Source organism: Microcaecilia unicolor, chromosome 8 (assembly GCF_901765095.1).
Source record: "Microcaecilia unicolor chromosome 8, aMicUni1.1, whole genome shotgun sequence".
In the NCBI taxonomy this organism is placed as follows: Eukaryota; Metazoa; Chordata; class Amphibia; order Gymnophiona; family Siphonopidae; genus Microcaecilia; species Microcaecilia unicolor.
In genome coordinates this window covers 55,142,672-55,286,850 of record NC_044038.1, presented here as the reverse complement: position 1 = coordinate 55,286,850, position 144,179 = coordinate 55,142,672, and the positions used below count along the sequence as shown (strand labels likewise).

The 144,179-nt window shown below is 45.0% G+C and overlaps 1 protein-coding gene across 2 annotated transcripts; it reads left to right on the top strand.

Moving 5' to 3' along the window:
- Positions 1 to 27,594: 27,594 nt before the first annotated feature.
- On the top strand, positions 27,595 to 106,014 carry TBC1D24 (TBC1 domain family member 24). 2 transcript variants are annotated; one of them, XM_030211836.1, is made up of 8 exons: positions 27,595 to 27,672; positions 46,633 to 47,672; positions 53,300 to 53,317; positions 56,881 to 57,039; positions 67,172 to 67,235; positions 68,380 to 68,475; positions 85,219 to 85,447; positions 100,665 to 106,014. In XM_030211836.1, exons 2-8 carry the CDS (start codon positions 46,708 to 46,710, stop codon positions 100,817 to 100,819), a joined length of 1,686 nt encoding a protein of 561 aa, XP_030067696.1. In that variant the 5' UTR covers positions 27,595 to 27,672; positions 46,633 to 46,707; the 3' UTR covers positions 100,820 to 106,014. The 2 variants fall into 2 exon arrangements, with proteins under 2 accessions (XP_030067696.1, XP_030067697.1); XM_030211837.1 differs by lacking the exon at positions 53,300 to 53,317.
- The last annotated feature ends 38,165 nt before the right edge of the window (positions 106,015 to 144,179 follow it).

The window sequence follows — 144,179 nt, the reverse complement described above, 5'->3', positions numbered from 1 at the left end:
TAAAACACACTTTTTTGTCAAAGGGTGGGGTTGACCTTTTTTGTGTGAACTGATTATGAACAGTTTGGCTGATTGTTATTATGTATATTATTATGTACTCCGCTTAGTTGTAGGCAGATTTAGAAAATTTTAAATAAATAAATAAAGTTGTTAGTCAATATTTCCAGTGCCATGCAATAACCTCAAGACCTCAAGTCAGAGAAGAGGTAATGGATGTACCAAGTCACCTTTCAGTTATTGCCACATTGCTATTTCTGTCCTGCTTGTGGAACAAAAAGAGGAGATTGGGTACATCAGCATTTAAGGATACAATGGTGAGCAACAGCAAACTATCCAGCACTGAGCCATGAGCCATGCGGACGATATCACTGTTCTTCTCCCAATTCAATCAGAAGTTTTTAAAGAATTATCTACCATACAATTGATATTTAGTACAGTGGAATGTTGGATGTCTGTCCATAAATTAAAGTTAAATATGGAAAAGACAAAGTTGCTGTTGATTACAGGCTCCAGGGAGCCTGAGAAATCTCATCATTAATAATTGAAAGTATGTTTTTTTTCCACCTCTGTAAGGATTTTAGGGGTGTATTTGGATTCAACAGGTACCCTGGAGCTTCAGGTTAATAAGGTAGTCCAGAAAGCTTTTTTTCTGATGAGTAAATTGCGATGTATTCGTAAATATTTTGAAGTTCATCATTTTCAGTTGTTGGTCCAGGCTTTTTTGTGAAGTTCTTTGAACTACTGTAGTATTATCTATTTAGGATATCCTCAAGTACTAATTTCGAAAATTGCAGACAATTCAAAACACCGCACTGAGACTGATTTATTCTTTAAAACGTTCTGACCATTTTACATTCTACTATTCTAAAGTTCATTGGTTACCAGTGGCAGCTCAGGTTATTTTTGAATTGTCTTGTGTGATGTATAAAGTATTGTATGGATTACGGAGTGGAGGAGTGGCCTAGTGGTTAGGGTGGTGGTCTTTGGTCCTGAGGAACTGAGTTCAATTCCCGGCACAAGCAGCTCCTTGTGACTCTGGGCAAGTCACTTAACCCTCCATTGCCTGCCGCATTGAGCCTGCCATGAGTGGGAAAGCACAGGGTACAAATGTAACAAAAATAAAATAAATACTATTGGAGATTCTACATGGAATGTTGCTATTCCACTTCCAACATTCTATGTAGAAGGCTGCGCAGGCTTCTGTTTCTGTGAGTCTGACGACCTGCACGTACGTGCAGGACGTCAGACTCGCAGAAGCCTGCGCGGCCACATTGGTGATCTGCAAGGGCTGACTTCTACATGGAATGTTGCTAGTGGAATAGCAACATTCCATGTAGAATCTCAAATAGTAGCAACAGTGGAGGAGTGGCCTAGTGGTTAGGGTGGTGGACTTTGGTCCTGGGGAACTGAGGAACTGAGTTTGATTCCCACTTCCGGCACAGGCAGCTCCTTGTGACTCTGGGCAAGTCACTTAACCCTCCATTGCCTGCCGCATTGAGCCTGCCATGAGTGGGAAAGTGTGGGGTACAAATGTAAGAAAAATTAGCTCCTTCTTATTTGTTAAATTGTTTTGATCTGTCCAATTTAGAGCATAATACTCACTTTCAAATTTTGTTTGCTTTCTCATCTTTATAGGGTAAATTTGGGAAGAAAATGATAAATTCTTTATTATTTATTTATTACATTTGTACCCCGCGCTTTCCCACACATGGCAGGTTCAATGCAGCTTACAAAGCAACAATATAAACAATTACAAAGTCGTAGAAACAATATACAGTTTGTGGTAAACGCAAAACAATGGGGTTAACAGAAGGTAAGTTAAAACATATGAGGAACATATTCTTTATTAGTCTACCAAGCTGCTATATTAGGAAAAGATATCTCTGTTTTAATAATACAAGCTTTACATTATATTCATTTTAGACTTTTGTTTAAGACATATTTGTTTCAGAATTTTAGTAAGAAGTGATTGTTACTGGTATACTTATGCTATTTGTACATTATTGTAATTCCTGAATTGTTCAGCTTCTTTTTGCTTTTGTAACCCGCATAGAACCGCAAGGTATTGCGGGCTGTAAGAATAAATGTTATGTTATGTTCCGGACTTGAAGGCTCTTGGTGATTTCTTTCTTGTATTATGTGTTGTGTGCTTTGAATCCCTCTCTGTACTGCTGAGCTTTCTTAAACAATGGCCACTGCAGGTACCTGGATATTCAGGTCCTGGTGCTCAAAAGTAAATGCAGGCATTAGAGGCCATTAGTACCGTACTAGTGCCCACATTTACCTGTGCAGAATGTTCAGAGGGGTCTAGTATGGGGGAAAAAAAGAGTGTGCCAAGCATTAGCACAGACAGCATGCAAATGTAGTCAAGCTCAGGTAAATGAGGTCATTTTGTATTCCTCCCCAATGCTCAGAAAGGAGCGCCCGAAACAAAGGTGCCTTATCGCGTGCAAGAAACAATACCAGGTCGGAGCAGGCGTTAGGGTGTTGGATGAGATGATTTCTCATGATCTCATGCTTCTCTCATAATTGTTTCTGCAAAGTCTGCCAGTTTTGATTGCTTTTGGAAGCAGAAGAAAGTCAGTGCAAGCCTTTATGTGCATAAGTACATAAGTACATAAGTAGTGCCATACTGGGAAAGACCAAAGGTCCATCTAGCCCAGCATCCTGTCACCGACAGTGGCCAATCCAGGTCAAGGGCACCTGGCACGCTCCCCAAACGTAAAAACATTCCAGACAAGTTATACCTAAAAATGCGGAATTTTTCCAAGTCCATTTAATAGCGGTCTATGGACTTGTCCTTTAGGAATCTATCTAACCCCTTTTTAAACTCCGTCAAGCTAACCGCCCGTACCACGTTTTCCGGCAACGAATTCCAGAGTCTAATTACACGTTGGGTGAAGAAAAATTTTCTCCGATTCGTTTTAAATTTACCACACTGTAGCTTCAACTCATGCCCTCTAGTCCTAGTATTTTTGGATAGCGTGAACAGTCGCTTCACATCCACCCGATCCATTCCACTCATTATTTTATACACTTCTATCATATCTCCCCTCAGCCGTCTCTTCTCCAAGCTGAAAAGCCCTAGCCTTCTCAGCCTCTCTTCATAGGAAAGTCGTCCCATCCCCACTATCATTTTCGTCGCCCTTCGCTGTACCTTTTCCAATTCTACTATATCTTTTTTGAGATACGGAGACCAGTACTGAACACAATACTCCAGGTGCGGTCGCACCATGGAGCGATACAACGGCATTATAACATCCGCACACCTGGACTCCATACCCTTCCTAATAACACCCAACATTCTATTCGCTTTCCTAGCCGCAGCAGCACACTGAGCAGAAGGTTTCAGCGTATCATCGACGACGACACCCAGATCCCTTTCTTGATCCGTAACTCCTAACGCGGAACCTTGCAAGACGTAGCTATAATTCGGGTTCCTCTTACCCACATGCATCACTTTGCACTTGTCAACATTGAACTTCATCTGCCACTTGCACGCCCATTCTCCCAGTCTCGCAAGGTCCTCCTGTAATCGTTCACATTCCTCCTGCGACTTGACGACCCTGAATAATTTTGTGTCATCGGCGAATTTAATTACCTCACTAGTTATTCCCATCTCTAGGTCATTTATAAATACATTAAAAAGCAACGGACCCAGCACAGACCCCTGCGGGACCCCACTAACTACCCTCCTCCACTGAGAATACTGGCCACGCAATCCTACTCTCTGCTTCCTATCTTTCAACCAGTTCTTAATCCATAATAATACCCTACCTCCGATTCCATGACTCTGCAATTTCTTCAGGAGTCTTTCGTGCGGCACTTTGTCAAACGCCTTCTGAAAATCCAGATATACAATATCAACCGGCTCCCCATTGTCCACATGTTTGCTTACCCCCTCAAAAAAATGCATTAGATTGGTGAGGCAAGACTTCCCTTCACTAAATCCGTGCTGACTTTGTCTCATCAGTCCATGTTTTTGTATATGCTCTGCAATTTTATTCTTAATAATAGCCTCCACCATCTTGCCCGGCACCGACGTCAGACTCACCGGTCTATAATTTCCCGGATCTCCTCTGGAACCCTTCTTAAAATCGGAGTAACATTGGCTACCCTCCAGTCTTCCGGTACTACACTCGATTTTAGGGACAGATTGCATATTTCTAACAGTAGCTCCGCAAGTTCATTTTTTAGTTCTATTAATACTCTGGGATGAATACCATCAGGTCCCGGTGATTTACTACTCTTCAGCTTGCTGAACTGACCCATTACATCCTCCAAGGTTACAGAGAATTGTTTAGTTTCTCCGACTCCCCCGCTTCAAATATTCTTTCCGGCACCGGTGTCCCCCCCAAATCCTCCTCGGTGAAGACCGAAGCAAAGAATTCATTTAATTTCTCCGCTACGGCTTTGTCCTCCTTGATCGCCCCTTTAACACCATTTTCGTCCAGCGGCCCAACCGACTCTTTGGCCGGTTTCCTGCTTTTAATGTATCTAAAAAAATTTTTACTATGTATTTTTGCTTCCAACGCTAATTTCTTCTCAAAGTCCTTTTTTGCCCTCCTTATCTCCGCTTTGCATTTGGCTTGGCATTCCTTATGATCTATCCTGTTACTTTCAGTTGGTTCTCTTCTCCACTTTCTGAAGGATTGTTTTTTGGCTCTAATGATTTCCTTTATCTTACTGTTTAGCCACGCCGGCTGACGTTTAGTCTTTTTTCCCTTTTTTCTAATACGTGGAATATATTTGTCCTGAACCTCCAGGATGGTGTTTTTAAACAGCATCCACGCCTGATGCAAGTTTTTTACTCTGCGAGCTGCTCCTTTCAGTCTTTTTTTCACCATTTTTCTCATTTTGTCGTAATCACCTTTTCTATAGTTAAACGCTAGCGTACTTGATTTCCTAGTTTCACTTCCTTCAATGCCAATATCAAAACTGATCATATTATGATCACTGTTTTCAAGTGGCCCTCGTATCGTTACCCCCTGCACTAGATCATGAGCACCACTAAGGACTAAGTCTAGTATTTTTCCTTCTCTTGTCGGCTCCTGAACTAGCTGTTCCATGAAGCTGTCCTTGATTTCATCAAGAAATCTTATGTCCCTTGCGTGTACAGATGTTACATTAACCCAGTCTATATGCGGGTAATTGAAATCCCCCATTATTATTGTGTTGCCCAGTTTGTTTGCGTCCCTGATTTCCTTTAACATTTCCGCATCCGTCTGTTCGTCCTGGCCAGGCGGACGGTAGTACACTCCTATCACTATCCTTTTCCCCTTTGCACATGGAATTTCAATCCACAGTGATTCCAAGGAGTGTTTTGTTTCCTGCAGAATTTTCAATCTATTTGATTCAAGGCTCTCGTTAATATACAATGCTACCCCTCCACCAATCCGATTCACCCTATCACTACGATATAATTTGTACCCCGGTATGACAGTGTCCCACTGGTTATCCTCCTTCCACCAGGTCTCAGAGATGCCTATTATATCTAATTTTTCATTTAGTGCAATATATTCCAACTCCCCCATCTTATTTCTTAGGCTCCTGGCATTCGCATATAGACATTTCAAACTATGTGCTGGTCGCGAGAAACAGTGGAGGAGCGGCCTATTGGTTAGAGCACCGGTCTTAAGTGACGATCCTAGGTCAGCTGCCACCCGGGGCGGATCGCCGATGCGCACCCCCCCCCCTGGTGCAGCATGACCCCCCCCCCCCCCCCAATGCATTTTTAGCTGCTGGGAGCAGCCGCGTGGCTCTCGGCTCCGCTGGCTCCCTGCTCCCTCTGCCCCGGAACAGGAAGTAACCTGTTTCGGGGCAGAGGTTCCTGTTCCGGGGCAGAGGGAGCAGAGAACCAGCGGACCCGACAGGCACGCGGATGCATTCTGCCCCCCCCCCCAACAGCGTGCACCTAGGGCGGACCACCCCCACCACCCCATCCTTGGTACATCGCTGCCGGTCTTGCAATCCATAGGTGGCCGGTTCAAATCCCGCTGCTGCGCCTTGTGATCTTGGACAAGTCACTTAACCCTCCATTGCCTCAGGTACAAACTTAGATTGTGAGCCCTCCTGGGACAGAGAAATATCCAGAGTACCTAAATGTAACTCACCTTGAGCTACTACTGAAAAAGGTGTGAGCAAAATCTAAATAAATAAATAAACAGCAGACCCAAGCAAAAGCACATATTGGCATCTGTTTCCTGGGTCTAAATTTAAAGCGGCCATGCTAAAAAAATTAAAAATGCCCAAAGTGAAAACACACCTTTGAAAGTGGAGGCAGAAGGGCAGGAGCAACACCTACTCCCTCCTGCCTCTGGGCCCACCTGGGATGTACTGGGAGAGGTTAAGTACCATAAGGTAAATCTGTTAAAATGCAGCATTTTAATTATGGGAATGTCTGCCAAGTGAAAATTGGTTAAATGAATTCACTTACACAAGAAAACAATCTAAAGCTACATGGAAAAAAATGTACAAGCCATTTGCTTTGAAATTTAGAGCTCAGATAGCATTGATTACACAGAGCAGTTGTGATCAAACTTGTAACTGATTGATGGGACTGTCTTTTGGTGAAGAAATGTAAGCCGTAACAAGCTAGTGCAAGGTTCAGCCAGTATCATCTCCCCTTCCAAGGTGACTTATGATCTGTAATGATAGGGATTAGTGTAGACTGCTGCTGGTGGGTGCACTTTGGTGGCTGAGTTCAGTGTCAGAAGGTTGAAGAGAAACTGAGGTTTAGCAGCAAAATAAACTCTGATGTAGTTTTTATTAACATTATATCAGATAAGCCACTTGCTGAGCTGTAGGTAGAAACCATTATTCTCCACGCACTGTTACAAAGAGGGGTTGGCTGTCAAGTGAACAAAGTTCACCATCTTCTCCAGTGTGTAACATAACATAGTAGATGACGACAGATAAAGACCTGTATACAGTCCATCTAGTCTGCCCAACAATGATTCCATTGGTTACCAGGGACAAGGTGAAAGTACTGTTAGTGTAACATAGTAACATAGTAGATGACGGCAGAAAAAGACCTGCACGGTCCATCCAGTCTGCCCAACAAGACAACTCATGTGTGCTACTTTTGTGTATACCCTACTTTGATTTGTACCTGTGCTCTTCAGGGCACAGACCGTATAAGTCTGCCCAGCACTAGCCCCGCCTCCAAACCACCGGCTCTGGCATAGACCGTATAAGTCTGCCCAGCACTTTCCCCGCCTCCCACCACCGGCTCTGGCACAGACCGTATAAGTCTGCCCAGCGCTATCCCTGCCTCCCAACCTCCAGTCCTGCCTCCCACCACTGGCTCTGGCACAGACCGTATAAGTCTGCCCCGCACTATCCCCGCCTCCCAACCTCCAGCCCCGCCTCCCACTACCGGCTCTGCTATCCAATCTCGGTTAAGCTCCTGAGGATCCTTTCCTTCTGAACAAGATTCCTTTATGTTTATCCCACGCATGTTTGAATTCAGTTACCGTTTTCCTCTCCACCACCTCCCGCGGGAGGGCATTCCAAGCATCCACCACTCTCTCCGTGAAGAAATACTTCCTGACATTTTTCTTGAGTCTGCCCCCCTTCAATCTCATTTCATGTCCTCTCGTTCTACCGCCTTCGTATCTCCGGAAAGGTTCGTTTGCGGATTAATACCTTTCAAATATTTGAACGTCTGTATCATATCACCCCTGTTTCTCCTTTCCTCCAGGGTATACATGTTCAGGTCAGCAAGTCTCTCCTCATACGTCTTGTTACGCAAATCCCATACCATTCTCGTAGCTTTTCTTTGCACCGCTTCGATTCTTTTTACATCCGTAGCAAGATACGGCCTCCAAAACTGAACACAATACTCTAGATGGGGCCTCACCAACGACTTATACAGAGGCATCAACACCCCCTTTCTTCTGCTGGTCACACCTCTCTCTATACAGCCCAACAACCTTCTAGATACAGCCACCGCCTTGTCACACTGTTTCGTCACCTTCAAATCCTCAGATACTATCACCCCAAGGTCCCTTTCCCCGTCTGAACCTATCAGACTCTTGCCACCTAACACATACGTCTCCCGTGGATTTCTATTCCCTAAGTGCATCACTTTGCATTTCTTCGCATTGAATTTTAATTGCCAGACCTTAGACCATTGTTCTAGCTTCTTCAAATCCTTTTTCATGTTTTCCACTCCCTCCGGGGTGTCCACTCTGTTACAGATCTTAGTATCATCTGCAAATAGGCAAACTTTACCTTCTAACCCTTCGGCAAGGTCACTCACAAATATATTGAACAGAATCGGCCCCAGCACCGATCCTTGAGGCACTCCACTACTCACCTTTCCCTCCTCCGAGCTAACTCCATTCACCACCACCCTCTGGCGTCTGTCCGTCAACCAGCTCCTAATCCAGTTCACCACTTTAGGTCCTATCTTCAGCCCATCCAGTTTATTTAAAAGCCTCCTGTGGGGAACCGTGTCAAAAGCTTTGCTGAAATCTAAGTAGATTACGTCCATAGCTCGTCCCTGATTCAATTCTCCCGTCACCCAATCAAAAAACTCAATGAGATTCGTTTGGCACGATTTCCCTTTGGTAAAACCATGTTGTCTCGGATCTTGCAACTTATTGGCTTCCAGGAAATTCACTATACTTTCCTTCAGCATCGCTTCCATTACTTTTCCAATAACCGAAGTGAGACTTACCGGCCTGTAGTTTCCAGCTACTTCCCTATCACCACTTTTGTGAAGAGGGACCACCTCCGCCATTCTCCAATCCCTCGGAACATCTCCCATCTCCCGTCATCTGGCATAGTTCATAGCATCCAGTGTGACAGTGGTATACATAATTCCATATTTTTTATGTGTGTCTGTAGTGGTATTATATTAGTCTATATGATTATTTAAGTTTTTAAAACCCCTGGGAAATAGTTACGAATGGTCAGATTGGCTGAAGATCTTTAAGGTGACTCCTTTCATGCAGGCCTGTCATTGTATTACAGGACAATTATCCTTCCCATTTCTCCTTTGATGTGCTCCCAAGACATCTATCTCCAACAACCTGGAGATTCGGAACCAGCTCTCCTTTGGGGTGGTACAGGTCACTGGTGCATCATTGCATAGACGGTTAGATTGTGTTGAATCATCAGAATTTCTCACTTGCTGCCAACAGATCAGTGGGTTCTGTGAACTGGATTCTGAAACAACCATTGTAAGTTCAACTAATTTCCACTTGAGTTGGCTGTCTCTACAGCAAGCCAGAGGTGGAACAGGAAACCCATCTGGCACCTACCTTGAAATGCATCCATAATCCCTTTTTACTGTCTGATTCTGCACATGGGACACTCTAGTCCAAATACAGCAGGTTGAAATCTGATTACAAGTTACATTACATTACAAGTGTCCACTAAGCTTTAGTAAAAGGGCCGCTAAGTGCTTTATCAGGCAAAGCTTGTTGCGTTTCCAGGTTAAGGACAGAGGTTTGTAGAATATATGAGCCTCGGGTAGCGAACAGTTAAGCATTTGTACACCTTTTCCCCCTCTTTTCTTTCACTTATAATTTATAGAGGTTTTGTTTTTGCAAGTTGTTGAAGGTCAAATGACTCAGCGGATTAACATACCAAATCTTTCTATTCTGAATATAAAAAATCTAAGTAATTTATCAAATTAACTTTATGATGTCACTTGAGTTGCTACTAAAACTGAGGCAGCAATGATTTAGCAAACCTTCAGCAAAACTTTTATTGTGACATCCAGATTGTGTCAGTAAATTGAAACAAGGAATTGCAATGACAGTTCCAGAATTTAAAGTGCATGAGTTAAACACAAAAATACAGCAGCGGCAAGAAAATGATATCAAAGCAATGAGAGAGAACCTGCGTAAACAGGAGTTAAACCCAGAGCTGAGGTAAAATGATTATACTGTGCTTCAAGGGCCTAACCTGCATGGAGCCACAGCTGGGCAGACTGAATCGATCGCTTTCTTCTTTATTTGCTATCATTTACTATATTGAAGTTGTTACCATATGCTGCAGATTATTTAAATTCTTTCTTGGAAGCACAGGCCATGGTTTAGATAGTGGAATAGGAACAGGGTACAAATCCAAACTGAGGCGTCGATATTGAGCTTTCTGTGCATATTTTCCATTTGATGCTAGCCTTGGTGAATTTTTGTCCTTGTGCAAATTACAAAGTTGCTGTAATTTCAATACATTTATAAAAGAGGGAACCTAATGTATATAAATGAGTTATCTTCTACTGAAATGTATGTTACTATGTAATTTGCATTTCTCAGGTTTCCCAGTGGTTACGCTTCTTGGTAATGGATGTGCTTTGATTTCCCAGACTTAAGACATGTTAGTGCACTTATCTATCAGTTAGGTTACATTTTTCACTGTGTGTCAATTTATCTTTTGGCTGTATGAGAAGCTTGCCTTGTGTATAATCCCCGCTCTTCTTAGTGAATCAATTGATTCTTAATGTAGTCTTGTAATTCCCTGTGCATTTAGTATAATGAAATGGCATCAAATATATAAGCTCTTTATTATTAAACAGGAGAGGATGTGCTTAATAGTGTCTTTTCTTCAGCTTGGAAAAGAGATGGCTGAGGGGGGATATGATATAGGTCTACAAAATCCTGAGTGGTGTAGAACGAGTAACAGTGAATCATTTTTTTTACTTTTTCAAAAAGCTCAAAGGCTAGGGGACACCCAATGAAGTTACATGGAAATACTTTTAAAACAAATAGGAGGAAATTTTTTTTCATTCAATGAATAGTTAAGTTCTGGAGCTCATTGCCAAAGGATATGGTAACAGTGGTTAGCGTATCTGGGTTTAAAAAAAGGTTTGAACAAGTTCCCGGAGGAAAAGAGATAGACATGGGAAAGTCGCTGCTTGCCTTGGGATTGGCAGTATGGAATGCTACTACAATTTGGATTTCTGCTAGGTACTTGTGACCTGGATTAACCACTGTTGGAAACAGGATACTGGGCTGGATGGAACACTGATCTGACCCAGTATGGCTATTCTTATGTTCATTCTTGGCTCAGGCCCACCCTGAATGGTCCACCAACAAAGTTCAGTGGCAGCCACCTTGCTCTATTCTTTCCCGTCCCCAAATCCAGCATTCCCCTCCTGTGGCCCAGCAGCTCCGCCTCCCTCTGTAATCTACCTCGCATCTTCACCAGCACAGCAGCAACACACCTCTGCTGCCAGTGTTGGCCCCACAGGTTTCCCTCTGCAGCGGTCTGCTCTTGCTGGTTCACTCCTTAAACACGACAAAAGGAATCCTGCGAGGCTGGCACAGGCAACAAAGGTACACCGCTGCTATGCCAGCAAAGATGTTAAGGTAGACCAGGGAGGCTGCCGGGTCACGGGCAGGGGGCTAATGCAAGATCCGGGGTTGAAGGATAGGGAGAGAGATGCAGGACAAAAGAGAGAGGGAAGTTTGGGAAGCCTCCCCCCCCCCCCCCCCAGGTCTAGCTATGCCACTGGTTTGTAATGTCTTTCATTTTAAGAACATGTTAAATCGGTGGTTCCCAAACCTGGTCCTGGAGGCACCCCAGCCAGTCAGGTTTTCAGGATATCCACAATGAATATTCATGAGAGAGATGTAGAGGCAGTGCATGCAAATCTCTCTCATGAATATTCATGTGGATATCCTGAAAACCTGACTGGCTGGGGTACCTCCAGGACCAGGTTTGGAAACCGCTATGTTACATAATTCTAGTGCAACATTAAACCTCACTATGGGACCCTTTTACTAATGTGTGCTGAAATCTGGGCTTAGCACATTCTAACACAAGATTACTGTGTGCTAAACCCAGATTTACTGCAGCCTATTTTTCTTTTGCAGGTTATGCACTAATTTTCACATCAGCATGCGGTATATGGGAGCACTTACAGACTCCTATTTAGGAGGTGCTCAGTGATCCCTTGTTAACTCTGCATTATCCAGTTAGCATACACTAATCAGAACATGCTAGTTGGATAATGCTTCCACACCCATTCTCCGCCTATAACATACCTCCTGCAAACAGTCCACCCGAAATTCAGCACTATTTAACTGGCCAGAACAACTGCTGACTGGTTAAACAGTGCTTAACTGGCTATCTGCCGATATTCAGCGGGGGATAACCAGCTATCTCCACGGAATATCCCCGGTTAGTGGCTAGCAGATAGCCAGTTATATCACCTGATATAACTGGCTATCCGCCAGTTTTGAAAGCCGTTTTAGCAGCCATATTTGGCTGCATGAAGATGTAGGATATTTTTGACCAGTTTAAAGATAACTGGCTAAGTCTGAACATTGACTTAGCCGGTTATCTTTAAACCAGTCGAAAATAAACCAGATATTCAATGCCGGTTACCAGTAATGGCCCAGCACTGAACATTCGGGCTCAGCACTGACCACAGGAGTTAGCCGATTTAACTTCCGTGGTCTGAATATCAGCCCCTAATTTTGTTTAAAAATAGCCAACATGCAGTTTAGCATATGGAAAACACTGTAAGCGCAGGTTAGGGCTTAGCAGCCTTTAGTAAAAGGGCCCCTATTTGTAATAGTACCGTGGGTCCTAGTATCACTGTTATAAGATGCAGGAAAATACACGTGGCACAGGGGTAGCTATTGTATTGAGACAGCGTGGGCATAGAAATAATTTGGTATTTTAACTTGCAAGAGATGGAGGAATGCCATATGGTTTTAATTGCTCAGGAGTTTAACTTTTGCTGGGCTACAGGTTAGAAAGGTCAGAGAGAAATGGAACTTTTCACTGTCCCTTTTTGGGGTTAAGGCTAGTTCATAGGTATTATTTTACCACATCTGGAGGCCATTAAATCTTGAGGGGATCAGCAAAGCAAGGCATATTGTAGTTTTAAAAGGATTAGTTTAAAATGCTGCTTAGAAGAAAATAGTTAGATTTAAGAAGTTCTTGATAGATGTAGAATATGTCTTATAAGGAATTTGATTTCTGCTTATTTTAGAATATGTTTTATTCTGTGTAATTAATAATTCTATGTAGAATATCTTTTCAATCCAGTGTTATATCTTGCCTGACTTTTCAAGTAAGACTGCAGTTGAAAAGGTCATCATCTGGTTTGAATTATCCACAGTCCTAGCTAGTTCAATGTGTGAAGCTAATAGGTGAAAGAGGTCAGAAAAAGTCAACTTACTTCCTTGATGGATTATAGCAAAATGTAGGACTGTATGCCATTAAGCAAGACTGGCCCTTAGCCCCTCAATGAACCTAAGTTAGTATGAAGTTGATTGGGAAACTGATTATGTGAATAATAATAAAATGCAAGAGTTCTGGTGCCCCATTGTCTAGTGTGAGAGGCCCCAGGTCATAGGTCAGTTTAGAAAATATCAAACCTATGTAACTGATATTTTGGAAATATATGTATAGAGATGATTGGTTCAGACAGGGTAATTAATCTATTCTTTACCATCTGGAAAGTAAGGGGGGCTAGGAGGGGGTTTAGAACTGTATATAACTGGGAGCAGAAGCAGCTTACGTCAGAAGAAGGAGAGAGCTAAGAAGAAGAGAGCTGAAGAAGACAGACAGAAGCCACAAGACACAGAGAGCTGAGAAAGAGAAGAAGAGAGCTAGAGCTGATGTCCTACTTTGTTTGCTGGCAAATAAAGAAGATTTCTCCCTCATTCTGGTGTGTGCTGTTTGACTTCTGAAGTACCACAGATTCTGCTGACAATAGTGGTAATTCCTGCAACAATTCTTGGTGGCAGCAGTGGGATCCTGAACCCTGCAGCAATTTCTGGCACCCAACTGCCTGAGGAACATTAGCTGGGTATGTATTTTGTATTCTGTATTCTGTATTGTAATCCTAGCTAGGAAACTGTAAACCAGCCCCTCAAAAATTGAGGGAAGGGGAGTCTGATCAACTCTCAGCGAAGGCCTTAGTATCTTCTAGTCGTGGGGACTAGTAGGGAAACCGCCTGAGCTTATCTGTAGCTGAGAAATCTGAAATTGTTGGGTGGGATTTTTTGTGCAGAATGTGTGTGATGCATGAATGATTAAATGAGTGTGGACTTTTTATAGCTGCGGTTCCAGTTAACGCGAGTTCAATTGGCCAGCGACGGAAGGAAGCGATTGTTGTCTGTTTACCTTTTGTCTCGGGAGTGTGGACCCCATTACCACACTTCAAAAAAATTTCCCTCCCTTTTTGTGTGTTGTAACTGTAAGCATTATGGGAGGGACATCATCTAGACAAATTACTACTCCCCTAGATTGTATGCTTAAGAACTTTAAGAAAGGATTTTTAATTAATGATTATGGACAGACTTTAAGCTTAAGTACTCTAAGAACCTTGTGTGAAGTTGAGTGGCCATCTATGGGAGTGGGGTGGCCCCCTAGTGGCAGCTTAGATATTGAAGTAATCCGGAAGGTCTACAGCATAATTGTAGGAGAACCAGAATATTCTGAACAACTCCCCTATATAGATTCCTGGGACAGCCTTGTGACTGACCCTCCCTCTTGGTTGAAAACTTATATGGGATCCCCAGTAAAGTTCATGTTGGGCCGCGTTCAAAGAAAGATTATTAGAAAATCTAAACTGGAGGAGGGAAAGAGCCCCAGGAAGCCTACCACCCAATCGGTGGCTTCCGCCCCTACCCTGTCTGAGAAACCCATACTCTCTGATGACCCCTCAGATCTTGAGCCACCACCTTATGGCCCATTGTTGGGGTTCCGTGCCACCCCCAGAGATCCACGGCGTCCAGCCCAAGCCTCTCCAGCACAGGCTTCTCCGGATAGTTCCTCCCCTTCTGTGCGAACCCCGCCACATCCTAGGTTGGACTTTTCACCCAGCCTCTACCCTTCTGTGCCACATTCTCCCCTGTTAACCTCCAAAGACCCGCTTTGGGCTCTACTCCCTGACTCCTCAACTCCCGATAGCCCAGTCTCTCCCTCTAGTACCCCTACCCACTCATCAGGGGCTCAGCATCCCTTTCAATGGACTGAATCACCTGTGATCACCTCTCAGTCTATGAGTACCCCTCCCCATCCCTCAGGGGTTCAACACACCTCCCCTGAATGGGTTAGACCTGTTGCAATCACTTTTGAGCATGATAGGGGGGTACCTCAGGTTCCATTCCCACCTCCTCGAGAGTTCTGCCCCTCCGCCAGGTAACCACCACTCGACCGGATCCTAATAATGAGGGTCAGGTTATGCAGGCACAGGCCTACCAGTATGTACCCTTCACAACCACCGATCTCCTGAATTGGAAGACGCATTACCCCTCTTATACTGAAAAGCCTCAGGCAGTGGTGGACCTAGTGGCTAGCATTATGGCCACTCATAACCCAACCTGGACTGATTGTCAACAACTTCTCCTGACCCTCTTCACAACTGAGGAGAGGCGGAAGATTTTACAAAATGCTGAGGCCATCACGCGAGGGCGTGCCCCCGAGGGGACACCGGACCTAGAGGAATGGGTTAGAACTCGGTTCCCTCGCGCAGCTCCAGCTTGGGATCCAAATAATGGGCAGCACTATGAACTGTTGTCTGGCTATTGCCGGGACTTGCTGGAAGGTATGAAGAAAGGCATAAAGAGGCCCATTAATCTGGCAAAGGTCTCTGAAATTCTCCAAGGGGCAACTGAATCCCCTGGGGCCTTTTTAGAGCGACTCATTGAAGCCTACAGAACATACACCCCATTCGACCCTGAGGCACTAGAAAACCAGAGAATGGTGAATAGTGCATTGGTGGCCCAGAGTATGCCAGATATCCGGAAGAAGCTGCAGCGTCAGGAGGGATTCGCAGGGATGAATACCACCCAGCTAATTGAGATCGCAACAAAGGTTTTCGTTAATAGGGATCAGGAGATGCGCCGAGAGGCTGACCGGAAGATGCAGAAGAAGGCCGACCTTTTGGCGGCAGCCATTACTAATTCCACCCTTAACCGAGGTCGACCTCTAGCAAATGGGAAGCCAAAGTGGGATCCTGGACCACCAGCCAGGCCTCGAGATTCCTTCAATCAATCCCGGCCACGAGGGGAGAATCCCAGACCACGATTGGAGAGGGATCAGTGCGCCTACTGTAAGGAAAGAGGGCACTGGAAAGATGAATGCCCCCAGAGGCGCCAGGGACTGAGAAGGGGACCAGGAGATCGAGGAAGCCGAGGCCGAGTTCGAGAGGGAAGGTATGAGCCTCCTGAATCTGACATCATTGGGATAGCCGAGATGGCAGAATGGGATGAATAGGACAGACCGGGTTCCTACAAACTGGGCTCCCAGGAACCCATGGTCAAGTTAACCATAGGGAGCCGCTCAATTCCATTCATGATTGATACAGGAGCTGAACATTCTGTTGTGACGGAGCGATTAGCGCCTGTGTCTGGAAAAACTGTCCGAGTGGTGGGAGCCACGGGGGTGCAGAACCGGAGGCCCTTCCTGACGACCCGTAGATGCCAATTAGGCTCACACACAGTCACTCATGAATTCCTGTATATGCCAGACTGTCCAATCCCTTTGTTAGGCCGGGACCTGCTGTCCAAGCTTAGGGCTCAAATTTCCTTTGACTCTGATGGCCAGACTTCAGTCTCCTTTCGGCCCCCGACATCCAGCCCTAAGGGTATATTGAGTTTCTGCTGCCCTCTTGAAGAAGAATGGCGGCTGCATCAGTCGCAGGGCCAAGTTGACCTATCTCTGGCCGACAGCTTCCAGGTCAATGGGGTATGGGCAGAAGATAATCCCCCAGGGTTGGCCCGAAATATTCCTCCTGTTCATGTAGACTTACTTCCAAGTGCCCGGCCAATCCATCTTCGTCAATACCCAATTCCCCGAAAGGCTCTGGAAGGGATTCAAGCACATCTGAATCGTCTGTTATCCCATGGAATTATTCGACCTTGCCAGTCTCCATGGAATACGCCACTGTTGCCAGTCCAGAAGCCAGGGACTGAGGACTACCGGCCAGTCCAAGACTTACGAGTGGTCAACAAATCCACTATTTCATTACACCCTGTAGTGCCTAATCCATATGTCCTGTTGGGATTGATACCTTCTGGAGCTACCCATTTCACAACACTGGACCTAAAAGATGCCTTCTTTTGTATTCGGGTGGCCCCCGCCAGTCAACTGCTTTTCGCCTTTCAATGGGAAAACCCAGTAACAGGACGGAAGCTTCAGTATACATGGACCCGCCTGCCACAGGGGTTCAAGAACTCCCCCACCATTTTTGGGACTGCCCTAGGACAAGACCTTAAGACTTTTAAATCTGAGCCTTCCAAGCGAGTTTTACTCCAGTATGTAGATGACCTCCTGATTGCAGCAGTGACCCAGGAAGAGTGTTTTGAGGCTACCAGAGAATTGCTGGAGCTACTCTTGGATGCAGGCTATAAGGTCTCACGCTCGAAGGCCCAACTCTGTCAGTCAGAAGTGAAGTATCTGGGCTTCTGCATTTCCCAGGGAAGTCGGAGACTGGACGTTAGTAGGAAGCAAGCGGTTGCTGCAATTCCTCAACCCAAGTCCAGAAGGGAAGTTAGGGAATTTCTGGGAGCAGCCGGATTCTGCAGAATTTGGATTCCAAATTTTGCACTGATGGCGAAACCCCTTTACCAGGCCACAAAGGGGGGTGAAAAGGAACCATTTGAATGGGGACCTATAGCTCAACAATCCTTCCTCGCCATAAAGAAAGCCCTACTCCAAGCCCCTGCGTTAGGCCTTCCTGATGTGGAGAAACCTTTCTCACTGTATGTCCACGAGCGACAGGGGGTTGCTCTGGGTGTGCTGACCCAGATGATGGGATCCTGGCAGAGGCCTGTTGCATACCTGTCTAAACAGCTGGATGGAGTGGCTAAAGGATGGCCAGCCTGCATGAGGGCTATTGCAGCAACAGCCTTATTGGTCCAGGAAGCTGATAAGTTGACCTTGGGGCAAGAACTGGTTGTCAAAGTCCCCCACGCAGTTCTCACCCTCATGGAGTACAAGGGCAACCACTGGTTTACAAATAGCCGCATGGTTAAGTACCAAGCCAGCTTATGTGAGAATCCACGGATACACTTGGAAACAGTGGCTACATTCAATCCCGCCACTCTTTTGCCAGCATCTGAGGGACCACCGGATCATGACTGTATCCAGACCATGGATGAAGTGTACTCCAGTCGACCAGATCTCAAAGATGTTCCTTGGAGGGATCCAGATGTAATTTATTTCACAGATGGAAGCAGTTACGTGGAGAACTCCAAGCGATTGGCAGGCTATGCTGTGGTGACAGAGGACAAGGTGATAGAAGCAAGAGCCCTGCCCCAAGGAACTTCAGCCCAGAAAGCAGAACTTGTGGCCCTCATACGAGCTCTGGAGCTAGCAGCAGGACTGGTGACTAACATTTATACTGATTCCAAGTATGCCTTTACAACTCTACACGCTCATGGAGCTTTGTATAAGGAAAAGGGACTCATAAATGCCGCAGGCCAACCTGTTAAGTATGGACCTGAAATACTTCAGTTGCTAGAGGTTGTTTGGGCCCCTAAAAAGGTAGCTGTCATTCACTGCAGGGGACACCAAAGGATAGATACTCCAGTGGCCCGAGGGAATCGCCATGCTGATCGGGTGGCCAAGGAAGCTGCTCGAGGACCCCTAGCAAGTACTCTGACCCCCCTGTTCAAAATTCGACTGCAAGAATGGACGCCTATGTACACCCAAACGGAAGAGAAATGGGCTCAAGAGGAAGGAGCAGTAAGGAGACCTGATGGCTGGTTACATCTCCCTGATACCAGAGTTCTGGTGCCACGCCACCTAGCTTGGCCTGTAGTGTCTCAAGCTCATGACCTGTCACACTTAGGGAAAACAGCACTAGCCCGCCTACTCAGTCGAGTAGTGGTCTTGGAAGGATTGGATAGTCTGGTTGCCACTGCCTCTGCCCGATGTACTCTCTGTGCCCAGAATAATGCTCGTCAGGGACCCCGTATTCCACCAGGAGTTCAGTCCAGAGGACTAACACCCTTTGAGTCCCTAGTCATAGACTTCACAGAAATGCCCAGGAGCGGTAGGCTCCGATACCTCTTGGTCATGGTCTGTACTTTCTCTGGGTGGGTGGAAGCATACCCTACAGTCACTGAGAAAGCCACAGAAGTAGCTCGAGCCCTCCTTAGGGATGTCATCCCCAGGTATGGACTGCCCCTTGCTATAGGCTCAGATAATGGTCCCGCCTTTGTTGAAGCCACACTTCAGGCCCTGTCCCGCGCATTGCGCATTACCTGGAAATTGCATTGTGCCTACCGTCCCCAGAGTTCAGGGCAGGTTGAGCGGGCAAACAGAACCTTGAAAAATAGCCTAGCAAAGATTTGTCAGGAAACCCAACTGAAATGGCCACAGGCACTTCCACTAGCCCTCTTCCGCCTCCGATGCACCCCAACTAAAGGAACAGCCCTCTCTCCCTTTGAAATTGTGTATGGGAAGCCCCCAGCCATTTTGCAGGGAATTAAGGGAGACATTGGGACTTTAGGGTCTGCCCAGGTGCAGGAGCAGGTAGCCCTCTTGGGCAGGATAATTTCTGAGCTTCAGTCTTATGTGAGAGAAATAAACCCTGTCCCCTTCCAGGCTCAGGTACATTCCTTCCTGCCAGGGGATAGAGTTTGGGTGAAAGACTGGAGGCTCCAGCCTTTGGGGCCCCGATGGAAAGGACCTTTTACTGTTTTGCTTTCTACCCCTACAGCTGTGAAGGTCGCAGGGATAACTCCATGGGTCCATTGGTCTCGAATCAAGTCTGCTGACCAGACTGAGCCCAGCACGGATCAGACGGAGCCTAAATAGTGGAGAGCAGAAAGTGATCCTGCGGAGCCATTGAAGTTGCGCTTGACCCGAACCAAAGAATCTATTAGCTGAAAAGAAGGGTCAACTGCATACCGCAGGAGCTGCTGGACTTTGGCTTCATACTGAGACTCTTTCTTGCCTGATTCTGGCTTTCCTGGAATTTGAGAGCTTGATCCTTGTCAGTTGAGGTTCTATCCCAACTGGTATAAGAACTCAAAGACTGAGAACACTATATTAGAGTAATCTGTGACTAGCACAGACTGTTGGAATATTATTGCTTAATTAGTTTGCTGTATTTGTTTTAGATTAGGGAAAAAGAAAATGTTAGTAGTTTGGGTGCTTTTGTTGTTTTCTACTCCTTGCCTCCTTGTTCCTAATACCCCAACTCGCTCCAACCTTTGGCTACATTCTGTCCAGGAACTAATTAGCCAGGCAAAGATTACTTCCCCTTGTATTGTGTGTTCCCGATTTTCTCCTTATACCACAGATGTCCCAGCTGTTCCTGTCCCTGTGCCGCTTACAGCTCTTATACCTCCCTACTTTTCGAGTTCAGGCCCTTGGAGCCAGGATTATACTTGGTGGTCCTTTTATAATGCTACCTCCCCCTCTGAATCTTCTCTAAGGCCAGTCTTTACATCTCCCTATCCAGCTTCTGGAGTGTTTTGTTTAACAAGGAACATCTCAACTGTTCTTCCCATTTCCTGTAACTATACCAATGTTCTCCCAGAGAAGGGGGAATCTGTGTGGGTAGTCTCTCCAGGTACTCCTATGTGCCCTACTACCGTACCTGTAGATTATGACCCAGGTGATTATCTGGCTCCTAACCGTACCACTAAGAGGACTATAGTGTCCAAGCTTATTTTCTACTTTCATAAGTCCCCGGGGTATGAAGAGTTTATAACAAATGAGCAGCCTGTCACAATTGGGGATTGGCACCTATGGTGTGCAAAGTCTCCATTTCGTCTTCGTTCCCCCTGGGATAGGGGCTCGCACTATGGGCATCCTAAGTACCTTGTCCAGCCTGAGCCAACATTTATTGGGAACTTTCCTCACCCTCTCCTTGGCCATTACTGGCTCTGTGATAATGTCCTCCACATGATTCTTCCCCCCACGTATGATTTTTGTGTATTGGTAACCTTGAATACACAAGGCTCTTCTCAGGCCACCATCCCCGCACCGCTCTAAGCGAGAGGCCTTGTCCTTACCTTCCTCCGTTGCCACAGAGGATGAGGCGATTGAATTAGCCCTCCAGTACATCAACTCTACTTATCCTCTGACTAAAAAGAGACTTGTGGCCCTTTCTGCCACGGCCTGGATTCCAATTGGGGGCCCGGTAGCAGGTATCACTGAACTAGGCATGGCTACCCGGCGACTTCAGTCCCTACTCCATGTTTTAGTTCATGAGCTGAACGTGGTAGTCAATGCATTGCAGGATCAAATTAATGAATTAAGTGTAGTTTCTCGGTATAACCGTATGGGCCTTGACTACCTCTTTGCAGCCCAGGGTGGCCTCTGCACAGTGCTAAATTCTTCAGAGTGCTGTACCATTGTCATAAATAGGACGCATGTAGTTAGGCATGCCATGGATAAAGTCCTACAGTTGGCTAGTCTTAATGTGGAGGATTACCGAGGAGGATTAGACCTTACCTCCTGGTGGTGGTCATTGACCTCATGGATACGTCCCTTGTTCATTTCCCTAATAGTTTTAGTTTTAGCAGGGTTGTTGTTTTGTTTCCTGGCCTCATGTGCTTCGGCAGTATGCCGTCGGACCTTAACGAGTAGGGTAATGGTGATTCACAAGCCTATTCCTAGACGTTATGCCCCAGGAGGAGGTATGGAGTTGGGACCACTATAGTTTCCAGAGTTTTGAGTTGTGAGACTGCATAAGCTGATTTTAGTCTCAAAGGGGGGAATGAGACAGCGTGGGCATAGAAATAATTTGGTATTTTAACTTGCAAGAGATGGAGGAATGCCATATGGTTTTAATTGCTCAGGAGTTTAACTTTTGCTGGGCTACAGGTTAGAAAGGTCAGAGAGAAATGGAACTTTTCACTGTCCCTTTTTGGGGTTAAGGCTAGTTCATAGGTATTATTTTACCACATCTGGAGGCCATTAAATCTTGAGGGGATCAGCAAAGCAAGGCATATTGTAGTTTTAAAAGGATTAGTTTAAAATGCTGCTTAGAAGAAAATAGTTAGATTTAAGAAGTTCTTGATAGATGTAGAATATGTCTTATAAGGAATTTGATTTCTGCTTATTTTAGAATATGTTTTATTCTGTGTAATTAATAATTCTATGTAGAATATCTTTTCAATCCAGTGTTATATCTTTGCCTGACTTTTCAAGTAAGACTGCAGTTGAAAAGGTCATCATCTGGTTTGAATTATCCACAGTCCTAGCTAGTTCAATGTGTGAAGCTAATAGGTGAAAGAGGTCAGAAAAAGTCAACTTACTTCCTTGATGGATTATAGCAAAATGTAGGACTGTATGCCATTAAGCAAGACTGGCCCCTTAGCCCCTCAATGAACCTAAGTTAGTATGAAGTTGATTGGGAAACTGATTATGTGAATAATAATAAAATGCAAGAGTTCTGGTGCCCCATTGTCTAGTGTGAGAGGCCCCAGGTCATAGGTCAGTTTAGAAAATATCAAACCTATGTAACTGATATTTTGGAAATATATGTATAGAGATGATTGGTTCAGACAGGGTAATTAATCTATTCTTTACCATCTGGAAAGTAAGGGGGGCTAGGAGGGGGTTTAGAACTGTATATAACTGGGAGCAGAAGCAGCTTACGTCAGAAGAAGGAGAGAGCTAAGAAAAAGAGAGCTGAAGAAGACAGACAGAAGCCACAAGACACAGAGAGCTGAGAAAGAGAAGAAGAGAGCTAGAGCTGATGTCCTACTTTGTTTGCTGGCAAATAAAGAAGATTTCTCCCTCATTCTGGTGTGTGCTGTTTGACTTCTGAAGTACCACAGATTCTGCTGACAATAGTGGTAATTCCTGCAACAGTATAATTAGGAATAAGTAAATCCAGCATGTTCTTAAGCCTGTAAGGTTTACACAGACCACAAAATTCAGATTGACAATTTGGGCCTGATATTCAGCTGGCATAGCAACCGGAATATTGGGTTCAAATTGTTAAAAGTCATCTGTGGCACTTAACTTGTCCATTGCTGCAGGTACAAATAAATACCTGTATATAATATGTAAACTGCTTTGATAGTCACCACATAAAGATGGTAGATCAAATCCCATTTCCTTTCCATGCATGAGGGCTCACAGTCCTGCATGTCCTTGGAGAAAACAAAGTTACTTACCTGTAGCAAGTATTCTCCAAGGACAGTAGGACTTGGATCTCCACAACTCTCCTACCTCCCCGTGGAGTTGTATTCTTCTAATAATAGACCAGGTAGGTCCTGTACGACAGTGGCAGGCAGGAACAGTCATGCACACACTGTGAGATGGCCCAAAGGCATCTAGAAAAGTTTCAAAGGTACTGTTTGCGTGCCAGGCTTCATCGGTGACATCACCCATGGGCAAATGTTTAAGTCCTGTTGTCCTCAGACTATATAATGCTACAGGTAGATGTGAAATGAAAAGCAACACCAGAAAATACACTTTCAGCCAAAGGATGATAGATGCCTAAAAAGCCCTCCAGGTGGAGGTAGTAGGGACAAAAACAGTGACCGATAGAATTCAAAAAGTCATGGAATAAATACAAAGGATCCCTATCTAGCACGAGGATAGGATCAAAGAAAATGATATAGAGGGGTGTAACCTTCACCGAGCAGGAGGTTGAATGTTAAACAAAGTCATACAGGAAGTAACCTGGATGTTTTACACAGAGCAGCGGTTAGGAGTCTAGTCATCTTGTTGCTCAGCTTAGGTGGACCATGCTGGTCTTTATCTGCCATCTGTTCAGGGAAGGATTTGGGCATTGGCAAACTAAGTGTGTGCCTAGGGCCCAAACCTTTGATGGGGCCCCCTCAATTTGTGCTAATTCATTTACTCCCAAGGCAGATTTCTGTTTTGGTAAATCAGCTGTTGACAGAAAGATGAATTTGGAGTGGGAGCAAGGGTCACTGCCACCTGCAGAAGTCCATCTATTCTCCCTACAATCTGCAGGATGAGTCATGGAACAGTTTGTTTTTTTTCCTCTGCAGTCAGAGCCATGCGGGGCCCTCTCTCTGTGGGAGGTCATATATGTTATTTGTATTACCAAGAAGAGCCTAATGCACTTGGGCACACCAAAGAGTTAATCTTGCTCTGTGTCTGTTATCAGGTTAGGCAAGTAACTTTGTTTTATCTATTTTGTGTTTACACAGCACTGGCTTAAGCTGAGCCAGTGCAATTAAATTTACTGCAAGACAATCTAGTGCTGAAGTAGAAATTTTTTTTTTTTTTTCATAAAGATGTTTTATCTCTCTATACAGGGCAAGAATACAGAAGTATTTAATGACATGCACACGCCTGTCAGGGTTATCGTATTAAGACACAATGCAGGAGTTCCAGATAGCATGGTACCTTCCTGCCAAGAAGAGAATTTAGCTAATGTGTCTACTGAAAGACAGTGCAAGGGAAGGCAGAAGCCGGCATCATTGCAGCCCTGTGCCTGGAGCAGTTCAGCAGAAAATCGAACTCCATTTAAGCTCATTACTGAAATCTACTGACTTGAAATCCAGAGGATTGTCCACAGATTGGCTCAGAGAGCCTGGTTTGTGTGTGTATAAACACATCCTCTCGGTCAAACCAGTTTCCTGAATTAAAAGAGCTCATTGTGCACTATTCTACAGAAACTCTCCTTAAAAGAGAGGGTTTGTTTTTTTTTAACCACTGCTTGCATTTAGAAATGCAAACAGGTGCCTGGAATAGGTAGAAAGGATAAGGTTTTACAAAGTACAGGCTGCATATTAGGTGGGAAGGTTCAAGAGTACAGGTGTGCATTCATCCCTGGATTCTACATAGGTTGCCCAAATTTGGGCATGGATCCCAGATACATGTGTAAGTTATTTAGTCAATTAAGCACTAACAATCAATTATTGGAGTTGATCGGTACTTAATTGGCAGTAATTAGGAGTTACGTGCACATCTGCCCTACACCCTCTTCTATAATATGGACTCCTAAATTTCATAGAGTGTAACTCAAAATGAGGCGTGGCCAAGGGAGGGGCATGGGCGGGTCAAGGACATTCCCAGAAATTAGGCACAATGTTATAGAATACTTGGATATTTGCAACCAACTGCAATCGGTTGGGCGTGAAGATTTACACCCAGTGTCAGTAGGCGTATTCCTCACATCCAAAGCTGGACGCAGGAATCCACAATAAACCCCGGATTCAATATCAGTGGCGTAGCTATGTGGGGCCATGGGGGCCTGGGCCCCCCAAATTTCCTCTGGGCCCCTAGTTTTGCTGACAGAGGTCCCAAACCCCCGCCAGCTGTAGCGTCCAGCACTGGTCTCTGGCGCTGCCACGTTGCCTGCCCTGCTCTGTCTTCCCCTCATGTCCGGCACGCTCCTGCTCCTTTTAGTGAAACTGAGCATGCTCAATTTTACTAAAAGGAGTGTGCAGGACGTGAGGGGAAGACAGAACAGGGCAGGCAGCACAGTGGTGCTGGAGACCGGCGCTGGACAACACTTCAGCTGGTGGGGGTTGGGGACCCCCACCAGCCAATGTATTTGCTGCTGCGGGGCAGCAGATCAAAATGTGCCACCCACCTCAGGCTCTGGCCCCCTCCCACGATGAGGTCTGGCTACGCCCCTGTATATAGCACCTACAGATCCGCACCAAAATCCAGGCAGATTCTATAACAATGCATGTAACTTAATTGGCTTAACAAGCTAATTAGCGTTAACAAAAAATGAGCACTAATTGGCAATAATTAGAATTTACGTGCACAACTCGCTAAGCATATTCTGTAATGCACTGCACCTAACTTCTAACATGCACAGGCAAAAAGGGGTGTGGTTATGGGCAGGGAAATGGGTATTTTGTGGGCGTTCTGAAATTTACACGCATAGTTATAGAATATGGCCCTCTGCATCTAAATCTACATGCTGGGATTTATGCCATGATTTTGTTGGTGTAAATGGATGCACGTAGTTTTAGGCACTGGGATATCAACTAAGTGTATTCTATATACCACACCTAAATCTAGGCGCTACTTATAGAATACACTTAGGCGCCATATATAGAATCCTTCCCTATAGTGCTATTCTATAAAGACTGCTTAGCGCTAAGTGACCTTTACAGAACTGGCGCTTAGCGTGGATCTTAACAGTGCCTAACTTTGGGCCCCTTTTACTAAGCGGCGGTAAGCCCACTGTGGGCTTACCGCTCGCTAAACAGGAAGTACCGCTGGGCTACCGCAGCAGCCCAGCAGTACTTCCCACCCCTAGCATGCTGCCTGGTTACCGCTGGGTTAGCGTGGGAGCCCTTACCGATACCTCAATGGGTAGCAGTAAGGGCTCCCAGCCCCCAAAATGGCCATGCGGCAAGTGCTTTACTTGCCGCATGGCCATTTCCTGCAGGAAAGAGAGGCTTCCCTTTTACATGCTGCAGTAAAAGGGGGCCTCAGCGTGCATGAAAAATGAATGCCGACGCCAGCGCAGGCCCCCTTTTGCCGAAGCTTGGTAAAAGGTGCCCTTTAAGCGCTATTTACCAAATCTGGCCCTTAGTGTGCACAAAAACCCAACAGCCGTGAGCATGCGCAGATGTTTAAAGTTTCATGTCAGCTGGTCGTTGATACTTCTTATGGTGATTGTAGATTCCTCGCCTCCAGCGAAGGAGGTAAGATATTAAAACAACTCACAGGTGAGGAGGAGGTGGGAGAGTCGGATATCTAGGACTTCGCGGGTTGCATAAAATTTCATGGCAGGCTGCTTACAGCCCACCCCTGAGCTGCGAGATGGTTGCCCAAATGTCTGACCTTTAGGTCCCCATGACCGTGCTGCATGGTACCCATTAGATTAAAGCAGTAGTTCTCAACCTTTTTTCAGTTGGGACACACCTGATGGACAATGGTCACATACGTGGCACACTTCATACATGACCCTCACAGACCTTTAGTCTGATACCGTATGGCAGTTCTTATGAATTAAATGTAAAAATACCCTGCCTCTACACTCCCCCCCCCCCAAACAGATGCAGATCATAACTAGCACATTTTCTCCATGTAAGTGAGTAATAGCAATATACATGTCTCCCCAACAAAGGCACACTGAGAAATACAAAACCTGAAAAGAATCCTAACTCAAAATACATGTAGCATGCCTACTATACAAGAGTAGCTTTAATTCCTATGATTCAAACAACAACCCTACCTATAAATAGGCAGCAGTACAATATTACACGGAGTCCTAGAACGCCAATAAACCTACTACTACTAAAACAGAACCTAATTAATGTTTAATTAATTAAACCTAATTAATGTTAAAAAAAACCTTTCTACTTATAAATAGCAACTCTGAACGTTGAGCACCTGATTATCATAACATGATGTCTGTTTTAGTGGCCCTTTACTTGGTGAAAACCTCTCTGCAGGAACAGGGAGTCTCTATAACCAGCCCCTCCAAATGGCACATGACTACAATTAAGAACTAGCTACTACTCCAGCCGATGACACCACTACTTCCTCTGTCTACATCTGTATGCTGCACAAGCCGGCATGTTTGAAAATATAAGTGAGATCAAATAAAAATGCTACCAACGATAAAGAACGACAGCGCGGATGCTGCAGATGACAGGTTTAGCGGCTTTGTTTTGGGTGTACCAAGATGGCGGCTGGGCGCTGGAGAAGGCTTTCAGCTTTTTGACGTCATCCCGTCTCCTGCTGTTTTCTCTCTCCGTCTCTAACCTCCTTGAGTGGGAAAGATCCGGGTCAGCCGTGGTAGTCCGTTACTTCTGCCGGCGCTGGCGAAAAAAACAGGTGAGCGAGACTCTCAAGGAAGAGGTGCTAGGCTGACTCGCGGCGGCTGAAGGGGGAGGGGGACCTGAGGTAATGGGCTTATGGGAGAGGTGGTGGATCCGCTGCAGGAGAAAGAGAGAAAGTGCATAGGGGGAAAAAACGCTATGTGTCGGCCCCGCAACACAGTAGTTAAGAACCGACCGCTGGATTAGAGTCCCAGCCCAGCTGACCTCTGACCTTAGTTCCTCCCAGGTGTTCAATGTACAAGAAATAGGAGCGAGCAGCAAGATTAGGTCTGAAACCAGGCTGTCAGACTATTTTATGTGAGATGTCGTTTACTCTCTTGTCTTCCTACGGTAACTAGTGTATTTTGACACACATGTTTCATGGGGTCCTGAGTGAAGACTATTGGCAATTAAGTTTTCCTTTCTAGCTGATTGAGAGTCAGCTCAATGGAAATATTTTCTGATGTTCAGCAGTGAAGTCCGGATCTATGCACTGTCCAAAGGAGAAAAATAACTTTGTTATGCTTATTTAGTGCTTGGTTATGGGCTTTTCATAAACAGAGAGAGCTATTGTTCCTCTCTGGCAGTGATCCAGGTGTTTGGCGAATTGATCAGGGAGCTGCAATGACTCCCTGGTAGTGTGGTGGGAAGGGGCTCTAAGAGATTATTTTAAATTTTATTTGTATAGTACTATTTTTTTGGACGCTTACACCTTCAAAGAGCCTGTTCAAAGGAACCGAAAATAGTGATCTAATTGTAGTAACGTTTTTAAAAAGCTTGTAGAAAGCCATGCTAGACAGGAGAAACTTGGCATGTCAAACCTTCCTTCTCTTCCCACCTTCACTCTGCTTGCAAAGCAGTGTCTAATCGAATTGTAGCCAATATGTAGAGCCAATTTAAACTAGATAAGTGGGATTACTGTACTTCTGTGGCTATATGATCTGTCTGATACTTACACTATGTAAGTATCGGACACCTTAGCTCAGCAAAAGCAGGAGACACTACAGATCTGCTTTTCCATCTTCAAGTTCCCTTGGCTGTGTGCCTGTGCTTCTCCCTTCTGTAAGTGTCTTCCTGCATTTTACTTTTGTGCATTGGGTGGTGTTAAATTTACTGCAGTACTTTCTTAAGCATTGAGATTTGTACTAACCTTCCTCCAAGACCAGAGAGTAATAATCTGAAAGGTAAAGCAGGTGGGCAGAAACCCATTATCCAGCACTTGAGTTTTTGGAGAGCTGTGTAATAGTAGTGTGGCTGCCGTACCCATCTCTACAGCTCATCTCAGTAAGATTTGGTGAATGGCAGGTTATATGGGGCAATGAGCCAGGCAGAAGATTAGCTTGTATACAGGTGAAAGGTTTCTGCAGGACCAGGTGTCCTGTGAGGGCAGCTATCATATAGCTATTGAACCTTTTTAGGATGGTATCTTCAGACTGAGCATTGAGGTATATTGTCCCACATTTGTGATATGAACAGATTAGAAAAATTCAGAATACTGTTGTAATTTCAATTTATTCCATCAGCAGTGGAATTAGTGAATGCCATTAATGATTTTTTGATAAATCACCTTGACCTGAACAATGGAAATTACAGCGGTGCGGGGATTAATATGTAATTAAATCTTCAAATGAGTCCCAAGCACACATACACCTCATTAATAAACATGGTATGTTATAAAGGATCTTCAGACCTAATGCATCTTGGCCGCTGAATCTGTAGGGTTTTTTTCTATATTTATTTACGTAATTTTAATTACAATCAAGTTTAATATTTGTACAGAAAAGTAAACTGACTTCACAATATTAAACGTACAAAGTCTAAGAACAAAGGAATCAATTATCCTGCCAGATATTACTCAAGTCCACAGATAAGTGGGATTACTGTACTGTTTTACAAATAATAATATAGGAATTTGCTAAGTCTGTTTACCCAAATGATACCAGTTAATCACTATCAAGAGAGCAATTATTTAGACCCCCTGTAATTTTCTTAACTGTTAAAAAAAGCTGTGAGTTGTGGTGGATCAAAAAAAACATACTTGTTCATCTGGTATTTAATAACACATTTACAGGGGAATCTTAAAAAGATTGTAGCCCCCAACTGAAGAACACCTGGCTTCGTCATCAGGAATTGCTGACGTCTCTTCTGAGTGTCTCTAGCAACATCAGGAAATACTTGGATTCTCAGTCCAAGAAAAGTTTTTTTCCTCTGTTCTTAAAGAATAGTCTCATTAGCCAGTTCTTGTCTGGTGTTAAAGCAACAGTAGCAATTAGAGTTGACGCTGTTACCAACTCATTATCAGAGGATTCCAGTATTCTTGGTTACCTTGATTTTGCTGTAGTTTAGTAGGCAAATAATATATTTGAGAAAATGGAGGAATGGCTTCAGCCACTCCTAATATTTCTTTTATGTATTTCCTTTTCTCCGAGGACAAGCAGGCTGCTTGTTCTCACGACTGGGTGACGTCCGCGGCAGCCCCCACCAACCGGAAAAAAGCTTCGCGGGACGGTCGGCACGCAGGGCACGCCCACCGCGCATGCGCGGCCGTCTTCCCGCCCGTGCGCGACCGCTCCCGCCAGTTCCTTTTTTTCCGCGCCTGGAGAGAGTCGTGCCTTGCCGCTCTCTCTACTTCAGCCGCCGGATTCTTGCGATCGCGTATACGCGGATCGCGCTTCGTTAATTTAATTTAATTTCCTTTTATCTTTTCTTTTTACAAACAAAAAAAAAAAAAGACTGCGCGTGTGGAGCACGCGCTCCCCTTTTCCCTCGCTTCCAGCGGGGACGCTACATTGCGGCCTAGTGGTCGCTCGGTCGTTTGTTTTTTCGTGGTGTGATTTTAGCCACCATTGACGACTTTGACTTCGCCGACGCGATTTTTCCGTCGATGTCCTCGAAGGTCCCGAGTGGATTTAAAAAGTGTGGTCGCTGCGGCCGGCCGATCTCGCAGACCGACACCCACGCTTGGTGCCTCCAGTGCCTCGGGCCGGAGCACAATCTCAAGTCGTGTGCTTTGTGTCTCGGTCTCCGGAAACGGACTCAGGTTGCGAGGCAAGTTCTGCGGGACCGTCTTTTTGGAACTTGCGCCGGCCCCTCGACGTCGACCTCGACGGCATCGGTATCGAAGGCCGGTTCTTCGGTACCGGTATCGATGCCCGAGACATCGGCACCGATGGCAGCGACCCCAGGAGAACAGGTCCCGTCGGTCCGCCGGTGAGAGTGGGGTTGAGAGGCCGCGTGGGCAGTCGGCCCCGGTCACTCCCTCAGCTCGTGAGCCACGGGACCGAACCCTGTCTGACCCGGTGCCTCGAGACCGAGGGGGATCGACCTCCTCCTCCTCCATGCCCTCCGGCGCCGGTGACGTGCATCGAAAGAAGGACAAAAAGCGTCGTCACCGGACGCCCTCGGTGCATCCTGAAGAGGAGTCGACGCCGAAGCGTCATCGTCGAGAGGAGAGGTCCCCGTCGGTTGTGGAGGTACCGACGCGTCGGGGTTCCGGCACCTCGGTGCCGTCTCCTGGCTCCCAGCAGCTTCCGGCACCGACACCCTTACCGGCCCCACCGCCTTTCCCGGCAGCGGGCCTGGACGAGTGCCTCAGAGCCATCCTTCCGGGGATCCTGGAAGGGCTGATGCGCCAGGCTGTGCCGGCGCCGGGGGTGCTTGCGCCCTCGGCGCCGATGACTGTGGCGCCGGCGAGCTCTAGCCCGGCGCCGGAGCTGTCGACACCGCCGCCGCTTGCGGTGCCGGTCTCGACTGCTACGCAGGTGGAGTCCCCGTCGACGTCGATGGAGGGAGCTCCGTCCCCGCCGGCGCGGGAGTCCACCGCTCGACGACACCGAGACCTCGGTGCCTCGACGTCGAGCCGGGCCCGGTACAGGACTCAGCTACATGAGCTAATGTCCGATACCGAGGATGAGGACTCGTGGGGGGAAGAGGAGGACCCTAGATATTTCTCCTCAGAGGAGTCTACGGGCCTTCCCTCGGACCCCACGCCTTCACCGGAGAGGAAGCTCTCACCTCCTGAGAGCCTCTCCTTTGCCTCCTTTGTGCGGGATATGTCGATCACCATTCCCTTCCCCGTGGTCTCTGTGGAAGAGCCGAGGGCCGAGATGCTCGAGGTCCTCGACTATCCATCACCACCTAGAGAGTCCTCCACGGTGCCGCTGCACAATGTCCTGAAGGAGACGCTGCTCCGGAACTGGGTGAGACCGTTAACTAACCCCACCATTCCCAAGAAAGCAGAGTCCCAGTACAGGATCCACTCCGACCCAGAGCTCATGCGGCCCCAATTGCCCCATGACTCAGCGGTCGTGGATTCTGCTCTCAAGAGGGCACGGAGTTCGAGGGATACCGCCTCAGCGCCCCCGGGGCGGGAGTCTCGCACTCTGGACTCGTTTGGGAGGAAGGCCTACCAATCCTCCATGCTCGTGACCCGCATCCAGTCATACCTGCTCTATATGAGCATCCACATGCGGACCAATGTGCAACAGCTGGCGGACCTGGTCGAGAAGCTCCCGCCGGAGCAGTCCAGGCCTTATCAGGAGGTGGTCAGGCAGCTGAAGGCATGCAGAAAGTTCCTGTCCAGGGGTATTTTTGACACCTGTGACGTGGCATCTCGTGCTGCGGCCCAAGGTATAGTGATGCGCAGGCTCTCATGGCTGCGCGCCTCTGACCTGGACAACCGCACCCAGCAGAGACTGGCCGACGTCCCTTGCCGGGGGGATAACATTTTCGGTGAGAAGGTCGAGCAGATGGTGGACCAACTGCATCAGCGGGAAACCGCTCTCGACAAGCTCTCCCACCGGGCGCCTTCAGCATCCGCCCCCACTGGTGGGCGTTTTTCCTGGGCACGGCAGGCTGCACCCTATTCTTTTGCAAAGCGTAGGTACAACCAGCCGGCCCGAAGGCCTCGTCAGGCACAGGGACAGCCCCAGCGCGCTCGTTCTCGTCAACAGCGTGCGCCTAAGCAGCCCCCTGCGCCTCCACAGCAAAAGCCGGGGACGGGCTTTTGACTGGATCCACGGGAACATAGCCGCCCTACAAGTGTCCGTACCGGACGATCTGCCGGTCGGAGGGAGGTTAAAATTTTTTCACCAAAGGTGGCCTCTCATAACCTCCGACCAGTGGGTTCTCCAAATAGTGCGGTGCGGATACGCCCTGAATTTGGCCTCCCTGCCTCCAAATTGTCCTCCGGGAGCTCAGTCTTTCAGCTCCCATCACAAGCAGGTACTTGCAGAGGAACTCTCCGCCCTTCTCAGCGCCAATGCGGTCGAGCCCGTACCACCCGGGCAGGAAGGGCAGGGATTCTATTCCAGGTACTTCCTTGTGGAAAAGAAAACAGGGGGGATGCGTCCCATCCTAGACCTGAGAGGCCTGAACAAATTCCTGGTCAAAGAAAAGTTCAGGATGCTTTCCTTGGGCACCCTTCTGCCAATGATTCAGAAAAACGATTGGCTATGTTCCCTGGATTTAAAGGACGCATATACTCACATACCGATACTGCCAGCTCACAGACAGTATCTCAGATTCCGCCTGGGCGCACGCCACTTTCAGTATTGTGTGCTGCCATTTGGGCTCGCCTCTGCCCCACGAGTGTTTACCAAGTGCCTCGTGGTGGTAGCGGCCTACCTACGCAAGCTGGGAGTGCACGTGTTCCCATATCTCGACGATTGGCTGGTCAAGAACACCTCGGAGGCAGGAGCCCTCCGGTCCATGCAGTGCACTATTCAACTTCTGGAGCTGCTGGGGTTTGTGATAAATTACCCAAAGTCCCATCTCCAACCGTCCCAGTCTCTGGAATTCATAGGAGCGCTGCTGAATACCCAGACGGCTCAGGCCTATCTTCCCGAAGCGAGGGCCGCCAATCTCCTGGCCCTGGCTTCGCAGACCAGAGCGTCCCAGCAGATCACAGCTCGGCAGACGTTGAGACTTCTGGGTCATATGGCCTCCACAGTTCATGTGACTCCCATGGCTCGTCTTCACATGAGATCTGCTCAATGGACCCTAGCTTCCCAGTGGTTCCAAGCCACCGGGAATCTAGAAGATGTCATCCGCCTCTCCACCAGCTGCCGCACTTCACTGCTCTGGTGGACCGTTCGGACCAATTTGACACTGGGACGTCCATTTCAAATTCCACAGCCCACGAAAGTGCTGACGACGGATGCCTCTCGCCTGGGGTGGGGAGCTCATGTCGATGGGCTGCACACCCAGGGTATGTGGTCCCTCCAGGAAAAGGATCTGCAGATCAACCTCCTGGAGCTCCGAGCGATCTGGAACGCACTGAAGGCTTTCAGAGATCGGCTGTCCTACCAAATTATCCAAATTCGGACAGACAATCAGGTTGCAATGTTTTACGTCAACAAGCAGGGGGGCACCGGATCTCGCCCCCTGTGTCAGGAAGCCGTCGGGATGTGGCGCTGGGCATGCCAGCACAGCATGCTTCTCCAAGCCACATACCTGGCAGGCGTAAACAACAGTCTGGCCGACAGACTGAGCAGAGTCATGCAACCGCACGAGTGGTCGCTCCATTCCAGAGTGGTACGCAAGATCTTCCGAGAGTGGGGCACCCCCTCGGTGGATCTTTTCGCCTCTCAGACCAACCACAAGCTGCCTCTGTTCTGTTCCAGACTTCAGACACACGGCAGGCTAGCGTCAGATGCCTTTCTCCTTCATTGGGGGACCGGCCTCCTGTATGCTTATCCTCCCATACCTTTGGTGGGGAAGACCTTACTGAAGCTCAAGCAAGACCGCGGCACCATGATTCTGATAGCGCCCTTTTGGCCCCGTCAGATCTGGTTCCCTCTTCTTCTGGAGTTGTCCTCCGAAGAACCGTGGAGATTGGAGTGTTTTCCGACTCTCATTTCGCAGAACGACGGAGCGTTGCTGCACCCCAACCTTCAATCCCTGGCTCTCACGGCCTGGATGTTGAGGGCGTAGACTTCGCTGCGTTGGGTCTGTCTGAGGGTGTCTCCCGGGTCTTGCTTGCCTCTAGGAAGGATTCCACTAAGAAGAGTTACTTTTTCAAGTGGAGGAGGTTTGTCGTTTGGTGTGAGAGCAAGGCCCTAGAACCTCGTTCTTGTCCTGCACAAAACCTGCTTGAATACCTTCTGCACTTATCGGAGTCTGGCCTCAAGACCAACTCAGTAAGGAATCACCTTAGTGCGATTAGTGCTTAACATTATCGTGTGGAAGGTAAAGCCATATCTGGAGAGCCTTTAGTCGTTCGATTCATGAGAGGTTTGCTTTTGTCAAAGCCCCCTATCAAGCCTCCTACTGTGTCGTGGGATCTCAACGTCGTCCTCACCCAGCTGATGAAACCTCCTTTTGAGCCACTGAATACCTGCCATCTGAAGTACTTGACCTGGAAGGTCATTTTCTTGGTGGCAGTTACTTCAGCTCGTAGGGTCAGTGAGCTTCAAGCCCTAGTAGCTCATGCTCCATATACCAAATTTCATCACAACAGAGTAGTGCTCCGCACTCACCCAAAGTTCCTGCCGAAGGTGGTGTCGGAGTTCCATCTTAACCAGTCAATTGTCTTGCCAACATTCTTCCCCAGGCCGCATACCCGCCCTGCTGAACGTCAGTTGCACACATTGGACTGCAAGAGAGCATTGGCCTTCTACTTGGAGCGGACACAGCCCCACAGACAGTCCGCCCAATTGTTTATTTCTTTCGACCCTAACAGGCTAGGGGTCGCTGTCGGGAAACGCACCATCTCCAATTGGCTAGCAGATTGCATTTCCTTCACTTACGCCCAGGCTGGGCTGGCTCTTGAGGGTCATGTCACGGCTCATAGTGTTAGAGCCATGGCAGCGTCAGTGGCCCACTTGAAGTCAGCCACTATTGAAGAGATTTGCAAGGCTGCGACGTGGTCATCTGTCCACACATTCACATCACATTACTGCCTCCAGCAGGATACCCGACGCGACAGTCGGTTCGGGCAGTCGGTGCTGCAGAATCTGTTTGGGGTGTAAATCCAACTCCACCCCCCAGGACCCGAATTTATTCTGGTCAGGCTGCACTCTCAGTTAGTTGTTCTTCGAAGGTCAATTTCTGTTGTACCCTCGCCGTTGCGAGCTTCAATTGACCTGGGTTCTTGTTTTGAGTGAGCCTGAGAGCTAGGGATACCCCAGTCGTGAGAACAAGCAGCCTGCTTGTCCTCGGAGAAAGGGTATGATACATACCTGTAGCAGTTGTTCTCCGAGGACAGCAGGCTGATTGTTCTCACCTACCCTCCCTCCTCCCCTTTGGAGTTGTGTGTTTCATCTTTTGCTAGTTATTCAACTGGCGGGAGTGGTCGCGCACGGGCGGGAAGACGGCCGCGCATGCGCGGTGGGCGTGCCCTGCGTGCCGACCGTCCCGCGAAGCTTTTTTCCGGTTGGTGGGGGCTGCCGCGGACGTCACCCAGTCGTGAGAACAATCAGCCTGCTGTCCTCGGAGAACAACTGCTACAGGTATGTATCATACCCTAACATATCTCGCGGAGAAGTCGTGAATTGTTTAGGAAATTATAAGAAACGGAGATTATTACTCCTTACTGATTTTTCAAGAAATTCAGTTTTCCTCCTTAAGAATGTTAAATCTTTAATTATATTTTCTTGATGAGACTGTATCTTTTGAACTTTTTTCATGTTCCTTATTTTCATGCATTAAAGTTTCAACTCTGGAGTCAACTTCTTTTGTCTTCTGCTCTAATGTAAATAAATCTTGAGACAAGTTTTGTACTTGAGGGCACATTGCTTTACTTAAATCTACAATAAGAGTCCATAAAGTGTCCAGAGTGACTTCATTGGGTTTATTTATAGATATAGGAAATTTTGTCACTATTACCTCAGTTTCTCTAGCAGGAATGACCTGTTCCACACTCACAGCTTCATTCTCCTTCAGTGCTACATAGGTTACTAGTGGCACTCCTTCCATCTGGATTCCCAGTTCTCCATCAGCCCGAGCTCCCTCGGTTGATGGCACCACCTCCCGTCTCTCTTCTCCCGTACCGACTCTGGAAAACGGGATTGAGGACGCCAAGAGCGGAGTACTGCTACCAGAGGGTTAAGGGGGAGGAGCTCTCATGTCGGGCCTGAGTGAAAGCTCTAGCCCAGGGAATTCTGCGGGGTCTTCACCCCAGAATGGACCAACGGGCTGGCATCGACGCTCTCTGAAAATGCCTGCAGTGTTCCAGATTCGAGGAAAGGTTTTGCCGCTGAGGAGCGGTGGAGGCGGGATGGCCCCTTCTCTTCGGCATCGCTAAAGCGGAAAAGATTCAGAGAGCCAGCAGGTACGTCAGACTTCAGCAGCGGCCATCTTATTATTTGTTACATTTGTATCCCACATTTTCCCACCTATTTGCAGGCTCAATGTGGCTTACTTAGTACCGTATGGCATTCACCAAGTCCGGTGTGAACAAATAACAAAGCGATTTTGTGATAGAATAAGGTTCATGTGTAGCAGACGCATTAGGGAATCGTAGAGAGGAAGAGTTGTTTTATGTCCATTACGAGCTTTGGTTTCGTTGTGTTGCAGGGTTCAGGCATTTAAGTTGGGTCCTGATGTCTCTTTAATGTATACCTTCTATTAAGTGGTTTAGACCTCAGACCTTACTCCAACATCCTTCACTGTGGTCTCCTCACAAAGAGACTCGAATCTGTAGTTTTTTATGCAGTTAGATGCCAATCCTCATTGATTCTCTGCATAGCTTGGAAATTTCAAAGAGCAAAAATGGATTTTTTAACTTAAACACATTGCACCCTGCGGGGCTAAATTCAGAATTGGATTGGTGGTCTGTCATCTGATTGGTGAGAAGGGAAGTTTCAGTTCTCCAATCAGAGGTCTGGTAGGTCTGATCAACTGATAGAGATTTAAGGGCTGGCATACTAAGTAGATGCCGCAGCCATTTTGTTATACACGAAGATGAGAACAGAAATATGTTGCAGAAGGAAGTGTGGTTTGGAAATGAATATAAGTAAGCACCGTTAGACAAGAGAGAATTTAGTTAATACGCATGTTGTCATTGCAGAGAACCTCCGTCCTGAAGAAGTTACGAAACCTGGCCAAGTCGGCTGAGGTTCTTAGCGGTCGATGTTTGCATCTTACATTTTGCTGCCAGTTAGTAACATAAAGTTGTGATAAATTAATGCTGAAGTGAAACTAGAGATTGTTGAGAATGGCAGAGTAAAGAAGAGGAAAACGTTTTAAGATAAATTATAAAAAGATGGATATAAATATACCAGCTATGCAGAGGATCAATGAGGATTGGCATCTGAATGCATAAAAAAAACTACAGATTCAGCAGTCAAGATGCATTAGGTCTGAAGATCCTTTATAACATACCATGCTTGTTAATGAGGTGTATGTGTGCTTGGGACTCATTTGAAGGTTTAATTAATGATTTTTTGGCAGCCCAAGCATGATTTCATTTCCTGGGCCTGTCAAATTTCATGTCTTTTAAGAAGCATGAGATTAATTTGGTTAGGCGCCACCTGGATTCATAAAGAAGAGATTACTTAGACTGGCTTCATTCGTGGTAACAGAGTTCTTTCTGAATACAGACACCACCCAAAAGGCATAACAGAATCATGAGAGCTACCAGAATATGAAAGGTCAAAATCAACTCAAAACATGGTTTTAAGGCTGACTCTGTGGGTCAAACTTCAGATTCTGATTCATGTCTGCCATACAAGGCACTGTGCATAGTGTGTGCGAACCCCACTGTAAGGTGGCTGCTCTTGCCAGTGTTTCTAGATTGTGACTGTCGGGATGGCCTTGCAACCCTTGTGGCTGGTAAGGGTTTCCAAGGCTATCCAGAGAAAAATATGGTTTTATATGATTTTTACATATTTCACTTTGGATAAAATGGTATGGTTGCAGTGGTACTTTATTTCTATATATTACCTTTAGAAGCAGGCTGACATCTTATTTTCATTTTTTTTCTTGTTTTCTTTTTATTTTATTTTTTTTTTATATCAATAATTTTTATTAATAAACATCAGAATAAACATATCTTCCTTAATACAAAGTATACACTTGTATATTTCCTCAATGGTGTACAATTCTATACAGCTCTCACCGTAAACATTCTCTTTTATCAATCAACTATAAATCTGCAAATGTGCAAAGATAAACATTAGTTTTCATTTCTCCCCCCCCCCCTCCCCATCAAACACCTATTACTAACTCACTTGGGTCATGGCTCTAATGTGTGTCCAAAGTTCATCATTCATATTATAAATTCCCAACCGTTTATCGGTTAGTTTCTCCATCTCCTCAATTAGGGAAAGCTTTAGGATCCAGTCTTGCTCTGTTGGTGCCACCGGCTGTTTCCAAAACCGAGCAATGACACTCTTTGCAGCTGTCAAACACATCCTCTTCAGACGTCTTTGCCATTTGACTCCTCGTCTGTTCCCTAAGCCCAACAGGCACCACTGAGGCTCACATAGAAAGTTCTTGCCTGTATGGGCAGTTATCTTTGCAGTTATAGTTTGCCAATACACTTGTAATTTCCCACAGGACCACCAGATATGTAAAAAAGTTCCCACATCCGTTGAACATCTCCAACAATACTGTGAGGCCCCTGGAAACATCATATGTAATCTATATGGGGTAAAATACCATCTCGAGAGTACCTTGAAGGCATTTTCTTTTAACAACACGCATGTTGATGCCTTATTAACTTCCACAATAATGGCCTTCCACTCATGAACTGTCAATTCCTTCTCCAAATCTTTTTCCCATTTAGTCATATACAAGCATTTCTCAAAACTCACTCCCCTTATAAATTTATACAGCCTGGATATAACTCCCCTCATTGTTCCCAGTGAGCCCCACATGTTTTCTAATACCTCATAATCCTCTGGATCGTTTCTTAGCCATCCTTGTGTGTAAATATAATGTTGGACCTGCAGATAAAAAAATCTGTCCCTATCCAAAACCCCATAATCGTCCTTGAGCTCTGTAAATAATCTCATTTTCCCATCTTCCAATAAATCTCGAAACCTCAATATGCCCCTCTCCGCCCACCTCTTTGCTATCGGATTTCCCAGCCCCACTCTAAATGTAGGTTCCCCCCGAATACAAGCATATGTAGATGTGATTCTATTTTTCCAAAAGCGTGACCTAAGGGAACCCCATAGTGTCAATAAATGCCCTACAAACGGGTTGGTAGTAAGCCTGCCCACAGTGGGGTAAGTTGAAGATGCCCATAGTACTGACTGCAGGCTATGCCGCTGCACCATCTCCTGGTCCATGTGTGCCACCACCGACCATCTTTCCTGACCCCACATGGATATCAGTTTCAGTTGTGCAGCCCAGTAATACCATTCAAGGTTCGGGACCCCTCTCCCACCCATCTCTGTTGAACGCCAGAGCAGCTTCCTGCTGAGCCTGGGAGCCTTGCCCCCCCAAATAAACTTCACTATAGCTTGTTGTAGAATTCTCAACTCCCTCCCAGGGATTGCTACCGGTAATGTTTGAAACAAAAACAAAAGTCTGGGCAATATATTCATCCTAATCGATGCTATCCTTCCCCACCATGACAGCCACTTACCCGTCCAGCCCTCCATATCCTTGCGTATTTGATGGAATAGCGGTATATAATTTAGCTGATATAGCTGAGGAATCTGAGCAGGTATTTGAACTCCTAAATATTTAATTTTATCCCTCCTTAGTTTGAAAGGAAAACTTCGGGAGAGCTCTTCCATCCTAGGTTGTGCTATAGACACCCCGATCATTTCCGATTTGTCATAATTTATCTTAAAACCAGAGAGCCTACCAAACTCCTCCAACTCTGCCATCAATATAGGAAGATGCATCCCCGGGTTGTTTACAAAAAATAACACATCATCGGCAAATAACGCCAATTTGTGTTCAAAACCTCCTATCATTATTCCTGGAATGTCCACCGATTCACGCACCCTCTGAGCCAAAGGCTCAATCGAGATTGCGAACAACAGTGGTGACAGCGGACACCCCTGTCTAGTGCCCCGTTCAATCTGAATAGCGGATGTATACCCCCCGTTTACTTTAATTCTTGCCACGGGTTTCTCGTATAAGCGTTGTATCCAACCTATCAACCCCTGGCCAAACCCCAGATGTTCCAAAACTTCCCATAGATAAGGCCAGTCCACCCTGTCGAACGCTTTTTCTGCGTCCGTACTCAAAAGAGCCACAGGGATCCCCCTCTGTTGGGCTACCCATATAACATGTAAGGAGCGTCTAATGTTATCTGCCACCTGCCGCCCCATGACAAACCCAGATTGATCAGTATGAATCAGTGCAGGCAGAACCTTTCCTAACCTATCGGCAATTACTTTGGATAAAATCTTAATATCTAGATTTATTAGAGAGATGGGGCGATAGGAGCCACACACTGCTGGGTCTCTTCCTGGTTTTAAAAGCAGAGAGATCCCTGCTTCATGCATACTCCCCGGCAAAGAATGGCCCGCCAAACATGCATTCCCAACCCTCAACAACATGGGCCCCACCTCCCCTACAAAAGTCTTATAAAACCTGGCAGAATACCCATCCAGGCCGGGCGCCTTCCCTCCTTGGAGACCCTTAATCACCCGTTGGATCTCTTCAAGATGAAATGGAGCCTCTAACTGTTTGCGTTCCAAACTTGACAGCCTTGGAAGACGCAGCTTTCCTAAGCTCTTCCTGATTTCTTCCCCCTCTACCCCCCTTTCCCTACAGTATAAGTTCTGATAAAATTTTTCAAACTGATCTCTTATTTCGTTTTCTTTTTATTTTAACCATTTATAAACCCATTCTATCTAAGCAATTCTAGGTAACATATATTTCTGGGACATAGACCATAGAAGTCCTTCCGGCACTATTGACTAACAAAATAACATACACTATCTAACTTAATACATTTTTGACTAGCTTTCAAAGGCAGTATCATCTTCAGATCACAAAAGTTAGTCCAATAAAAAACGTATCATCTTTTTTTATTTCTATTATATATTCCATTTAATTTACACTACGTATATTACTCACCACTTTTTTTGTTTAGTTTTCTTGTTTTAAGTTTTGTTCTGTTTTTCTGACTACGTGACTTGACCAGGGCTGGAAAATATTAGTTTCTGGGCACTCCAAGAACATTTGAGCCATAGAGAAACAAGCTTCTTCTGCCCAATCCCACATTCCTCCATGTTCAAATTTATAAGCTGTTTTTTAAAATGGCAGGTATTGATACAATTAAACCGTTAAAAAAACCTTTTTTTTTTGGCTAGTTCTGATGTGCTTTAAATTTGACTTCATGGGTCTGTATCAACACAGAGCACATAAGTGTATTGAATTTTAGCAATCTGATAATTTCATTTCTGTTGATAAGAAGGGGGCAATTCTATAACACCATATCCCAATGCCACATGACAAGAGCATATTTTACAATGGCTAGAATGCTAGCGTAACCTCGCATTGGCGTACCTTAACATTTACGCGCCTGCTGTTACCAGCCATAGACCTCCTGGACCTGCAGTCACTTAAATACGGCAAGGACTCAGGTAACAGACAGTATTCTGTACTTTTTCATGTGTGCTTAGCATGTAAATGCAGTGCTCAGTTATAGAGTTACCCTTCATGTGGCCAAGAATCCAGGCGACAACATAAAGTGGCCCACTCTTGGGACAGGGTGTTATCCTGTCACTTGGACCATGGAACCTTCTTTTAGAAAACAAGGTTGTTTTTTACATGGAGGTTTTTGTGTGTGAGTGGGTGAGTAGGAGTATGAACAGCCTGTTTACTGAGCACCCTGGAAGAATGCCTTGATAAGCTGGAGCTAGGTCTCTTCAGGATTCTGCTAGGATTGTTAGGAAATCTGCTGGCTATTTCCCCAGAATGCATTAGGGACAGCATTCTGGGGAAAATGTTTTAGTATTTCCCCCTTTTCTTATTATTTTTTTTCTTTCATCCTAGGCACCTTACGATAATCAGATCATACCCAGGTCCTGCTCTTCTTTTATGCACAGAAATACTTCACCCCCCCCCCCCCCCCCCAGTATGGTGCCATTCCTTTGGGTTTTTTATGCACAGAAATACTTCATCCCACCCCTCCCCAATATTATGCCACTTTGGGTTTTATATATACCCTGGAGGAAAGGAGAAACAGGGGTGATATGATACCTTTCAAATATTTGAACGTCTGTATTAATCCGCAAACGAATCTTTTCCAGAGACGGAAAGGCTGTAGAACTTGAGGACATGAAATGAGATAGAAGGGGGCAGACTCAGGAAAAATGTCAGGAAGTATTTTTTCATGGAGAGGGTGGTGGATATGTGGAATGCAGGAGGTGGTGGAGATGAAAACGGTAACAGAATTCAAAAATGCGTGGGATAAACATAAAAGAATCCTGTTCAGAAGGAATGGATCCTCAGAAGCTTAGCCGAGATTGGGTGGCAGAGCCTGTGGTGGGAGGCGGGGCTAATGGTTGGGAGGCGGGGCTAGTGCTGGGCAGACTTCTACGGTCTGTGCCCTGAAAATGGCAGATACAAATCAAGGTCATGTATACACACAAAGTAGCACATATGAGTTTATCTTATTGGGCAGACTGAATGGACCATACAGGTCGTTCTCTGCCGGCATCTACTATGTTACTATGTTGTTTGTTTGTTTTCTTTTGTTGTTGTTGCTTTTTTGCAGCCCAAATATGACCCAGAATTTTTGTTTGCATTAAATCTTAGCTGCCAAATTCTAGACCATTCATCAATTTTCACTAGATCCTCATGTTATCCACACCTTCCTGGGGACCACCCTATTACAGATTGTGGTATTGTCCACAAAGAGGCAAACCTTACCCAACAACCCTTCTGTAACATCACTCACAAGGATGTTGGTACTATAAACCAATAGTAGCAGACTGTCTCTTCTTCTCAATGTGGGACTGGTTCTTATTCTCAGCCCATAAGGAGCATTGTTCCTAAGGCAGAGATTCTCCAGCAACCCTGTTGATAGGATCAATTTAAAATTTTAAAGCCTGGTTATTTTTTTTTTGGGGGGGGGGGAGGGAGGGGAAAAGAAGAGTTGAGAGAGAGAGAGGTTTTTATTTATTTATTTATTTATTTATTTGTGGCATTTATACCCCGCTCTTTCCCGCTCGATAGCAGGTTCAGTGCGGCTTACAAAGTGTGGTACAATGTAACACGGAGGTAATACAGGTTTGGGAACAATGTAGCAACAAGATGACAATTACATAAAGTAGGTTGTTACTGGAGATAGGGATGTGACACCAAGCCCCCTGTTTACTAAGCGGCAACACTGATACGGCCCATTCAAAGTGAATGGGCTGTGTCAGCATTAGTACCATCACTCGCTAGCACTGTTTAGTAAACAGGAAGGCAAGTCTGCTGCAGGGGTGGCTGGGTAGGTGATGAACTGAGAGGCTTTAAGTTGTGGCTGCTGGGAGCAGGTGGACGAGCAGTGGGAAGAGCTTAAGACCTGCAGCTGCTGGGGCCGATGGGCAATAGAGAACTGTTAAGGCTGCAGCTTCTAGGGGGCTAGGTGGGTGCATCGCCCACCCACCCACATTTAGCAGCTGCAGTTTTAGCCTCTTTCTCCCATTGCCTCAACAGTTGCAGCCTAAAGCCTCTCTCCTTTGCCAGATACGCTGCAGGGGGTGGACAATGGAGAAGAGCAGTAGCTTCTTAGCCACTCCTTCCCTGTTACTGTTTAAAAAAAAAAAAAAGCATGACCTACATCACATTGAGCACATTATGAATATGTGATTTAATTCCAGTTGTTCCGAGTCTGGCTCCTAGATCCTAAGAAAATTTGTAACAGCCTGATCTAAGAGTTTTCTAGCATGACTCTTTAATTGGTTTTATTTATTTATTTATTTATTTGTTGCATTTGTATCCCACATTTTCCCACCTATTTGCAGGCTCAATGTGGCTTACAAGGTTTCGTCATGACATTCGTCATTAAAGTAAAAGATACAATTGGTATTACATAAAAACATGGATAACATAGTAGAATTAAGCAATCAGGTACAGAGGGAAAACGTTCAAAATATTAGGTAAGTGGTGGTGCGTTACAGTTCCTATTATGGATCGTTGTGGTATGCCTTGTGATTCCTATGGGCATGCAGTTTGTAGCATTCAACTGCTTACATGTAAGTACCAACACCTACAAATTTAAAACCCAAACTGATGCCCCTCTTTTTAATATGTTTCTTTCTAGCAAGGCTGTTCGTGCTATATGTGCCACAAACTACACATATGTTTCTTGTGTCCTTGAAGGTATTTTACAAAAGGGAAACATCCACAACTCCAGGAATAACATGTATAGAATGTTTGTACGTTTGGGAAGCTTGCCAGGTGCCCTTGGCCTGGATTGGCCGCTGTCGTGGACAGGATGCTGGGCTCGATGGACCCTTGGTCTTTTCCCAGTATGGCATTACTTATGTCTGCGCACACCTCTAGCGAGCATCTGTTTCCCTTTGCATGTTTTGTGAGCTTGAAAGACAAAATCTTGTCTATGGAGAAAAGAAGGAAAAAGTCTTATGGAACTAGTGGTGTTGCTTTTTTGAGTCACCAAAGTTGAGGCATCTTGAAAAATGATTTTGTAAGTTGAAACCTTCCCTTTTCTGTTTATGTGGAGGTAATTTTATAATCAGGTTACCTAATCAGGTAAGGCGCATGCCCACGTATGTTGTACTTTTTGTTTGTTTAATAAAGGCAACGTTATTATCAATAATCTTTATACGATTGCTTCTTGGTATTTTGGTTGAGATCATATATGATATTCTTTATACAAAACAGAGAACATTTTTAGTATACTCAGGTTGTTTTCATAGACGTATTAGGAAATTGCAAAATTTTATAATTTGGTAAAATAGGAATAAAAAATTAGGATTTTTCATATAAAACTGCAAAATCACATAGCTTTTCTAAATGTACCACTACCATCAGCTGTCTTTGGTGTTGTATCATGGCTGGTCCATAGCACTGGAGCATGGGAAACTTGGGTTTGAGTTACCTGATTGAGGGGGCAGATGATCAAAACGCTGGCGCTGTTCTGATTTGTTCCGGAACAGCACAGAAGAACAACACCCTAATGCTCAGAGCTAATGAGATGCAAATATAGTCGTGCTCATAGCTTTAAGCACTAGGATTGTGCTTGGCACATGCCCAGATGAATTCAGCGGTCAGCTCAGCTTCTCTGCACAAGCGCCTGGTAAAACCCGAATGTGAAGCACATATTGGCATCTGTTTTCTGCAGCCTAAATATAAGCGTTTTTAGGTTTTTTTTTCTAGATGCTTATATTTAGATGCAAGTAATAAGACGCCAGTGTGTGCTTTGCAGTTTTATTTTTTAAGCATGGCTACTTTAAATTTAGATGCAGGACAAAATTGTCAATGTGTGCTTCTCGTTCGGGTCTGCTGTTTCTCACAACCAGCACTCAAGGGCTTGCATGGGCTTCCTTCTGCTTTCAAGAGCAATCAAAACTGGTAGATTTTGCAGAAAGAATCATGAGAGAAGCTGTAAGGCACCTTTGTTTTGGGCGCGCTTTTCTGATCATTGGGGAGGAATACAAAATGACCTCATTTAAATGAGCTTGAATATATTTGAATGCTATCTGCAGTAAGGCTTGGTGTGCTCATTTGCTGTGCTAGAACTCTCTGATCATTCTGCGCTGGTAAATGTGGGGGCTAGTATGGCGCTAATGGCCTCTAGCACCCACGTTTACTTTTGATCATCTGGACCTGATAGAGAACCAGTATAGCTTAGGTGTATCACAGAGGTGACGTACTTCAGTTTCAAGACGAAGGAAGTCATCTTGCTGCTGTTACAGAAGAGACCTTTAGACTGAAGCACGGTTCTGAGGGAGTTTGGTACTAGCAAGAATTTTTTTCTCCAGTTGTTTAACACATAGGAACTTGCTTGCTAGGTCAGCTGCCGGGAGGGGGTTGGGATTAATAAAGCTGGTGATAGCTATATGCCATAAAGCACATTATTTCCTCTCATACTTTTCTGTTTATTTTCCAGGACAAAAATGACACCCTCATAAAAATTCATGGAAAATCTTTCTTTTCTGTTGCTTGCTTAATAACTTTCACAGTCATGGATGACACTGAGTATGGTCGTTTTGTGGACTGGGATAAGCTGGACAGTACTGTCCTGAGTAGCAGCCCCAAAGAATTATCCTGCTCTGAATTTAATGAGTTAAAGCAACTTGCCCGCCAGGGCTACTGGGCCAAGAGCCACACTTTGAGAGCCAAAGTTTACCAGAAGCTGATTATGGACATCCCATGTCGTACAGTGACACCAGATGCCCATGTCTACCAGGACATTGTAGGGAAGATAGTCAGCAAGCGTGCTCTTGGCTCCCTCCCTCTTCCTGAGTTTGTGGATGACAGGCAGGTGCCCAGTTACTGCCTGAACACTGAGGGCATTGTTTCGGTCAGAAAGATTCTCCTATGCATTGCCAATCAATTCCCTGACATATCCTTTTGCCCTGCCTTGCCTTCCGTGGTGGCACTGCTACTTCATTACAGTCCCGATGAGGCAGAGTGTTTTGAGAAGGTTTGTCGTATCCTTGCCTGCAATGACCAAAGCAAGCGGCTAATAGATCAAACTTTCCTGGCTTTTGAATCGTCATGTATGACCTTTGGTGATCTAGTCAACAAGTACTGCCAAGGTGCACACAAGCTCTTGGTAGCAGTGTCAGAGGATGTACTAGAAGTGTACTCAGACTGGCAGCGATGGCTTTTTGGTGAACTGCCCCTGACTTACATAGCACGGGTGTTCGATGTATTCCTGGTGGAGGGCTACAAGGTGCTATACCGAGTTGCACTAGCACTCCTCAAGTTCTTCCACAAGGTGAGAGGCAAGCAGCCATTGGAGTCGGACAACATTAAACGGGATATTCGGACTTTTATTAAGGACATTGCCAAGTCAGTGACCCCAGAAAAGCTGCTAGAGAAGGCTTTTGCCATTCGTCTTTTCTCTCGGAAGGAGATCCAGCTCCTACAGATGGCGAACGAGAAGGCTCTTCAGCAGAAAGGTATCACCGTGAAGCATAAGAGGTAAGGCCATTGTTGTGTCTCTCTAGGTTATCTGGGCTGCTCATAGATCTTCAGCATAAACATAAAGGTATCTAAAGCTGCTTTTGTAGGCAATGGCTTTACAGTATTTACTTTTAAGGTTGATACACTAGGAGTTCCAAAAATAGGAAACTCATAACTAAAAATAAAAGGTACTTTTTAAGATCTGAAAACATAACGCTGTTCTTGAATGTTTTCCAGACTGGCCTAAATAGCTTATTTTTAGCATATCAGAATGGTGCCGTAGGCCGAATAGCTCTACATATTATGCTGTTTACATGAGTCAGGAATTTGGCAAAAATGGGAGCCTTTGTTCAAAAACCAAATTAAAAAAAAAAAGTCTGCATTGCCAGGCGTAATTAGTGCTCATCTCGTTATGTTTCTCTGAACAAGGGGATCTCTTTGGTTTTAACAGCTTCATTTACAACACTTTTTTTTGCATTTGTCTAACATAAGCTGCTGTGATATTCCTGACAAATTGTATCCCGTGATACCTCCTTACCAGAAACCAAATAAGAACAGTTTATTGAAAAACCTAGACTACACCTTTATTAAGAAAACTAACACCAACACGCATTCTACATAGCTAAGATTAACATGACAAACCACCCCCCCCCCCCCCCCCCATTTCTACCTCCACCCCCAACCCAGTATAATTGCATCAGCTGGGCAGTCTCTGGTCTGTGCTATGGGGCTAGCAAGGCTACAGCCGTCTTTGTTTATTAAGATTTACTTACTGCCTTTTTGAAGGAATTCATTCAAGGCGGTAGACAGCTAGAATAAGTCGGAACATAAGCAATGGACAATTACAGCAGTAGGAATATTCAAATAACAGTCCAAAGTATGGCATAGTATGCTACTTACCATGTCAACACAATAGATAATAAAATATTTTAATAGCAGCATAGGCTATAAGCAAAGATGGAAAATATAGATAGGTAAGATAGAGTAACAAGAGTAGGAGGATAAGGGGATTAAGAAAGTTGCGCATGACAACATACCTTAGCTAGGGCAAGAGTGGATAAACATGTCCAGCTGTAGTATGTGCAGCCTGTGTCACTCCTTGTATGTGTGTGACTAGAAAGTTATTACTTCTTCCATTAAAGGCCTGGTTGAAGAGCCAAGCTTCCACCTTCCTGAAGAAGAGATTAGTCTTGTGTTAAGTGAAGCCTTTCAGTGAGTGCATTCCAGAGTTGGGGGAGAAGGCTTACTGGTGGATATCACATTGTGTGATGTCCTTTGGAGAGGGTGTGGTTAGGGATACTTCTTGGAATGAACTTACTGTCCGAGATGTGTAGAGGGTGATTCTGTTCTTCAAGTACTCTAGACCATTTCCTTTAAGGGTCTTAAAGATCAGACATAGAGTTTTAAATTTAGCCCTGTATTGTATTGGTAGCCAATGAAAGTTTTGCAAAAAAAAGGTGTAATGTGATGTCACGTCGCTTACAACCTTCTGATAGTCTTTCTACAGCATACTGAATCAATTGGAGCTGGTGCAGACCTAGAAGCATTACAGTAATCCAGTCTTGACGTTCTCATGGAATGCACAACTGAGACAAGATTTGCCTTCTCAATGTAAGGAGAGAGGCAATGTAGTTGTCACAAATGATAGAAGTAGCTCTTGAAGGTTGCTTGGATTTGGAGGATCAGAGTAAGTGTTGAATCTAACTGTATTGCAAGGTTCCTGATTTGTTGTTTGAGGGGGAGTTCATATTTCCCAAAAGAGATTTTGATGTCAGATATGTGCCCACTTGTATTAGGGACTCGTAGAAGCTCGTTTTTACTTAGGTTTAGGCAGAGTTTGTTGTTTTTTTAGCCCATTCTTGAATTGATGTTAGGTAGTCAGTTTATTCAGGGCTGTGGGTAAAAAGTCAGGTTCCATGGGTATGAGTAGCTGATTGTGCAACTGAATCAGCTCACCTAGTGGCTTGAGGTAGATATTGAACAGAATAAATTATGATATCGATCCTTTTGGTACCCCACATGTCAGTTCCCATGGTGGTGATGAAGTGCCACTGAACAGTATGGACTGTTTCCTGTCTGATAGATAGGATCTGAACCAAACAAGTCCTTTTCCATTGATACCTGTTTCTGCCAGTCATTCTAGCATGATATTGTGATCCACAGTGTCAAAAGCTGCAGAGAAATCTAGCAATATTAACACCAAGGCAAATCCGCTGTCTTGGCTTCTGTGAAGATCATTTAGTAGGGATACAACGGCTGTTTCTGTTCCATAACCGGGTCTGAATCCAGATTGACATAGATCTAGCCAGTTTCTCTCTTCTAGCCAATCACCAAGTTGAACACAGAGTTTATTCTGTAAGTTCTCCTGGAAATGGGATGTTAGATACTGACCATTAACTTTCAAGTTTGGCCTGGTCAAGGTGGTTCTTCTTTAGCAAAGGATGCACCACTGCCCTTTTTATGCTTAAATCATCTGTATTATTATCACAATGCCATAACAAGTAAATCACAGTTAACGATTCAGAAACATTATTGGCAAAAGCTTGATAAACAGAATGACAGTAGTAAATGACCTTCATATAACGTCTCCCCAGAACCTAACTCGCCCCCTTTTTGTGAAATGGTTCCCACCACCAGGAGTTATCAGTGCCCGATGCTATCTTTGTAGCCTAAGTTTGATTGAGGACTCTGCTGCATGCAGTTGGTTGCAATGTGTCCCTGAATTGTTCCCAAATCCGTTGAAAACATTTGCCTTTAACTGGAGATATGTCATCAATAGCAAATCGTTCCAGTGCCCTTTTTAATATTGATGGTCGTTGCCCATTAGAAAGAGAAGAGGTCACAATTTTTGTGGTGCTTAGTGGCGTAGCTACGGGTGGGCCTGGGAGGGCACAGGCCTACCCATTCTTGGCTGAGGCCCACCCAGCGGCAGCACCCCACATCAACATCTCTCCTCCTCTGCGGCATCCTGGAATCTGACTGCCCGTCGCTGAACCTCGTCCCTCCCTGATATACCTTAAAGGCATCGCAGGGAGCAATTCAAGTATTACTCCCTGCGCCAGCCCTGCAGGCTTCCATCGGTTGGGTCCCGCCCTCGCTTTCATCATTTCCTATCTGGCAGGAGTCGGCCCAGGCAGCAATACTTGAATCAGTGCAGGCGCCGCTTCTAAGACAACTGTGGCTCGCTGGTTAAAAACAGCTATTGCTTCAACTAATTTGCTGCAAGGAGAAACTGCTCCCTTAGGTCTTAAAGCTCATTCTACTCAAGCTCTTTCTACTTCTTTTGCTGAAGCTCAAGCCATTTCTGTTGACCAAAGTTGCCGTTCAGCTACTTGGTCCCTTTGTCATACTTCTGCAAAACATTATCATTTGGATATAGCAGCAATGAGAAACCTTTTCCCAGTAAGACTGGCCTTGAAGGAGATTTTTAAAACTAGAGAATGTGAACATAATTGCAGCTGCATACTTTTTCATTTGCAACAATGTTAACCATGTTAGAAAAAGTTTGTATGAAAAAGGAAGGTGACCTAGAAATAAAATACAAAGGAGGAGGAAAAGCCAAGAACCAGACAGGGCAAGATTAAGGCGTGGGTAACTAGGCATGTGCCTAGGGCCCAAACATTGGGTGAGATCCTGCTAGTTATACTTTAATTTGGCCCCTCCCAGGCTTCATGCAGGAAACAGATGGTGTCATCAATCGTAGTTGTATCAGGCCATATAGAACAAGTCATCTTTGTGACTTGATTTCTCCAGCTATGAACAGTAGGTAAACAAGAGTAAATGCATCTCTTTCTATATCTCTAGAGTTGTACTATACAACTGTTTGAAGCTTGTGCAGATGAGGTCAGAGTTGGCGGGGACAGGGGCAAACTTTGTCCCCGTGTCATTCTGTACACACTATTTTATAGGATAGCCCAGTTATGCACATAAGTACCAATTTTCTCAGCACGTACGCACCCAGTTATAGAATTGCCCTGATAGTGCCTCCCTTTACACAATATAAACATAGACCTTGCCAGAGCTAGAGAAGAGGCAGGGCAGGGGCAGGCGTTTTAGAAAATACGTATATTTTCCACTTATTCTTCCCTGCTTCAAAGCAGGTGTAAATGTGTTCTCCTACTTAACCTTGGGCTAATTTTTATAAAAGCCCATAGGCATACATTTGCCTTTTAGAAACAGGTGCATATCCTGTGCCTAATGTGGCTTTCCTGTTACAAAATGAGGATAATTTTTATATGTTTGAGATTCCTTGGATAGCATTTTAAATAGATTTATTTATTTATATCATTTCCTGTATTTTGCTGTTGTGTTTGGGTTGTCTGTTTCAGATAACTTCTGTTGTCCCTTTTGACTTTCTTGATGATTGACTGCCTTCATGAAGTCATTTGTTCCTAATAGTTTCAAGACAAACTGAAGCAGTCCTTCCTATCACTGTCAGCAGCACCGAGAAACCTGTGCTAAAGCAGACTGTATCTTGGTGAATCAGGCTCTTAACATTTCCACTGGTGTGCTTTCCTTGCCTGACATTCATATATATTTATCTCTTCTCATCACATTTATGGAGGGGGTGAGGTTTATAGAAATTATGACCATTTTCCTTTCCTTGTTCTTTATCTTTTTAAATTTTATTTTGCTTAATCTGTCATCACCATTTTCAAAATATTCAGAGTTCCTTTGGGTAGAATTTTTTTTTTTCTTGAATGCTGTGTGAGATGTTCTATAGATCAGTGCTTCTCAACTCAGTCCTTGGGGCACACCAAGCCAGTTAGGTTTTCAGGATATCCACAATGGATTTGTTTGTGTTGCCTCCTTGGTATGCAAATTCCTCATACGTATTCATTGTGGATATCCTGAAAACCTGTTGCCTCCTTGGTATGCAAAGTTCTCATACATATTCATTGTGGATATTCTGAAAACCTGACTGGCTGGTTGTGCCCAAAGGATTGAGTTGAGAACCCCTGCATTACAGTGACACACAGATGGAACAGCTGATTGATCAATTAAAACACAGCATTCCCTGCTCGTGTTTTGTAATATATGCTCCCGTCTCTCTAAGCCAGTGGTTCTCAACCCAGTCCTTGGGACACACCAAGCCAGTTAGGTTTTCAGGATATCCACAATGAATATGCATGAAGAGATTTGCATACACTGCCTCCTTGGTGTGCAAATTTATCTCATACATATTCATTGTGGATATCCTAAAAACCTGACTGGCTGGGTGTGCCCAAGGACTGCATTGAAAACCACTGCTATAGACCCCCTACCTTCATGCATTCTTCCCAGAAACAAAGCAGTCAGTCCTGGCGACTTAACAGGTTTTAGGAGACAGCCTTAGAAAATGAGGGCACAAATAAGCACTCAGGCCCTCATGATCAAAAGCAAAGGCCGGCGCTAGAGGCTGTTAGCGCCGTACTAGCGCCGGCGTTTGCTAGCCCAGCATGATCAGAACCCTCGAGCGCGTGAAAGAACGCACTCGTGGGCTTGTAGCGCAAGTAGCATGCAAATGCATGCTAAACAGGGCATATGGAAAGACCTTGGATGATATCTGGAAATGTAGAAAATCACTTTCCCGTTTTCTTGTTTCTCTTTTCTCTTCTGCACTCCCTTCGGTCAAATCCATGCCTCCCACTCCCTTCCTGTCTCAGGGCATCCTCTCCCATCAGGTAGGTTTGGAAGGGCTGGTAGCTCTTTTGTATTTTGTTTCCCTGTGGCCTCATCCCATGCTTGGCTGCAAAATGCATGTCCCATAATGCTGGTGGCTGTTTCATTTATCCCATGCCAGGTATCCTGTACATTGACAGTCTACTGTTCATATGTGTCTTACAGTAAAGTACCTTCTGAGATGCTACACCACCTGCAGAGTATTCATTTTTAAGCAGTTCTGAAATAAATATAATATTAAGGTGATTAATTGCCAATAGGGATTACCGGCACCACCAATAAAGTCAAAATCCAAGAAATTCATTTTTGTAGTTTAAAAAAATAAATTGTCGGAGTGGGGGGGGGGGGGGGGGGGGGAAGTTGGGAGGTTTCCACATCGTTTGAAGTTTTCCCCAGAAACCTATTCTCCTTCTGGGTACCATGGATATTTTACAAAAACAGACAAACCTTGCTCATACTATTTATGGTATCGGAGGGGGAAAAGTACCACTTTGATTTCTCATTTTATGCAAGCACTAAAACGGACATTGGGTGTGTGGTGAGATGAGACTTATTGCACACACTGGGAGTTTTATGCAGTATCACAATGTCTTTATAAAAGATCTTTTTAAGAAAGCACCATTAGTGGAGAGAGAGACACACACGAGAGAGCACATTTTAATTTGCAGTTATGAGTTGTGTTGTCTTGTGGTCTGTCAAAGAGCTCAATTTTCAAATGACATTTCCCCCTCCCATCTAGCCCAGTCATAACAGCAATGGTCTCCAGCCAGGAACTTCAGATCACGGCTTCCTGTAGAACTCAGAATCTGACCACTAGGTGTAGCTGCTGAGTCACGGTTAAGACTTACCAACCCATCCACCTACCAGGAGCTGTGAGTGCTATTTGCAACACCTTGGGCCTATACCTCTTCGTTTATTGTAATTTATATACTTACCAGTCTCCTAGAACAGTTTTTTTGCTCCTGAGTTCCACCACAGTGAACAGTGGTGTCTGTTTTCTTTGAGGTTTTGCAGATGGCATTTGAATCTCATCCAGAGCCTGATAGAGAGCCCCTTTCTGTCCCAAAACTTCTCGAGGGGCCCAGTTACAGATCCAGAGCAGATGGATGGGAAGAAAGTTGAAACTTTTGCAGAAAGCTACTTGTAGATAAAAGTTGTATTCAGTTGTATTTTTGCTTGATAAATCTATGGGCCTTTACAGCTTTTGAATGGGTATGCCAGCTGGCAGATTTTACTGTCCGCCCAGCTAACTTATCCAATATTATAAATTTATCTGTTGGTGCTCCCCCTTCCTCTATTCAGCTACTCCTTCATGGTGCTCAGCTAGTAAAAATTGGGGGGAGGGGGGAGGGGAAGAACACTGAGCTTGCCACACTTCTGTAGCGGGGATGGGACGACTTCCCTGTGAAGAAAGACTAAGGAGGCTAGGGCTTTTCAGCTTGGAGAAGAGACGGCTGAGGGGAGACATGATAGAGGTATATAAAACAATGAGTGGAATGGAACAGGTGGATGTGAAGCATCTGTTCACGCTTTCCAAAAATACTAGGACTAGGGGGCATGTGATGAAACTACAGTGTAGTAAATTTAAAACAAATTGGAGAAAATATTTCTTTACCCAACGCGTAATTAAACTCTGGAATTCGTTGCCGGAGAATGTGGTGAAGGCGGTTAGCTTGGCAGAGTTTAAAAAAGGGGTTAGACGGTTTCCTAAAGGACAAGTCCATAAACCGCTACTAAATGGACTTGGGAAAAATCCACAATTCCAGGAATTTTATTTATTTATTTATATCATTTATACCCCGCCTATTACCACACAGAGCAGCCACTAAGCGGCTTACAATGAACAAATAAATCAGTTACAATGGCAGAAGAGAAGGACAGGAGGAATAAGGGAAGGAGGGGGAGAGTTAGAATACAATATATCATTAGTAGAAATAGAAAACAAAAAGAAGAAGAAGAGAAAGCAGGAGTCCTAAATCAGGTCATGACTTGCCGGGACACTCAAGGCAGGAAACCAGGAGGAAACGGGCCCCTTCGTCATAAGCACAGAGCAGCCACAGAAGAGAAGACCAGGTGCCCAATTAATCCAAGGGATCCAGGTAGTGCAGGTTCTAACGGGCCTCCTCCAAATGTCCAACCGTCAGGCTCTCCGTCGTCCGCTACTGCTCCGCCGAACCGACAGAAAAGGAGGAGCCGGCGTCGGCGGGGGGAACAGCTCCAAGACTACAGCCAAAAGCCCGCCGGGATAAGGACAGCAGAGGCAGCAGACGAGACTGCAGCGCCAAGTGCGGCTCATGGATCCAGCACCGTGCCCGGCAGCACTCACTACCCATCTCCTCCATCAGCAGCACCTCCCCGCTCGAGTCTATAACATGTATAGAATGTTTGTACATTTGGGAAGCTTGCCAGGTGCCCTTGGCCTGGATTGGCCGCTGTCGTGGACAGGATGCTGGGCTCGATGGACCCTTGGTCTTTTCCCAGTGTGGCATTACTTATGTACTTATGTATGTTAATTTCACTTCTTCAGTTAGACAGACATGGGTAATTTTTATAGTGGCGGTAGAAAGCTTTTGTTTTTACTGCAACAGAACCATACATACAGATGCAGAGAGTTTAACCAAAACTTATGGAGATCCCAAGAGCAATGAAATGAACAGTTTTGTTTTTGTTTTTTAGAAAAGTTGAATAAGCTCATAGTTACTTTATTTACGGGTTACTAGCACTGCAGTAAAGAGACCAATGTGACATATTTAATCTAACCGCTAAACACCGATCTAAGAGGACAGTAAATATATGGTGGGACAGAAGATCAAAATGGATGCAAGTTAAGATGGGAGCTTAATGGAGCATCTCTACATGCTTTTGGTTGCATGACTAACCTAATAGCAAGCTAAGGGTGTTCTTAATAGAACCGAGTTCTACATTAACCATTTAGAGATCAAGTCTATGAATAAAGTGCTTACATTTAAATGTCAAATACATGCATAAATGAATAAATTAGAGCATATATGCACCTATGTGTGCTCATTTGCACATAGATGCTGAAAATTTGCCTATGCACGATTCTGAAAATATGCACATATCTTAGCATGTATTTGACAGGTAGGCAGAAACTGGGTGGGACTCACACTTAAGCAGAATACTATAAGATGCATGTGTATATCCAGAATTTAGATAAGAGCATTTACATCAGCTCTGTGGTTGACATAAGTGCTTATGCCCTAATTTATAGGTGTTCATTTTACCTGTTACAGTAGTATACTATAAAGAAAGTACCTAAATATAGGGTCACTTTTACTCTTAGAGCAAAGTGCCAACCTGAACATGCCTATAAATGGGATTTGCCATGTCTGGAGTTAAATCCCAAGACATGATAACCCATTATTGATTCATCTTTGAAAATTCTGAAATAAGAGTGTCCCACTTAGAAATTTCTGCAGATCTTATGACTAATCAATGCCAGTGACACTCCATTGCCTTCACTTCCTGTCATCCTTGTCTTGCACTCCAGTTACGATTGAAACATTGGAATTTCATTCTTCCTGTGGTTTGTGGTGTCTTTCAGGCAGAACGTTCACCTGGCGGTTCATGCAGAGAACTTCAAGTCGGAAATTGTAAGTGTGAAAGAGATGCGGGACATCTGGTCCTGGATCCCGGAGCGCTTTGCCCTCTGTCAGCCTCAGCTGCTTTACACCAACTTGGAGCATGGCAGTAGCCTCAACAGGTGAAAATGCCTTCAAAACTTAGACAGAAGTGGTCAGCAGTAACTGGAAAAGATGATCAATCATTTGAACCAAATTATGGATTGTAAAAGGCGGTATGTCAAGTGAAAGAAATTATATTTTCAATTGATAGCATTTTGGGATAAGCAGCCAGTTTCATGATATCTTCAATTTGTTATCATCATTTTATGCAAATTGAAGTGATGGTCACATTTAAAGTGACCTTAATATTGTGGAACATTTGAGATTTAGCATCCTCAGAGAGGTGTGGTAGCCGTGTTAGTCCACTCTTAAAGGTTATCAATAGAAATCAAACAAAATAAAACATGGAAAAGAAAATAAGATGATACCTTTTTTATTGGACATAAGCTAATCAAGAAATGTATTAAGTTATGTCCAATAAAAAAGGTATCATCTTATTTTCTTTTCCATGTTTTATTTTGTTTGATTTCTTTTGGCATCCTCATAGAGAAATCTATTTTCAAGCATGCTGAGGTCCTTTGAGTCTTCTATAGCATAACATACAGTAAATAGTTTCCTGTATCAATACACTGTTCAGTGTATATAGAGTGGTGTTGCTACCTGGGTTTTGATTCATTCAGAGCACTGACAATATTTATTTTATTTGATATATTAATTCCATTAAATAGCTTCCCACTATTCCCAAACCTGTGGAATAGTTGTGTTCATCAACCAGCAGGTGGAGATTACAAAAACTCTCCTGTCATCCAATCCAGCTCCTCAGTATTTTCTGTCTCCAGCAGGTGGCTGAATACACTTTTCAGCCTCTGGTTCTGAGTGATTTGCTCCTGGTCCAGTTGGTTAACTGGTCCCCATTGGAGCTTTTCGGGTGGCTTGAGTCTTCAGAGTCCTATCTGGAGGTTTTAAGATCCCTGTCTCTGGTGCCTCGTGAATTTAGTTCTTCCTTCCTTTCACCTCTCTCCTGTTTACTGTGGAACTCTCCTTTTCCAGCACAACCTTAAAAAATAAAATGAAAAAATGGAGAAGGAAAAAGGTTTACTGGAGAGTGTAGGACAGAATATCGGCCCTAATTCTTTCTCATTTGGGGTAAAACTTGTGAAGACTGAGCATTTGGAGAGTGTCCACCAATGGTAAATCTGGCTAAAGTTTGACTTGGAACTGCTCGGAGAGAGCTACAAGTTCTACTTGGTGCAGGGGAGGGATCTGAACTGGACTTGAAGGTGATCGATTGCCTACTGCACCCCTGGCTGGAGACACATATACTATATGTCTTGCCTCCTTGGCCCATGGTAGGCCTTGTATTGAAAAGGATCACATTGTCCTGTGGTCGAATATTCCTTGTAGCCCCAGATTGGCCACAGAAGCTGTGGTATGCAGACCTGATTCAGCTGCTGGACAGGTATCCTCTCCAGGTACACAGCCTACTGAAGCAAGGTCCTGTGCTCATGGAGGATCCATGCCCCTTTGGTCTTACGGCTTGGCCATCGACAGGGCTTGTTTGAGACGAAAAGGTTATTCTGATTCGGTCATTGTGACCTTGCTTCAGGCTCAGAAATGAGGGTGTGGTGGATGTTCGTGGACTAGTGTGCTGAGCGCAGACTTTCTCCCTTCTCTGCTCAGATCACACACATCTTAGTGTTTCTCTAGGCAGGTCTTCAGAAAGGATTGGCATTGGGTTCTCCAAAAGTTCAGGTTGCGGCTTTGACCCATGTCAGGGGCCAACTACGGAAGACGTCTTTTGTGATCACCCAGATATCATTCATTTCTTGTGATAAGCAGGCTGCTTGTAGCCTCCCTTTCATACAAGTGTCCAGAGGGGAACCTTAATTTAGTCCTTTGGACTCTTCAGAAGCCTCCTTTTGAGCCACTCCAGAAGGCCTCCTTGAAAAATCTTACATTAAAGACAGTGTTCTTCGTGGCTGTTGCGTCTGCACGTATTTTTTCTGAACTTCAGGCTCTCTTGTCCAGGATCCCTTTCTCCGCTTTTTGGAGGCTGAGTCTCCCTATGCATGGTTCCTTCCTTTCTTCTGAAAGTGGTATCGACATTTTATCTTAACCAACCTGTGGAGCTTCCATCCTTTCGCAGGGGACGAAGAGACTCAGTATTCTTCCTTGAAACTTCTCAATGTGCATAAAGTCCTAATTAGATATCTGGAAGTCACAAATGAGTTTCACAAATCGGACAGACTGTTCTTTTTGGTAAGCAGAGGCTTGGCCTCATGGCTTCCAAACCCACTTATTTCCTTCTGGGGAATTGGGTTCCTCAGGCCTTGCAGGCTCATTCTACAAAACGTACAGTGACCTCCTGGGTGGAAACTACCTTGCTGTCTCTGGCAGATATTTGCAAGGTGTTGACATGATCGACACTGCATGCCTTTACCAAGCAGTACAGGGTAGAGATTGCAACATGCTCAGAAGCCAGTTTTGGAGCTTCAGCCCTCAGGGTGGTGGTGCCAGGATCCCACTCAGTCTAGGAATTGCTTTTAAACATACTGAAAAAAAAGGACTATGAAACATAATCAATTCCCACCCCCAAAATTTTGCAAAAATATTATCTTAAATCCAAAAACTAATATGAAATAGTACATGCATGAATGGTGAAATAGATGTAGTAATGATAAAAAGAGGAAAAAAGCCTCAGAACCCTGTCATAGATTGAAAGGGTAATCACTTCACTGGCTGAAAAAATCCGCTTAACATTATTTAATCCCAGTAAACTGTTACATCTCATTCCAGTAACTGTAAAATGGTCCAACTGACAGTGGCTAATGCATTTTGCTTAAGATCTTTATCAGGGCAAACAGACAAAAGTGGATTTTGGCAGCATCTAGCTTAGTCATAACCCAACATCAGGATTCTAAGACTTTTTCCCTCTTAATTTATTATTACTTCATCTATTTCACCATTTTTATGCATGTATTATTTTTTAATTTAAATTATTTTTACATTTTTGTGAAACTTTTTGGGTGGAATTGCTTTTAAACATCCCACAGGTTCTGAAATAGTGGGAAACATATGTAATGGAAGGAGAAGTTAGGTCTTGCCTTATAATTTTCTTTCCATTAGTCTTTCCCACTATTCCAGAGGCCTGCCTGTGGTTTCTGAGATGTTTCATCTGTGGAAAGTCACTTTGCATGGTTTTTTCCTGCATATCTTTTGTTCTTTAAAAGTTGTCCAGAGATGAGAGAGGTCCACATGTGTGCTCGTGTGGTTATTATTAGGTTAACGAGTTGTTTTAAGGTTGTGTTTTGATTGAATTTCTCCTTACTGCTTGTCTATGTAAATACTGAGGAGCTGAATTGGATGCCAAGAGAGAGATGTCTCGGGTCATTTTTCAGTTCTCTTATCGCCACCTGCCTGTTGATGAACACAACTATCCCACAGGTTCTAGGATAGTGGGAATGACTAATGGAAGCAAAATGATCAAGTAAGACCTAATTTCTCCTTTGTGGTAAGTAATTTGACATACAATTTTTCAGTCATAAAATTGTTTGTGTATTATTAACTACCAATAGCATAACAAGACATACTTAGACTACTAAGCTATTAAAATTTTTACTTTCTCAAGATATTTCTGGATTCACCCTTGCCCTGCCCTATGTTTTTATTTTCCCTCCTTCCATACTACAGACACTCTGTTACTGCTGGTTTTTCATTTATAGCATTACCAGATGAAGACACTGCTGAAAAACATACTCCAGAAGACTTCACAAGTAGTTACTCTACTTGGTATAATTAACTGCTTAAAAAGTAAACAAATGGCTTATGTAGTTTATTTTGTAAATATTGTTCAGAACCCAATTGCATAATTGTTTTTATGAAACATTTAAAAATAATATTTTTTAGAAATGGGCCACATATATTGTATTTCTGACTTGTTTTCCTTCAGTTTTATACTTCATGCTTAATTGGAACCAAGGCTGGCATCTGGTATCTCATTCGTGCGTATTTAAAAGTGCTTGAGCTATTTTGTCCCTTATTTTATATGTCCTCTCTCTCTCCCTCTGCATGCCCCCCCCCCCAAAAAAAAATCACATGCCTATTGTGATCATTACAGTTGTCGTGCATTAAGCTTTTTCGGAGACCCTGCAATCATTGATACTGAATCTAGCCACTAGATGTCGCCCTTAGTCAACACTTGTGACTCCTTCCCTCCCTCCCTCCTTAACAGAGGCTGTAATGGGTGCATTTTACTGATTTATACACTGCAGAAACACATCAAGTGAGATTTCACTTATACAGCATGAACAAGTAGCAGAGAATTTTAAATTTGTCATTTGAGTTTTTGTGGAGATTGTGACTGAGAATGTGACATTTCATTTTTCAAATATTTCCAATAGGCAGTTATATCCCCGTTTCTAATTTTATTAAATACTTGCTACCCTCACATCAAACAATATATTTATGTGGCTTACAATACTAGAAATGGTAAAGGAAGAAAGAGAAAGGCAGAAGGACAGTGTAGGTAGGGGGGAAGCAGAACTACAATAAATGATAGGAGAGACGGAGTAGCAGCAGGAGACAGTGAGCGGTAAAAGACAAATCTGAGTTGACTGGCATTTCTCCTGTACCAGCAGCATTTCTTGGGCTATGTTGGAGCCTCAGTGAGACACTATCAGGGGGAGATTAATGCCAGGAAGCAGTATTACTTATTCTTCAGATGGGTTTCCATTTTTCCTGCTCATTAAGGGGGTCATTTTATCATGGAGTTTTCACACATAAACGCCTCTTATAAAATTATCCCATTCTTAACAGAATGCGTGGTGACAGGATGGTATGAACATAACTCAGACATAGGCATGTTTTGGAGGTGTAGTTGGGCAGAGCCACAAAGTATGCACGTAGGTTATAAAATACACACCTACGCACATACTTCAACTGTGTACATTTTAGTTGTGATCTCTGCAGTTCTTGTGGGGAGATTTTATAAAGGGAAATGGGACTTGATATACTGCCTTTCTGAGGTTTTTTGCAACTACATTCAAAGCGGTTTACATATATTCAGGTACTTATTTTGTACCAGGGGCAATGGAGGGTTAAGTGACTTACCCAGAGTCACAAGGAGCTGCAGTGGGAATTGAACTCAGTTCCCCAGGATCAGACCCACAAGGACCCTTAACTAAAGTGCAGTGAGCACTTAGCACACACTGCTAGCATAGAGCCAAGCTAATGATTACAGCATTGAATTTACACTTAGCATGTGAAGTAGCTTTCTATGGAATGGAGTAGAAAATGGGTGTGAACTGCACTTAGCACTGTGCGTTTAACTGTTACCATGACACACAGCACAGATCACTTAGCGCTGTCTCAGTAATTGGCCTTAAAGGGATAATTCTATTACAGTGCACCTAGATTTAGGCCCGTGTTCTATAAAGGCAAGTTGGCGCCTGTTTTCCTTTATGGATTCTGCCAGGTACTTGTGACCTGGGTTGGTCACTGTTGGAAGCAGGATACTGGGCTAGCGGTCCCAGTATGAGGTGCATAATCGAAAGGGACGCCCAAGTTTTGCTGAGGACGTCCTCTCAAAACGTCCCAGTGGAGGGGCAGGGAAACCCATATTATCGAAACAAGATGGACGTCCATCTTCCGTTTCAATAATACGGTCGGGGACGCCCAAATCTTGAAATTTAGGTCGTCCTTAGAGATGGTCATCCCTAGATTTGATCGTTTGTGCAAGGACGCCCATCTCAGAAACGAGCAAATGCAAGTCCTTTGGTTATGGGAGGAGCCAGTATTTTTGTAGTGCACTGGTCCCCCTGACATGCCAGGACACCAACCAGGCACCCTAGGGGGCACTGCAGTGAACTTCCTAAATTGCTCCCAGGTACATAGCTCCCTTACCTTGTGTGCTGAGCCCCACTACCCACAACTGTACACCACTAACATAGCCCTTACGGGTGAAAGAGGGCACCTAGATGTGTGGGTACAGTGGGTTCCTGGTGGGTTTTGGAGGGCTCACATTTACCACCACAAGTGTAACAGGTGGGGGGGATGGGCCTGGGTCCGCCTGCCTGAAGTGCACTGCACCCACTAAAACTGCTCCAGGGACCTGCATACTGCTGCGTTGGACCCAAGTATGACATTAGAGGCTGGCACAAAATATTTTGAAAGATATTTTTTGAGGGTGGGAGGGGGTTAATGACCACTGGGGGAGTAAGGGGAGGTCATCCCCGATTCTCTCCGGTGGTCATCTGGTCAGATCGGGCACCTTTTTGTGCCTTGGTCGTAAGAAAAACAGGACCAGGTAAAGTCGTCCAAGTGCTCATCAGAGACGCCCTTTTTTTCCATTATGGGTCGAGGACGCCCAAGTCCCACCTTCGCTACGCCTCCGACATGCCCACATGAACTTTGGTCATCCCTGCGACGGAAAGCAGTTGGGGACGCCCAAAATCAGCTTTCCATTATACCGATTTGGGTGACCCTGTGAGAAGGACGCCCATCTTCCGATTTGTGTCAAAAGATGGGCATCTTTCTCTTTCGAAAATGAACCTGAAAGTTTGTTCTTATTTCATAACAGGTGAAGTGACATACTTATGATTTAGGCATGAGCACTTTTGCCAGTTGTAGAGCTGGTGTAAGTTCTCGATCCTAAATGCCAGAAGTTCATGCATAACTTATAGTGCACTAAAATGAGTCCTTCCCATGCTCCGCCCAGACTCCACCTATGTGCCTACGTGTATGCTTATGTGTAAAATGCACTTATTTACAGAAACTAGTGCTTAAGCTGAATTTTGGCACCTACTTGCATACGTGCCATTATTCTAATCATTTACATTGGTAATTGGTGCATAAATATTGGCACCCAGTTTAACATTTCTCCTAAGTGTACCTATGTTACCTGCAGCACAGCATGTAGTAAGTTTTTTTTTTATTGTTTGTTTTATTTTTTTCCTTTGCATTAACCTTTAGGGAGCATGCCCAGCATCTTCCAGACAATTAACATGGAGGCTTTTAAGGACCCATGGGCACGTGTGTGCCTTTATAAAATAGTTACCTACTTTTTATTTATTTATGTTTTCAAAAGTATAAATACCAAGAACAAACGCCCTTGTTTAAAGAAATACTGCATCCGGGGTATGAAATATACACTAAACCAGACAAGATACATATAATAACACCACTGACACACGGAAGCCCACTAAAAGGGTGGGGGTCAGAATTCCACATAAAAAGGCACTAATATTATTAAACAAATTAAGAAACTCCTCTAAAGTAATATAGAGCAGACAAGAAGGTGACCTACATATCTGTCTAATTGATATATTGCATCTCCCTCTCACTTCCTATTCTGTAACTGTATGAGGCATATTTTCAATCACTTAAACTTACAAAGTTACGTGGAGGGGCATAATCGAACGGAAACGCCTATCTCCATGGGCGTTTATCTCCAAGAATGGGTCCGTGAAGGGGCGGACCGAACCGTATTTTCGAAAAAAATGGACGTTTTTGAGCTGGGCGATAATGGAAACTAAAAACGCCCAGCTCAAAAACGTCCTAATCCGAGCCATTTGGTCGTGGGAGGGGCCAGGATTCGTAGTACACTGGCCCCCCTGATATGCCAGGACACCAACTGGGCACCCTAGAGGTCAGTGTGGTGGACTTCAGACAACGCTCCCACATGCATAGCTCCCTTACCATGGGTGCTGAGCACCCAACCCCCTCCCCCAAAACCCACTACCCACAAATGTACAACACTACCATAGCTGTTAGGGGTGAAGGGGGCACCTACATGTGGTTACAGTGGGTTTTGGAGGCCTCCCATTTACCAGCACAAGTGTTACAGGTGGGGGGGGATGGGCCTGGGTCCACCTGGCTGAAGTGCATTGCGGTACCCACTAAAAGTGCTCCAGGGACCTGCATACACGCAGGCCTCTAGGACTGGTTGCTGCTATATAATATTGGCACACCAGTTGACACCTGAAGACTAATCTCTCCGAAAACGTCCTTTATTGGAATAACCGCCTTTACTCACAGTTAACTGCAGATCAGAGGTTGTGCCCCACTGGCAACGAGTCTCCCTGGTACTGAGATGAGCAGTAGGTCAGAGCTGGCAGAATGCTGTACAATGCCCTCTTTCAGCCACATTCAAGGGAAGAACTAAGTTCTGTAACGTGGCTAACACAGGAAAGGGAACTAAAACTGGCTTACAAAAATGGCCACTACCGCATGGACTACAACAGGAAACCCAACAGGGCACACTCTGACCCAGTAGGCAGGGGGGAAAGCACCATGGGAGAAGAGCCTACCAACTACCAACATCGTGAGACTGTAACACAAGCTAATGAAATCACGGAGCCCAATACCCTACCCCCACCACAATGCAATGCTGATGTGACCCTGTACTGCACCCGAGAGCCACATCTGACCCAGGGAAAGGCTGTGACAGGATCAAACACATTCTGCTGTCATGGAGGTGGGTATGGCATTTGAGGCTGGCATACAGGCTGGGAAAAAAGTTTTTAAAGTGGGGTTTTTTTGGTGGGAGGGGGTTAGTGACCACTGGGGGAGTCCAGGGAGGTCATCCCCGATTCCCTCCAGTGGTCATCTGGGCAGTTGGGGCACTTTTTTGGGACTTGTTCGTGAAAAAAAGGGTCCAAAAAAAGTGACCCAAAATCGCAGTAAAAACGCCTTTTTTTTTTTTTTCGATTATCAGCTAAAGACGCCCATCTCTCCTCGGCCGATAACCACACCCCAGTTCCGCCTGCACCACGCCTCCGACACGCCCCTGTCAACTTTATTCGTTTCCGCGACGGACTGCAGTTGGAAATGCCCAAAATCGGCTTTCGATTATACCGATTTGGGAGCCTTTGCGAGATAAATGTCTATCTCCCGATTTAGGTTGCACTATAGGCGTTTTTCTCTTTCGAAAATAAGCTGGATAGTAACCTATGGAGCTTTGTAAGTCTAAGTGCTTCGACAATGAGCTCCTAGATCTACTAACAGCAAAAAAGGGAATGCATATTTTGATCACAGCTCTGTGGTCCCAAGAAATCTTGTAGCTGTTGGGGGTCATAAAATATATATTTAACATTACAATAAGTAATTAAATTCAAGTACAGAAACTGAAGTGCAAATGCAATTACATTTTTGCCTTTCTCTCTCTCTCTCACACTCTTTCTCTCTCTCTCTCTCTCTCTCTCTCATTCTCTCTCACACACTCTTTCTCTCTCTCACACTCTCTCACACACGAACTCTCTCACACACTCTTTCTCTCTCTCACACTCTCTCTCTCACACATGAACTCACTCACAAGAAAGATCAGGAAAAATAGGAACAGTCTTCCCCAGATTGAAAAAAATAGATACATACTTTGATTTCCTAGCGACCTCTTATTAAAAATAAATACTCTCCACAAAGTAAAAAGTACACATGTGCTTTTTCCTGTGTGATCTTCAGTAAAATGTTAAAACGAAAGTACACGCATACTTCTGCTTTGAAAATTGGGCCAGTGTCTAGCAGCCACAAAATTTATCGGTTATTCTACAGCAGGGCTACACAGTTCTGGTCCACAGGCAGATCAGGTTTTCAAGATATCCACAATGAATATGCATCACAGATTTGCATACCAAGGAGACAATGCATGCAAATCTCTCTCATGCATATTAACTGTGGATATCCCCAAAACCTGACCTGCCTGTGGACCTGAAGGACTGGAATTCATTCTACAGCCTTACAGCCAGATTTTCAAAAATATGTATGTAAGTGCAAACCCCTCCCCAGGCCTACTCTAGGAATGTCTCCACTCAAGCTGAGTACAGTTATGCAGTTACAGGCTGTACACACATAACCTTACTACCTGTACATTAGACATGCAGTTCTGTAAAAGCTGTTTTTTGCAGAGATGTTTTTGAAGGGCACTCTCAATATGTTCAAGCTTCATTCGGTTTACTACTCATTTCCGTCTTTGTTGAAATAGTACTTTGATAGCACAAGGACCAAATATTGGAAAGGGATCGCAGCAGCTGAATGCTCTGTCATTAGTACAATTCCTATAGTTGATCATCAGTCTGTCACCCTTGCTAGAATACTAAAATCACTTGCATGTCGTGTGTGGGTTGTTATAACTTACACAGCTTGAATATTTTTAACTAGAGTGTAACAGCAAAATGTCTATACCTGTTTCATGACTATTTTAAATGTTTTGTATACCAGGTTTTATATGCACTGCGAGGGGCATGAACCTACCCTGCTACTGATTAGAACAACAGCTGGTGAGGTAGGTGGGTGATCGGACCATGCACGAAAGCTGTGCTGGAAAGTTCTTGGTTTTCATATTGTAGCTGTGTGAAATCATTGATAGGAAAATCTCTTTATGCTGGATTATTTAATAGATGTGTAGAAGGTCTGACAGTTTCTACAACCTTGTCCCAGAGTGTCGGCATTGGTCTGGTGGTCTTCATTTCAGAGTTATTTCCAGTGTGATAATTTGCAGTGGAGTGGGGGACACATCTGATACCTTATTAAAATGAATATACCCCCATCCCTGAATTTGAAATTAATATTTCCCCTCCTATGCACACTGAAACCCTTTGTACAAATCATGAAATGCCCCTTCCCCAATGTGGTTGCTGGACTCAACCTTATTTGGTAGATTTGACTCCTAGCAGTAGTACCATGAAACTACCACTAGGGGCTCAGGTGATGCTCGATTGGAAGAGAGCTGTCAAGGCAGGAGCAACAGGGGGTCACTTCTGACCCCACTAAACCCTGACATGGTACAATCCAGGAAAGGGTGTTGGGAGTGAGAGACAGTGGGGGGCATAAGGCATCCCACAATTATTTAAAGGATTACAGGTTTGGGGGGAATTACTGTATTCATTGTAAAAAAAAAAAAAAAGGATCAGGTCACTGGGGAGGGGGAGGTGTGTTGACTGACTCATCTAAGTTGCTCCTGGGGGAGAGAAGTCATCAACAACTCTGGAAAGTTAACTTTAAATTAATGATGCAACTTGTGGAATTTGCCACAAGCTGCATTATTCATTTTACATAATGAGTTGTTTTGCATGCATTTGCTTGCTTTGTAGCTCATTATTTAACATGAAAAATCTGCATTAAGCCGCGTTACTGGTGCACAATGCACATTCTTGCTATCACACAGCTTAGTAAATAAGGGGGCTTGGGTTTTGAACTCTCTTGGGCAGGGGAATACATACTATACCTATATGTAGCTCACCTTTGTGCCCTGATTTGGAATGGCAAATAAATCTAAAATCCAGATCTACTCATACATTCTGTTCATTTGTTCCTGTCTGCTGCTGGAACAGGTCTTCCTTATGATGGCTTTCTAATTTTAGGCAGTAGATGAATATGGCAGGCACACAGTGGTTTTAAGAGAGTTGGTCTGTCTAATTCTGTTACAGGTCTGTGGAGCTTTCCTATCTACAGACTGGAGTGAGCGCAAGAGAAGTGGTAACACGCTGAGCTTCTTTGGCACAGGAGAATGCTTTGTGTTCAGGGTAAGAGATTAGTGGGAAGGAAGGGGGCAGTCATGCTTGGTTAAATATTTTGTTTCATGAATATGGCCCCCCCCCCATCCCCACCACCTGTTTTCTTCATGTCACAGGGATCTGAGAAAAAGTATAGGACCCCACCTAATGAAAACTGAATAGAAAGTCTCTTTCAAGGCTAAACCACTCAGGGGCTGATGTGGAAAGCTAGTGCAGACTGAAGCATATGGTTACTAGGTGCATGATTCAGAAAAGGGGTTTGAACAGAAGCTAACTTACACAAAACCTCAAGTTGGACACCAGCAAATGAAAATCAATAATACTGAGGGTATTAGCTGTTCCACTCTAATGCAGAGAACTGCACAGAAGGGGGAAAATGGGACTCACTATACTGCCTTTCTGTGGTTTTTGCAACTACATTCAAAGTGGTTTATGTAGTATATACAGGTACTTATTTGTACCTGGGGCAATGGAGGGTTAAGTGACTTGCCCAGAGTCACAAGGAGCTGCAGTGGGAATCAAACCCAGTTCCACAGGATCAAAGTCTGTTGCACTAACCACTTGGCTACTCCTCCACTCCACTTTTAAGGTGAGCACAATGCAGAAACTTGAAACTCCAGGTCTGAGGAGGCAGAGCTTATTTTTCAGCAGTAGCATCTGTGAGGATTTAACACCTATTTCTTCTTTTTACCAAGACCCCCTTGATTTTCCCATCCTGAATTCAAGTGATGCCTCCCCAACACCACCAATAAAATTTCCCTTGTAGTCTAGTAACCATGAACCTCCACCACCACGTAGCTTTAACAGGAGTGATGCCCACTCACTCCTCCCTCTACACCACAGACTTCCAAAATGATGGTGCCTGACCCCATGCAGTGCATCCTGCAATGTACCACACAAGGTCAGCTTGCCAAATAAGGAATTTTTGCCTTGCTTGGCAGACTCTGCCCAGATTATAAAATGAGGGTGTACAGGGTCAGGTACCTTCATATTGGAAGATAGTGGTAGAGGCAGGAGCAAATGGGCTTCACTCTTGCATCCTGTTAAAGGTATGGGGGGGGCAGAGACAGGAGGGTAGGGTCCACTAGACTATCAGGGAGTTAGTTTGTAGGTGTCAGGAGGGGGGGGATTGGAGGGTCTTCTCTGGGTTTGTGAGGGGAAACTCAGGGGGTCCTCTCTGGGATTGGGGGTTCAGTAAATAAGAGCATAAGAATAGCCATACTGGGTCAGACCAGTGATCCATCTAGCCCAGTATCCTGCTTCCATCAGTGACCAATTCAGGTCACAAGAACTGGCAGAAACCCAATTAGTAACAGCATTCCATGCTACCAATCCTGGGGCAAGCCGTTGCTTCCCCCATGTCCATCTCTAGCAGACTATGGACTTTTTCTCCAGGAACTTGTCCAAACCTTTTTTTACTCTGACCACTGTTACAACATCCTTTGGCAGTGAGTTCCAGAGCGTGACTATTTGTTGAGTGAAATAATGAGTGTCCCCTAGTCTTTGTACTCTTTTTGAAAGAGTGAAAATCGATTCACTTTTACCCGTTCTACACCACTCAGGATTTTATAGACCTCAATCATATCCCCTCTCAGCTGTCTCTCTTCCAAGCTTGAAGAGCTCTAACCTCTTTAGCCTTTCCTCATATGGGAGGAGTTCCATCCCCTTTATCATTTTGATCGCTCTTCTGTGAACCTTTTCTATTTCCGCTATATTTTTTTGAGATACAGCATCCAGAATTGAATGCAGTACTCAAAGTGAGGTTGCACCATAGAGGAGGATACAGAGGCATTATAATATTCTTGGTCTTATTTTGCATCCCTTTCCTAATAATTCCTAGCAGGGATTTTTTTCGGGGGGGGGGGGGGGGGGGAATGGAGGTGAACCAGAAGGAATAAGCAGACTTTTTTTTAATGTCCTTTCCTGTGAGTCTGTGAGGATTTTAGTGCAGCAAACAGTTGCATACAAGTGCAGCAGTCTCTACTGTTTTTTTTCTGACCGCGCGCACTTTTTAATGCAAATTTGCATGCATTGAGGAGAAAAAATTGTGAACTTGGCTTGTGTTAGAATCTGTGTGCTAAGCCATCAGCACGTGGTCCTAACACAGTGTTTCCCAAGTTCAGTCTTGGAGTGCCCCTTGCCAGTCAGGTTTTCAGGATATCCTCAATGAATATGCATGAACTTGATTAGCATATAATGGAGGCAGCGTATGCAAATGTTTCATGCATATTCATTGTAGATATCCTGAAAACCTGACTGACAACGGGTACTCCAGGACCGGACTTGGGAAACAGTAGTCTAACAAGCTTTCTGCATTGGCCCCTCAGTGTGATTTCTTATTCAGTGGGTATTTCTCTATAGATTGCCTAAAGTTAGGCGCTGCGATGATGCACGTCAAGTGCAGGTTCTGTAACATCAATTGCGTGCACAATTGCCATTATAGAATCATAGCTTAAGTCTACCTTTGCACACCTAACTTTAGGTGTGAGCACTTATAGCTGCATGGCTGGTGGTGTTCAGAGGCACTAGTGTTCAGGTATTGTATAACCTGCACGTGTAAATGTTAGGTATGCCCCTGACTGGCCCATGCCCCTTCCAGGTTCACACCCCCTTTGCAGTTGTGTGCTCTGGATTTTTGCCCGCACAATTTATAGAATACCGATTAATAGCAATTATGCACATAACTGCTCACTAGTGCCAGCACCAGTTATAGCCAATAATGGGTTCTTAATGACAATTAGCAGTTAATTAAGTTAAGCGGGCAATTGACACTATTCTGTAACGTGTGTGCTCAACTTTGCATGCTAAAAATAAAACTGGGTGCGCAAATCCCTAAAAATAGGGAGATGGGGACCTGTGTATGTTTTGGGTTTTAGAGTTTTTTTGCCTTGGGTCTTCTTTTTGAACCTATATTAACTTTTCACATGCCTGAACATTCGCAGCCTCCGAGTGAACACCTAAATTCAGATGCTGTGCATGCACAGCTCTGCCATGAGCCATATCCTGTGCATTCTGAACGCCTAAAGTCCTGTAGGATTTCATCTTTCCTTTGATACATTGGTCAGTACCCACCTAGACAATTCCCACTGAACCAATTCCCACCACACCAGGGAGAGGAAAATTCCTACCCATCAACCAAAAAATACAAAACACAATAGGACAAATAGAGGGGCATTTTCGAAAGGGACGTCCAAGTTGCGATTTGGGTGTCCTTGCAAAATGGCAAAATCCAGGGGCGGGGAAACCCATATTTTCGAAACAAGATGGACGTCCATCTTTCGTTTCAAAAATACCGTCAGGGATGTCCAAATCCTTAAATTTCACCATCCCTAGATTTGGATGTGCCTAGACATGGACGTTTCTGACTTTCGGCTATTTTTGAAACCAAAGACAACCATGTAAAAAACGACCAAATGCAAGCCATTTGGTCGTGGGAGGAGCCTGCATTTATAGTGCACTGGTCCCCCTGACATGCCAGGACACCAACCGGGCACCCTAGGGGGCACTGCAGTGGACTTCCTAAATTGCTCCCAGGTACATAGCTCCCTTACCTTGTGTGCTGAGCCCCCCAACCCCCCCCCCCAAAAAAAAAACCCCCACTACCCACAGCTGTACACCACTACCATAGCCCTTACTGGTGAAGGGGGGCACCTAGATGTGAGTACAGTGGGTTTGTGGTGGATTTTGGAGGGCTCGCTGTTTTCTCCACAAGCGTAACAGGTAGGGGGGGGCTGGGTCCGCCTGTCTGAAGTGCACTACACCCACTAAAACTGCTCCAGGGACCTGCATGCGCTGTCATGGACCTGAGTATGACATCTGAGGCTGGCACGACATATTTTAAAAGATGTTTTTTAAGGGTGGGAGGGGGTTGGTGACCACTGGGGGAGTAAGGGGAGGTCATCCCCGATTCCCTCCAGTGGTCATCTGGCCATTTTGGGCACCTTTTTGTGCCTTAGCCTTAAGAAAAACAGGTCCAGGTGAAAATGTCCAAGTATTCGTCAGGGACGTCCTTGCTTTTTTTCGATTATGGGTCGAGGATGCCCAAGTCCCGCCTCCAACATGCCCCCTTGAACTTTGGCCGCCCTTGCGACGGAGTGCAGTTGGAGACGTCCTAAATCGGGTTTCGATTATACCAATTTGGACATCCCTGGGAGAAGGGACGTCCATATTTCGATTTATGTCGAAAATGGACATCCTTCTCTTTGAAAATGAGCCCAATAATCTCCCTCCCTTTTCTCATCCAGATTGGGAGGCCACTACACCCTCACCCCCTCCCCCACAATATTATCTTTTAAACATCCCTTTCCATGCTGATCAATCCATAGACTGGTGGGTTGTGTCCATCTACCAGCAGGTGGAGATAGAGAGCAAACTTTTGCCTCCCTATATGTGGTCATGTGCTGCCGGAAACTCCTCAGTATGTTCTCTATCTCAGCAGGTGGTGGTCACACACAGCAGCAGCTCTGGCTAGGCCTCCAAGCCTAATTTTTAGGTTTTGTTGAGTGCCTGGGGTTGAGGGCTCTTCTTGAGCAAGTGCAAACCTGGTGGCGCCAGGTCCCTCCTTTTCTCCCCCCTCCCGCTGGCTCCGTTTAAAAAAAAAAAAAAAAAATTTTGAACGTCCTTAAAGGCGTTTATTTCGACGTTTATTTAAACGTTTATTGCAGGAGGTCACGTGGTGCTATGCAGGAGGGAAGTCGCGTCTGAGCGGAGCTCCTGCGTTCTCCCCTTATTTTTGTTAATTATCTGACTTCCCCGGGACCCTAAAATCTTCGGGAGTACCTGGATTGGAGTGCTGGTCGGAGTGAAGAGAGTTGTTCAGGGGAATCGCACTGCAGTCGAGAGATGGCGGCAAAAATCCAAAAAAAGGACAAAAACAAAGTAGCGGAGCCCAAGATGGCGCCCGCTCCGCAATCGCCGAACACGAGCAGAAGTAACGGCGGCTGTGGAAGCGGCCCTAGATAAAAAGCTACAGGCGATTTTCGATAGAGCAGACTCGGCTCATGAACGCCTAGACGGATTTCACCTGGATTTAGATCACGTTCAGCAAAGGGTCAGTGACATTGAAGACCGCATGGTGAATACCGCCCAACCTACTGAAGCCTTACAAAAAAAAATAACAGACCTGGAAAATAAGATTGACGACTTGGAGAACAGGTCTAGACGCAATAACCTGCGATTGATTGGGCTCTCAGAACAGATTAAAGAATCGGAGTTGGGCAGCTTCCTGGAGTCCTGGATCCCAACGGTGTTGAAATTGAATAATCAGTCAGGACCTTTGCGAATTGAACGCGCACACAGATTGGGACCGCAAAGTCAAGGCCAGAATCGACCACGGGCGGTGATCATGAAGCTTCTTAATTATGGGCACAAACAAGCTACCTTACAAGCCCTGCGTACAGGAGCAGAGCTTAAACAGGATGGTCAACGTGTCTTGTGCTTCCAAGATTATTCGGCGAGGGTGGCAGCGGCAAGGAAAGAATTCGCGCCGATTTGTGCGGCACTTCATGAAAAAAAGATTAGATTTGCTCTAATTTACCCGGCGAAACTGAGGGTGCAACATGGAGGTACCGAGAAGTATTTTGCAGATGTACCAACAGCTAAAGATTTTATTCGAAACTTAACACCGGCGACAACAGATTGAAGGGTACTAAATGGACAGAACTCAAGTCAATGAGGTTTGACATACATTGTGTGTAAATGATTACAACAGATATGCAAGAAAAATGGCTACCATTTTTGGGGCTTTGGGTTAGAGCTGTTAATTGTATGAAAGTGTTCTTTTAAATGGGTACATACAGCAGGGTATTTCTACTATGTATTAATATGGAGGGAGGGCAAATGGATGTGGAAGGTCTCCTGGAAGGCCTTGTTTAGATCCTGCCTATGGGTCCCCGGAAGGGGGTTAAAAGATCATACAAGGGAGATCAAGCACCTTCACGTGACGAGTTCTCTGGGGAACTCAGGGATGAGAGATGGGGTCGGGATAGGGGAAGGGAAGGCAGGGGAGGATCGTTGGGGAAAGGGGGAGTTGGGGAGAAAGGGAGAGGGAGGAGGGGGGGAGGGGAGAGGACCTACCAGAGTGTTTTAGACCTAGAAATGAGAAGTCGGAATAGGAGCACATGGGAAGATGAGGAGAAAAATGGGGGGAGGCGGAGGCTGGGACGCCTTTCCCTTGATATAAGTGATATCGGTCTAATTGGAGTAATGTTAAATGACCATGGTTAAAGTGGTTTCTTGGAATGTTGGAGGAGTGACATCACCGGTAAAACGCAGTAAGATATTACAGACCTTAAATAGAAAACAGGCCCATATAGCTATGCTACAGGAAACGCACCTAACGGCCAGGGAACACAAAAAATTATGCAGGTGGTGGGTGGGAGACTATGTGGACAGCCCCTCCCCTAACAGGAAGGCAGGAGTTATTATTTTGTTCCGTAAAGGGCTCACCTTAGTAAAGAAAAAGGTTGTCGTGGACCCCAAGGGTAGATTTGTTATGGCAGAAGTTCAGGTGCATAATCAGAATGTATTACTGGTAAATGTATATGCACCGAATCAATATGATAAGCGATTTTATCGAGAGCTGATGAGACGGGTGCACTCTTTTGATCAAATGCCTATTATTATGTGTGGGGATTTCAATTCGGTGGTTGATCCTTTAAGTGATAGTGCAGGTACCTCGAGGGTGGGGCCCGTAGACTTTTCAAGAGGGATCCCACGACTCTGTTCCTTGTTGGACTTGGTGGACACATGGCGTTTGTTTCACCTGGGGGAGAGGGATTACACTCACCTTTCTAGGGCGCATGGCACACTATCGCGTATTGACTATATTTTGGTATCAGCTAGTAAAGTTAGCTCATTGCTTCAGGCGGAGATAGGAGCGACCCAGGTGTCGGATCATGCTATGGTGTGGGTGTCCCTGTCCCCTGGGGGGGATGGGGGTCGGAGATCTAGATGGCGCTTCCCCAGGGAACTTTACTATGACAGACAATTTCTCCCCTGCATACAGGCCCAATGGAAGGAATACACTGAGTTTAATGAAGCCACATATTTGAACGACCCAGTTCTGTTTTGGGAGGCGGCCAAGGCGGTAATGAGAGGCGCCATTATATCATATCATGTACATAAGAAAAGGTCCAGGGACGCAGAGATCCTTCATATGGAAAGAACAGTAAGACAGGCTAGGCAGAGGTTTGGGGTCATGCCTTCCAGCTTACACAAGACACAACTGTTAGAGGCTCAAGCTTCCCTGAACCAATTAATACATGCCAAGGCACAAAAATCAACTCAATTCTTTTGTTTCCAATTATACAAATATGCCAATAAACAGGGAAAGCTGTTAGGCCGCCTAGTGAAACAGGTGGGGGGCTCGCGTTTTATATCCCAAATAAAAGACGCAGGAGGAGGACTTCACCATACTTCTGCAGGGGTGAATGAAGTCTTTAGGCAATTTTACGAACAATTGTACTCAGCTCCAGAGGAACAGGGCTTACAGGCGGAAGGATATTTAGAAGGCCAGCAGCTGCCCAAAATTACTGATCAGCAGCAAAATAGTCTTAATGCAGACATTTCGGAGGATGAGGTAGGCTGGGGTATACGTGGCAGCCCATTGCATAAATCACCGGGAGGGGATGGACTTCCCGCTGAATTTTATAAACTTCTTAGCCAAGATATAGTGCCCTGTTTAACGGTAGTGTTTAACCGCTACGTACAGCAAGGAATTTTGCCTGAGTCCTTGCGGAAGGCACAAATAGTGGTGCTGTTAAAAACAGGTAGAGACCCCCTGCAAATTGGCTCGTACAGACCTATCTCCCTGCTGCCGTTTGAGACCAAATTATTTGCCAAGATCCTAGCAAATAGATTAGGTAGATTCTCCCCAGCATAATTGAAGAATCGCAGGTGGGATTTGTACGGGGAAGAACAGTGATACGAAATATGAGACAAATCTTGGGGGCTCTAGAGACATTGCACCGATATTCAACCCCAGCTTTAATAATAAGCTTTGATGCCGAAAAGGCTTTTGACCATGTCAACTGGGACTTTATGTTCGCCATTTTGAGGATATATGGGGTGATGGGGTTTTTTCATGCAGCAATAAAAGCCCTATACAAAAGTAATACTGCTGAAGTTCTAACTAATGATCAGGTGTCAGAGCCATTTGGGATATTTCGGGGAACCAGACAAGGCTGTCCTCTCTCACCCCTTCTTTTTGTAATGGTGTTAGACCCCCTGATTAGGGATATTAAGGGAATGGAAGAGGTCAGGGGGGTACAGATAGGAGAGGAATCCTTTAAGATGTCTGCGTTTGCAGACGACTTATTGGTGGTGATAGAAAACCCACAGGTGTCCTTGCCAGCTCTTATGGAAATATTTGCTGAGTTTGGAGACTTCTCTGGGTTTCGTCTTAACCTAGATAAAACAGAGGTAATGTCTCTATTTATGAAGGATCACCAGTGGGAGAGGTTACACTGCCCCTTTAGAAGAGTAGATGTGGCGTTCAAATATTTAGGTATATTACTCACTAAGGACCCTAGACAATTGGCTGAGGCAAACATAGCGCAACTGCTGACGAATACCAGGGAAACTCTGGGGAGATGGGACGGATTGCCGTTTCTTTGATGGGGCGGATTGCTCTGTTTAATATGGTGCTGTTTCCCAAGTGGCTTTATTGTATGCAGACGATCCCACTTTACCTCAAGCAATGGGATTTAAGAACGCGTCAAAGCATGCTTTCCAAATTCTTTTGGGCTAGGAAAAGACCCCAGATTAAGTTTGAATTCCTAAAAGGGAAAAGCGGGGAGGGGGGATTTGGAGTCCCGGACATTAAATTTTATAACATGGCTTGTTTATTGCGTCATTTGGGGGATTGGTACCAACAGACGGAGAGGTTCTCTCCCTTGACTATGGAAGTAGAACTATGTGGTCCCCTACATATTTTCTACATACTGCATGCACTGCGGAAAGATCTGCCTACACACACACGGTTTAGTGTCTTAAGAAGAGTGTGGAAGGATCTGGCGAAGATGTGGTCCTTCGACTGCAGATGTAGTAACTTACTCCCCTTGCAGGGCAATGAAGCATTTCGTCCGGGCATGGATAATCAAGTGGTGAGGTCCTGGGGCGAGGGGGGGATACTGTTTTTGCACCATGTGTTGGGACCAGGTGGCGAGATGAAGTCCATGGAAGGTCTTGGATTAAATTCATTAGACTGGAGTACTTGTTTCGCATATGAACAGGTACGACACTATGTGACATCTCTTACGCGTAGGGCATTAGGTGTTGATTTGACCGCCAAAATGGATGCCCTGCTGGAGATGCCGTCGGGAGACCCTGTCTCCATCTCCCTGTTATATAAGAGACTGACCATGACAAGACCACAAAGAGACCTGGGATTGGTGGCAACCAGATGGGAGGGAGACATACAAGCACCAGTTTCGTCTCAAGATCTTTTGCAAGGGCTGAGGGGAGTCTTGAAATGGACACGAAGTATAGAGCTTCGGGAGTGTTAGACCAGAGTTACCTACCGTGCTTACACCTCACAATCTCGACTGTATCACATGGGATATTTAGAATCAGCAGCATGCAAGAGATGTGGAATGTTGCAAAATGATTTTTTCCACGCCTTTTGGAAATGCGGGGCTATTAAAGCGTTCTGGGTCAGGATTACGAGGTTTATAGGTAGATTAGGGGGACACCAGGTCCGAATGTCACCTAAATGTATTTTGCTGGGTTGTCTTTCCCCGATAGAGGGAGGCACGATTCACCTGAGTGCACTCGCCCATAAGGCTTCCTTGGAGGGCATGAAATGTATCTTAGTGAACTGGACCTTGGATCAGGGTCCCTCTTATTGGCAATGGCGTAATCGTTTTCATGCTTTGCTTTTGATGGAACTCCAGGACTCCTTGTTTAACTTCAAAACTCAAAATAACTTTTACATGACCTGGAAGAGATACCTTCAGGTGATATCTCCTAAAGCTAGAAGTCATGTTCTTAACAAACTCACTGCTCTGACTAGTTCTTCTCAATAGCTTACACCAGCTAGAAGAAATTGATGCTCACATTCATAAAAATGGATGGTTTATCTGATAATAGGATATGAAGGGGTAACTGGTTAAAAGGTCTACGTATCTTGGTTTTGTGGGGAGGGCGGGGGGATGGAGGGGGGTTCGATAAGTATTAGTCCTCCTAGATGTTTGTTTAAGATTTTGACTTTAAAATGTTCACGAAAAGAAAGATTGGTTTACTAATCCATGTTTGTGGGTTGATGTCTGGGGATTGTTGTTGGGCTATGAACTGTGGATTATATATCCAGCGATCGGATACTGTAATGGGACAACAGTTATATCCATGGTTGTCGGGAATCTAGGGGGAGGGCTATAAGAAAGCAGGCTCTCTACCCTAGCCTTCGAAGTGAAGAACTATAAGAGTGGATTGAAAATGTGGACTCTGCTGACTCAACAGTTCCAGACACAACACTCATTTGCAAGAATCTTTATAAGTTAAAAATAGTGGGAGAGAGGAGGGTATAATACAAATTGCTTGATGATAAAGTACTAAGTTATATCCAGTTGGTACATATCACTTATATGTACAGGAGTGTGAAATGTTCAATCTGTTGTATCATCAATAAAAATTGTTGAACGTAAACGTTTATTGCAGCTACTCACTGGGACACCAGGTCGTTACAGCTCGGAGCGGAAAGCAGGTAATTTTTACCTTTTTATAGCGGGCAGGGGGTTCCCCGATTGATCTCCACGTGGCCTATGGCGTCGGAGGGCGAGGGCGCAAAGATTCGCTCCCCGGATCGCTTGGGCGCTTCTAGAGGGGATGCGGGGGTCTTAAAGTCTGATTCGCCCTTGTTGGGTGACAGTTTCGTGACCGATGAGTGTCCCGGTCCTTCCTCCGGTGTGGCGGTTTTTCCCGCCATAAACGGCCATCCCCCGCTGCTCGCCTCCGCCATCTTGGCCGGCCACGCGGCTCGGACGGCTTCTTCTTGGGCCGCCCTTGAGGTGGGAATCATTAATGCCATGAACGCCCTTAATTTGGGCGACGGCACAAAAGCGGCTAAAGTTAAGCGCCGTTCTTCCCGCGCGGCTCCTTCGCGGAGTGTCGCGCCAGACGCCATCTAGGATGCGCAGCATGTCTCTCCCCCGCTCTTGCGAGCGCCGGTTGAGGGTGCGTCTAGGGCTGTAGCCCAGGCTGCGGAAGTGCACAGTCTGGGGGGTTTCTCCCCCGAGTTTGTTTTGCTGCTGCATCAGGCCTTCCTTATGCAAAACGCTGCCCCTGCTCCCTCGTCTGGTAAAGAGGTTGAGGCCCCCGGAGGTAAACGCCCTCGGGTTGATTCCCAGGCCTTGGAGGACTTTGTCTCCTCTGATGTAGATGAGGGCAGCGTATCTGAGTTCTCCCAACGGTCCTTTGCGGATTCCTTGGAGGAGACGGATCCCCGCTCGGATGGAGCGGATGACCCCTCTGCAGCGCGGCTCTTTAGCTCAGAGGATTTGCCCAACCTGTTAGTGCAGGCCATGGGCATTTTGAAGATTTCCTCTCCGGAGGACGTCTCTCCCTCAGCCCCTGTTGGCTCTGCCATTATGCTGGGGACGAAGCGCCCGCCTAGAACCTTCCACGTGCATGATGCCATGCACACCTTAATTTCGGCTCAATGGGATGTCCCGGAAGCGAGCCTTAAAGTGGCTAGGGCTATGTCCCGCCTCTATCCTTTGCCTGAAAGTGAACGTGAGGCCTATCTGTGGCCTACCGTGGATTCTTTAATCACTGCGGTGACTAAGAAAACGGCGTTGCCGGTGGAAGGTGGCACGGCCCTAAAGGACGCCCAAGACAGAAGATTGGAGGCGGCCTTAAGGTCGTCCTTTGAGGCGGCTGCTTTAAGTTTGCAGGCCTCAGTTTGCGGCTCCTATGTGGCCAGGGCGTGCCTGACTATGGTGCAGCGGGCTTCCCCCTCGGATCATTCCTTGAGGGCTGATTGGCCGGCCCTGGAATCGGGCTTAGCCTATTTGGCAGACTTGCTGTATGATGTCTTGAGGGCCTCAGCTAAAGGCATGGCTCAGACAATCTCTGCGTGGCGGTGGCTTTGGCTGAAGCATTGGTCTGCTGACCACGCCTCTAAATCCCGCCTGGCTAGATTGCCTTTTAAAGGCAAGCTGCTCTTTGGGGTCGAGCTGGACAAAATCGTGACTGATCTCGGCACGTCTAAGGGCAAGAAGTTACCAGAGGTCAGGGCTCGGGCTAGTACTCGCCCCGGTACCTCCAGAGGACGGTTTCAGGAAGCCCGTCGGTACCGCCCGGGCAGGTCGGGCTCCTCTGCCCCCTCTTCCTTCAAGAGGAACTTCTCCCCCAAGCAGCATTCCTTTCGCAGAGACCGCCGTCCCAGAGGTGCTCCCTCCGGTCCTCCCCCAGGGTCTCGTACCCAATGACGGGGCCTTGGTCCACGCCCCAGTGCAGATTGGAGGACAGCTGTCCTCGTTTCTGGGAGAGTGGACCACAATAACTTCAGACGCTTGGGTGCTGGAAGTCATCAGAGACGGCTACAAGCTAGAGTTCTGCCGACCCTTAAGAGACGGGTTTGTACTCTCTCCCTGCAAGTCTCCGGTCAAAGCAGTGGCAGTGCAGCAGACAATGGACAATCTGATCCGCCTGGGTGCGGTCGTTCCGGTGCCAGAAAACCAGCTTGGCAAGGGGCGTTACTCCATTTACTTTGTGGTACCAAAGAAAGGAGGTTCTGTACGGCCTATCCTCGACCTCAAAGGGGTCAATCGGGCCTTGAAAGTTCGGCACTTTCGCATGGAGACTCTCCGCTCTGTTATAGCGGCAGTGAAGGCAGGGGAGTACCTGGCTTCCTTGGACATCAAGGAAGCGTACTTGCATATTCCCATCTGGCCTCCTCATCACCTTTTCTGCGTTTTGCAGTCCTGGGCCGACACTTCCAGTTCAGAGCCCTCCCGTTCGGGTTGGCTACTGCTCCGCGGACCTTCTCCAAAGTAATGGTGGTCATCGCGGCCTTCCTGAGGAAGGAAGGAGTACAAGTCCATCCTTATCTGGACGACTGGTTGATCCGAGCCCCCTCTTATGCAGAGTGTGGCAAAGCTGTGAACCGGGTGGTTGCTCTTTTGAGCTCCCTGGGGTGGATCATCAACTGGGAGAAAAGCCAGCTGCGCCCAACTCAGTCCCTGGAGTATCTGGGAGTTCGATTCGACACCCAAGTGGGCAGAGTGTTCCTGCCAGACAATCGGATTGTCAAGCTTCAGGCTCAGGTGGACCAGTTCCTAGTAGCCTCTCCTCTTCGGGCTTGGGACTATGTGCAGCTGTTGGGCTCTATGACGGCCACGATGGAAGTAGTGCCCTGGGCCAGGGCTCATATGAGACCACTACAACACTCTCTGCTGCAGCGCTGGACTCCAATGTTGGAGGATTATGCTGTGCGCCTTCCCTTGGACCCAGCAGTGCGCAAGGCGCTGAGCTGGTGGACGCAGACAGACAAGTTGTCTGCAGGAATGCCTCTGGTGACCCCGGAGTGGATTGTCGTCACGACGGACGCCTCTTTGTCGGGCTGGGGAGCCCACTGCTTGGGAAGGACAGCGCAGGGGCTCTGGTCTCCTGCAGAGGCAAAGTGGTCTATCAACCTCCTGGAACTCAGAGCCATTCGGTTGGCGCTTTTGGAGTTCATCCCGGTACTGGCGTTGAAGCCAGTACGGGTCCTGTCGGACAATGCCACGGCTGTGGCCTATGTCAACCGCCAGGAAGGTACCAAGAGCGCCCCTCTAGCCAAGGAGGCCATGAATCTATGCCAGTGGGCGGAAGCGAACCTGGAACAGCTGTCAGCGGCCCACATTGCCGGGAGTCATGAATGTCAAGGCGGACTTTCTCAGTCGCCATACCTTGGAGCCCGGAGAGTGGCAGCTATCTGCTCAGGCGTTCTTGGACATCACGAAGCGCTGGGGCCAGCCGAGCCTAGATCTGATGGCGTCATCGGCCAATTGCCAAGTGCCGCGCTTTTTCAGCAGAGGACGGGACCCTCGATCCCTGGGAGTAGATGCTCTTCTCCAACAGTGGCCGACACAAGAGCTTCTCTATGTGTTCCCGCCCTGGCCCATGTTGGGCAGGGTGCTAGACCGGGTGGCAAAGCATCCAGGCCGGATAATCCTGGTGGGTCCGGATTGGCCCAGACGTCCCTGGTATGCGGACTTGATCAGGCTCTCAGTCGACGATCCTCTGCGGCTGCCAGTGGAGCAGGGCCTGTTACATCAGGGTCCCGTGGTGATGGAGGATCCCTCCCCCTTTGCTTACAGCCTGGCTATTGAGCGGCAGCGTCTGAGAAAGAAGGGCTTCTCAGACAAGGTCATCGCCACTATGCTGAGAGCGAGGAAGCGCTCTACTTCTACGGCTTACGCCAGGGTTTGGCGTACCTTTGCAGCGTGGTGTGAAGCGGGCTCACTTTCTCCCTTCACTGCTCCAATTTCTTCAGTGTTGGCGTTCCTGCAAGAAGGTCTGGAGAAAGGCCTGTCGCTCAGTTCCCTTAAAGTCCAGGTAGCGGCTCTGGCTTGCTTCAGGGGCCGCCTGAAGGGTGCTTCCCTGGCTTCGCAGCCAGATGTGGTGCGCTTTCTCAAGGGAGTTAATCACCTGCGCCCTCCTCTGCACTCAGTGGTGCCTGCGTGGAATCTCAACCTGGTACTAAGAGCCTTGCAGAAGCCGCCTTTTGAACCCTTGTCGAGGGCATCTCTGAGAGACCTGACGTTGAAAGCAGTCTTTTTGGTGGCTATCACTTCAGCCAGAAGAGTTTCCGAGCTCCAGGCAGTCTCATGTCGAGAGCCTTTTCTGCAGTTCACTGAGGCAGGAGTGACTATTCGCACAGTGCCTTCCTTCCTGCCCAAGATTGTTTCTCGCTTCCATGTGAATCAGCAGCTCTGTCTCCCTTCCTTTCGTAGGGAGGACTACCCAGAGGAATTCTCTGCTCTCAAATATCTGGATGTGAGACGAGTTATCATCAGATACTTGGAAGTGACCAATGATTTCCGGAAATCGGATCATCTGTTTGTCCTGTTTGCAGGTCCTCGTAAGGGTCTGCAGGCTGCTAAGCCTACAGTGGCAAGATGGGTCAAGGAAGCCATTGCAGCGGCTTATGTGGCCGCGGGGAAGGTGCCGCCTATCCAGCTGAAGGCTCACTCCACTAGAGCTCGGGCGGCCTCGATGGCAGAGGCCGGGTCCGTCTCCTTGGCAGAGATATGCAAGGCGGCAACTTGGGCATCGGCCCATACATTCTCCAAGCATTACCGCTTGACTGTGGCTGCTCGGGCGGAGGCCCGGTTTGGAGCTTCAGTGTTGAGGTCAGGGATTTCAATGTCCCGCCCTGGGTGAGTACTGCTTCGGTACATCCCACCAGTCTATGGATTGATCAGCATGATGATATGGAAGGTAAAATTATGTATCATACCTGATAATTTTCTTTCCATTAATCATAGCTGATCAATCCATAGCCCCTCCCAGATATCTGTACTGTTTATATTCTGGTTGAATTTTAGGTTCAAGTTTAGTCTTCAGTTACTTCAGGAGGACTTCGTGTTCAAGTTTTTTCACTTGGATTCTTCAAGAGTTGAGACGAGTTTGTGTTACAGTGAGCTGCTGCATTCCTCTCCCCTCCGTTTTACGGGGCTGGATTGAGACTTAAATTCTGCCGGCACTCCCTCCCGCTTCGTGCGGCTGTAGGGCAGCTTTGTACCCCTCCCGCTTCGGCAGTGTTAGGGTCAGTCAGCTCCTCCCGCGGTTGCGGTTGCAGGATAAGCCAGATCCCCCCGCATCGGCGGGGTGGTGTCCCTCCCCCGCTCCGCGGGGATGAGCTGGACGGATTCCCCTCCTCCACTTGTGTGGGGATGAGCTGGGTTCATTCCCCTCCCCCGTTTCGGCGGTGGTGAGCTGGGCAGAGTGTCCCTTTGTGGGTGTAATTCTCTAAGTGCTGAGTCCTGCGGATGGAGCTTTGATATCGACATACTGAGGAGTTTCCGGCAGCACATGACCACATATAGGGAGGCAAAAGGATTGCTCTCTATCTCCACCTGCTGGTAGATGGACACAACCCACCAGTCTATGGATTGATCAGCTATGATTAATGGAAAGAAAATTATCAGGTATGATACATAATTTTACCTTCCCCTTTCAGACATGCAGTTTGTGAGGGGGGGCATTGCCCCCCCCACACCCTCCAAAGTTTTAGCCTAATTCATATTTAAATCAAGGATCTAAATGTCATAAGTAAGTACTAAAAATAAATAGATTCATACAAAGTGCGGTTCATGTAGGGGGAGCAGTGCCCCCCTCACACCCCCAAACTAGGTTTCAACCTAATTTAGCTCCTCAAAATGACACACTGATAACGATTTATAACAAATTACCACTCTACCTATGAAAAATTATTGTTGTTATACATCCTCTGTGTACATCCGTATGGTGCGTATTAAAACAAACAAACAAAAAAAAAGCACCACCAGAATTGTCCCAAGGGGGGAATTTTCTTGGGGGAATTGGTGGGTGGGAACTATCTGGTGGGAACTGTCCGGATGGGAACTCACCTGATACCAATACATTTGGCAGGTTAAAGTGACTTTCCTGATTTTTGAACTAGATGGTATCTGTTTAAGCTGCATTTGCTTCTGTAAGATGCTGAGCAGTAAATGTTTCTTAGTCACCTAGTCACACTATTCTTACTTTTTTGGGGGGTTGGTTGTTTTGTTTAACTTTTTTTCTCAGCTGCAGCCAGAGGTTGAACGCTATGAATGGGTTGTGATCAAACACCCAGAGCTGGCTCGGGTGGCTGGCACTGAAGCTGCCAGCAATGCCTCGTCCTTCCCCAGTGATAGCAAATCCAGCAGTGACCCGTCAGACCGTCTCTCTCCTTTCCTGGCTACCCGACACTTCAACCTGCCCTCCAAAACAGCTTCTATGTTCATGGCAGGCAGTATTGACTGTATAATCATTGGTGAGTCCTAGCCTTGCACTCCTTAGAACCACTCTCAAAATTAACACACAGATCACAGTGAGCCCCTGCCACACCTGCCCGATAGTAATGCTGGACTCCATGAAGTATTCATGCTCCATTTAAACACAATTCTCTAAACATACATAAAGACACATTGCTACACCGATGCAGAAGTTTATTACAACCTCCTTTTTCTTTTTAAGTATTTGTATTTTTTATTATGATAGCTTGAGTTGAATTCGTTTCCAGAAAGTAGACTGGGAGGACATAAGTTTACCAGGCAAAAGAAATAGAATAAAATAAATCATAGAAAAGAAAATAAGATGATACCTTTTTTATTGGACTAACTTTATACATTTTTTGATTAGCTTTCGAAGGTAGCCCTTCTTCGTCAGATCAGAAATAAGCAAATTTTGATAAGTAACAGCATATATAAGTGAAACATCAAAGTATTTCAGTGACAGTCTTAAAGGATGAGGGAGGGGTGGGCTAGATGAGAAACAGAGAGGGCTGAGAAGATGGGGGACAGGGAAATATGCATGGTGATCAGAGGGTGACAAAGCAGTGAAATTACATGGTTTATAATGGGCTAGAAAACCCAGATCTTTGTTAAGTCCTGTCTGGTGGGTGTCAAAATATTTAATCATTTTGACTTCAAAGGTCTTGAGTTCCTGTATTGTTAAAGTTTCCTTTAAGTATTCTCACTATAAAATCATTAGTACAGTGTTCTGGTTTTGTAAAGTGCTGTCCCACAGAGGTAACATCTTGATTGGCACTGGCATTTTTCATATGATGTCTATGTAACTTAAATCTCTTCTTCAGCATCTGGCTTGTTTCTCCAATATAGCACCCTTAGTCACATTTATTTTTACACTGGATGACTTATACTACATTGGAAGATGAGCATGTGAAGGATTCCTTTATGTTGAATATTTTTCCTTTGTGATTGACTGGGGGGTCTTGTGAAATGTTTTGTCATAGTTTGCAGCTGGATATATTGCAAGGATGTGTGCCATTCTCTTCTTTTTAGGTCTCTGTTGAGAGCTTACTTCTCACTAGCTTGTGTTTTAAATTGGGTGGCTGTCGGAAGGCCAGCACTGGTGGGGATGGGAATATCTCTCTTGGGCCCAGATGATCAAAAGCCCTGCGCTGTTCCAAACAGCGCCCTAAAAATAGCGCCGGGACAGCGCAGAGCTTTTTTGCATCGATGATCAAAGATAATGCATGCAAATCTAAGCAGCGCTATTATCTTTGATCATCATGTTTAAAGTGCGGGAGAATTGTGCCGAGCATGCGCTCGGCACAATCCTCCCGCACTTGTTTGACAGGTCTGGGCTGTCAAAAGCCCAAACCTGTCAAACAGCCTGCCCCAAGGCCCGAACAACGAGGCCCCCCCCCCCCCCACCAAACCCCCAGAAAACGTGGCCACCGCCAGCCAAACCCTCTCCCACCCAGCGACGGGGGGGGGGGGGCTGGAGGATCGGTGGGTCTCCAGCCCCCGAAACCCCCAGAAATCGTCGATCCATCAACGGGGGGGTGGGGGGGCTGGAGGTCCGGTGGGTCTCCAGCCCCCGAAACCCCCAGAAATCGTTGCTCCATCGACGTGGTCCGTGGTGTCGTGACACCCCCCTGGACCCGGCCCCGGCCCGGCCCCCTCCCGGCCCCCCCTACCTTGTGTTGGAGGAGGGACGCAGCCTGCCTGCCTCCCTCCTCTTCCAGTCAGTCAACGCCCAAAATGGCGGCGCCCAGCACCGCCCACTGCATCCTGGGATTCCTCCAGCCCCCCACCCCCCTGTTGATGGATCGACGATTTCTGGGGGTTTCGGGGGCTGGAGACCCACCGGACCTCCAGCCCCCCGTTCGTGTTTGCCTTTGGGGGGGAAGGGGGGCCTGCCAGCATGCAACTGCATGCTGGACAGGGCTCACCATTCCTCCCCAATGATCCGCAAAATCTAACGCCAGCTCGGATCTGGCGTTGATTTTGCTGCAGCCAGCGACCCAATCTTTGGCACGCTGGTCGCTGATCATTAGGGATGAATGCGTTAAGCGCCAATTAGCATGCATTTGCAAGCTAATTGCGCTAGAAGCCCTGTTTAGCATGCATTTGCATGCTACTTGCGCTGAGAGCCCTCGAGTGCGCTGTTTCAGGCGCTCGAGGGCTCTGATCATGGGTCGGCTGCAAACTCTGGCGCTAGTATGGCGTTAACAGCCTCTAGCGCCAGAGTTTGCTTTTGATCATGAGGGCCTCAGTAATTCATCCTCCTGGAGTAGTGGCTGCAGATCTCTTATGATTTTCCTCAGTTTTTCCAGCTCTGGGTTGTATGTCACTATAAGGGAGGGGGGTTCTGTCTGTGGCTTTCTTTTCCTTGTAGCAGATTTTCCCTGGTTATTTTGAGGGAGGAGGCGATATTCTTGGAGATTTTGGGGTTGTATCCTTTCTGTTCAAAGGATGCAGTCAGGATTTTGAGGTGCCTATCTCTGTCCCCTGGGTCAGAGCAGATACGGTGGTATCTTGTGGCTTGGCTGTGGATAATGGATTTTTTTGTATGTGAAGGGTGGAGGCTGGAGTTATGGAGGTAGCTGCATTTGTCAGTGGGTTTCCTATATATGGATGTTTGTATGTAGCCATTGCTGATTGAAACTGTGGTGTCCAAAAAATTGACTTTTTCTGGGGAGTAGTCAATTTTGAATCTGATTGTAGGATGGTATGTATTGAAAGAACTGTAAAATTGTTTGAGTTTCTTCCCCCTCAGTCCAAATCATAAAAATGTCATCAATATACCGGTAGTATTTTAGGGGTGTGGCCTGATATGTATTCAGAAATGTCTCTTCCACTTCAGCCATAAAGAGGTTAGCATATTGGGGTGCTGCCCTTTTGCCCATCGCAGTGCCCATGATTTGTAGGTAGATATCATTGTTGAAGCGGAAATAGTTGTGAGTTAGAATAAATTTGATTAATTTTGTAATAGTTTCTGGTGAGTATTGATGGTCCAGTGTGGATGTTTTTAGGAGCTTCTCACATGCAGCTGTGCCATCCGCATGGGGAATGTTGCTGTATAGTGATTCTACATCCATCGTGACCAGAAGGGCGGTGGTAACTGCTTGATATTTTTCAGTTTTTTCAGAACATCTGTGGTGTCTTGAATAAAGCTGTTTGTCTTGTGCACAAGAGGTTTCAGAATCCCCTTTATAAGTCCAGATATTTCTTCCGTGAGTATGCCAATACCCGATGTGATTGGTCTGCCAGGGTTTCCAGGTTTGTGGCTTTTGGGTAGCATGATTTCCAGATCATTTATAAACATGTTAAATAGCACCGGTCCCTGCGGCACTCCACTAGTCACCCTCCTCCATAGAGAAAAATGGCCATTTTAACCCTACCCTCTGTTGTCTGTCCAAGAACCAATTCCTAATCCACACCAGAACGTTGCTCCTATCCCATGACTCTTTAATTTTCTCAGGAGTCCTCTCATAAGGGACTTTGTCAAAAGCTTTCTGAAAATCTAGATACACTACATCATTTGTCTCACCTGTTGACACCGGTAATTAGGAAGCGAACCCGGTGCTGGGCAGACTTCTATGGTCTATGCCCTGATCGTGACTGAATAGATGTGGATGGACTGGAGTGTAAATTTTAAGGGGTTTCAACATTAGCTTCAGAACTTAGTACAAGAGCAGTGCTGGGCAGACTTCTACGGTCTGTGCCCTGAGAATGGCAAGAACAAATCACTCGGGTATAAAGTATCACCATGTAAAATGAGTTATCTTGTTGGGCAGTCTGGATGGACCGTACATGTCTTTATCTACAGTCATTTACTATGTTACCTTTATCCACATGTTTATTCACGCCTTCAAAGAAATTAAGCAAATTGGTGAGGCAAGTCCTCCCTTGGCTGAATCCATGTTGACTCTGTCTCATTAAACCATGTTTATGTGTTCTGTAACTTTATTTTTATAATATTTTCCACTATTTTGCCCAACACTGATGTCTGGCTTACCAGTCTGTAATTTCCCGCATCCCCCCTAGAACCCTTTTTAAAAATCAGCCTTACGTTGGCCATCCTCCAATCTTTAGGTACTACAGACATTTTTAACGACAGGTTACAGATCAATAACAGCAGATCCGCAATTTCATGTTTGAGTTCTTTCGGTACCTTAGGGTGCATGCCATTCAGTCCAGGTGATTTACTACTCTTTAATTTGTCAATTTGGCTCGGAACATCTTCCAGGTTCACTGAGATGTCTCTCAATTCCTTTGCATCGTCACCCTTGAAAACTATTTCTAGTACAGGTAGATCTGTTACATCTTCTTTTGTAAATACCGAAGCAAAAATTTCACTCAGTCTTTCTGCTATAACCTTGCCCTCCCTGAATTCCCCTTTTGCTCCTTCATGATCTAATGGCCTCGCAGATTCCCTCACAGGCTTTCTGCTTCTGATGTTCCTGAAAACGTTGTTACTGTGAGTTTTTATGTCTGTGACTAGTTTCTCTTCATATTCTTTTTTTTTTTTTAGCCTTCTTTATCAATGCTTTGCACTTAACTTGCTTATGTTACTTCTTATTTTCTTCATACGGGTCCTTTTTTCATTCTTTGAAGGATGTCCTTTTGGCTCTAAAATACTCTTTCACGTCATCTGTTAACCATGCTGGCTGTTTGCTCTTCTTTTCACCTTTTGTAAATAAGTGGAATTCATCTGGTCTGGGCTTCCAAGATAGGCATGGACATTATTAAAAATACTGATTTAAAGTCCTAACCTTTACAATGACCTTTTGGAAGGCATAACTTTACTTTATTGGATTTATATCCCACACACATCTGAGTCAAGGACTCAGTTCTGTGTGGGTTACATTAAATTAATTAGATATATACAAATACAGGTTGGTTGGTTGGTTGGTTCACTTAAGCAGATATACATGTTCAGATTAGGGGTGTGAGAGGCGGGATAAAAGAGATAAATGGAGTTAAATGTCTAGGGTGGGATGTGCGGTAACATAATCTTGTTGTATCTTGTCGTGATGTCTGTCTCTTGATTCTAGGTCACATCGATCAGGAATTTCTTGTACAAAAATGTTTTTAATTTTTTGCAAAAGCTTTCATAGGTGATGCTGTGTCATGTGTCCTTAGGCAATGCATTCCATCATCTGGAGTGAATGGGAAGTTTGCAGTGTGGGCCGTTTTGTAGACTTTAGTAGACTACCCTTTTACAGCTGGGAAGGTGTACGATGAGGTAATCTCTCAGCTTCCCCTTGAGGATTGGTTGCAGTAGTTCTGCTAGTGACATGTAGCTTGTTGTGATGCCATATACAAACTGGTAGATGAAAATGCAAATTTTGGAAATTACTCTTGCTCTTATTGGTAGCTAGTGTAGATATCTCAGCAGTGGTGTTGCATGATCGTATTTGGATGCGCCGCAGATGAGACGTACAGAGTTTATTTTGTTCTGTTTTTAGGGAGGTTTTTTTTTACTTTGTATTCTTTGCAACCCGCATAGAACACATTGCAGTAGTCTAACTAGCACAGAACAAAGCTTTGGACTATAATGTGGAAAGTGAATTTTGAAAAATATACTCTGTTGTCATAGTTTCCATAGGGAGCTGAATACTTTTGATGTTAAGGCTGATTCTTGCTGTTCTAGTGTTAGATGTTGGTCGATCAGTATTCCTAGCACTTTGACATTAGTCTCTAGGGTGTATTCCGTTTGGTCGACGTGAAAATTGTTGCTTAGTATTGGTTTGGGAGGGTAGGCTATTGCCATGAACTTTGTTTTTTCTCTGAGTTTGTTTGAAAGTTGTGGCCCAGGTTTCCATCAGGTCAAGTGCCCGTTTAATTTCTCTTAGTGCAGCCATGATGTCATCAGCAAAGGGGAGGCATATGGTTACATCATCTGCATAGATTGTTTTAAAGCCGTTTGCTTCTAGTTTGTAGCTGTTCTGTACCTGGTGCTTACGAGTGGAGAGTGTGTTTCTGACGTCAAAGTGGCGGACCATTTGGCATCTAGTGATCATCGTATGGTTCAATATTAAAACAGAAGAGAGGGTTCATTCAAGATTGAAAGTCCTGGATTTCAAAGGAACTAACTTTGCCGAGATGTGGGAATTTCTCAAGGAACAGTTAGCGGGATGGGAACAGCTGAAGGATGTAGAACAGCAATGGACAAGACTGAAAGGAGCTATATTAAAGGCAACTAACCTTTATGTTAGAAAATTACATAAAAGTAAGAGGAAAAGAAGGCCTCTCTGGTACTCGAATGTAGTAGCTGAAAAGATAAGGGAAAAGAGGCTAGCCTTTGCACGTTATAAGACGACACAGAAAGATGAAGACAAGAGAGAATACCTTAGTAAGCGAAGAGAAGCTGGAAAAGCTATTAGGAAAGCGAAGCGGCAAATAGAGGAAAAGATAGCTAGTACGGTAAAATTGGGGGACGAGCTTTTTCAGATATGTAAGTGACAAGAGGAAGTGCCATAATAGCATTGTGAGGCTCAAAGCTGAGGGAGAGAAATATGTGGAAGATGATAAGGATAAAGCTGAACTGCTTAACAATTATTTCAGCTTTGTGTTCACGAATGAAAGACCAGGGGTAGGGCTGCAGAAAACAAAGGCTAAAGGGGATGGATGTATGGTAGACCAAGACCCGTTTACAGAAGACTGTGTTCATGAGGAGCTCGCCAAACTAAAAGTAGACAGAGCGATGGGGCCTGATGGGATACACCCGAGGGTGCTTAAGGAACTTGGAGAAGTTCTGTCGGCTCCGCTGACAGACCTCTTCAATGCTTCCTTAGAAACTGGAGTGGTCCCGGTGGACTGGAGAAGGGCGGATGTGGTTCCTTTGCACAAGAGTGGAAGTAAGGAGGAGGTTGGGAATTACAGACCTGCCAGTCTGACCTCAGTGGTGAGTAAGCTAATGGAAACACTTCTAAAGAGGAGGATTGTGATCTTTCTTGAACTACATGGAATGTGGGACCCGAGGCAGCATGGCTTCACTTGTGGCAGGTCGTGTCAGACAAATCTGACTGTCTTCTTCCACTGGGTGACCAAACAGTTGGATGTGGGAGGGGCGCTTGATGTAGTATACTTGGATTTCAGCAAAGCCTTTGGCACGGTTCCGCACAGGCGACTGATAAATAAATTGAGTGTCCTCGGTGTGGGACCTAGAGTAACGGATTGGGTTAAAAATTAGTTGAATGATAGGAGACATAGGATAGTGGTAAATGGAGCTTGCTCTGAAGAAAAGGATGTCAGTGGAGTACCGCAGGGATCGGTGCTAGGGCCAGCTCTTTTTAACATCTTTGTGAGCGATATTGCGGAGGGGCTGTCTGCTAAGGTTTGTCTCTTTGCGGATGATACTAAACTCTGCAACAGGGTGGACACCCTGGAGGGTGTGAATGACATGAGGAAGGACCTAGCGAAGCTAAAGGAATGGACCGATATTTGGTAACTAAGGTTTAATCCCAAAAAATACAGGGTCATGCACTTGGGTCGCAAAACTCAGAGGGAACGGTACAGTATAGGGGGTGAAGTACTTCAGTGTGCGAAGGAAGAGTGGGACTTGGGGGTGATTGTGTCTGATGACCTTAAAGCTTTCAAACATGTAGAAAAAGCGACGGCCAAAGCCAGAAGGATGCTTGGGTGCATAAAGAGAGGCATGACCAGCAGGAAAAAGGAGGTGATTGTGCCGTTGTATAAGTCTCTGGTGAGGCCCCATTTGGAGTACTGCGTGCAGTACTGGAGACCACACCTACGAAAAGATATAAGCAGGATGGAGTCGGTCTAGAGGGCGGCTACGAAATTAGTAAACGGTCTTGAATGCAAAAATTATATGGACAGGCTTATGAACCTCAACATGTATATGCTGGGAGAGAGGAGACATGATAGAAACGTTTAAATATCTCAAGGGCATTTATGTACAGGAAGAGAGCCTTTTTCAAATGAAGGAGAGCTCTGGAATGAGGGGGCATATGACAAAGTTAAGAGGGAATAGGCTTAGGAGTAACCTAAGGAAGTATTATTTCACAGAAAGGGTGGTGGAGGCATGGAATGGCCACCCGGTGGAGGTGGTGGAGTCTAGGACTGTTCCAGAATTTTAAAAGGCATGGGATAAGCATGTAGGATCGCTTAGGAACGGGTAGAATTGGGGGTTACAGAGGATGGGCAGACTGGATGGGTCATTTGGCCTTTATCTGCCGTCATGTTTCTATGACTGACCCATCTGATCTCTTTTCTCAGTTCTGACACCAAAGGTGTTAAAATGATTTCTGCGCTGTGGCTTGGGCGGAAGCCCGATTGAGAGCTGTGCAGTATGGAAAAGTGTGTCATATATTCCATGAGTTGATTTGTGGCTATGCCTTCCATTTGGTTAGCAGGGGGTGGAAGCAACAGGTCTGTAGTTAGAAACTACATCTTGCGTGATCGTGCTATTTTTAGGGTTGGGGGTTAGGGTGATTTCTCCTTTGGGAACTGGCCCTGGTGAAACATGGATGTGATGTATTTCATAAGGCAGTGTATTAATGCATCCTGGGCATTCTTTGGTAGCAAATTCAGGCAAGTATCTAGCAGGCATTGTGATTTGGCATATCTGTTCACAAGATTTTTAACCATGTCTGTGGAGAGAGTTGTAAAAGTTGTCCATGTTCTGTCTGCCAGCAGGGGGTCCTCAGTGCTGCTTCTCATGTCTAGGTACTGTCCTATGTCGATCATGAGGGTGTGTAGGCCTCTTTTTATGGTGGAGATTTTCTGTTTGAAGTAGTTGGCCAGCTCATGGGCCAAGGGATGTCCACTGTCAGATCCTGTGAGTCCAGCAGGCCATCAACTTCGCTACTTCCTGGTTGAACCAATGATGCATTGTTCTTCTGTGGTGGTGTTTCTGCTTATCCAGTGATATTTTGTCCAGTATTGTACAGCTCTCGTCATCCCATAGATTCAGGAAGGTAGTTGTGTCGTGCTGGTCTAACACACGGCTTTGATGTATGTTGAGCCAGAATTGGTCTGCGTTGATTTTTCCTCGTGATTTCTCTGAGTTAGGTTGGGCATTGTAGAATCTTCACTCCAGGATAAATGTTAGCTTATAATGGTCTGACCATGGGGTTGGTGACCATATGACATCTCTGATTTTCATCTCGTGATGGTTCTCAAGTCTGTAGGCTAGTATGTCTAACTGGTGCCCATTGTTGTGGCTGATGTGTGTAGTTGGGTGTTGGAAGTTCCACATTTCCAGGAAGTTCATTAGATACTGGGTGTCCCTATCACTCTGATAGTCCAAGTGTAGGTTAGTGTCGCCCAGTAGAACCACATTGGCGATGCCCCCCTCCTCTTTTAGTGGCCCAGGTTTGGTGTGATATTTTTTATCCTGGTGGGATACAATCACCACCGGGTCGAGGGATCTTAGCCATGTTTCAGTTATGAAGAGTAGCCCCAGTTGTTCCTCCTCTAGCCAGTCCTTGATAGTTTCTGATTTGTTTACTATAGACCTCACATTGATATAACCAGCAGATATTGGCAATGTAGAATCGGTATGCTGTTTCACACCATCTGTTCGAACTAGCTGATATTTGATCCGATTGCCATCATTGTTCAAGGTGCCTTTTCGATTGGTGGTGATTGTTTTGTGTCAGGTGTTTTCAAGGGGACCTATTGCGGTTGTCTTGGGCAGGCTCTAGGTGTTGGCAGAATTGGTATGTTTTGACCTCTGCTGAAGGGAATGTGTCTGATGATAAATTAGCCAGGTTATAATCAGATAGTAGACCAGCCATTGTGTGTAACCCATTTCCTTGATCTGATGAGTGGAAGGGTATAGAGTTGGGCATCTGTTTGCTTTTGTGGTCGATTATGTTTTGGTTGGTGTTTATCGAGTGTGGAAATTTGTTAAAAGCACTTCTCTGTGTGGGGCTATCTTGGGGGGGTAAAGTGTATTAGCAGTATTGTTTTAAGTTGGGTTTTTGTCGCTGTTCTTTATGTTGGGTGTCCGTATATGTCGCTCGTCAGTACCAGATCCTTCGTCAGCTGAGTCTGCTGCTGGTCCAGTTTAGGTTTGTGTCTGCGCTGATCCCTGCCAATTTATTATGGTTTGAGAGAGATCCGCGAGTCGGGCAATGTATCCGATCTATGTGCTGACTTTGAAGTGAGTCTTTCCGGCCTGTGTGGGTCAGGGCGGCCCACAGGCAGGATAGATGTTCCTGCTTTTAGTTACTTTGCAGTGTGCCTCCCGGTAGAAGATAGTACATAAGTAATGCCACACTGGGAAAAGACCAAGGGTCCATCGACCCCAGCATCCTGTCCACGACAGCAGCCAATCCAGGCCAAGGGCACCTGGCTAGCTTCCCAAACGTACAAACATTCTATACATGTTATTCCTGGAACTGTGGATTTTTCCCAAGTTCATTTAGTAGCAGTTTACGGACTTGTCCTTTAGGAAACCGTCTAACCCCTTTTTAAACTCTGCCAAGCTAACCGCCTTCACCACGTTCTCCGGTAACGAATTCCAGAGTTTAATTACGCGTTGGGTGAAGAAACATTTTCTCCGATTTGTTTCAAATTTACTACACTGTAGTTTCATCGCTTGCCCCCTAGTCCTAGTATTTTTGGAAAGCGTGAACAGACGCTTCACATCCACCTGTTCCACTCCACTCATTATTTTATATACCTCTATCATGTCTCCCCTCAGCCGTCTCTTCTCCAAGCTGAAAAGCCCTAGCCTCCTTAGTCTTTCTTCATAGGGAAGTCGTCCCATCCCCGCTATCATTTTAGTCACCCTTCGCTGCACCTTTTCCAATTCCACTATATCTTTCTTGAGATGCGGCGACCAGAATTGAACACAATACTCAAGGTGCAGTCGCACCATGGAGCGATATAACGGCATTATAACATCCTCACACCTGTTTTCCATACCTTTCCTAATAATCCCCAACATTGTATTCGCTTTCCGAGCCACAGCAGCACACTGAGCAGAAGGTTTCAGTGTATCATCGACGACGACACCCAGATCCCTTTCTTGGTCCGTAACTCCTAACGTGGAACCTTGCATGACATAGCTATAATTCGGGTTGTATTTTCCCACATGCATCACCTTGCACTTGCTCACATTAAACGTCATCAGCCATCTAGCCGCCCAGTCTCCCAGCCTCGTAAGGTCCTTCTGTAATTTTTCACAATCCTGTCGCGAGTTAACGACTTTGAATAACTTTGTGTCATCAGCAAATTTAATTACCTCGCTAGTTACTCCCATCTCTAAATCATTTATAAATATATTAAAAAGCAGCGGTCCTAGCACAGACCCCTGAGGAACCCCACTAACTACCCTTCTCCATTGTGAATACTGCCCATTTAACCCCACTCTCTGTTTCCTATCCTTCAACCAGTTTTTAATCCACAATAGTAACATAGTAACATAGTAGATGACGGCAGAAAAAGACCTGCATGGTCCATCCAGTCTGACCAAGAAGATAAATTCATATGTGCTACTTTTTTATTTGTACTGTCCTCTTCAGTGCACAGACCGTATAAGTCTGGCCAGCCCTATCCCCGCCTCCCAACCACCAACCCCGCTCCCAACCACCAGCTCTGGCACAGACCGTATAAGTCTGCCCAGCACTATCCCTGCCTCCCACCACCGGCTCTGGCACAGACCGTATAAGTCTGCCCAGCACTAGTCCCGCCTCCCAACCACCAGCCCCAGCACAGACTGTATATGTCTGCCCAGCACTAGCCCCGCCTCCCAACCACCAGCTCTGCCACCCATTCTAGGCTAAGCTCCTGAGGATCCCTTCCTTCTGCACAGGATTCCTTTATGTTTATCCCACGCATGTTTAAATTCCGTTACCGTTTTCATCTCCACCACCTCCCGCGGGAGGGCATTCCAAGCACCCACCACCCTCTCCGTGAAAAAATACTTCCTGACATTCTTCTTGAGTCTGCCCCCCTTCAATCTCATTTCATTCCCTCTCGTTCTACCGCATTCCCATCTCCGGAAAAGGTTTGTTTGCGGATTAATACCTTTCAAATATTTGAACGTCTGTATCGTATCACCCCTGTTCCTCCTTTCCTCCAGGGTATACATGTTCAGGTCCGCAAGTCTCTCATACGTCTTGTAACGCAAATCCCATACCATCCTCGTAGCTTTTCTTTGCACCGCTTCAATTCTTTTTACATCCTTAGCAAGATACGGCCTCCAAAACTGAACACAATACTCCAGGTGGGGCCTCACCAACGACTTGTACAGGGGCATCAACACCTCTTTTCTTCTGCTGGTCACACCTCTCTCTATACAGCCTAGTAGCCTTCTAGCTACGGCCACCGCCTTGTCACACTGTTTCATCGCCTTCAGATCCTCAGATACTATCACCCCAAGATCCCTCTCCCCATCCGTACCTAGCAGACTCTCACCGCCTAACACATAAGGCCTCTCTTGGATTTCTACTCCCTAAGTGCATCACTTTGCATTTCTTCGCATTGAATTTTAATTGCCAAACCTTAGACCATTCTTCTAGCTTTTTCAGATCCTTTTTCATGTTTTCCACTCCCTCCGGGGTGTCCACTGTGTTACAAATCTTAGTATAGGACTTTTCCTCCTATCCCATGACCCTCCAATTTCCTCTGTAGCCTTTCATGGTGTTCCTCTTTCTCTGTTGCTTCTGCTAGCGAATAAGGCAGCAACATTTGAAGTAGTAAAGATATTCCTAGCTACCAAGCAGCTTGACCATCTAGAACAGTATGCTTCTCAACCCTCTCCTGGAGGCACATCTAGAGGCACATCTAGTCCGTTTAGTTTTCAGGATTGCCACATTGTGCATGGAGCAAGTCTTCATTACATGCTAGTTTATCAATTTTGTTTATCAATAGAAATCAAACAAAATAAAACAAAATAAAACATGGAAAAGAAAATAAGATGATACCTTTTTTATTGGACATAACTTAATACATTTCTTGATTAGCTTTCGAAGGTTGCCCTTCTTCCTTCGAAAGCTAATCAAGAAATGTATTAAGTTATGTCCAATAAAAAAGGTATCATCTTATTTTCTTTTCCATGTTTTATTTTGTTTGATTTTGTTTGATTTCTATATTGATAACCTTAAGAGTGGACTAACACGGCTACCACACTCCTCTACTCAATTTTGTTTGAAAGCCTGGTTTTTGACTCATTGGAGTTGTATGTCTTCAGAAGTTTTGCTTTGGTGACTCTAGAATGTTTCATAGTAGGTCTCTGCTATATTCTGTGTTTCAAAATATGCATTCATTCCTTAGGATAGAAGTTGTCCATTACAAAAGCATTTTTCTTAGCTCGAGAAAGGATGCCTTGTCTGTTGCTAAAGGTGATGTGGCTATTATGAGCTTTTCCACTGCTGATGATCAACATTCAAAGTGAATCACATTTGATGCTCTGAATATTTTGTCACCTCACTGGGCCTGAGGTCACCCACCAGCAATCCCACAGCTTTCCTTCTCTGCTGCCTCGTCCCCTATAACATAACTTTGCTCGTGCCCAAAGTTAGGCACGAAATATGCATTAAGCTAGTATTCTATAAAAGCCATTCTGCGCAGAGCGTCCTTTACACCGTTGTTTGAATCTACTCCAGAATGGGTTCCATAGCAAATAGTGCAAGCTAACAGTTTGGAAAGGATTCCCCTAAACTGCCAGTTATCTATTTTAAAATGGGGCTTAGTTTGGGGGGGGGGGCAGGCAAGGGGCAATATTTAACAGTATATGCTCAGTGGCAAAATCCCGCTGATAAACAGATAACTTTTTAAAGTTTTATATGCGGATTTTTAGCAAACTACCTTACACAGATTTTCAGCAAGCAGTAACATAGATCTTTAAACGGGTAATTTGTTTAGAGGTATGTGGTTCACAGACTGCTGAAATAGACCTGATAGTTTTGGCATCCTTCAATACAAAGGTAAAGCATTGGTTGGTGTCATGGTGTCCATGTGCATGCTTACAGATGAACAGAAATAAAAGAACAGGTACAGTGAAGGTGGTGACCCAGGAGCAGGGCAGCTACCCACTGCTTCTTGCGGCACCAGTGCTATCTACCACCCTGTGTTGACGTCTCCCATAATCCCCCAGTAGCAGTTTCCTGGGTCGTGGCAGCAGCAGCTCCACAGGGCTTGGGGCCAGTTCCTGAATGCTGGCTTTGGGCTTAATTTTTTCTTTGGCACAAGGAGCCCTAACCTCATACAGGCCAGTAAAGGGGGTTGGGGCCTGGAGAGGACAGAAGAGAGGGGGAAAGAGACACCAGCTTTAACTAGTAACATGCTGTACTTGAGGGACAGAGAAGAAGAAGGAATCTAGCAGTGAGCGAGATTTTGAGGTACACCTGGACAAGGTTCTGAAGGGAGCCACAGTTCATGGCCCTGTACTGGGTTAGAGGAAGGAGAGTGGGGCATAGCTACGAACAAATTTTGGTGCTCATGGGACGTCTGCTTTATATCCCTTTGTCACATGTGGATGTGTGTGTGTTGAGGGGCATCTGGTCTGGAAACTCATGTGAAAGAAGATGATTTAAGACAAAATGTAAGCAAAAAAATAATCAAATAAAGGATTTATCAAGTCCCTGTCATGACAAGCAGGAGAATATTTGGCCTTAAAGATCATCATTGTTCATAAAAGTAGGTAAATATGGAGCATGTTTACTAAGGTGTGGCAATGCATTGTTAGCACTGGTCTGTACTAGGATGTTGCTGGCATTAAACAGCTTGTGCAGTAGAATAACTGTTTTACTTGGGATGGAGTGGGGACTGCACATTGCAGTCAGCCCAGAGTAGGTAGCATGTGCTAACTATCAAATGTGCAGTTAATGTGGGTTCACCTAATGCCACCTTAATAGGTGTTCATAGCACCTGAAAGTAAAGCACATCATGGAACATGTCTGTTTGGAAACTGTAGGGGGAATCCTGGATATGCCCCCAACGGTTATTACAGGGCCTTTGCACAACGCATGTTAAGAGCCAAAGCAGCGCACCTTAAACACTCTTTAGTAAATATGCTCCAATTTCTCTCAATAGCCAGCAAACTTTATAATAATTGGAGGAGTCTTCTTCAAATGTTCCCCAATGACCTGGAGTCGTTGCTGGTGAATGTACCCACTGGGCAATATCCTTATTTGTGCCGGTATCTTGAGTCACCGATTCTCAGTGAGTGCTGTCTTCCACACTTGTGAGTTCAGGTGGAATTTTAAAAAAATCCAAAGCAATACGTAATACTTACAAGAACCTTTATTCCTACTACAGGTGGTGGTGATGGCCAGGCTCTGTACCTTGATGCTGACATGAACTATGGGAGAACTAGTCACTGTAACACCTTCAACAATCTGCCACTGTGCTCGGAAACATTTCAGATCTCCACTGTGGAGATGTGGGGCTTTAAGGACATCATGAGCTCCTGAGAGTAACCACGAAAGGAAGATCACCCCAAGCAGAGTTCATGTCTGTCACATCCCTTCCTACTGTACCAACCTCTGAATTGCCAAATTCAATCCTTATGCAAGAGCCAGACTGATGCAATTGTCCTGACTGGCTTTTTTTTCATTGTGAGTTTGGTTCTGATTGTCATGGCTGTTTGGTACTTCGATCTCGTTTGTATTGCCAGAGCAATTTGGAACCAAGCAGTTATGAAAATGGGATTTATTGGGTTTGGTTTTGTTTTAAATCACCAAGTCTGTTTCTTGTGAAAGATAGCAAAACTCCAGTCTGACAGGAGCAGCAGTGATTGACACAAAACTTACCCAAATCACTTGCAGCTAATTCTCACTTTTATTTTAAGATGGTGTTCTTTAAACAATGATTTTCTAAATAGTTTGTCATTTTGGTAAAGAAAAATAATCAAGTTGACCCTTTCCCTAGAGCCAGACGCAGCCTGCAGCTGTGACTGGGGAGGTGGGTTTTCCAAATGAGCAATTGAGCAGCATGAAACAAGTCAGACAGGACTCTTCTGTCACAGATATCTGCTCACTGTAACTGACTAAACAGGTAGTTTGAAGCTTGCAGGATCATGCAATTAGCTAGCTGGGCAGTTAAAGCAAAACAAGGTGCTTGCACAAAATTATGTGGCCAGAGGTCCCTGCAGCATGGGTCGGCACAGGCCATCCAGCAGCGTGGCTCCTGGGTTGTGATTTATAAAAGCATAAAATTGCAGTGCATCACCTTACTATAAAGCTTTGTCTCTTACGCCTGCAAAACCTGAAAGTTAGTACTTGGTAGCTTTCCAGCCTGTGACTTTAATTCTAAGCAGAGTGCAAGTCAGAACTTTCTCAGTGTTTTCATTTTGAAGAAGTTTGACTTAATCACCCTTGCACACAGAATAAGGACCCCCCACCCTTTCCCATGAAGAAGGGGTTAATGAAGGCACTGGTCCTTAGTTACCGATAGTTACCTGCTTTCCTAATACTATCAAAAAGTCTCCACTTATAAATGGAGGACAGAGAGAGGAATTCTGCTGCTTCCCTGCCGGGCATGTTTGTGTTGCACTAAAGTAACTTTTAGAACAGCTGTTCTTCCACTTATCTTTATATAAAATATGGAAACGAGGTTTGGTCTTGATGGGACTTGAACCTACTGTTCTAAGTATAACCCCATTAGGGTCTAGTCATGAGAAGTTCACATGTACTGAAACAGCTGCCTCCTGTTTCAGTTAGGCAGTGTATAGTTGACTGACCTGAGCCAGACATTTCCTCACTAAAGCCTCTTAGTGAAGGATGATGTTCCAGGCTGTGTTGGCTTCTGTGGCAACAGTAGTCCAGTTTTTGTGTAATGTCTGTGTTTTCTGTGCGAGTGTAGCAGATTTCATTGTAAAGGTAGGTTCTTAATACTGGGATTTGGGGGAATTTTTGGATGTGATGGATTATTCAAAACTATTATAGAGTTGTGATCATGCCTAGAAATGAGGTCCTTGCCAAGCAGAGCCTGTACTTAACATGGGGGTGGTTCTTTATAGCAGCAGTACTAGCTAAAGTGATTTTCAGTTGCTTGCTTCTGTTTCCCTTTCCAACCTTCTTCCCAGCTCGTATTTATTCTCACATGCTTTATTTCTTCTATAGTCACATTTATTTTAAAATCTGTGCCCTTTTTTAAAAACAGATCTGCTTCTGTGGCCCACTTTTTTATCACTGTTTCCCTGGATTGTAAAGGCCTCCCCAAGTGTGAGTTGCACTGCACTGCTCTGCTCTTCAGAGACTCCTCCATGAGGAAGTGGCTGAGCAACAGTTTCTCAAGGAAATAATGTTGAAATCTTTAGAATAAAATGAAGAAGGGGGATATTAATGACACTTTTTCAGCTGCCAACTGAGTGAAATAAGAATTTGTTAGTTCTGCTGCTTTAAGATCAAACCACCATGGGATAGACACTTTGCAATTGCCGTTATCTGGTCACTCTAGGTCAGACAAGCAAATGTTGGACTTAGAAATTCCAGTTCACAGTTACAGGAGTTCCTCTGACCTTTTGATTTTCCCCTGACCTGTCCACACAAAACATCTCTCTAGTTGCTCGGTCCCCTCCATCTGCTTCTGGGTCATCTCTCTTTTCATGGTTATGCAATATGAGTTTAATCTCCCTGCTTGTGACTGTGGATGGGAAGGAGATGAGCTTGTAAGGCTCTGAGTAACACATTGCTGCTATTAATACAATTCTGGTCCATAAAGTTTCATTTGTCGTCCTTCAGAGACTCCTTTCATCAGATCTTTTTGGGGTTTAAGACTGTCCTTTATACTTTTCTAACCAAAAGCAGTAATGCACCAATGATTCACTTTTCTTCAGGACCAGAGGGAACAAAATGCATTTGACCGTTAAACATAATGGAGAGGATTGAGCTTGGCAACTTGGTGGGTAACAGACTAGTCTGGGCTGCCAAATGAGAGACTTGGATCCAGTCTATTCTTCTGGCTCCCTAGAGAACAGGTGTGTACTGGACCACAAGAGAAAGCAGAGTCAAGTACTTCCATAAGAGCAATCCATAAAAGGCAGCAAAATGGGAGATCTGGGGGGGGGGTGGGGGTTGGGGGAACAGAGAGAGAGAGAGAGACTCTTTAAGAAGCTACAGAGGGCTTGCTACAGGAATTGGCCTACAGATGGAGAGGGTCTAGGAGAAAATGGAAAAATACTAGAGGCTATGAACAGTGAAACGGGACGTGGGGCTGAAGTCAGCCTAGGTTTTCTGAACCAATTTACATGTCCTGGAAGATATGAGTGCCATATTTATAAAATAGTTCGGAATGGCTGTGTGTGTTTTGGTTTTGTTTTTATTGTAAACCAGTTATACAGTATAATCCAGTCTGCAGTGGTGCCATTGCAGACTTGGATCAGGTGCTTAGTGTTCTCTAATATGTTGTTAGACCTCCTGTGGGCAAGTGTATCAGAATCTGTAATCTAATAGCACTTTTGTGTAAACCAGAAGATAGATGGAATTTAGTGTAAGTCCCTATATGCTCTTATGTATAACTCAGATGTGATCTAGCATGTTATGCCTATTAGTGTTCTGTTTAATGTGAGATGCTTGTAGGGTTAATATATGTAATATATACCTGTTCAACCCCTGATATGAGGGGGAGCCTTCCACTACCTGTAGACAGAATTGTTTTCAGCTTGTCTCTTTAACAGGGTTGGGACATTTTATAGCCCAATTGCTGATGCTTTCTTTTTTTTTTTGTATGCTTCCCTGAACTTCCTGTGTGGTTGGTGCATCACCTGTCCTCTCTTTGTATCAGCCACGTTTTGGGAGTCCTGCACTGGAAATGGCACTGATGTCCTGCTTAAGAACAAAGTCTTTCTAAACCTGAGCAGAAATATCTATGTCGTTTATTTAAGAAAAAATGAAAATAGAGCTTGCGGTGCCTCTTCTGGATAATTTCTCCATGACCACAGCCATGAGCATGACTTAGATTTTTGTCATTTAAAAGGGTTTCCATTTACTTTAATGCTAGCATTTGTATAATTTCATCTAGTCCTTTTTTCCAGTGGATGCTGCCATGGCGTGGTCCTTTTTGCTTATCAAGAACAGATTTTTTATCTCATCCTTATCCAACTGTCTGCTCATTTTTAGCTTCAAATAGAGCATCATAAATTTAAAAATCTGATTTGTTCTGTCCTAGCTTATTGGACAGTAACTTTAAAGTATTTAAAATGAGATTTTAAACCAGCAAGACAGACTCAGAATTCCCTACAGTGACAATGAGTTGACAAAGTGTTTTGAGTTTAACATTTCATAGCTTGCATCCACCATGGCCATATTACAGCATCAGCGTTGCTCTTTTGGTAGCATTCCATAGGAGAATATTTGGTCTTATCTGACTTGTGCTTTTTTTCTGCCTGATGTCTCTGCACACTTAATACAGTACTAGCAGGAGAATTGGGAGGGATGATTGTTTGAAAAATGTATCTTCCTCTTACACATGCATAGTACCTATTCAAAACTAACTTTATGCACTTCAGCAGCATGAGAACAACCCTAAAAATCTAGAAAAACTCTGCTGCATGCTGAGACCTGCTGATGCCTCTAGCTCTCTAAGGCATCTGTGATCCTTGATTCAATTGGAAATAAACCACTTATTCTTCATTGATTCAGTAACTGATAATGCACAAAAATTGTTACAAAGCTGCTTCTACTGGGGCCCAAGGTACAAAGAATATTGAAATGAGATGAATGTCGCATGTGAGCTGTGTTCTTTCTGTGCAAGGCCACTGTCTGCTGTGTTCAGTCCTTGGCTTACCTCCAGGTGAGAAGTCCAGAAATGCCTGAAACATTTCGTGTTGGCCAAGAGACCATGATTCTTAGCAGCGAAACTTCATTGAATCGCTGTTGGGATTTTCCTGCCAGGGTGTCTCCTGTGTTTGCGTGTTATAAAATGGCTAAATGTATGTTAGATGGTTTTTCTTCTCATGTGCTGCCTTTTAATCACTCTAGGCCTCTTGCACTGCATGCATCAGATCCACCGAGCTGGATGTAAAATAAGTTCTGTATTGCTGATGTGAACACCACTGGTAGCATCAGACACAGGAACTGACATGCTTTGCAACTGGAATGGATCTGAACAGTCCATGCCTATAGCTAAACTCCTTAATCGGTGTACTTGCATCTGTCATTCGCTTGGGGCCTTTGCAATAGTAACTGCTTATCAAAGCATCTTGTGTATCATTGGAAGTTCATTTCAGCACTAAGAGAAAGCAAGTCAAAGTATTCTTTTGTATTTGTTTAAATTATAATATGTCTGCATTTATTTTGTCTTAATTTTACTGGAGGAAACCTTTAACTTGAATATTTCTGTAGCTTCATAGTTCTCTGGGCCAGTGTGCAATTAGAACTAGAACAACTCTGGCTGCTAGAAACATCTCAGCCAATAAAATACATATCTCCCAAAGTAGGAGGAAGAAAGGGTCTAAGCCTTATCTTTAAATATTTCTTTTTCATTCAAAATCTTAAACTGAGCCCTGTAGTTCTCTTGCATGTATTGGAGCTGATGTGGCAGCTGTGATGAAATTAGTAATGCTCTCTTCTTCCTCAAATGTGATTGTTGTGTGATTGTAACCATAGTAAAAAAAAAAATTATTCAAACTACTCTTTGTTCCTGGCATCTGTACACTGACATGAATGGTGTAGTTGTTAAGCTACTGAAATCAAAAATCATGTAGCTAAGTATCTTTTAGAGCAGCTATGCTTAGGGGTTTTTAAGAACAGCATTACCCAAAAGTCCTATGAGGTATTGTATGAGCTGGTCCTGTGGCAAGAGCATAGAACAGATGGAAGGAAAGCTCTTGACGATGGCAGTAATGAGACAATGATTACTACTCATCCTTTACAGCAGGCAGCCTGTCACTGGTTCTCCCTTGATAGCTTGGATGTGGCTGAAAAGTGCTGCGTATGGAAGAAGTCAAATACATATTAAGCAGGATGTTTGGAAAAGACTTTATCTGCCAGATTCTCTGTGCTTCTATAAATAACGTTTATGTAGGAATTAGCTGCAGTGAGTATTTTTGCTGGAACTGATTTTATTCATGGCTTCCAGCATGGTACTATTTTGGTAAGCCATTGGTGTTTTTTTTATGGGGGGGGGGGGGCTACACAGTATGAATTGTTCAGCCTTCAAAGCAATAACCAAACAGTGATTGGGGCCTTGGCTTTGATGAAGCATTGCTGCATCTATGGACTGTACCTGTTAAGTGGCTGGCTGGCTGTTTTACCGGTACGGATTCAGCCTCTCTGCCCCAGCTAGGTGGAGGATGAGGAAGTGCTGGCGAAAGAATCCCTCTAGCTTTATGCAGCAGAGGGAGTGATGTTTTTCTGTCTGTAAGGCTTTCCAGACAGAAGCACAGACTATTTGCAAAGAAAATAGGCAATACAATAAGGAGAACAACCTCTGTGCCTTCTACCTGCTACTTATTTCTTTGCAGGTTTGATGGCTTGGCCACTAGATGGCACTCTGTAGTTGACCCTCAGTGAATCTGAATAGCAGGACAATAAAAAGTATTACGCTTGCTGTGTTAGTCCAGTTAAATATGGAGCAATGAAGGGCAAAAACAAGTTGTAGATGACAAAATAAAAATGAACAGGATGACATCTGAAAACAACTTCATTTCAGTAAAAAGGTCGTAAGTGAAGGGACCAGTTCCTAGTACTGTGGCCTCAAGGTCTTTAAAACTGTACTGCTCAGGAGCTAGGGATTGTGCCTCAAGGTGAATTTTAGCATGGTTAGTCCAACCGTGCATCAGACATTGTTGGTTAAAACCATTTTCAAATGTTGGCAGCCCAAAACTGAGACTAGCACAAGTGTTTTAACACTGTTAAGATTAGCTGCCCTTCTGTTTGTCTTCAAGCCTCAGGGGTATAAGTGATTTTCTAGGAATACTACAAAATACCTGGGGGCTTCTACAGGTTCAGAGAAATGTCCTTTCTATTGACCCCAAATTATCAAGACTTTATTCCAATTCAGTATCTGAGGGGTAAAACAAAAATCCTTAGGCCTGATTTACTATCTTATGGGGAAATAAATTTGTCACAGGATTTGACTAGAGCCTTCAGGTACTGTGCTATATCTTGGTGTGAATTTTCTTATGCTAAAAATGCTAGAACAACAGGTGAAAACTTCTAGCATGTATGGGAAGGCAGAATTCACTGGTATACAGAGAAAAGCCAAATTTTCTATTGAAAATAGACATGAGCAAATCCTATCATTGAAAGTCACCTTTTAAAATAAAGATCTTGTTTTCTCTGTACTCAACGTGCATGAGTTGGGTGTTGCTTTTAGAAAGCTAGTTCTTGTAGCACTGCATTAGTATTACTGGAAAACATCTATCTCCATTCAGTTTCTGAGAAAAAGAAGAGAATGATCTAGCAATGGACTTAGCAAGAGCCCTTGAAGCCTTATGCATGCTGCTTCGTTTTCAGCCTTCCCTGCAGCAATATAACCCCCCCCCCCCTTTTTTTTTTTTTTTTTTTTTTTTTATAAATACAAAGCCTCGCTAGCAACTGCCGGTGCAGTAATGCCAACTGGGCTGTGTTGGTGTTGCAAGAAAGGAGGAGAGGGGAGTAAATATTTTGAGCTGGAATTAAATTTGCAGATCTAGCCAACTGTGCCCTCCCAGGCCTGAGCCAGTTGCCAACATCAAATGTATGCAGCACTTGTGTAGATTAAAGTGCTGTCAAACACAAAATGTGTGTGTGTGTTTTTAATTGTTGATGACTCAGCCGTGCTTGAACTGTACAATAAAAAGGATTCCTGCTAAAATTTATAGTGGTCTCAAACATACACGTTCCTTTTTATTGGATTAACAAAAGTCATCCAAAGGTGGTGATGTGTATAAATAACATACAACATCATTTTTTGAGATCACCTACATGACAGCTGAAGCCAAGGCTGATATGGTCAACCAGAGCTCTTATATGGCAACTTCACTCAATAATTCTTGTGTTTATCCGGGTTTCTTGAGGACCAGTATGACAGACTTAACTGTGCACTGTTAAATGTAAACCTCGGCCTTCTGCAGTAAGTCATCAAGACATAAGGCATTGTCTCAAAGTGTTCAAGTCTGTGCAAAAAATAAATGAGGAAAGTGATACCTCAGCTTGACAGATGGATTTAAAGTGAAGAGGGAAGAGCATAAGTGGATTCAGCACATCATAAAAAGAAATAATAAGCTTCCATTTGCAATTCTACCCACAGCAGCTTTATTTATAAGTTTCTTCACCAAAAATACCATTTGTAACAAGTTTTTATGTTCTGTGTGTTTATCTTTTTAGGCCCTTAAAAAAAATACAAGTGAAAAATGTAGAAAATCAAGCCATTGGGATGTAGGAGGGGCCAGCATTTTTGGTAGACTTGCCACACAGACATCCCAGGAGAGCAATGGGGCACCCTAGGGAGCATTGCTGTGGACTTCATATAAATGCTTCCAGGTAGCTAAATGAGAGTACAGTGAGTTTCTGGTGAGCGTTGGAGGGTTCACAGTTTCCACCACAAGTGTAACAGGTATGGGGAGGTATGGGCCTTGGTCCACCTGTCTTCAGTGCATTGCCTGACCACTAGCTGACTCCAGGGATATGCATGTTGATCTAATGGACCTGGCTGTAACATCTGAGATTGTCATAGAGGCTGGTAAGTAATATTTTTATTCACATTTTTGGGGGGTGGGAGGTCAGTGACCACTGGGGGACTAAGGGGGAAGTCATCCCTGATTCCCTCTAGTGGTTATCTGGCCATTTAGGGTACCTTTTTGTGCCTTATGCATTCTAAAAACAGGTCTAGACCAAAGGATATTGATTTTTGCCCTGGACATTTTTGGTTTCGTTAAGGCTGTAAAATGTTCAAGTTAGGCACACCCTAAGCCTGCCTACTCCCACTTTTGAAATGTCCCCTTGTGATTTGGACACACTGCAGACGAATTGCAAAACAGGTCTGATTTGAATGTTTTGAGAAGATTTTCATCCAAATACTGCTTTATGACACTTTTTAATTGTTTTTCTCTTTTGAAAATGAGCTGCAAAGTATAATTTTATAACGTCATAGGAAACCTGTAACTTTTCTTTTTTTCTTTTTAAAGTAAACGGGGCACAAAATGTTATCACATGGAATGTTACCTGATGATGATGATTCTTGTTTTTAAGTTTCCTATAGCATAGTGTAGTTCCTTTTCCCCTTTTTTTAAATATATGTTTTATTTTAACTATTGTACACCACTTTGCTACCTGCAAAAAGTGGTACAGTATACTAAATCCAATAAACCATAATCCAAGACAAAAATCAAATCCATTGCTTTTTAATCTATGGTGTCTCATATTAAAAATAATAAAAAGTATTTCTGGATATGACTGAAAGCCTCCATTATCCCCAGCAGGCCAAACCTAAAGTATGTTCCTCATCTTCTACCACCCCTTTTCCTCATCCAGCAATATTATCCCTTGAAACCCAGGAGAGCAGTGAGCTGTGTGTCAGCTCATCCTTTGTCCTCATGCATTCTCATCTCACAACAGGAACAGGTTATCCTGCTTGTGCTGTGTACTGGCCAGCAAGTGTATGGTTTGGACTGGCTCGGCATAGTCTATGACTCCTGCCTTTGCAGGAGGAGCTGGTCAGTTGCAGTATGTCCCAGCTTTGCAAAGGCATGGAACTGTGTAGGTATTGAATTCAACACAACAAGCTTCCAGTCCCAGCCAGCTGCATATTTCATTTTTTATTCTCTCCACTGTTCTCTATACTTGTCCTCTGCCAGGACAGTGAGTGCCAGGATTTGCCCTTCAGATCACCTCCCCCTTCATCTTTTTACATTTCACCTTTCATACAGAGATTTAGAAGCACCCATTTGCTAAACTTAACTATAGCATGAAAATCATTTTTTGCAAATTGTAAAACACATGCAAAGCTTTTGACTGGGCATCAGGACTCAGGATGTGAGGACAATCTTATCTGACTCTTACTGAGCTGCTGAGGTTTTGATAGTGGTCTGTGACTAAATAAAAAAAAATTTAGATTTCTAATCAGGTGTCCAAAACCAGTCATCAGATTTCTACAGTACTTCTGCAGTTTGCTAACAAGGTAAGTTGTACTACTAGGTTTTTAAGAAGAAAGTTCATTTCATGTGATCACTGCAATTCAAACTAAAATCAAAAGTCTGTGGGCCCTTTTACAAAGCAAAAATGGTATACTGCGAGGTGCTCTGTATCCCATGGTAATTTGGGGATGAGTGCGTGCTCTCTACACACTAAAAGTTTTAATGAAGGAAACATGTTCTCCGCTACTGGATTATGTAATGCACTCTACACTGATCTGGCTACAAAGGGTCTACACCAGCTCCCATTAATTCAGCTAGACTAGTAGAAGGCTAGAAGCGACATGACCACATCACATCATTTTTGCAAAAACTTCACTAGCTACAAGTACAAAACAGGGCCAAATTTAAAACTCTTTGTTTGACCTTCAAGGTCCTTAAAGGAAATGGCCCAGACTTGAAGAACAGGATCTCCCTCTTCACACCTCCAAGGTCACTAAGGTCCTCTTAAGGAGTATCCCTACCACACCCTCTCCAAACAGCATCACACCATGTTATCCCTGCTAGTGAGCCTTCTCCAGCTCCTACACTCTGGAATGCATTCCCTGAATAGCTTCACTTAACACAGGACTACTTCAGGAAGCAGGTGAAAGCTTGGCTCTTCAACCAGGCCTTTAATGGAAGAAGTAAATGGCACTGACTGCAATAACGCAAGATGTTTACCCATTCCTACCCTAGCTAAGATAATGTTCAAGCACCTTTCTGACCTCATTTGCAACTTTCTTAAATTAATCCCCTTGTTTTCTTACTCCTGTTACTCTTTCTTAGTTATCTATATGTTCCATAGTTGTTTATACCCTATGCTATTATCATTATTTATTGCATTTGTATCCCACATTTTCCCACCTCTTTGCAGGCTCAATGTGGCTTACAATACATCATGAATGATGGAGATATGTAAGAAATAAACATTTAGTATAACAGAAGGATCTTGGGTAACATGATAATGATAAAGCATGATATTAGTGTAGCAAGCAAATATTAAAGACAGTTCTGGATATATGTGCAGGAGTTCACATTTGTTGGTCTTTGTGGTATGCCTTGTTAAAGAGATGGGTCTTCAATAGTTTGTGGAAGTTACTTAGCTCATAGATCGTTTTTAAGTTGCACGGCAGCGCGTTCCAGAATTGTGTGCTCAGGTAGGAAAAGGTTGACGCGTACGTTAGTTTGTATTTTAGACCTTTGCAGTTGGGGAAATGAAGATTGAGGAATGTGTGGGATGATGTTTTAGCATTCCTGGGTGGTAAGTCTATCAGGTCTGACATGTAGACTGGGGCATCTCCGTGAATGATTTTGTGGACTAGGGTACATATTTTGAACATGATGCGTTCTTTAAAAGGGAGCCAGTGTAGCTTTTCTCTTAGGGGTTTAGCACTTTCATATTTTGTTTTACCAAATATGAGTCTAGCTGCCATGTTCTGGGCTGTCTGAAGTTTCTTGATTATTTGTTCTTTGCAGCCAGCATAGAGTGCGTTGCAGTAGTCTAAATGACTGAGTACTATTGATTGTACCAGGTTTCGGAAGACGTTCCTTGGAAAGAAAGGTCTTACTCTTTTTAATTTCCACATTGAGTGCTGTCTGTTATATTGGTTTATTACATATTGTGTTGGCATTGTAATGTACACACTGTGCCACACTTTGTATTGTAATTTGAGTATTTTTAATGCTGTAATTGTCTATTGCTTATGTTTGACTATACACTGCCTTGAGTGAATTCCTTCAAAAAGGTGGTAAATAAATCCTAATAAATAAAAATAAATAATCAGCGCAGCTATATTGCTGTGTGCTAACTGATTAGCATGTGCTTAGCAGGTGAGCCCTTACTGCCTACAAAAAAATGAGTAGCAGCTTCCAAGAAGCCTATGCAAATATATTACAATGAGTTCGGTAGTATTATAATGAGCATTCTGTGTGAGACACTTTTGACTGGTTACCGGAGAATTGAATCAGGAACGTGCTATAGATGTAATCTACTTAGATTTTAGCAAAGCTTTTGACACAGTTCCCCACAGGAGGCTCTTGAATAACCTTGACAGGCTGAAGATAGGACCTGACATGGTGAACTGGATTAGAAACTGGTTGACGGACAGACACCAGAGGGCGGTGGTTAATGGAATTTGCTCGGATGAGGGAAAAGTGAGTAGTGGAGTGCCTCAGTGCTGGGCTGATTCTGTTCAATATATTTGTGAGCAGGGCCATGCCTAGGGTCTCTGGTGCCCCCCCCCCCCCCCCCCGTGTGGCACAAGATGTAAAGGAAATAGGAGCTGAAAGATGGAGTGCATCTTTGTGGGATTGCTCAACAAATAGATCACAAATAATTTTTTATGATTTTTAACCGTGAAAATGATCGTTCACCACTTGCCACACTGACAGGAATTGTCAGCAATATTCTTAGAAACAAATTGCTATACATTGAGAATTTACATCTGCTATCTTATTTTGCAAAGTGGACATATTCCAAACGCTAAAATGAAAATAAAATGATTTTTTTCTACCTTTGTTGTCTGGTGACTTTCTTTTTCCAATCATGCTGGTCCAGTATCTGATTCTGCTGCTATCTGTCCTCTTAACTCCGTTTCCAGGGCTTCCTTTCCATTTATTTCTTTACTTTCCTCTTTTCTTCTTCATTTCTTGCTCTATATCCATTTCCAGCAATTTCTCCTCTCTCCCTGGGTCCTGCCCTCCCATCCATGTCCCTCTCTGCCCTTCCCTCCTCCATCCATAGCCAGCAATTCTTCTCTCTCCCCTCTCCTCCATTTCCAGCAATTTCTCCTCTCCCTGGGACTGCCCTCCCATCCATGTCCATCCTTGTCCCTCTCTGCCCTTCCCTCCTCCATCCATAGCCAGCAATCCTCCTCTCCCCCTCCCCTCCATTTCCAGCAATTTGTCCTCTCCCTGGGCCCTGCCCTCCCATCCATGCTTCTCTGCCCTCCCATCCATGCCTCTCTGCCCTTCCCTTACCTCAGCTCCGCGCCCTGGGGCCTTTAAATCTTTTACTTCCGGTCACAGCAGTGTCAGTGAAAGCGCTGCTGACGTCTCCCTTCCCTTCACGCTCGTTGGTTCCCTCAGTGTCCCGCCTTCTAGAAGAAGGCGGGACACTGAGGGAACCAACGCGCGCGAAGGGAAGGGAGACGGCAGCGCTTTCACTGACGCTGCTGCGACCGTCGAGCCTCGGAGGTAAAAGGTTTAAAGGCCTCGGCGGAGCTCAGGTAAGCGGCGAGGGTAAGCACCGCGGTGGCGCCCTGCAGAGGTCGGTGCCCCCCTGCGGTGCTTACCCCGCTTACTGTATCGGCATGGCCCTGTTTGTGAGTGACATTGCTGAAGGGTTAGAAGGTAAGTTTGCCTATTTGTGGATGATATCAAGATTTATAACAGAGTGGACACCCCGGAGGGAGTGGAAAATGTGAAAAAAGATCTGCAGAAGCTAGAAGAATGGTCTAATGTTTGGCAATTAAAATTCAATGCGAAGAAATGCAAAGTGATGCACTTATTTATTTATTGCATTTGTATCCCACATTTTCCCACCTATTTGCAGGCTCAATGTGGCTTACATAGTTTTGTTAACATTGTCATTACAGGATAACAGATACATTTAGTATTGTGCAGAGATTAAGTAAGGGAAGAAAGAAGAAGGAAGGGAGTGATTAGGGTAATTATAGAAGGTGGGCTTTCTTAACTGAGTGGGTTGGTGAGGTGGATTAGTGTGGCTATAGGTTCTCATTGTAGGCCTTGTTGAAGAGATATATCTTCAGAGATTTGCGAAAGGGAGTAGAAATCCACGGGAGACGTATGTGTTAGGCGATGAAAGTCTGATATGTACAGATGGGGAGAGGGATCTTGGGGTGATAGTATCTGAGGATCTGAAGGCGACAAAACAGTGTGACAAGGTGGAGGCTGTAGCCAGAAGGTTGCTAGGCTGTTGTAATAAGTGCCCTTATATCTTTTCTTTTATTCATCACCTATACACTGTCCCTTTCGAGCGCTTGGTGTGTGCAAGGGTACGAGTGGCATCTAGGTTCTAGGCTGGGAGACCACGCCTAGCAGATGCTGGCTGTTTTTTCTCGTTTCGCCACGATTGTCATTAGCGGTCTCATGCTGGCTATTCTTAGCCTAACGCTTTGACATTTCGTGTCTTAAGTCTCCGTCCTCCCTTGAGCGAAGCTTCTCCTGTCTTTTTAGGCTATTCAGTGTATGTTGAAGTTGATCCCCGTTATGTTTCCCACCATCCCTACCTGTAGATCATGTGTTCTTACTTTTGTCTGAGCTCCTATTCACTGCAGTTCCCTGAAATCCTATATCTCTCCTTTAAAATCATTTTGGTTAAACTGACAGCCCACAGAGCCCCAACCTCCTTTCCTGCCTATACACTTCTGCTTCTAGATCTCGGATGGAGGGAGTGTCCCTTCCCTGCCCTCCAAGAGATCTGGGCTCATTTCCTCTGTGCTGTACTTAAACCTCCGAGAGGTACTTAACCTCTACCCTACATGCTCTGTGATTCTGTTTCTGGCCAATATTGATTTCTCCCCATCCCTGTTAGAAACTGTCCTGATGTGTCTTTGTGAAAGCTTTATAGTTTAAATCTTACAATTCTTTGCCAACTTTCTAGTTGCACGTTGCCATTTCCTGCTTCACATTTAAAACTGCGTAGTAAGTCTTGCTTCCTTATTCCTTCCTGTCATACTTGATAAACCACATTTATTTCTATGCCTGCCTGCTTTTGAAGTCCTGGTCTGTATTCCGTCTCTGTTCCCCGTAGCCACTTTTAGCTGCATTTCCGGGTTTAATTTTCGCTGTATAGACCCCGTCTCTGCCACTTTCGGCACCTTTCTGTCATACTCACTATATATGAAACTGTTATTACGCTCCAAGTCTTCTACCTTTGTATTTTGTCTTTACTAAAAGTCCTGCACTAATCCTGACAGTTGTCTGCCTTAAGCTCTCGTTGTCACTGCTTCTCTGAGTGAATATGCCACTTTTTTCTGTACCCCCTCTCTCCTGTCACAGCCTTGGCTGTAAGACTGTTAAATTTATCTCACTTCCACCTATACTTTCTCCTTGCAAAAGGTCTCTTGTCCTTTATACAGCATTCTCCTGTCCCCTGGCTCTGTGACTTGTTTTTCTAAGCTATCTGGACTTCAGAAGCATGCTCTTCTCCTTCATGTATTGTCAGTGCTTTATACTGTAACTTATGGCTGGCTGTCAAACTATACGGCCATCTCCCAGTCTGATTAATGCTTTTTCTTCTCCTTTTACAGTTGTAATTTTAAATTTGTACTTGACCTAGTAGCTGTTATCACACCCTTTTAATTTACAATTTGTTTTGGGACAATGTTATATTTTTAATTAATAATGCTTAAGATTTGTCATTTATTTTCCTTATTTATGTCTTGGATATGCTTTGGGCTCTCACTTTGGATACACCTCACGGCCCTCCTCTCTGATGCTCTACCGACTCTTGCACCTTTTTATTTTTTTCCCTCCCTCCAAAATTGTCCCTCTTTGCTGTTATTCTTGTATATTAAGTTTAAGGGGTAATTAATGGTATGTATCAAAAGTAGTAGCATTTATATGTATGACCCTCTATAGATTATTGTCATTATATTTAGAATTGATACTTTGCTATGTGATATTGGGAACTGTAATTGTGTGAGTCCGTTTTTAAATTTGGACACACATATGCAGCATTTGTTTTGCCTTGAAGGGGTAATGGAAGTGATGGTCCGCAATGTAGTTTCATGATAATATGACTTAGCCCTTATTAGTGAGGTATTTTTGGCTCCGGGACATAGTTTATGCCATTGTTTCTGCACGGCATGATTAATATGCACTTATTTCCTGTAGAACTGCTTGCCCGTAACTTTTCAGGATGCAAGTTAGACTTTAAACTACTGATTACCTCTGCGGTGAAAAGCTTGGGTTTTCATTTTTAGTTAAGATTGCAAGACTATGTTTGAGTTCTATAAATTAATGGTGTGCGGCAATGTTTTCAGTCCAATCATATATTACCCTTGTTTGATGGTACATTTTCTTGGCATGCATAATGGCATTCATATGTAATAGTACATTTTTCTTTTAAATCACTTATCTTTTGATAATTCAGTTGCCGGTTCTCTAGCTTCTTTATATGTGCACTCTCCCACGATCAGCAGTGTTTAAATGTTTTCGGTTTCATTTTTGCGGTGGCAGCGCTGGTTTGTTGCTTGTCTAGAAAGGCCTTTGCTTCTGCAGTGTAATATTGCAAGTTACATAATAATGATTTACAGTCTGTTTGTCCAGGTTTTTTTGTTCATTTACTTGATATTCCAATTTTGTTGTACAGCTTTTCTTCCTCTGATATGGGGAACATACTAAGTCGTTTGTTCATTGGTTTGCTCTGCCTGTCCATCAAGTCCCTCCTACTTCCCTATTTTACGTGTGTCACTCTTGTTTCAGACTTTAATGCATGTTTATGCAGCACAACAGTGTGAATGATTTTATTTTGTATTGTATTGTCCTGGTTTGCAGGCTTCCTTACTGTCGGCTGTTTTATTTTAATGCCTTTTGAGTTCCCTTCTTATGAATTATTTAATAGAAAATCTATTGTCTAGTGACTCTTTTATGGTACCATCCCCCAAGAGCTTACATGTGTTCAGAGTTACAAATCTTTCTTTCAATTTCCTTTTTTTTTATTATTACATCTACTTTATTTTTACCACTTTTGCAGTTTGTTTCAGGGGCTCTTCCCTGGGATATGCTATATTTTTATTTCACTTTTTATTTTCTTATATACCAGTGTCACGCTATAACTATTAGGTTTGATACCGATGCCTGGGGCTTACACCCATTGGAGGTGACCCTTCAATGGATGACGGTATCTCAATTAATAGAAGCAGACTTCCATTCCATTTTTGGAGTGGCCTGCGGATTTGGCATTATGGCCCACATATAAGTTACCTAGTACAGATGAGCGTGGGGGCAATATAGAGACGTCTGACGCCTTTTCATTGCGAGTTTGGACTAGTTGACTAGGGCCTTAAAATATTTTTGAATGGTTAGTGGTAACAGAGAAAATTCCTAGTCTTTCAATGTTTTAGTTGGGTTAGTGGTAACAGAGAAAATTCCTCACCATAAATTTGTCAGTGTTTTGTTGTAAACGAGAAACATTCCAAACCACTGTAGGTCCATTGGAGGGGTTAGTTGTAAAAGAGAAGATTCTTAATCTGCGGAAACCCATTGGACCGCTGCTCTTCGACTCAGAAAACCTTATTCGCGGGTTTTTTTGAGTTCATATTGGGAGTGGTTGCAACGTCCCTTTTTAGGGGCTCTATCATGGGTTGGAGCTCATGGCCAATTGTAACCGGAATAATTCTTGGCAGGCAGTAGAAACCGAGATTTATTCCTGTCTCTAGAAGCACACTCTGGAGAGTGGTTTTTATTAATTAGGGGTAGAGTAGTATAGATACATAATAGCTGATACCATTCACTTTTTGTACTTTTTTTTTTTCCTTAAACTCTCCTTTCCTTTCCTCCTTTTCTCTTTGTGACTGTCATTTGTCTGTTAATTTAATCTGCGGTTAAAGCGTTGAGCTTTCCGCCAATTGGTAATTTTTATTTTGGGTCCCTAGGTTAGAGTACATTAGCAGATGCGTGAGTATGAATGTGTTATGTCTCTGCATGTTCTACTATCAGGATCATCATCACATGTTTTTGTAAACTGTTAGCACATTCTCATTTCTAGGTCTACTTACTATCCCTGAAGCTGCCTTTTGAACCACTGACCTTGTACCAGGTTCTAGATCTAATCAATATATATATTACTACCCTAATTCATTTTCCTATAGCATGTTACAGGTCTGGAACTTATTTGTAGACCACTTGCTCACTAGGTCCCGTTATTATACATATTGGGTGATGTTGTTCACTACCCATTATATCATATCTTCCTATCCGCACCCAACACCAGATACTGGTGATCTGACATCTATTCAGATCTCTGGTAAGGACTTTCCATCCGAAACAAAACCTTTCTATTTTGCGGTTGACCTCCCTATGCCACCGAGAGTTCGGAAGGGCGTAGTGACCCCGCCAACTGTCCTCTTTCTCAATTAATTTTCTGCGCTGGAGATTACATTGCACGAATCGTGAGTATATTTTCATTTATTATATGTGTTACTATTAAGCTTGCCGTTATATACTTTCATAGCCTGTTGGATTAGCTCTAATTTAAATGTTTTATTTTACCAAATTTAGGATTAAGATTTTGTCCTCAATACACAGGGACACCTCTGTATGTGGGACAATAACTTTGTATGTGTATGAGTGTGGTTTTCCTTTTCTATACTGTCTGTGTGCTCTGACTTGTAATTGGCTACTGGAATATTTATTTTTATGTCTTTTGTTTTGAAACCCTAAACAATTCCTTAACTGTGCACAATTCCAATGATTGGTTTTGAACTACATTTAGAAATATCTTGCTTCATCTTCTAAGCTTTAAGTTTTCTACGTATCAGGATTAGGTTACTGTTTTAATTTTATGTCTATATGTTGCTGTAGACAGAGGTGTGACCAGCAGAAGAAAGGAGGTGTTGATGCCCCTGTACAAGTCGTTGGTGAGGCCCCACCTAGAGTATTGTGTTCAGTTTTGCTAAGGATGTGAAAAAAATTGAAGCGGTGCAAAGAAAAGCTACAAAAATGGTATGGGATTTGCGTTACAAAACGTTTGAGGAGAGACTTGCTGACCTGAACATGTATACCCTGGAGGAAAGGAGAAACAGGGTGATATGATACAGACATTCAAATATTTGAAAGGTATTAATCTGCAAACGAACCTGTTCCGGAGACGGGAAGGCGGTAAAACTAGAGGACATGAAATGAGGTTGAAGGGGGGCAGACTCAAGAAAAATGTCAGGGAGTATTTTTTCACGGAGAGAGTGGTGGATAGTTGGAATGCCCTCCCGCAGGAGATGGTGGAGATGAAAACAGTAACGGAATTCAAAAATGCGTGGGATAAGCATAAAGGAATCCTTTTCAGAAGGAATGGATCCTCAGAAGTTTAGCGGAGATTGGGTGGCAGCATCGGTGGTTGAGAGGCGGGGCTAGTACTGGGCAGACTGCTACGGTCTGTGCCCTGAAAATGGTAGATACAAATCAAGGTCAGGTATACCTATAAAGAAGCGCATATGAGTTTATCTTGGGCAGACTGGATGGACCATACAGGTCTTCTTCTGCTGTCACCTACTATGTTACGCTGAAAGCAGTGCCTACGTTTAACGGGCTAGATTTTATGGCAGGTCAGGAGCTTTCGGAGAGGAGCCCTCCTCATCCATGTTGGCAGCTTCAGGGCTGACACCCTGTCCAGTTCTCATCTCCCTTCAGCCTCTGCCATCCCGATCACCCCTAGCCTGGTGCAGGGAGCCCTCCCCTCCTTCCAATGACCTTTACCTTCCTGGGGAATGATCCAGTTCTGCCCAAGTCAGCTCACAAATGTCAGGTTCTGGGCATCACAAGTAACAGTCTGAAGCTGCTTTGCCTGGAACACTCAGCAAACTCACCTTAGATAACCCGTTCCCTTGCAACAACACATGGCAAGAGAGCTTCTCTGCTTCCAGCTCCTTTCCCGTTCTTTTAGAAGCAGACAGCACAGAACAGCTGCTGCTGTAAAGGAAACTGCAGTACATTCAGTGACATTGACAAATTGTGAGATAAGTTATGACAACATCTCTGCTTTCATTTGTACAGCAAGAAGTGAATAAATTAACTGAATTTTAATTGCTTGTGGAAGTTGTCATCACCCCCCCCCCCCCCCCCGTGTCCTGGGAACAACTGTTCTGTGCATGTTCTAGGTGCTTCCAGGGGCCAATGCACAAAGGTCACCATTAAATTTCCATGGCATCCCCTTTGTGCATCGGTCGCTGTTTGCAATTCGGTAAGTTCACCCATGGCTGCCGTATTTAATGGTGACCTTTGTGCATCGGCCCCTGAGTTCCTTCTTACTCTTTTTCTCCATCCAGAGGCTACTAGCTGCCCCAGGCTCTTCTATCAACTCAGTGAAGTTTGCTCCATCACAAACCCCATCAGACAGACAGCAAAGGCCATGAATAATTGCACATCATCATCTGCTGCTCTGGAGCCAGTCTCACGGAATGAGCTGAAATCTCATGTATCATCACAAGACTGGCTCTGGGGCAGCAGGAGATGACACGCAATTAAGTGCATCTCTTGCTGCCAGCAGTAGGGGAGGATGGCATGGTAGATTGCACTGTATCTCGCTGGTCCTGCTTAGTTTATTATATTTATTTACCACTTTATGAAGAAATTTACCTATGGTGGTATGCAGCAAATAGAACCTGTATATAGACAATAAACATTACAGCAGTAAAAATATTCAAATAACTGTGTGCATTATAGCACAGTATGCTACTTACAATGTCAACATGGAGTGGAGGAGTAGTGTTTAGAGCAGCAGCACAGAAGCACTGCCACATTGGGAAAAGACCAAGGGTCCATCAAGCCCAGCATCCTGTCTCCGACAGCGGCCAATCCAGGCTTCAAGAAGCCGGTAACCCCCCCCCCCCCCCCCAAAAAAAAAAATAATAATAATAATTTTTTTTTATAATGTTCAATGGATTTTTCCTTCAGGAATCTGTCCAAACCCCCCTTAAACTCCGTAAGGCCAGCTGCTATCACTACATTCTCCGGCAACGAGTTCCAGAGTCCAATTACACGCTGAGTAAAGAAAAACTTTCTCCTATTTGTTTTAAATCTACCATATTCTAGCTTCATCTTGTGCCCCCTGGTTCTATTATTGTTTGAAAGTGTAAACAATGCTTCACATCGGTCCGCTCTACTCCGCTCATTATCTTGTAGACTTCTATCATATCACCCCTCAGCTGCCTTTTCTCCAAGCTGAAGAGCCCTAACCTTCTCAGCCTTTCCTCATAGGGAAGTCGTTCCATCTCTTTTATCATTTTTGTCGCCCTTCTCTGCACCTTCTCCAATTCCTTTATATCTTTTTTGAGACGCGGCGACCAGAATTGGACACAATATTCGAGGTGCGGTCGCACCATGGAGCGTTACAATGGCATTATAGCATCCTTGTGTTTGTTTTCCATCCCTTTCCTAATAGTACTCAACATTCTGTGCACATGTAAACCAGAGGCTAGGGTTTGGATCCCACTGATGTGCCTTGTGGCCTTGGCAAGTCATTTAACCCTCCATTGCCTCAGATACAATGCAGAGAGCAACATGGTATAGCCACTAACCACATGGCTTATACCATGGGCTTTCCACATAAAATTACCATGGGATTCAGTATTCAATGAGCATGCAAATTACTGCCATATTAAAACTGCAGCAGTAATCTGCAGCTCATTGCAAAATATCCCCATTCCTATCAGTTTGTGAGTAGTGACTGGCTCATCCCCCCTCCCTCCCTCTTGACTTAGCCTCTTGTCCCTGAAATTAATAAATATCTCTGGTACCTAGTAGATTCCCCATACCATCCCAACCTGATCCTGACCCCTCATTTCAAAAAAGAATTCCCTGGCATCTAGTGCCACCCAGCCCATTGAACCTCCTCCTCCCCAAGGCATACCTTAACAGAAACAGGAGCAATACCCACTCACTCCTGCTTCCTGTGCTGCCATCTTAAAAAGTGGCAATGCCTGACCTCTACAGGGTACGTCTGCCCAGATCATGCAGGATCAGGCACTGCCATTTTTCAAGATGGTGGCACCAGAGACAGAAGCAAGTGGGCATTGCTCCTGCCTCTATTAAGGTATGCCTTGGGGAGGGATGGGGGGGTCGCAGGGGGCTAGAAAGGTAGCCTAGACACCAGGGGTTTGATTTTTTTGTCAAGGGAAGAGAGTGGGGGCATTTGATGCTAGAGAATTCTTTCTTGAAGGTGGGGGCAAAGGGGAGGTCAGGGGGGCAGGAGGGGGCCACTAGCCTGCCAGGAATTTTTAATTTTAAATTTAATGATAGGGGTCAGGTTGGGTTGGGCAATGGGAGGGAGGGCACTAGACAGCTATCGGGGGCAGAGGGACAGGTTAGGGGGAAAGAAAGGGGTACCACCACTAGACAACCAGTCTGAACTAACTCTTCACCCTTAACCTTGCAACAAACCTATGGTGTTGTTTGCATGTCAAAAAAAGACCATTTGGTTTCACTGCATTGTTGTGGAATTAGTAATGACAGCATTACCATTCATTTAAATGCAGTGTGCCGTCATGTTTTATACATGAGTTAACACCTATGCTCAACCCCTTTATTCATTGCTCAGCCATTAACTGTCATGTGAACCCCATGGTAACCCTGAAATTTGGGTCACAGAAGCTTTTCGCATCAGTCCCTTAGACTGTAAGGCCTCTGCCACAGAGAAATGCCTGAGCTACCACTGGAAATACATGAGCTAATACTAAACAATAAATAACACAATACATACTAAAGCTGGGGTTTACTAAGCCACTAGCACAGCTGGCTATGCACAAGTGCCAACTGTGTCAGCAATGCTACATGACTTAGTAACTAGACCCCTTAACATGTTAATAGGCAGTATAGGTCTGTGTTCTTTAATGCAATGCCCCTGATCCACCTCTGGAGGAGCCTTCATCTGGTGCTCTCTGCCTCTTTATCCAAGCTCACGATAGATAAGGGGAACTAGATAGGAGGACAAGGCATTTCTCAATAGATGAAAATAATGCATTTTAAATGTTCACCACCATGAAACGTTTGACAGCAGGCTGGTGGGTGGATGTCATTGACACACACTGATCAGCAGTGTCAAGGCCTCGCATGGGAAGATATTTGGTGCTCTCCTTCAGCTCATTTGGATCCAAAGCGGGCCCCAACTTAATAATTAGTGAAAACCACCGATAGAGTTTGTAAGTGGAGGTAGAACATATAGACAGATAAGAGTAATAGAAGGTAAGGGTGACTAACAAGGAAAAATTGCACATGTAGTCAGAAAGGGTGCATGACAATGATATAGCGCATGCGATAAGCCACTTTTACTTGTAGGTCCCTTGTTATGCATGGCCTGGGGTAACTGCTCCTACTGCCTATAGGTAAAAGCAGCTCTGGTCACCAGGCCAGCACTTCTGGATGCTTGCAGTACTGACCTGAAGAATAAAAAGGAAGAAGAATAGTGATGAACTCAAGTGGGTCAGGCTCAAGGCTGATTTACCCGGGGCCCTAACTGAGGGGCTCTTACACAAAGCGTCGGTAATCCCAATGTGGGCTTAACACATGCTATCCTGGAACTACTGCCAGCCCAACGTGGCCACCGGTGGTAGTTCCAGCTCAAGCGTGCATATGGTGAAAACTAGCCTCCCACGGCACTAGTGATTGCTGTGCGCTAATGCCGACTCAGCTCATTCACTTGAATGGGCTTTTTCGGCATTGTCGCACGGCAGCAGGAGGGTAGGTATGGTGAGTAAGTGCTGTTGAGATGAACATAGCACACGCTGAGGTAAAGGATGAGAAGCTTGACAGAAAAGATGGGAGACCAGAGTGGAAGGTCTGGTGCGCTATTGTCAGATTTTGAAGGGAATCTGAAAAGAAACCGGAAGCCAGTGTTCCAGAATTAATAAGGTGTAACATGGTCATGTCTTCCCTGACTATACAATAATTTAATAGCAGTGCTCTGAACAAGCTGTAGATGATGAATTTGAAATATTGGCAGTCCATGATATAAAGAATTACAGTAGTCGAGCTTAATAATGACAAGGGCAAGGAGAAGAATCCTGAGGGAAGAAATGTCAAGTATAGAACGAATAGACCAATTGTAATGTAAGGTAAAAAAAAAAAAAAAACCAAAACCTTGAACACCAGATCTGTTTTAGAATGTCAGGGCACTGTCCAAATGAACACCAAGGACCTAACAGAGTCTTTAAATGGACCAGCTACCCCATGAATGTGAAGTAGTGCAGGAGGAGAGGTAAGAGGACTGGAAGAGAAGATGATCACCTCAGATTTATTGGTATTGAGTTTCAGATAGTTTGAGATAGCCAGTCGGCTATAATATCCAGTTTGGAAGAAATCAAAAACATAGAGTTAGAATTAAAGTCTTCGAGGGGGGCAACAATCTGTATATCATCTGCATAAATGTAGAAAGAAAGGCTCAGGACTGAATCAGAAGGGCTAGAGGAGAAAGGAAAATATTAAATAGAATGGGGACAAGGATTGAACCTTGCAGTACCCCAGACAGAAGTACTGTAGAATCTGAGAGGTGAGGAGCTTGAAAAGCCTATTGGTTAAATAGGATTGAACTAGTGCTGATTGTTCGAACCCGAGAGTCGCCTCAAGGGGAGGGCCCCGGGCTCCCGCGCTCTCCTCTTTTCAGCGCTCCCTCAATTTGATAGACACATGGTGCAGTTTACCCCTGGAGAGCACATGGAACGCTCTCCAGAATAGATTATATACTAATAGCACAGTCCGCATTCCCTTGGGTGCTCTCCTCAGAGATAGGGCCCAGAGGAGATATCGGACCATTCTATGATCTGGATAGATGTGGAGGTGCCACATTTTATCAACAGGGTGGAAGATGGCGGTTCCCTAGTTATCTTTATAGAAACAGTGAACTGCAGGAATTCATTAGAAATGGGAAGATTATGGTCATAATAATAGTGGAGTATATGGAACGACCAATCCTGTTCTGGAGTGCTGCCAAAGCAGTTCTCAGAGGTGAGCTTATTGCCTTTGTTCAAGCCAAAATAAAAAGCGATCATAGCAATAGTGAGACTAGAACAAAGCCTAAGGAAAGCCAAGGCCCGATATATTAAGCAACCAACACAGGGGAACAGGGAGCAACTTCGAGCACTGCAAGTGACTTAATGCACTACTACATGAACGGGGAAAGAGATTCTTAGCACATCAGCGCTTAAATTCATAGGTTTGGAAACAAGCCGGAGCGATGCTGGCAAATTTAGTCTCTGCATGGGGACCCGCATAAGCCAATAGTGACGCTCCGAGATGAAGCTGGGAATATTCACAATAAGAGCGAGGAGATAGCAGAAATTCTGACAAACTTTTTCTCTAGGCTATATAGTTCCCCAGAAGATCCGGAGGAGGTAGAGATACATAATCTATTAGAAAAGGCTGGGCTCCCAAGATTAACAGACAAGGAGCGGGCGGATTTAGAACTTCCCTTAGAGGCAAAGGAGATTCAAGATATTATAAAGACCCTACCACTCGGATCTGCACCAGGACCGGATGGGGTACATCCGTGGAATTTTATAAGATAATGCCTCATTCCTTCTATCCGATTTTTACGAACAAGTGGTGAAGGAAGGGCAATTTCCAGCACATGCAAACTCAGCCTTGATCTCCCTGATTTTGAAGCCAGGGCGGTCAGAACATGAGGCAGATTCTTATAGGCCCATATCTTTATAAATGTGGACCTCAAAATCCTGGCTAAGCTGCTCGCTAACCGTCTAGCAAAAATACTACCCAGAATAGTAGATGACGAGCAAGTGGGATTTGTCAAGACTCGACAAGCAGCCAAAAATGTCCGCAGACTGCTTTTAGCTATGGCAACCGGGCAGTTAATGGAAACCCCAACATCTTTGTACTCACTTGATGCGGAGAAAGCTTTCGACAAAGTGGGATGGACTTATTTGTTTAAAGTTCTACGATACATGGGGTTTGGGGTTGGTACTACAAAGCCATACAAGCCTTGTATGCAGGTCCGACAGCATCAGTGATAGTCAACGGGGTCAGAGCACAACCATTTGGGATTTTCAGGGGCACAAGGCAGGGTTGCCCCCTCTCTCCAGCACTGTTTATTCTGTCACTAGAACCATTCTTGAGACTCATTAAACAAGATGAAGGGATCCCGGGGGTGAAGGTTGAAGGAGATATTGTCAAAGCCCTAGCCTTTGCAGATGATCTGTTGATAATTTCCGGCCAGCCGCTGGACTCTTTAAATCAGTTACTAAGGCTGGCTAGGGAATTTGGGCAGGTATCGGGCTTCACTATAAATACAAAAAAATCTCAAGTGATGGATATATATAGAAGTGGAGCCCACCAAGACAGGGGTGGATGCCCTATAACCAGAGAAGAAGGGAAATTCAAATATCTGGGAACCCAAATTCCACAGGATTTAACAAGGCTATATCGGGAAAATGTTGAACCTCTGCTTGAGACTACTACTACTACTACTACTTAACATTTCTAGAGCGCTACTGGGGTTACGCAGCGCTGTACAAAATAAATAAAGAAGGACAGTCCCTGCTCAAAGGAGCTTACAATCTAAAGAACGAAATGTCAAGTTGGGCAGTCTAGATTTCCTGGGTAGAGGTGTAGAGGTTAGGTGCCGAAGGCGACGTTGAAGAGGTGGGCTTTAAGCAGAGATTTGAAGATGGGCAGGGAGGGGGCCTGGCGTATGGGCTCGGGGAGTTTGTTCCACGCATGGGGTGAGGCGAGGCAGAAAGGGCGGAGCCTGGAGTTGGCGATGGTGGAGAAGGGTACTGAAAGGAGGGATTTGTCTTGAGAGCGAAGGTTACGGGTAGGACGTAAGGGGAGATGAGGGTTGAGAGGTAAGGAGGGGCTGCAGATCGAGTACATTTGTAGGTTAGTAGCAGAGCTTGAATTGAATGCGGTATCTGATCGGAAGTTAATGAAGGACTTGAGGAGAGGAGTGATATGAGTGTAGCGGTTCAGGCGGAAGATAAGACGTGCAGCAGAGTTCTGAACGGACTGAAGGGGGGATAGGTGGCTAAGTGGGAGACCAGTGAGGAGTAGGTTGCAGTAGTCAAGGCGAGAGGTAATGAGAGAGTGGATGAGAGTTCGGGTGGTGTGCTCAGAGAGGAAAGGGCAGATTTTGCTAATGTTATAGAGGAAGAAGCGACAGGTCTTGGCTATCTGCTGGATATGCGCAGAGAAGGAGAGGGAGGAGTCGAAGATGACACCGAGGTTGCGAGCAGATGAGACGGGGACGATGAGGGTCTTATCAACCGAAATAGAGAGTGGAGGTAGAGGGGAAGTGGGTTTGGGTGGGAAGACAAGAAGTTCGGTCTTGGCCATGTTCAGTTTCAGGTGGCGGTTGGACATCCAGGCAGCAATGTCGGATAAGCAGGCCGATACTTTAGCCTGGGTTTCTGCAGTGATGTCAGGTGTGGAGAGATAAAGCTGGGTGTCATCAGCATAGAGATGATACTGGAAGCCATGAGACGAGATCAGGGAGCCCAGGGAAGAGATGTAGATAGAGAAAAGAAGGGGTCCAAGTACAGAACCCTGAGGGACTCCAACAGAGAGCGGGATAGGGGTGGAGGAAGAACCATGAGAGTGTACTCTGAAGGTACGATGGGAGAGATAAGAGGAGAACCAGGAGAGGACAGAGCCCTGGAACCCAAAAGAGGACAGTGTGTCAAGAAGTAAGTTGTGATTGACAGTGTCAAAGGCGGCGGATAGGTCGAGGAGAATGAGGATGGAGTAATGACCTTTGGATTTGGCGAGGAACAGGTCATTACAGACTTTGGATAATGCCGTTTCTGTCGAGTGAAGTGGGCGAAAGCCAGATTGAAGTGGATCGAGGATGGTATGAGAGGCGAGAAAATCAATGCAACGGCTGTGACGGCGCATTCAAGTATTTTGGAGAGGAAGGGTAGGAGGGAGATGGGGCGGTAGTTGGAGGGACAAGTAGGGTCAAGTGAAGGTTTTTTGAGGAGCGGTATGACAACAGCTGCTTGAAGGTGTCAGGGACAGTTGCAGTGGAGAGAGAGAGGTTGAGGATATGACAGATGGAGGGGTGATAGTGGGAGAGATGGTGGTAAGTAAGTTGGTGGGGATGGGGTCTGAGGAACAGGTGGTGCATTTCGAGGAGGAGAGAGATGGTTGGTTCCTCTTCGGTGATATCAGGAAAGAGGAGAAGGAGGCCTGGGTTGGTTGGTTGAGGGAGTGGGAGATAGGATGAAGGGGAGGAGAAGGTTTAGCGGTGAATTCGAGGTTGATCTTCTGGACCTTGTCGCGGAAGTAGTCAGCCAATGATTGAGGGAGAGACAACTCGCTTAAAGCTTAGACTATGGGAGAACTACCCGCTGTCCCTCTTGGGGCGAATTGTCTTGTACAACATGATGATAGCACCAAAGTGGATTTACAAATTTCACACTCTGCCTCTCTTCCTTAAAAGAGAAGATGAAAATCGTTTTAACCATCATATACAAAGATTTTTCTGGACATGCTCAAGAGTTTCAACAATTTTGGAACAAAGTTATTAAAGCAAACTTCAACAATGTGGGGCGCACCCAGTGGCGTAGCCAAGGGGTGGGCTTGGTGGGCCCAGGCCCACCCACTTTGGGCTCAGGCCCCATCCAGTACCAGCATAGCTATAATGTGGATGGCAGGGATCACCAAGCCCCACCAGCCAAAAACTCCCGACAACTGTCCCTCCTGCATACCTTGTAGATAGCATATCTTTGCCTGCAGTGAGCAGTGACTGATGCATACTGCTTGCACCGGCCCCATAGCCTTCGCTCTGATGTATTCTTGCCTAGGCGGAAACAGGAAGTTGCATCAAAGGGAAGGGTATGCAGCCAACATCAGCAGTGGTATTAGTTGCTGCCCGTTGCCGGTGAAAATCTGCTATTTAAAGGCATGCGGGAGAGGGAGAATCAGGGGCGTAGCCACGGGTGGGCCTGGGTGGGCCGGGGCCCACCCCTTGGCCTCAGGCCCACCCAACAACGGTGCATGCTGCAGGCCTTCTTTCCCTCGGGCCCTCCCTCCACTTCGGGCAGTGCCGCAGTCTACCTGTACAGGAAAGCTGCACGGCACCGGGTCGTCCTGCCGCTACGCTGCTGCCCTCCGCTCCAGTCATCATCTTTCTGGCACAGTGATCTTCTGCTGCTATCTGCAGTGGATCCGCGCGCTGCCAGGGCTGTGTGCTGCTACGACTGCTTCCTCTGCGCTGTCCCCGCCTTCTTGAAGAGGCGGAAGGCGGGCCAGCGCAGAGGAAGCAGTCGCAGCAGCATACAGCCCTGGCAGCGCGTGGATCCGCTGCAGATAAGCAGCAGAAGATCGCTGTGCCAGAAAGATGATGACTGGAGCGGAGGGCAGCAGCGTAGCGGCAGGACAACCCGGTGCCGTGCAGCTTCCTGTACAGGTAGACTGCGGCGCTGCCCGAAGGGGAGGGAGGGCCCGAGGGAAAGAAGGCCTGCAGCCAGCATGTCAGTGAGTGGTGGCTGGGAGAAAGGGAGGGAAAAAAACCTGCAGCATGCTGGCGGGTGGTAGTTTGGTGTGTGTGTGTGTGTGTGTGCTGGTGGGGGGGGGGGGGGTCCGGGAGAGACAGGAGCACTGTTGGGATGAGGGAGTGAGACAGGTAGGGGGAGGGACGGAGAGATGCTGCAAGGGAAAAGAGCGGGAGAATGGTTGGTATGGGTGGGATGGGAAGAGGAAGGGAAGGGCATGAGAGAAAAAACATGTTGGACATGAAAGTGGAAGGGAGGGAGAGATGAGAGGGGAAACGTTGAACATGGCATTGAGGTGAGGGAAAGGAAGGATGGAGAGATGGGGGGGGGGGGGGGGAAGAGAGATGTTAAACCAGGGGCTTAAGGCAGGGAGAGGGAGAAAAGTTGGACATGAAGAAGGTGGAGAAGAGGAGAGGAAAGGAGAGATGCACAAGCGGGGGAGGGGAGAAAGAGGGAAGATGGATCAAGGGAGAGAAGATAGACAATGGATGGTAGGGAAGAGAAAGGGAAAATGCTGGACAATGGGGGAGGGGAGAGAGGGAACAGGAAGATGCTGGTGGTGGGAGGTATAGGGAAATAGGCTATGAGGGTGAGGAGGGTAGAAAGAGGGAACAGATGCTTGGCTGGGAGGGAGGTGGGGGAGAGAGAAAATTTTGTGCCCACCCACATTGTGCTCAGGCCCACCCAAAATTGGCTGTCTGGCTACGCCACTGGGGAGAATATTTGAGAGACCATATGGCATGCAGGTGAGAGGAGAGACCACATCTGTGGGATGAGGCGGGGTTCTTCTGCCCACCCATCGTGGGCCCAGGCCCACCCCAAAATTGGTTGTCTGGCTACGCCCTGGCGCCACCTGGAAAGAAAGAACCGCTGCTGTTGTTCGGCCGGCCAGCAATAGTCCGGCCGACCTTGGCAGGTTTTCAAGGCTTCACCATTCGAGCTATAATGATAGCGAAAAAAAGCTTATCCTCACAGAGTGGATTACAAATAAAGTGCCCACTTTACAGCAGTGGCGTGGATTACTCATGGACTATATGAGGTTTGAAAAGAAGCTGGCAGATTATAAAGAGGATCGAAGATTTACGGATAAAGATTTCTTTCGAATATGACCCCATTTTGGCAGACAATATCTTCAGGGGGTAGAGGACGTATCTTAAACATGTGAGAAATGGTCACTTGGTCATATGAGAATAGTGGACATCACTCTGGGGCGGGAAGGGGGAGGGAGGGGAAAGAAAAGAGTTACAGTGAACGTAGAAGTTAAACTTGTTAGTAGTAGTCGATAACATGTTAAGCTTGGAGATAGAGATATAGGTCATTCAAGAAGTCATAGTGTTATAGGACTACCGGTAGAGTTAGTCCTATATTTCAATGTATGTTAGAGAAGATATTAAGCTGAGATAATGTACTTAACATGTTTAATGTTACTTCAATTTGGAAACTTAATAAACAAATTTGAAAATAAATAGGATTGAAACCACCGGGGAGAAGCCAGAGAGAGGGGGGAGGGGGATGGAGTGATGGGCCAGGCCGAGGGAGGGAGGAGGAGAAGGAGAGGAAGAGAGGTAGGTAGGGATGCCAGACCTGCAGGCGGGAGCAGCTTCAGGCAGCCTCTACCATTAGGTGGCCCTGGGCATTATGCCAGACTTGCTCAATGGTAGCTACACCCCTGTATATGAACCTATATTTAACCATAAAATAACATTATTGGGTTAAGAACATAAGATATCAATCTCAATTATAAACCAATCACATCAAATATTACTAGAAGTTACAAAAAGAGGAAAGGAAAAAGCCTCAAAGAACTCCAGACATAAAAAATCTTTGGAGCTAAATCTCTTCATCATAGCCATAAAAAACTTTCATATGTGTTCTAATGTCCACATATTGAGCATAAACTTTAAATTGCTTTCAAATATTTATAAAGACCAATACAACTTAGCTATACTGGTGTGCAATGCTGGTGTCAGCCAAACTCTCACGACAAATCTTCAATGTAAACCCAGGACAACAGTGGCCAGCCTTTCGCTTAGCTGTGTAAAAGTGTGCATAATAACCAGAATGTGTGCTCATTTACAGGACGTGGGGTAGGCATGTTCTGGAGCTAGTTTTGGATTGAACATGGACAGTTGCAATTTATATGCAAACATTACACCTGTTTCCAACAGATTTTAGATGTCCACAGCTTCTATACAATTTGTGCTGATATCTTAGAAACCATATACGTACCTATGTGTCTTTACAAAGTAAGCTACAAATAAATGTCTACTTGCCATTTTGGTCTAGGCAAGTGTTTTAAATTCCCTTCACTGTGTTTATCATACTGCATCCTGGATTCAAACTTTACTGCATGCCTTTGAATTTACACCATCTTAAAATTTTCTGGAACCTAAGTACTGGTTTTATATGACTAACCTGACTAAAAAGAGACTACCCTGAAATATTACTTGGGTCGCCAGAATGTGAAGCGGCCTTCCAAGCATTAGGACTTGCATTGGGCTACAACTCCCATCCTAGTTGCACCTAATTACCTACGAAGATTGTGGTACAGATGATGCCTCATCATATTGCATTGGGGCTGTACTCAATCAAAGTGAATAGCAGAGGGGAGGAACACACTAGAGAATGACACAGGGACAAAATTTGTCCCCGTCCCGTCCCCGCAGGCCCTGTCTCCGTCCCACCCCGTCCCTGCAGGCCCTGTCTCCGTCCCTCTCCCTGCAGGTTCTATCCCCATTCCCGCGGGCTCTGTGCTCATCTGCAGAAGTCTCAAACACTTATGATTTTATATTTAAATCTTTTTATTAAAGTATAAAAAGGAACAATATGCTGTGCTACTGTTATGTATAAATTACAAATAGAAAACAATAATAACAATGAGCAGCTATAATAACCCTCCCACCACCACCACCCTCTACTCTTCCAACCCCAACAATAGCTGGTATACTACCCTAAGGAATCCTAATCCACCCTATTAAAATGTCCAGAGGTACAAAATACAACGTGTATGCCTTAGAGGGGAAAAATATGCCTTATGATGCACTGTTATGATTTTTTAATCTGTGGATGAACAAGTCATCAACAATCTCAGGATTCAGTCTAGCTCTCCTGTCTTCCACAGTCCTTCCTGCAATAGAAGATGTCAAGATGTGCTGGTAGCAGGTTGTACAGGATACCCCATGCAAACTTTGCTAGCTGTGGCCTGCATGTTTGTTTTTCCAAAAAATAAAAATATTGTCATCTGCATCAAACATAAATAACAGTCCAGTTCTAGATATGCAATTGTAAATTCTCCTGAAGAAGGACTTATTGTTTGTAATCCACTTAGAATCTCTTTTGAACGTAGCGGAATAGTATACTCCGGTGAAGCCTGTCCCTGGAGATGTATAACTTCACCATATAGCACCGGAAAGGCAGTGAACATGGCAATGTCGATGGACTCTCCACAAAGGAAAAGCCAGAACCACCCTGACACTGAACTGTCAAGACCTAACCAATGGTCTGTAGAGACCGCAGTCTGGGGTCTCTCCTAAAAGGGGGGAGGTGTGGCGAAACAGGGGACTTATGCCTGTGACCTGTAATAAATTTCTTAATAAATTTTCATGCAATGTATTTCTCTAGTTTGGCCAGCAGGTGGTGCATGTTTTATGTTTTAAAGCTGTTACAGAAAGTGACTGTTTCTTCTTTAGCACAGAGAGGAAGTAACCTACAGGCTATGGCCAACTATTTTCAAAAGTTGTTCTGGGCTCTGATTGGCCCTGGAGCTCAAATCCAACCTGAAGATACTGGATTTCCTTCAGTCTCAGCTTTGAAGTGTAGAGAGAAGGAACTCTGCACCAAGACCCTGTTCAGAACTTGTGAGTAGTTAATTTTCTGAACTCCCCAGATGCTACCCAGGTACTGACAAAGTATTTAGCAAGTTTAATATTGATCCTTATTTCAGTTACCAGTTATTGTGTGCTGTTTTTCCATCTGTTTTATATGGTTCACTGTTCTAATTCTGTGACAATAAACCCTGTTGGTTTATTAGCTCTGTTGTCCTGGACTAAGAATTCTGGTTTGTGCTTTGTGTCTATGAGTACTTTCTAGGAACTGTGAGACCCCTGGAGTGTGGTCCCAGTGCCCTAGAAATTACCGGGGAATAACTTGGAGGAGGGTGCTAGTATAGAGCATGTGTACTGGTGCAGGCAGGTCTGAACAGTGCTGGGGATTGACCCTACAGGTGGCCGCAGGGTTAACCTTAGGCAAGTGCTAGGCGTTTTATGACAAGTACCTAAAGGCATGGAAAAATACTACCGTATGGAAAGTGATGACAACATAGAACAACAGTACCAAGTCCCAGGCGCCCAGCTTCACCAAGGACTAAAAAGGAACTACCCAGTCCACCTGTTACATGCCTGTCCTTTGGGAAAAAAAAAGGTCACACCAAGTAGCCAAGTATATATTCATCAATAGATTTTGACAGAGATAGTCTACCACATGTACACAAGTACAATCAGCCCAAACACTCCCCTCCCCCTCCCCCCCCCCCCCCCCCCCCCCCTCCAAAGTAGCAGAAGATTCCAGCTTAACCCTCTCCAGCCATCCCATTGCTCTCCTGCCCTTTCCCCCCCCTCCACTTCCCACATAGTATATGCCCTGCATGGCACTTTCCATCTACGGAGAGAGTCACTGAGGTCCCCCCCCCCCCCCATACAACAGAATCATAGAGAAACATAATGTGCACCCATGATGAGATATGGGTACAACAAATAGATCAACTATATGAGCTATGAAGAGGACAACTGCAGCCCAGCTCACCACCCCAAATGGCTGGCAAGGGCTAGGAAGTCCAATGTTAGTCTTTGTTCCAAACAACATGTGGAGGGGCATTTTCGAACGGCGCTGGCCATCTCCGGGTCCGGCTTCGCAAGTTGGCGGAGCCAACTGTATTTTCGAAATGAGATGGGCGTCCATCTTTCATTTCGAAAATATGATTGGGGGTGCCCAAATCTCAACATTTGGTTCAAATGCTGAGATTGCCGGCTGTAGAGATGGGCGCCCTCGGTTTTCAGCTATTTTTATTAGCACATAGCCATTTACTTCCATTGAAAATAAAGAAAATTCCAGCTAATACCTCAACATGTGGTAATAATGCACCCACACTACCACTTTTTAACAGCTTTATAAAAAGACCCCTAAATCGGAGGGCAGCATATTGTGCAATCACACATTTAAACCAAAGGTTTTATGTACATGCAGGAGTAGATTGGGCATTGCATTGCTAGGAAAGGAATCCCCAAGATTACAGAGCTGTTCTGAAATGCTGAGCAGTAAATCAGCTTCTCATGTCGGGCTCGTGAAAATCCCCAGGGTGTACTGGAGTGGGAGCTGTCAGCAGATCGTGACGCAAGATGAAGGAAGGAGCCCCATGTTAATGAATTGCTCAGTCCTGCGTCATGCAGCAAGGTCAGCAGCCGTTCCCCTGCACTGTCTCAGGAGGAGTGAGATAAGACGGACTGGCCTCGCCCACCGCAGCAGAGAGGACTGGGAGTGGGTCAGTGGGATTCCCGCATTCGAAGGGGAGCCACCGGCTGGCGAGAGACTAGCGAGGCTGCAGTTTCCTGGTTTAATTAGAATTCTTTGCGATACTAAAGCCTTTCTTTAGCATTTTACCGGAAAAGAGAGAAGAAAATTACATCAGCATCAGAAATTGAGGCTTTTTTCTGTTTTAAAATCGCACAGTCCTTTAGTCCCCCCCCCCCCCCCCCTTTTCTTTCTGTCCCCTTGAATTCTGGGACTTGTAAAAATCAAATCTGCACCGGCCGGCTCTCAGTGCAATAAAGGCAGAAGTAAAGAAAACTTAATGTTTATGTTAATCAATAACTATTTAATATGCCTTGGTCAGTTTAAAAAAACACAAAAAAACAACGTTTTTCTGCTTGTGGCGCAGCTTTCAAACACTATTCATCCTGAACCGTGGCAAATGAGTACTCTTTGATGGCTAAAGATAAAAGCCGGATACAACGAACGGGATCCTTGGGTTCCTTCTGGCTTTTACACCGTCCGTCCGTCCGTCCGTCCCCTGTTTGATAAGTGATTTTGAAATACGGTAAACTGTTCCCCCCACCCCCGATTCTTTTAACATCTGCTGCAGTGCAGTCATGTTAACAAGCTACTGCCAGATTACTTTACATTCACATTGCATCTGATTAGTCGACCTTGGCTATCGTAAATGAGATAAAACACTGCCAATCATTAATAGCCTAATCCGTGAGGTAATCAGAACTGGCTTTAACCATTAGGCAGGCTAAGACCTTGCCTAGAACGGCAAAAGAAAAGCAAAAATCCATCAGCACATTCCTTTACCTTCAGGGAGTGTGGTAGGCAATTTTCAAGTGGTGATTTACCCATTACATGGCTTTTGGAAACACCTTCATGGTGTGTACTTGTGTTTGTGTATCTTTATATATAAAGCAAAATTTATGATACCAATTACATGTTTTTTACAGAATCATTCTGGGATGGATAATTGTCAAAATCTTGGCAGATTAAGAGGGTATAACAGACTAAAGGTTAATGAGAGGGGGGCTGCAAGGCTGAAGATTTGCCTACACCTAATATGGTTGCACTGGCCCTGAATCAGTAAAGCCAGACAGCCAATTTTGGGTGGGTCTGAGCCCAAAGTGGGTGGGCACAGGATTTTCTCTGCCCGCCCTATCCCTACCTCAAAATATAAATACATTAGCTAATGAGGATCCCCAAGCTCGGTCAGCTGGAGATTTTCTCTGAAGGTGGACAGAACTTCCTTTTACCTAGCTTCACAGGCAGCAGCAACGTCCCTAAGCCACTGATGCCAGCACCCCACACATGCTTAGTTGTCAGTGGCTCAAGGATGCTGTTGCCAACTGCAGAGCTTGGTAGAAGGGAGTTCTGGCTGTCTTGGTAGGAGGTCCTCAACTGGGGATGCTGGGGGATACCCACCAGCTATACAGCAAGGGTCAGGACAGGTGTTAGACATGCTCGGGCCCAGATCAGAAAATAAAGGAGGGCCCCCCCCCCCCCGCCCGATCCCCTCTCCTCCCTGCCTCCCCTCAATTTTCTCCAACTGCCATTACTATCACACCAACAGACCCTCACTAAATACAGAAGAAGAGATCACAAATTAGAAATAAAAATATTTACACAAAAATTGAACTGGGAACCCCAAGAAGGTAAATTTAGCATGTACATGCAACAATGGAGAAATAAAACCAGAAATGTATTCCCTTTTTACGGAACACAGTACAAAGACATTTGCTATGCACATTTTCCAAAGCTAACATATTCCATTTAAAACATTCAAAATAAAATGCTTTTTTCTTCCTTTGTGGTCTGGATATTTTATTTTTCCATCGTGTTGCTTCCAGTTTCTCTTTTCTGCTTTCCTGTCTGTCTGCTCCTTCAAACAGCTGATGCTCATTTGTCTTTTCTCCTCTATTCCCTCACTACACCTGCTTCTGACATATTGATCATTCCTTTATAGCTCTTTCCCGCCTCTCTGTCAACTCAAATTTCACCCTCTCTCACCATTCTCCTCCTTTTCACTTTTCATCTACCAATCAAATTTCCATCTTCTTCTCTCACCACTAGTCTCTCATTCCCCATCTCACTCCTTCCCCAGCCTTCCATTTCCTTTCAACTTCAATCTATGCCCCATTACCATATTTCCACCCTCTATAATCACTATCCTCTCATTCATTTCCTTGATACCCCCTCCTGGCCTCTCCCATATGGTTCCACCATTCCCAGCCATTCCCACCATTCCCTTCATCCTTCTAGCCCAGCATCTGCTCCATCTTTATCCCCTCCCCACTCTAGAGCCTGACATCTCCTGCTTCCTTCTCTCTTCTCTCCTGTCTCCCCCATGGTCCGGCAGTTCTCCCTCCCTCCTTTCCTCACTCCCATTGTCCAGCATCTCTTCATCCGATCACTCCCTTCTGCTCCTGGATCAACATCTCCCTCTTTCTCCTGATTCACCTCCTGGCATCTCTCCCTGCCATCTATCCCCATGTCCACCATCTCCTCTCTCTCCTCTCTCCCCCTTGTGCCCCGGGTCTAACTACCTACTACTACTAATATTTAACATTCAGGCATACACAGCGCTGTAATCTGTCTTCCCCTCCTTCCATTCAGCATTCTCTCCTTTCTACCACTGACATGTCCAAAGTTTCTGCCTCTCTCTCGCCCCCTCCCTTGTGCACCAGGTCCAACCTCTCTCTGTCTCCCTCCCCCCTCATGCAGCACTTCTCCCTTCCTCCCTTCACCATTATATCCAAAATTTATCCCTCTCTCCCCATGCACCATCTCACTCTCCCCTCCATCCCTATGTACAACATTTCTTCCTCTCTCACCCCTCTCCATACAGCATCTCTGTCTCCCCACCACTCCATATGCAAGATTTCTTTTCTCCCTTTCTGGACCCTCTCCACTCTTTTGATGCATCTCTCCCTTCCTCCCCCTCTACTCCATGTCCAACAATTTCTTCTCTCTCTTCTTTCCCACCATCGTGCGCATCTCTCCTTCCCTCCCCCACCCCACCCACAACTCTCCTTATTTCCTGTTCTTACTTCAATGGGTCCCAGTAATGGCAGCGATTCCCACATGCTGCCTGATGCTAACCCAGAAGCCTTCCCTCTGCCACCCAGGCAGAAACAGGAAGTTGTGATAGAGGGTGGTGGAATGCAGCAGAGGGGAGCTTCCTGGTTAGTGGCAGGCAGCATGTGGAAAATCGCTCCTGCTGCCGCCGTTGGGACTATTTCAAGTAAGAGCAGCCTTAAGAGGGAGAAGCAGGCCTGCGGGAGTCCAGACTGCTACGCCGGTGCTGGCAAGGGTGTACTACTGCTGCTGCTGGGTGGAGTGGGCCCACTCGTGGCTATGCCCTGAATGAATGAGCATCCCAATCTGGAAAAGTACCTTGTGTGACTTGCCTCTAGCACTCCCACCCTGCCCCTGCATCACAGCTGAGCACGGGAGGAAATGGAAGGGAAACAATTTTGGAAGAAAGATGAGAGAGGGGAGATATGATAGAGATGTTTAAATAATGAAATTCACAGGAGGTGAGTCTCAAAAGGAAGCTCCGGGGGAATGAGGGGGCATAGGAAGAAGGTGAAAGGGGACAGACTCAATAATAACCTGAGGAAATATTTCTTCACAGAAAGGGTGGTGAATTTGTGGAATGGCTTCTCAGTGGAGGTGGTGGAGACGAAAACTGTATCTGAATTTAAGAAAGCTTGGGACAAATGCATAGGATCTCTAAGGGAGTGAAAGGGAGAGTAGATGGCATGGATGGGCAGACTGAATAGGCCAAATGGTCTAAATGGTCTTTATCTGCCTTAATTTTTCTCTGTTTCCCTTGCACCTTATGCCTTCGCCTATTCACGCATATCTCGCTACGGTTAGCTATACCAAGTGGTGAAACATACTTATCTTAAAGTGAGATATGCTCAGCAGGAATTTCTATTACATTACGTTCAAAAATCAAAACATTGAACTTTGACTTTTGTTCAAAAATATTCCCTCCACCAAAATTATTTTGGAAGATTGGCATGTACTTCAGTTACTAAATTGATTTCCTGAGAAGCCAATTTTTTGCATTTCAGCAGAATTCGAACATAGGAGAGTTAGAGGGGCATAATCTAAAGGGACGCCCAAGTTTGCTGAGGACATCCTTGCAAAACGTCCCGATGGAGGAGCGGGGGAACCCATATTATCGAAACAAGATGGACGTCCATCTTTCGTTTCGATAATATGGTTGGGGATGCCCAAATCCTGAAATTTAGGTCGTCCTTAGAGACAGTCGTCCCTAGACTTGGTCGTTTCTGATTTTCAGCGATAATTGAAACCAAGGACGCCCATCTCAGAAATGACTAAATGCAAGCCCTGTGGTCATGGGAGGAGTCAGCATTCGTAGTGCACTGATCCCATGACATGCCAGGACAGCAACCGGGCACCCTAGGGGGCACTGCAGTGGACTTCAGAAATTGCTCCCAGGTACATAGCTCCCTTGCCTTGTGTGCTGAGCCCCCCAAATCCCCCTCAAAACCCACTACCCACAACTGTACACCACTACCATAGCCCTTACGGGTGAAGGGGGCACCTAGATGTGGGTACAGTGGGTTTATGGTGGGTTTTGGAGGGCTCACATTTACCACCACAAGTGTAACAGGTGGGGGGGATGGGCCTGGTTCCGCCTGCCTGAAGTGTACTGCACCCACTAAAACTGCTCCTGGGACCTGCATACTGCTGTGATGGACCTGAGTATGACATTGAGGCTGGCACAAAATATTTGTAAAGATTTTTTTTGAGGGGTAGGAGGGGATTAGTGACCACTCGGGGAGTAAGGGGAGGTCATCCTCGATTCTCTCCAGTGGTCATCTGGTCAGTTCGGGCACCTTTTTGTGCCTTGCTCATAAGAAAAACAGGACCAGGTAAAGTCATCCAAGTGCTCGTCAGGGATGCCCTTTTTTTTTCCATTATGGGTCGAGGACGTCCATGTGTTAGGCACGCCCAAGTCCCGCCTTCACTACACCTCCGACGCGCCCCCTTGAACTTTGGTGGTCCCTGCGACGGAAAGCAGTTGGGGATGCCCAAAATCGCTTTCAATTATACCGATTTGGGTGACCCTGTGAGAAGGACACCCATCTTCTGATTTGTGTCGAAAATGGGTGTCCTTCTTTTTCGAAAATGAGCCTGTTAGTGAGCTCCATGATTCAATCTCCTGCAGAGATCACTGTCAATGGTGCAACTTAACAATGAGTCAATCCAGTTGGAAACATCCTAAGACTGGTCAAGTGTATTACTCCTGTATTGATACTACATGTGATACAGTCTACATTATTATTTGATTCAATACCCATGTGATAAGATTTATATAGGACGGACTACTCTACTGAATAAGCTCCATCTAACTAATCACAAATCCAGTCCTCACAAATACTGAAACTGCACCCTGCTGGGACAGTGGCGAATGAAAGGTCATTCTTTGCAAGATATAGATGGCGAATTATGCACACTGTTAAAGTCGGGTGGGAACTTAGTTCAATTCCCGGCACAGGCAGCTCCTTGTGACTCTGGCAAGTCACTTAACCCTCCATTGCCTGCCGCATTGAGCCTGCCATGAGTGGGAAAGTGCGGGGTACAAATGTAACAAAAAAAAAAAACTTTGAACAAATTTTAAATTATAAGGAACAGCAGAGGATTTTTCAGCTTACTGCAGTGGCTCCAGAGGGTTTGAATGAAGAATTAGAATGGATGACATGTGAAGATCATCACATACATAATTTTATTTATTTTATTTTAGCACATTTATATCCACATTTTTTCCACATGTTAGCAGGCTCAAAGTGGCTTACAATGTACTGATTAGGCTAGCAATGAGTTAGCAGCTTCTTTTTTATGTTTCAACTGTTTTTTATTGATGGCATGGACATACACAACACACGTGTTGAATTCCATGAACAACATCAAACATCAAAGCGATCAAGAGCAAGGATAATGATCAAATTGACTTTTCATGGGATTCCCCCCCCCCTTAACTTATCTGTTAACTCATTTCTATAAGTTTAACATGTTTCTATTAACAAGAAAATCACAATACGATCCCTATTATATAGAGCTTCAATATAAACATAAGTACACAAATAAAACAGCCTACAACACATTTAATTGTCTCCCTCCCCCTCTCCCATCCCCATTCCCCCCTCTCCAACCCCCACCCTCTGATATAACTATTCTAATAACAAGTCAAAGTCCAGGATACGCCCCCCTTCTACAGCCCCCCTAGTGAACCCCCCAATTTCCCCCACTCTCCCCCTCTCCCCTACCACCGAAGCCCCCCCTCCCCTCTGCTCACCTGGACTTTTACTCTGATAGTCCAAGTGAAGCCCCCCCCCCCCATGAGTCCTACCACTAAGCAGGGGGATATCATGAGAAAGCTTAAGCAGTCCCTATACGCACAGTATTAGGACATGTTAAAAGCAGACTTTGCCCTCTGGGACTCAACACCTTTATGTAAGGATTCCAGAGCTGCATAAAGTGTAATAACCACTTCAGAGAGTCCTTCGCCTCCCTTGCCTCCCACATAGCTAGCACATGCACCTGATTCCTCCATTGCCAATAAGCTGGTGGCTCCGAAACTATCCAACACTGTAGTATGTTTTTCCGGGCCACCAAGCTCAGCTTACGACACAATAAACGAGCTCCTTTAGACTGAGAACAAAAAGCTAGCTGCGTGTCCAGCACAAAATGATCCCAGGTCCCAAGCACAGGGGTCCCTAGCAATTTAATCATAAAATCCCTAATTCGCTCCCAAAAGGTTCGCACTCCTGGCAAGCCCAGAGGCTTGAAAAAGTGAATGAGATGAGTGGCCACACTTAACACAGGTAGCTTTCTGAAAAGATCCTATATGGGCTAACTGTTGTCTAGACATATATGCCCGCATGATCACCCTATAGCCACATTCTCGCAGTCTCTCATCTGAAGTAAGAACTGGGATACCCCGCAACGTGGCCCCAACTTCCCATCCCATCAGTGATACTCTGACTCTTTTTCCCACTTATTTTTGACTATTGAATAATTTTTTGAGGGTTCCTTCTCACTAATGATCTATGAAGTGCCGATACTGACAGCCCTGTGGCTTAGCAGCTTCTTTTTTTTAAATGTTGGAGAGAACGCTGCCACCATTACTGGCTACATAGAATGGATTCTCTGTTGTACTTGCTAAGGTTCATTTTGGGGTAAATATAAATATGTTTGCAGATAAAGTGTTTTATAATTTATTTAAAAAATAGATGCTCACTATGTACATTGCTTTAGGTACCTCGACCCTGATGCAGTTTATTTGAAACATGAATTCATGTCAGGAGAGGTGGCTGCAATCAAGTTTGCTTGTGAATTGAGCTTTTGTATATATTTGTATATATATTTTTTATATTAACATGAGAAAACTAAGGGTTCCTTTTACTAAGCTGCGTGAAAAAGTGTCATGTGGTAGTGTGGATGCATGAAATTGGTGCATGCTGGGCCATTTCTTACCGTGGCTGGGGAAAAAGGCTTTTTTTTTAAATGAGGGGCAATAAATGGCCGTGCAGTAAAATCAAAGGTAGCGCACATTATTTACTGCCTGAGCCCTTACCAGCACCCATTGACTTAGTGGTAAGGGCTCATGTCCTACTTGTGCGGTAATCAGGCAGCATGCACCAATGTGGCCACACTGCTGATTACCACCGGAATGTCCCCTGCGGTAGAAAATAGGCAAATATTTCCACTGTGAGAAACAGCATACGCCAACTTTTAAAGTACTGCAGGCACCTGCGCTACCCCTGCGGTAGTGCTGATTTGGCGCACACTACCCACGCATTAGCTCTACCGCTGCTTAGTGAAAGGGCCCCTAAGAGAATAATTGAATTGAATCAAAAAGTTTATTTTGTTATTAAAAAAAGAAAAAGAACTCCATTTGGATCGATGAGGAACTGAGCGATCAGTGGATGCAAAATTGGTCTTATTTGCCATCTTAGGATCCATGTGTCTTAATAAAATTATAAAGGATAGGGTATTGCTTTGTAACTTAATGCAACCAGCATGTATATTTGATGAGGCTCAGGAGCAGTATGTTCCCTGCATATTGAAATTATAATTTAATTCTTAGTGTCTGAAAAAATGCAAACTAGTTTGGGGAGCCAAAGCATTCATTAGAGATTGGAACAAATCTGGCATTCAGTTTATGGAGGAGGAGTGATGAGAGAGAATGGCAAGCTAGAAAGAGGAGGAAGACTGAAAAAGGAGAAGGAAAATAAGGAAGTGGTACAGTGGAGGGAATGAGAGATGGTTAGTGATGAAACGAAGAGGGTAAAGAGGAAGAAAAAGGGACTGCTAGAGAGGTGGAGAGATGGGCTCTATTCAAAATTTATTTTTTTTTCCTATTCTGCACCTATGGAACAAGTCTTTATTGAATTAGATATTTAGAGAAAGACAGAAGGGAATGAGAAATGTAATGGTAAATATACCTTGAATGAATAATATGGGTAGCTGAGTGCTCATTCAGGGGCCCTTTTACTAAGCCGTGGTAAAACGTGGCCTGCGCTAGTTTACTAAGCTGTGCTGTAGGCACACTAACATTTTTAGCGTGTGATAAAAATTAGCATGTGCTAACACTAGAGACACCGAATGAATATATGGGTGTCTCTAGCATTAGCACATGCTAACTTTTAGCATGTGCTAAAACGCTAGTTCGTCTTAGTAAACAGGGCCCTGTATTTTGATGCTTTTAGATCTTTGGCACCGTCATTATTGTAATGCAGTTTTAGTGGGTTTATTGGAAGGTTTTTGGAAAAAGCTAGACTTTACAAAATACTGCAGTGCGATTGATTGTAGCTCTTCTAAGTATGATTTGTCTGCTCCTCTTTGAGAAATTGCACTGGTTGCCTGTAGAGGTGTGAGTTGTATTTAAATTATGTACAATTACTTTCTCAGTTTTGAATGGTTTAGCTCCTGCATATCTATCAGATATCATAACTCTTTCACAACGTCATAGTAGTC

Excerpts from the sequence above, each read along its gene's own strand:
- TBC1D24 (XM_030211836.1), top strand. The coding sequence starts at position 46,708 with ATGGATGACACTGAGTATGGTCGTTTTGTGGACTGGGATAAGCTGGAC. Across the intron at positions 57,040-67,171 it reads CATGGCAGTAGCCTCAACAG|GTTTTATATGCACTGCGAGG; the intron begins GTGAAAATGCCT and ends TTTGTATACCAG. Across the intron at positions 85,448-100,664 it reads TATTGACTGTATAATCATTG|GTGGTGGTGATGGCCAGGCT; the intron begins GTGAGTCCTAGC and ends TTCCTACTACAG.